This window comes from Sitophilus oryzae, unplaced genomic scaffold, assembly GCF_002938485.1.
Source record: "Sitophilus oryzae breed Bouriz unplaced genomic scaffold, Soryzae_2.0 scaffold_734_pilon_pilon, whole genome shotgun sequence".
Classification (NCBI taxonomy): Eukaryota; Metazoa; Arthropoda; class Insecta; order Coleoptera; family Curculionidae; genus Sitophilus; species Sitophilus oryzae.
The window spans coordinates 688,547-811,689 of record NW_022147345.1 but is presented as its reverse complement, the minus strand read 5'-3'; the positions used below and the strand labels follow the sequence as shown (position 1 = coordinate 811,689).

General features: G+C 32.9%; 4 protein-coding genes and 1 long non-coding RNA gene across 6 annotated transcripts; 2 read left to right on the top strand and 3 right to left on the bottom strand.

Moving 5' to 3' along the window:
• Positions 1 to 8,822: 8,822 nt before the first annotated feature.
• On the bottom strand, positions 8,823 to 29,080 carry LOC115888376. The gene is made up of 6 exons (XM_030908093.1): positions 28,983 to 29,080; positions 25,472 to 25,709; positions 14,713 to 14,862; positions 13,519 to 13,738; positions 12,851 to 13,013; positions 8,823 to 9,084 (listed from the first exon to the last, which is right to left on the bottom strand). The coding sequence occupies exons 1-6, from the start codon at positions 29,078 to 29,080 to the stop codon at positions 8,997 to 8,999; spliced, it is 957 nt and encodes a 318-aa protein (XP_030763953.1). The 3' UTR covers positions 8,823 to 8,996.
• Positions 29,081 to 31,728: 2,648 nt separating this feature from the next.
• Positions 31,729 to 33,477, top strand: LOC115888393. Its single transcript, XM_030908114.1, has one exon. It carries the CDS (start codon positions 31,729 to 31,731, stop codon positions 33,475 to 33,477), a length of 1,749 nt encoding a protein of 582 aa, XP_030763974.1.
• Positions 33,478 to 47,317: 13,840 nt separating this feature from the next.
• LOC115888373 lies at positions 47,318 to 74,391 on the bottom strand. The gene is made up of 10 exons (XM_030908090.1): positions 74,200 to 74,391; positions 72,189 to 72,313; positions 68,671 to 68,822; positions 68,284 to 68,393; positions 65,481 to 65,579; positions 58,910 to 59,117; positions 55,189 to 55,367; positions 54,092 to 54,287; positions 51,370 to 51,674; positions 47,318 to 47,665 (listed from the first exon to the last, which is right to left on the bottom strand). The coding sequence occupies exons 1-10, from the start codon at positions 74,255 to 74,257 to the stop codon at positions 47,466 to 47,468; spliced, it is 1,632 nt and encodes a 543-aa protein (XP_030763950.1). The 5' UTR covers positions 74,258 to 74,391; the 3' UTR covers positions 47,318 to 47,465.
• A 3,734-nt stretch (positions 74,392 to 78,125) lies between these two features.
• On the bottom strand, positions 78,126 to 110,658 carry LOC115888377. The gene is made up of 10 exons (XM_030908094.1): positions 110,415 to 110,658; positions 105,392 to 105,516; positions 102,553 to 102,704; positions 102,311 to 102,420; positions 101,383 to 101,481; positions 99,482 to 99,689; positions 94,558 to 94,736; positions 91,325 to 91,523; positions 86,095 to 86,399; positions 78,126 to 78,369 (listed from the first exon to the last, which is right to left on the bottom strand). Exons 1-10 carry the CDS (start codon positions 110,470 to 110,472, stop codon positions 78,170 to 78,172), a joined length of 1,635 nt encoding a protein of 544 aa, XP_030763954.1. The 5' UTR covers positions 110,473 to 110,658; the 3' UTR covers positions 78,126 to 78,169.
• Positions 110,659 to 115,190: 4,532 nt separating this feature from the next.
• LOC115888389 lies at positions 115,191 to 115,817 on the top strand. Of its 2 annotated transcripts, none has more exons than XR_004051246.1 (3): positions 115,191 to 115,375; positions 115,440 to 115,609; positions 115,666 to 115,817. It is a non-coding gene; the product is annotated as an uncharacterized LOC115888389 (long non-coding RNA). The 2 variants fall into 2 exon arrangements; XR_004051245.1 differs by having other exon boundaries at positions 115,191 to 115,383.
• The last annotated feature ends 7,326 nt before the right edge of the window (positions 115,818 to 123,143 follow it).

The following is a 123,143-nucleotide window of genomic DNA, read 5'->3' as shown; positions in this document are numbered from 1 at the left end:
CTCTCTTTACGGAAAAAAATGTTGGAAAAGAACAACACAAGGAAACTTCTGAAAATAATAAATTTCATTTTATGAAATTTTTGTACAGATTTGGTAAATTAAGGAAACCATAACTTTAACCCGCCATAACTCCCAGACTAAGAGGTCAACTCAAGAAATATCTCACATGGTGGAGCTCTGGGATGTCCTTTATCCATCTATATAAAAAACTTGATGAATTAAATTTTTTCTTTTTTGGCTAATGTCCCGCATTTCCCAATTTCGTTATACTGTGCGTCTGGCTCTTTGATATATCTTTTACTATGCTCTCTGGAACAGCATGCAGTTCGTGTGGCTGCCGATACCCGTTGCGTTCATTACTGCGCATCGGAAGAAGATCCTATATTTTTTATTAATTTAGTCCTATAAATTCTAGTATTGAATATAAATCGAACATGTCTCCATAGCGCAGTGCGTAGAGTTTCTGACCACGAACCGATGATTCAGAATTCGAATCCGGGTAGTAATAGTAAATCTAATAGTAAAGTATTTAATATTTGTTTTTTTTTTAATTACCAGAATTATTTAATATTTTACTATCAGAATATAAACGAAAATAAAATAAAAAAGTTTTTGACCTGACCCGGATTCGAACTCTGAATCATCAGTTCGTGGTCGGAAACTCTACGCACTGCGCTATGGAGACATGTTCGATTTATATTCAATACTAGAATTTAAAGGACTAATAAAAATAGAGGATCTTCTTTCAATGCTCAGTAGGGAACGCAACGTTTACCAGCAGCCAGACGGGCCGCATGCTGTTCTAGAGAGCATAGTAAAATATATATCAAAGAGCCAGACGTCTTAAAATACTTGTTTTGACGTTGCTAGCTCTCGTACTATCTAGCCCTATACACTTTATAGTTTCTTTTTTTTTAATATACGTTTCAAACGGCGTATGTACGATGGTTTGTATAGGGTGAGTCAACGATAGAGTCGTTGTCTTCATTATCTCATTTGTTTCCAGGTTTATAAAAAAAATTAAATATAAAAGTTAAAAAAAGGTGTAGCATTTAAAAAAAATGTTATAGGTATCCGTCTCACTTTTATGAAGCACCCTGTATACTCTATAATAATTTTAAAATGTGTATCTTAACCTACCCTATAACTTTTATATTTAACATTTTTTGTAAACCTTGAAACAAACGAGATAATGGACTTTACTCTATCGTTGACTCACGTCGTACAAACTGTCTCATGAGTTTAAACTCAATTATTTGGTCAAAATCATTTAAAGTTTTTTGGCTTAATGTCATCAAAATAAATAAATTTTGAACGTAATGCGTTTTATTTTGTCCCGGGACACTTTGAAAGAAAATTATTAAAAATGGAAAACCATTCAGTCTTTGCCGTTTTTTTTTCTTTCTAGTTCAAATACAACCCAATGGACGTAAATAATTTCCTTAAATCTAATTTTGATTGTTTGAATTAGGATTGTGTTTAGTTTAATTCATGTTCAGTAATAAGTAAGGTAAGTGTACCAGTGTTCGTCACTTTCTTTCTCACATCACAGTTTTTGTCAAATATTAAGGAATTTTTACATAGTACAATAATAATTTAAAATGTATTTCACAGATTTGATATTATTTGATCGATTTCGCAACATGTACATTTCATAATAGCTGTCATAATTCGTTTCTGCATTAGTTTTCGGTACTTGATTGGGACGATGTTGGTTCTGTGCACGTTCATTAACGTTAAGACATCCAAACTTTTAAGATAGATTAGCAGTGTACAAAATTAAGTTTAATCTTGCATGTTTTATATTAAATAGCCTGTATTGATATTAAACTTACTGTCTTTAAGCTATTATACAAGATTTAAGGAATGTTTTTAGTTTATTTTCGTGTGCCGATTACTAGGTCTAAAAAAAGTGGTAGTGTCCTAATAATCGGCACCTTTTACGGTTACTGGTGCATGGAAGCAGGGCCGGCGGAAGGGCCGGGCGACCCGGGCGGCCGCCCAGGGCGCCCTATACGAGGGGCGCCACGACGGCAACTAAAATATTTAAAAACAGTAATCTAAACAAAGAGTAACAAATGACCAGATCAATAATCGATACTATCAATTTCCACAGTAAAATGTTACCAATTACCACACCACATAGGGAAGAATATCTGACTAAACGTTATAAACACTTCTATATCCTAGACGTATCCTATTATAGTTTACTTTAGGATAGTTTTAATTCCTTTAAATCTATATGTTTTTTGGGTGCTCTATTCGAAACTGGAATTTGCGAATTCATTTTCGTGGGAAAATCTTAAACAAAATAAAATAAAAAAATATAAATTTGATTTGTTCGTGGTATTTTACTTATAATTCAAAAACTATCAAGTTTTTGTAATAACCTTACTTTCTATAATTCTTGTTTTTATAAATTTTCTCTAAACAAACTGTTTTGGGTCAAGAGTCAGCAAAATTGACAGTTTTAGACTGACTACTCAAAATCGCACTTTTTCTACTACCCATTTATTTGTTATTGATGGCTGATGTACCCTAAAATTATATGAGGTAAATATTCATTCGCAAGAAGCTGAAGAGGATCTCGATATCCTTATTATCCAAAAAAGCTTATAAGTTTGCCTCATTAGTTAAATTAATTCTATTAAGAGTAGTGGAAAATACCTCATGATCGAATAAAACAGCGCGCTCGCGATGGCTAAGGAAATGAAGATCGCTGGCTACCTTTATATGTAAATTTATATGGGAAGTGTCATCGAGTGTCATTTCATAGCTATCGCTGACGCCATTTTTATTCGACCATACGGTATATCAATATTTTGGTGATTTTGATTTTCCCAAGTGAATGTGTAATAATATACACGGAAAATGGTAGCACAATCGTAGAATTTTCTCATTAGAGCAAGACAAAGGAATGCATCTCAAATACTGGTTGAACCTCATTTTGAAGCCGACAAAACTGTATTTGATCATAAACTGATTCTGCACGAAATAATTGATTGTGAAAAAGAAAAAAAAAATTAAATTAAATTAAATTAAATTCTTATAGAAAAATAATGCAACTGCTTGAAACTAAATACTGATATTTTCAAAGATCACTTATACAGTACAAGACTGCCGAAGTTGGAATTCTATTTCTCATAACTCTAGATATATACCGAGTGCGTCTCAAAAGGGGCCCACCCCTATAACTTGTTTATTTTTTCAAAAAAAAAAACGAAATTTGGTATGTTAGTAGGTATGCGACATAAATTAGGATAATTGACGTATTCAATTGTTTTTTGTCACTTCCTGTTTCACGGGAAGTTACTACTAAGTTTTGATTTTTAAATGTCACCCTCGGTATATTTCTACTTTATGACATATGTCATCTTTTGATATTTTCGATTAAAAATACGACTTTGGCATCTTTTCGACCGGCCAGGACAAGACACGAAAAACACTAGACGATCAATCTATTTTCCATGGCCCTTGTTTAAAATTTGTTTTAATAACAGAGCCATGGGTAACTCTGGATTGAAATTTCTAAAATATACTGTTTTTTGAACGAAAAATTCGGAAAAGTTGACATAAGATATGTCATTCTACCTAGAGGTCATTTCTATCGAATAAAGTGGAAATATACCGAGGTGCCATTTAAAAATCAAAAGTTTTAGTCATTTCCGGTGAAACAGGAAGTGGCCAAAAACAGTTGAACAGTCAATTAATCCTAATTTATGTCATATATATACTAACATACCAAATCTCGTTTTTTATGTAAAAAAATAAAAAAGTTATAGGGGTGAGTCAATTTCGAGACGCACCCGGTAAACAAGGAACAACAACCGCAAACTAAGATTGAAAGAAGGGAAGAATTTTGAAGTATCTTTAAGTGAAAAGAATTATAATAACTATGTGGGGGGGCGCCAGTTAGGGTACTCGCCCGGTCTCAATATTTGCCTTCCGCCGGCCCTGCATGGAAGTAAAAATTATAATAGGTGTTATTTTAAGCACTAAGAATATGCGTACCAATCCCTGTCATACCATTTTGTTTCGGGATTTTAAAGAAAATATATGTTAATTAGAGATGACTAATACCGGGACCTGGGGGTGACGTTCTGGTATTATCAGATAATATGGTAAGAAAACTTAAATATTCCGCAGATAACACGCTTAAAACAATTGAAGCTGTTAATAATGATTTAACCATTAAGAACAACTTTGTAAGATAAGGTTATTCTACAGACCCTATCGCGATAAAAATGGGACCACAATCTAACTAAACCAAACCAAAAGCAAAAAATACCATATACCGAGTGCGTCTCAAAAGTGACTCACCCCTATAACTTTTTTTATTTTATCAGATAAAACAACGCGATTTGGTGTGTTAGTATATGACATAAATTAGGATTGATTGACATATTCAATTTTTTGCGGTCATTTCCGTTTTGACCGGAAATGACTACAACTTTTGATTTTTAAATGGCACCCTCGGTATTTTTTTACTTTATTCGATAGAAAATGACACTCTGAATAGAATAACAAATCATATGCCAATTTTTGCGGTTCATAACGACAATTTGACTCGAAATACCAAGTGTGTGGTATCAAATTATTCGTAAAAAATGCTTTTTCCAAATATGCTAATGAGCCACCCTCGTTCCATTTGAAAAAATCGAGATATTATTAAAAATACGCTTTGGGCATCTTTTAACCGGCCAGGACAAGACACTAAAAACATTCGACGATCAAATCTATTTTTCCAAGGCTCCTTGATTAAAAATTAGTGTTTTTAACACAGCCATGGCACTCTAGATTGAAATTTAAAATACAATTTGTTTTTGAATGACTATGTCAAAAATTGACATATGATATGTCATTCGATTCAAAGTGTCATTTTCTATCGAATAAAGTAAAAAAATACCGAGGGTGCCATTTAAAAATCAAAAGTTGTAGTCATTTCCGGTGAAACAGGGAGGGACCGAAAACAATTAAATAAATCAATCAATCTTAATTTATGTCATATACTAACATACCAAATCTCGTTTTTTTTTATCTGAAGAAATAAAAAAGTTATAGGGGTGAGCCACTTTTGAGACGCACCCGGTATACCCCAGTCAAATTAGTTAAAAAAGGCCCATCGGTGAAATAAAATCCCACAGTTTTGAAAATGGTTTTAAATGATTCCTCTAGACTTGGGCTGATATGTGTTAAAAGTCCCCGAAGATAGACGATGAGCTCGAGGAGTGGGGAGGAGTTGAGTGTCAATTTTTTCACTCTTTTTTGCTTATATCTCGGAAACTATGACATCTATCGAAAAATCCTCTATATATAAAAAAGAAACTGACAAATTCTTCTGTATACTCTATAAAAATGATTCTATACATTTTTGTTCCCGGACGTTTCCGAACTATGTCCTTCATAAATTTGGATACTAAATCAAATGGCATATTCCAAATCCGTACAAACACATTTCTTTTCATTGCACGTTTTTCGTTCAAATAGCGTTGAAGAAGTACGATATCATGATTTTTTAAGTATTACGTAACTTTTAGTATATACTGTGATTTTATAAATTTTGGACTCGATGGCGTTCACGCAAAATCACTCCTTGACTGCGCAAGTTATTTGTTAACATTAATAATGGTTTCTGTTCGTTTATTTTGCTTTATATCTTTGTATAATTAAAAGAATCAAAACCGACATTATGTACAAAATATATTAAAGAAACAAAATAAATAATAATTCTTGTGAATTATCATGTTTCTGAATTAATTTTTGTGTCGGAAATAAGAAATACCTTCATAAAATTTTTAATTCAAAAGTCTTATAATAAAAATTAAAGCATCTATTCTTTAATAACATAGATTTTTTTAAATTTATATTTCATAATGTATCCGATATTGTACAAAATAAAAAAAAGAATTTGAAAGACCTACTAAATTATAAAAGTAAGCGATACAATGCATTATTATAAATAGTAAATTAAAATCACTTTTTTATAGACAATTTTAAAGTACGAGGACTCATATTATGTATGTGGAATGTGGATATCATTATGGTATTCAATTATTGTAGGTTGAGAAGATTCACAAATTACACTTTCATATGCGGTTTTAAGACTCTTTGAAATTCTGCGAGGGAAGACTGATACCTGATACTATATTGGGGTGAAATGGATTGGGTAGTGCAGATACGTAAATATTACACTAACGTTAACTGTACCTACAGGAAGAAATCATCTAGAATATGATCGGAATATACAACCTCAGGGAACCAGACCTTAAATGCTAATGCCCGAAATGCTTCGTGCTACTTTAACATTAGAAAAATCTGTAATTTTGTCAACCCTGTAACTCTTAAAATGTTAGACCTATGAAAAAAATGCATTCAACCAATTTGATAGATAATTCTCTGAGCTTCAATTTTCTCTATAGGGTATTTTTTTGTAGGTGTTATATTTTCTGTGATATAAGCTAAAAAGTCATAAAAGTGACATTTAACAACTCCCCTATCTCCTCGAGCTCATCGTTTATCTTCGGTGACTTTTGACATATCAGTACAACTCTAGAGAAATCATTTAAAACCATTTTCAAAACTGTGAGATTTTTTTCCGCCGATTTCTCTAATTTGACTGGGCTAATAATTGATACACCACCATACGTGTTATGAACTTTTCTTAATGTGCCGAGCACTGGTACATTTACATTATAACTAATTTTATTAAAACCTGTATTTTGGTGGAAGCTGACGATGTGTTTTTTTAGAGTGATGATGAAAATTTTGTCCCATATCCCTCTGGAATGTATACCCTATAATATTAAGCCTTGTCAGAATTGCTTTAAAATTTTATTTTAGACGTGGCGCAACTAGAAGGGTCTAGCTTAGCCTTTACATCCCCAAAATTAGTCCCCTCTTAAGCCGCGTACACATTGCTCGCGATCTGGCCGAACGAAGCGGAAAGGGTAGTTTTTGCAAGGGTAGGGGGTTATTTCGTGAATAACTTTTTTGAGGTTATTTTTTTTGCAACGTGGGTTCATTTTTTGAAAACTATATACTTTTTCCTACAAAAAAGGTACTCTTGTTGCACATTGCCCAGAGCGATGGTTTTCGAGAAAATTGAAAGCGAAGAGATTGCTCTGATGGGTTGCTAACTGGTTAATCAACCTAAACTTATGAAAGTTATGGCGGTTCAAAAGTAACCAAGTAGTTATTAAATAATTAATTGGAAAATCAAAATTTCATGATTTTTAAAACATCTTATTGCTTTAAAAATGAAATAAACTTTTTTGGTTTTAAAAAAAATTGGTTTGCTCAGTGCCGATTAATACTGAAAAGCAACTACGGCAACGCATTATTGATTGTTCCAATCAAATTCGGACAACACCAAGGATATTCCACAGGGCATCTACGCAGATCGTGGAGAAGAAGATCAGATGTCTACATTGAAATGAATGGTGGTCACTTTGAACATTTGCTATGAATGAATTAAGGAATGCATTATTTGAATAAGGAATTTTGGTAATTGGATTATTTTGTTTTTAAAGCAATAAGATGTTTTAAAAATCATGAAATTTTGATTTTTCAATTAATTATTTGATAACTACTTGGTTACTTTTGAACCGCCATAACTTTCATAAGTTTATGTTGATTAACCAGTTAGCAACCCATCAGAGCAAACTCTTTGTCTTCAATTTTCTCGAAAACCATCGCTCTGGGCGATGTGCAACAAGAGTATCTTTTTTGTAGGAAAAAGTATGTAGTTTTCAAAAAATGAACCCACGTTGCAAAAAAATAACCTCAAAAAAGTTATTCACGAAAAAAAACCCTATCCTTGCAAAAACTACCCTTTCCGTTTTTCCAAATAATTTTTCAGTATCACCATTTGATTTAGGGTCAAAATTTATAGCAGAGGATTTTTTTTCGAAATTTTATCTCGTTTTTTAAGCCTACAATTTTAAAACAACCGTTTTTTAAATTCACCCTTTCAGTGCCCCTAACTCCCTTAATATGCATTTTCCGCCCTATACTTATAGGAACTTTTTTTACTATTTTTAGGAGTTTATTTTTTTACACCATTTCAATGACACCCTGTATATTTATATTGCCTACTTATCTTAATTTGATCTTTGAGAACTTTATTTATATTTTAGCATACTCCTGGTATTATTTTTGAAATGTTTTGCTTGGAAACTTTGAATAAATAACCCAAACTGGTATTTGAGTCTCTAGTTGCAAAGAATCTTAATGTTATCGCCAATCTTTATTTAACTCTTTCTTTAACCGGAATACACTTCCTAAAAGTTGTATTTTTCCTTTCTATACGGGGGCCAACTAAGTTAATAAGTCTTTCAAAAGCAGTAGCGGACATGCCATAAAAATATATTAAAAAAACATTCTGTCTGTTTGTAAATCGCGTAAATGTTTACTTTCACTGTGCTGGGATCTACTTTTGAAATTACTAGACATCCAACACCGCCTTTTTTCCTCTTTGTCTCCTTCGTTTACAATAATGATCGCACTAGCAGCCGCTGTTAAAAATACTTCGGTATCATCCATGTCCGAACAGCACGAACGCAAGCACTACATTACAATGTGGACGCCGCGCCGTTGCTTGCGAGCCGAAAGATCTTGAGAAACACGACAAACAGGAAGCGCAAGCAACGCAAGCACAATCAGAAGCAAGAGTGCGAGCAGGATCACGAGCAATGTGGACGCGCCTTTAGAAGATCGGTTCGAGTCGTTTAAAATTGGTTTTAGCCTTAAATTATTATTATCTTTTAAATGAGGCGGCTTGAGCTTCTCCTCTAAATATCTGGGTAGTTGCACCACTGCACGCATCACATGTGATTGCATCGCATCACATATTTCTTCATTTCTTAAGCGGTAAAATTGCAGACTTTAGGCATTTAAAATCTTATTTAAGCTAAGTGCTACAATTAGTGACTAAATAACTATACGTAGTGACGTTATAATAATTGAAATCAGTATTCATATTTTTTTGGAAGTCTTGTTTAGGTACTGCTGGCTGTTGTATGACTGTCCGTGTCGCTGGTAGAACTACCGGACATTATAAACTTGGCTGGAAGAGGCTGGGGTACTCTGAAAAAGTTATTTTAAACATTGTTTTATAAATTATTTTGGTAATAAAAGCGTCGGCCCGTGACACGGTATGTTGTACAGGATGAGCGGAACTTGATGTCTCACCTCTATTATGAGAAAACGAAAAATAATAAAAAAAAGGGAAATAAAAATCGATGACGTCATTATATCAATTTCCAAATATGGAGAAATATGCAAATTTGGCTTAAAATACACTTTATTTAGTCCCATTTAAAAACTTCTTTCCAGATTTTTTTTATTATTTTTCGTTTTCTCATAATAGAGGTGAGACATCGAGTTCCGCTCACCCTGTACACTCCGAGAAATAAATAAACATGGAGGATCCTTAAAGCCTTGACAGCTTTGTCGTGTCCAAATTTTAGTTGTGTATACAGGGTCTCTCAAGCTGAGCGTGCATAAGAAGTTTCTAGAGAACTCCAATGTCTAGATGGGAGTTTTTGTGCACATCATTGTTTCGCAACGAAGTCTACCGATTAAAAATATTTTCAATATGGCGACACTTCCGGAAATACCGGAAGTTTACAGCAACTTTTTTTATTTAAATGGGTAGACTTATTTCTTAATTCATTCTTAAGTTCTCTGTAAAATTTTATGAATTTTGATATCAAACTCTATACCTAATGTTCGGTCCTTGTTCGGTCCTAACCAAACTAAAAAACAGTATACAGGGTGCCGCAACCTGAGCGTGCATTTTCGTGCAGTTTCTAGAGAATTATAAGATCTGGATCAGAGATTTTTGCACATCATTGTTTCACAATGAGATCTATCGATTAAAAATATTTTCAATATGGCGGGAAGTTGACGGCAACTTTCTTATTTTAAGTGGATACCCCATTATTTTTTATTGCGTATTTAAATTCTCTATGGAATTTTATGAATTTTAATATAAAACAGTCTATACCTAACATTATACGTTTCTGTGAAAAAAAATATTTAAATTTTTTGGAGTAAAAAAACTGTCTGTCAAAAAAATTGTATAGCCTAAACGTCAAATTTAGTGGTTACCACAGCCACACAGTGGGCAAAAATCCAGAAGTATGTTGCAAAAATTCTTTTTTTGTACGATTTCATTCAAATTTGGTAAAAACATTCTATGCCAGTAGCCCGTGAACCCAGTTAGTTTTGGCTGACTTGAGAGTGGTGGGGGATGGTGGGGGGATTCATGAAATGGGAAAAATCATCTATTGACTAATACGACAGCTACCAAAAGGCGGTAAGAATATTTTACATTTCACTAAATTTTATGATTTTTGGCAGAGCCAAGATGAAACAGACAAATATTGAGCAATTATTACTCCTCCGGCATATACAGGGTTTGTTTTATATATTGACATCCTCTGTATCTTTTTTATTCGACGTTTTCGAAAAAAGTGTCTTGAATAAAAGTTTAATGGTCTCGAATACATTTTTCAAAACTGTCTTCTTTGCATATACAGGGTGCCTTAGAAATCCTGTGCGTGGCCCAACTTTCTTATTTCAAATTAGTACCCAATTTTTTATTTGATTTTTATTTTCTCCTAAAAATCCTAACTACTTCTATGTAGCTAGCCTATACCTAATTTGAAATTATACCTAATTTGAAACCAACTATCTTGAACCACGCCCAGACTTTTTGAAGCACTTTGTATATGCAAAATAGACTTTTTTGGCAAATTTATTCAAAACCACTTTCATTTGAGACATTTCGGAAGCGTCAAAAAAAAGATAAAGGGGGTGTCAATGTATAAAAGAAAACCCTGAGTATACTAATCCAATCTATTCAAGATTCTTTGTCATTTCAATAAGTTGGGTCTCTAATAATACCAGACCATATGTGAACAATATTTTATTATTATATTTTAAATAAGTAACCATATTCTGAGAATTAAACAATGACGATTTAGAAAATAACAGAACTTATACCTATTAAACATATCTAAATTTTATTTTACCATTTACTATTTACTGATATTTTGTTTTATAACAGCTGGAGGCAATCAATGGTCACGAAGTGTACATTTTTAAATCTGAAAGAAAAATCCATTTCATTTAATTTAAAAAATTAGGTACTGTCAAAATTTGTCAATTTGTCAAAAAATGTCATTTGACATTTATGACATACCTCTTCTTGAAATCTTGAGAAAAATTACGTAACTTTATATTTCAAGTTCTTCTCTAGCTACTATAACAATTAATTTATGAGAAGTATCCACATAAAGGATCTTACTATACACATACGCATGGAGGCTTACGCTTCCAATAAATTTAATGTTGCGATTTTTTGCGATTTTTGTGACTCAACTTTTCTAAGGCAGAATATATGCCACTATCAAAAAAACCTTAAATGATTATGTTCTACTTTGACCTTTACCTAGTTTTTATCCAAAAATCAAAATAAAAGATACTTTTTTACTTACCTTGACATTAAGTTTACCGCAACCGGGAATCTACGTCAAACACGTTATGACAATTTCACAATAATTATTGACAGCAAGCTAAGGTCGTCCGATTCAATTGTTATAATACTGTGTCACTTGAATGCAACGCCTACTATTTAAAAAATTGTAGAAAAAAGGCAGTTATTGGTCACAAATTAACTGATAATGTAGGTTTTGCGCAAAGTTCGTTTTACAGCCCCTCGAAAGAGACTACGAATATGTTTTTTTGTTAGTTTTATGTGGTTTCCTCTTAACTAATATGTTTCCAATCTAATGTTATTGCCATAAATGCTAACTGTGGATGTTATTTTTTGCAACTTGGTTTGGACATATTGCCTACTGTCAGCCATTGTGACATAAAGAGAAGACATGTTGCTATCTATTTTAAAAATTAAATTGAATGTCATATAATGTTGGCTGAAGCTGTCTTGGAATTGAGAGATTAAAACATTATCATAAATAATTTTTTTCAAATGGAAACCCACTTTTTTATTTCACTAATGACGAGGTTTTTCAATTTGTAACTTGATTATACATGTTCCTATGCCTAAAATTAATCGTCTTTAAGTTATTTGAGATTTAGTTCTAAAGCGTACATTTTTCTTGATTTTATCTAGCTTCCTTTGATATTAAGTGTTAAACCATCAGACAGTTTATTTCCTTCTGTCAAAAAACCTATTATTTGAATTTCGTTTACTATAAAAACTGCTGCTAAAACTTTATAAAGTGTAGGTATTTATAAACATATATCTCGTATTATAGTGATATCTAATGGCAATATGACATGGCTAGATATAGTTTTGCATCGCGTTTAACAATTAAGTTAGGCTACTGGTTAAAAACCAGAAAAATATACGCTTTGAAACTAAATCTTCAATAACTTAAAAACGATTTATTTTAGGTATAGGAACATGTATAATTAAAAAGTAACGAATTAAAAAACCTTTTCCCTAGTGAAATAAAAAAATGAGTTTCCATTTGAAATAAAAAAGATTTATGATAATTTTTTAATCTCTCTCTTCCATGACAGCTACGGCCAATGTCTTCTCTTTATGGCACAATGGCTGTGCAATCACTAAATTTGACGTTTAGGCTATACAATTGTTTTGATAGAGTTTTTTCCTCCAAAAATTTTAAATATTTTTAGAGGAAAAAAAAGGATTATTTTCCAAAAACTGATAAAATTAACTTCAACTGATAATCCTGTGATATATGGCACGATTACAAAATGGTAAGAGCATTTCACTGTTGCATCAAGAGAAATTTACAGCTTCTCTAAGTTTACTTATTTCTCTGATGTTGCACGAAACAAGGGTTACATATTTTACCTTGGAAGTTCTTCGCAGGGTGGAAATACGTTATCCAAATATGCTCCTGGTACGTTACCTGCAGGCGCATAATGGGCCACTACCACGATTTTACCAGATCTGGATCTTGCTCTACCCAATCCAAAATGTCTACTATTAGACCAAACTAGCTGGGTGAAGTGGCCTTAAAAATAAATAATGTTTAGTTCAAGTTTTAAACTTTCAAGTTTTTACTTCAGAAATTATTTGGAAAAAATCGAAATAAGAATGAACACCTTCTACACCCTATATCTCCGAAACTAAGCCATTTTAGGACATACATTTATACGAACTTTTTTACTTATTTTTATTTGCAAAATATGCTGCCGAAGTTTCTGGAATACAGTTTGGATCACACTGTATAACGATTTTCGAGTATTTTTATTGTCTTATTAAAATAGCATTCAAATAGAAATAAATACAACCTGTCATATATTCAAAGTTTGGAGTAAAAAAAATAACACGAAATAACATAATTTTTTTTGCTATCATAGTTTTTTTACATCAAACTTGGAATAAATCAGGTCGGTTTTAAAGAAACGTAACGAGGGAAGAGACGATTTTGACAGGCGACTTCCAAAGACTGACAGCAGAAACAATTTAACGATAAATTAACTTTAAACTTAGATTACTTACGAGTATACACTTACCGACATTAACATTAGCTCGAAGTCTGTCAGGCTCGTTGCTAAAGTCATACTGTTTGACTGCTGAATACCAATAAGTTGTCACTTCTTGCCCGGAAACGTCAGTCACAATGACATTCGTCATTCGACAGAAGAGATTCTGCCCGATATCTTTGTCGTTTCTGTAGTAAAACCTGTTCGTGTGGGCTAGATGATTGGCCCACGTTTGAGCCAAGTGACACAACTATAAAAGAATAAGAAATAAATTAAGAATTAATACCCTTTCACATTTCCACATTCTTAATGGTAAAACTAGATTGTAATTTTACACATCAAAAGTGTAAAATTCCAGACAAGATGGAATTTTACAGTTATTTGGGTGGCATAAAAGTAACCAATGATCTGATGTGTATTTTTACATACTATTTTTTATCAGTATAATAAATAAATATTAGTATTATAGGTAATTTAATGCAAATAAAACTTTAAATTATGAAGCAATATTTGTGTGATGATTTTTTTATTTTTTAATATATCAGCATCACAATCAGCATTGCTGCCTTTAAAGTTTTACACAAAAGTCGGAAAAGCACTAAGTACTCGTATTTGCAATAAATTAAAACAATAATTTTAAATAAACAAGTTAAGCTTCATTCAGAACCTCGCGATTAGTGGAATAAATTAGTGGTTTCAATTAGCGTAGAAGTTTTTGTTCCTTTAATTTCAATGTAAGCATTCAGAACGTCAAAATTAGTGGTAGACTTCAATTAGTAGAAACAATTATGAAACTTTTAACTTTTCCACTAATTATACACAACTAACTAACGCAAGCTGTCATAATGCTAGGATATTCTATTAATTTTAATTGTGTTTTTTAGACATTGTGAATGATCGTAAACTAAAAATATAAAGTTTAATTGAAACCACTCATTCATTCCACTAATTGCGAGGTTCTGAATGAAGCTTAACTTTTAATACGATAGGTACTTATTGAATGGTTCAAAACGAGAGTTCTACAGGATGTTTCAAAAAACGTGTGCCATCTCTCGTGCAGAGATTCATCATTTGTCATATGGTATTATTTTTCGATTATTTTATTAGACGGAATTCATGTCAACCATATTAAAACTCTTTTGCTATCTCGCCAATTTGGTTGATATATTGCTGCCTTAGTCTTTCGTTTGTGTAAAATGCATTTCTAATATGATATTGACTTGCCTCTGGTGACATGGTGAGTGGAGGTGAATTGTGCCTCTGCCTGTACACATTGTGCCAACAAAGACAGTCAGTGATGAAATCGCTGTCTTGCCAAGCTGTTCTGATTTCTGATATGTCTAGGATCATGCTTACTGGACGGTTATGCAAAATCTGAAAGAAATAAGTTTATAGCTTTAATTTTTATTATTCAAATTAATGTAAAACTTTCGATATTTATTGAATACTACAAGAAGAGAGAAATAAAGTGAGCCTACACAGAAAGATCAAAGCTTATTCTAATTTATAGATCTGTAATATTAATTTTATTCAGTGACAAACTAAGTGCATACATTTGGATGGTTTGTGTCAGCACTTGAATTACAGTCTGATTATTGTGAATCTTGAAAAAGTGCCTTTGTTGCTGTCAGTTTCATGTATTTAAAGTTTTATATTAATGTGTTCTAGTGGATCGATTTTGATGATTTTTTAAGTAGTTTATAGCTAAATTATTTGACTTTTTAGTGCCCCTTTCCAAAATAAAAATAAAAGTTCCCATCTGTCAATTATACGAGGGAAAAGAAAATGTTGATATTTTGGTGAATGTTTGGAACACCTTGTGGAGTACCTTAACGAAGCAAGGATTGTAAAAATTAATTTTATCATCTAGTTGTTTCTCTATAGTTTGTTTTTTGATTCATCTCAATAGCTGTATTTCTTTTAGAGATATTCGCTTCTGAAGACGACATTAACATTTTTTCGTATTTTTTTTACATTAAAACCATGCCTTTGCTTTTGGTCCTAGCCAACAGACCTATAAAATAGTGTTTATACTCGTCTATAATTTCATTATTATACATGAGTTTATGAAATAATAATAATATTCATTATTCACCGCTTCCACGGATATCTCGATCCAAACTCCAAACAAGAGCTGTGCTCGATCCAAACCGGCTTGGAATGCGATTGTACGTTAAAGCTAAATTAGTTAGCTACTTAGTTAAAGAAAATTTCAATGTTTTGTTTCCATGTTACTTACTCGTTATACTCGTTCAATATTTTTGTGACATTAGAAATAAAAACTTATAATAATAGTATCTAAATTTTGTTGATACTCCTGGATAAAGTATAGTATTCTACTCGCATATAATGGCTGTTATTCATAACAACCACCATTATATGCTCGTTGAATAATATACTGTTATGATTTATGTAATGTTTCACTGTCTGTGAAAAATCCATATGAAAAATAATATTATTATTGTCTGTTGTGCAGTAATTTATGACTAGTTAATAATATTACTTTTCAATGACAGTGACATTACAAAAACAGTAAACACCTTTTTATAAGTGTATTGATGAGAACCGAAAATCAATGCAAAAATTGCTATAGATCGTTACTGTCTTAAGCTGGTCCCAGACACTACGTGCATTTGACGAATATTCGGTATTCCAGCTTATTCGCGTAGCGTGTGGGAGGTTTTTTTTTGAGGTGGTGGTAAAAAACCTTTTATAGGCGAGTGGTGTTCGTTCCCATCACCATCTCGAGAGAGACGATCATAGAGACGCATCTCAAACAGTGTGGGAGTCGAATTGTTACCCACTAAAAAAGTCCACCTCCGAGGAGTCAGCTCCTCCTGGCCCCTTACCCGGAACCGCCGCAAGGAATTACTTCGGCTTCATACGTGATCTTGGGGTTTATATCCTATCTATGTTATTTTTTTTATCTATATTCTATCCTATTTATTTTTAGGATACTTCCGCATTTCTTGCCTTTTCATCTTTTCCTTTCTCTATTATTATTTCTTTCATAAATGCCCCTGCCTTTCCCCATATTTTGCTAGTTTTGGTCATTTTCATAATCAAGGTGTCCGAAGTTAACATTCCTACATCCTACAATAAGGCAGACCTTCCGTTTTCCTATCTTGGACAGCAGAACAACGTATGCTCGGCATCGTCGATTTCGTCGCAGTGCGGCGTGTGGGAGGCTACCTTCGACGAAGATTCGTACTTCGTCATTTTCCCGGCGGTTGTCGGTACACTGGAACGAATCAAAGGAGCTCGTAGTGCGGCGTAGTCAACTTCGGAATTACTCGCAGATGCTACGTCTATTTGTTTACGTGTTTTTTTTTGTTTTAGCGGCGCGCTCCCCTACGCGTTGCTCTACTACGGGAAATATTTGTCATTGGACGCATTTTTACAAATAACGTAGCGTGTGGGAAGGTGGCCGAAGCCACAGTACATAATTCGAATGTTCGCACATTCGCCAAATGCACGTAGTGTCTGGGACCGGCTTTATTTAAAAGCGAATATCTCTAACAAAAATAAAGATATTGAGATGAATCAAAAAACAAACTATCGAGAAAAGATATACCTAGATGATAAAATTATTTTTAAATTCCTTGCATTGCTAGCATATTCCACAGGGTGTTTTAATCTTTCACCAAAATATCAAGATTTTGTTTTCCCTCGTATAATTGACAGAAGAAAACTTCATTTTTAATTTAGAAAGAGACACTAAAAAGCCAAATAATTTAGCTACAAATTGCTTAAAAATCATCAAAATCGGCCGACTAGAGCAAAATATATTAAACTTTAAACGATGTACTTAAACAGCCGTTAAACGGTAGCCTACTAAAATGCCGTTAATAGATATTGTGACGTCGTTCATGTCGGCGGAAAGTAATGCCTACCCTTAAGCATTTTGCAAGAGCACCTGTGGGTCAGTGGCTGAGGCTATGGCTTCGTAAGCGAATGGTCCTTGCTTCAAATCTCACGCCGACCAAGCTTTTTTATATTTTTTTTTTGCTTATAGCGTGATCTTATTGCATTGGTTTCACTCTTTTTGGTTGGATTGGTTTAGTTATTTGGCGGGTTGGTTAGCGTGGTTATTTGGAGGGTGTTAATTCATTGGTTAGTTGGTTATTTGGTGGGGTTGGTTGATTTTTACTAATTTATATTTGTTTTTTATATTTTTTATCAGTGTCGAGGTTAGTTGCGTTGGTTAAGTTGGTTATTTGGTGGGGTGGATAGCGTTGGTTAGTCCTTATAAAATTCCTATATTTCATAAAGCCGTCAATTGCGTCACATCAACGACGTCATACCTATTAACGGCATTTTAGTAAGCTACCGTTTAACGGCAGTTTAAGTACAGCCAACTTAAAAATACATCAAAATTTTAAGGTGCCCTTTTTTGTGCCTGTGAGTGTTCTTCCAAAAGCATATGGTAGCCTATATTTGTAACTTCTCCTCTAATATTCAAATTATTTAAAGTCATCTTAATTTTTAAATCTATGATAAAATATCTTATATAACAATAAAACTTATATAAAATTATATTAGCACAAGAAACTGAACCTCGGTAAATTTATCTCCATCATTTTTATGAAAATTTAAGTTTGAGTTATAAAAATTGCAACACACCGTATTCCTACATAATCAATCAACTCTCTCTTGGTTAAATGCCTCTGGAATAATAAATTTCTCTGCTTAAATAGCTTTCCCACTTAACATTATTCCAACCCATCATTCATGTTTTATCTTTTAAGCTGTTTCCTGAGTAAGCAGATTTAAGGAGGCCATGACATTTAAGGCCCTTGAAACCAACAAGGGCTCGAATCGTTTTACCTGTCTTGCGTCATTGTTAGGTTATATTTTGTAAGGTTCTGTGTTTTTTTAGGCACTTGGAAATAGATATTTGCATATATGGATTTTTTCTAAGAATAACTTCAAAAGATTTTATGGGAGGGTAAAGGCATCAGCGTGAATTTTTAGTTAAAGAAAAGTTTGTTTGAAAATAGAAAATAGAGAAATCCAAGTATCCAAAAGTTCGCAACAAATTGAATTTTTTTTATGTTTCGAGTTAAGGTTATGGGGAATTAACAACTAATATAGTTTTGATTTTTTATTTTTAATAATTATTTTAAGAAAGGCTGAGAGAGAAAATATATATTTTTTATGTATTTATTAATATCTCTGAAACTATCGAAATATATTTACTCATGAAGAGTGATCTGAAAGGAAGCCAAAAATTCAATAATATACAGGGTGTTCAATTAAACAAAATCATCTCGATCCACTCGCATTTTATTGAGCCACTCAGTACAAGTTAAAATATTTTCCTCAAATACATCCTAGTACCGGGTGGCCAACTAAGAATGGACGCCGGCTGTATCTCAGAAACTACTTATCATATAACTTTGGGAAAACATTCTAATAAGTAAATCGACCAAGAGAAATCGCTGGAAATTATTTTCAAGTTCGACAAATGCCCGCTAGGGGGCGTTTCTCTAATAGCCAATCAGAAAACAGGGTTTTTCTCAAAAATATGCAGGTGAACAGGTACTTTAAATATTACTGTTGTAATCATCGAGAAATTTTTAATTTTTTTGATATAAAGCATTTTGCTCTATCTCATAAAATAAAGTGGTGGGGGAAGGTTAAACTTGCTTTTATTAAAATAAGGATAACTCTGGTTTAGGTTATGCGATTTAAACAAACTAGGGCTCGTTTAAAAGAGCTTTTCTTCCTTAATGATCTCCAGTATAAATTTTGTTTCCACAATTTTTTTCGTGGTAGCTAGAAGGCGCTGTTTGACATCATAACAAATATTGCGCTTTTGCGTAAAAAATAAATAGGAGGTTATATTTCTGTTAGAGGCGAGTTAAATAGTATACAGTTAAATAGAGCACAAAATTTCCAAAATATCAGCGCAAACCGCAACCTTCTATCTTCTCTCTAACCGGAGATATTAAGAGAACAAATCATGTTAGGCTACCGCTTAGGATTATATAGTCTAAAAATTATAGTAGTAGGCTAGGAAACAAAAAGAGGTAAATTGGTTACGTCAAAACATATATTTTAATTTCATTTTAATACCGTTTAATTATTATCTATCCATGTTTCGTTCTTGATTCGACCCCATAAATTAAAACCTAGGCATATTGTATCCGATGACCGAGCTGGCCATGGAAATATGCCGCTCCAGCGTCTCTATCTACTAAAGTAAGTGGTATCCAAGAAGGCCCACACATTCATAGCAAAATAAGCGGCACCACTGCCTCAACTACACCAACGGCATTTATGCTGATGAAATTGCAACAAATGCAATTTCATCATGATGGATCCCCTAACAAAATTGGCAAATCATTTCTTAGAAATTATGGATAGTTCATTTCATTCAGATAATTAAAAAAGTCCAGTCATTCGCCATCCTAGAATTCATGTGTAAACATTTACCGACCGACGGTCTTGTTAAACTACTTGCATCAAGGGCAGATTTGGAGCAGTAGTGCATATTGTTAAGATTCGCACCTTCGTTCGGTGCTATATGAAAAATGACCCAAACGACATAAACTTTATAATATAATAATAAATAACACAAACAACAGGTAAAATACGAAAACAAGTGAAATCAATGACGAACTTGGATTAATAACTAAATGACGTTATATGAATAAACCCCTAGTTTTCGACCATCATCAGCGGTTTTCTGTTAAAAACTATATGGCGGTACAAAATTCCTAGAAATTTTAATAAAATTATTGATTCTCCGACTTTCGAACATTTTAATCTGAGAACTAATTACGTATAATTAACCAAGAAATTCGTAAAAATTATATGGATGGATGATAATGTTACATAAACACGTTTAAATAATTATGACGTCATTTTTTTAAGAAAACGCCCGAAGTTCGGATGCATAAAAACTGAACTTAAACGTTTTGATATTTTGACGTAACCAATTTACTTCTTTTTGTTTCCTAGCCCACTATTATAATATTTAGACCATATAATCCTAAGCGGCAGCCTAACATGATTTGTTCTCTTAATATCTCCGGTTAGAGAGCAGATAGAATTGCGGTTTCCGCTGATATTTTGGAAATTTTGTGCTCTATTTAACTGTGCAAAGAGAAATATAGCCTCCTATTTAATTTTTTTACGCAAAAGCGCAATATCCGTTATGATGTCAAACAGCGCCCTCTAGCTACCACGAAAAAAATTGTGCAAACAAAATTTATACTGGAGATCATTAAGGAAGAAAAGCTCTTTTAAACGAGCCTTAGTTTGTTTAAATCGCGTAACCTAAACCAGAGTTATCCTTATTTTAATAAAGGCAAGTTTAACCTTCCCCCACCACTTTATTTTATGAGATAGAGCAAAATACCTTTTATCAAAAAAATTACAAATTTATCGATGACTACAATAGTAATATTTCAAATACCTGTTCACCTGCATATTTTTGAGAAAAAAACTATTTTCTGATTGGCTAGTAGAGAAACGCCCCCTTGCGGGCATTTTTCGAACTTGAAAATAATTTCCAGCGATTTCTCTTGATCGATTTACTTATTAGAATTTTTTTCCCAACGTTATACGATAAGTAGTTTCTGAGATACAGCCGGCGTCCATTCTTAGTTGGCCACCCGGTACGTTTACATTATTTCGTATATTTTTCATTTTATTGATTTTATAGAAAGCACTGTTCATTAAAATGTTGTATCCTATGTTATAGGGCTTGTTTCTCTCTACAATTTCCTGTTTCACAATGTACCGTTTGTGTCCGGGAAGGGTTCATAGTTTCATAGTTGTCGATTTTCGAAAGAAATCAGTACATTTATATTATTTCGTATATTTTTCATTTTATTGATTTTATAGAAAGCACTGTTCATTAAAATGTTGTATCCTATGTTATAGGGCTTGTTTCTCTCTTCAATTTCCTGTTTCACAATGTACCGTTTGTGTCCGGGAAGGGTTCATAGTTTCATAGTTGTCGATTTTCGAAAGAAATCAGTACATTTATATTATTTCGTATATTTTTCATTTTATTGATTTTATAGAAAGCACTGTTCATTAAAATGTTGTATCCTATGTTATAGGGCTTGTTTCTCTCTACAATTTCTTGTTTTACAATGTACCGTTTGTGTCCGGGAAGAGTTCATAGTTTCATAGTTGTCGATTTTCGAAAGAAATCAGTACATTTATATTATTTCGTATATTTTTCATGTTATTGATTTTATGGAAAGCACTTCTTTTTTCACTTATGATATTTAGTATCTACATACTTGATAACGAAAATTGTAAACTAGAAAATAAAGAAACTACATGGAGTTTTATTTGAATATTTTTTATTAGGTACTCTAATTTTTTTAGAAACAAAATTGATGTAGCTTATTAAAATTCACCCTCAGTCTTATCCAGAACAGATTAATGGCCACAAAGCTCTATAACCTTTTGCGAAGCTACTTAAATGGGTTTCTTACGTGTCCCATAGCGTGACAGCAGCGTATTAATCTGTAACTGATAGAGAAATTAACATACTTGCGTGTCAATGGCAAAAAAATCTCCCAGAACAATCATTAAATGTATTTTTTCTCAATGTAATTTATAGAAGACAAGTTCTTGGTTGTGGAAATATATAAAAAGAGTAACATAACATTGGTAGATAATATATGAGAGTTTTATGATGGAATTAAGTGAAGTTTTGGTTTCTGAATTGCTAATCACTGAGCTTTAGTGAGTATCGCATGACACTAAATTAGACGTACATTATATAGGGTCTCGATTTGTTTCGAACAAGTAAACCAAATGTCGCGGATTCTGATCTGATATTTAAGACTCCACCTTATTTTTGTTATCAATAAAAAATCTTGATTCTTATTTTCAAAAACAAATAATTAAATAGTTGTACAGGATGAGTCAACGATAGAGTAAAGTCCATTATCTCATTTGTTTCGAGATTTACAAAAAAAATTAAATATAAAGGTTCTAGAGTAGGTTAAGATACACATTTTAAAATTATTATAGAGTATACAATGTGCTTCAAAAAAGTGTGGCGGATATAACTTATGTTTTTTTAAATGCAACAACACCCTATTTTTTAGATTCTGCGTAAAATTCCATAACTTTTTTATATATAATGTTATATACCTAAAATTAATAGTTTTGGTAATATTTTAATTTGTTTATACAAATGTTAAATTGCAGTGTGGTAAAAAAATTGTCAGTGGTGCCATTCTTTCTGAAGTTGGAGTACCAAAATTTGGTAGGAGAGTTTTTTAGAGTTAAAAAAGAAGATATATATTTATAAAGATATTTTAGTTAAATGATACAGGGTGTTCAAAATATATTTACTAATTTCAACTACTTAAAATTACAAAATCTCAAATTTTTTAAATAGGACACCCTATATATTATCATTTTTTCTGATAGATTTTATAAAACTCTTCAACTTTTATTAGGTATGTCATATACCTATTCTTAATAGTTTGCTATTTATTTCTATTTTTACCCATATTTTTAATACCCTACCTTCAATTACCCTATAAAATCATAGTTGCCATAACAAAACAAACTATTTATTACTTATCTTTAACAAGTAGCTTAATAATTAGTTACAAGTGCTGGTATTAGTTAAAATTAATTAACTCAAATAAACTAAAATCGCAGTCGTAAATTTCTTGGTGTATTTTTGTATTATGAAAGATGACACTTGGATTTTCCGTCAGGGCGAATAGCCCCAGACTAGGGTAATACTAGATTACCTAATTGTTGAAAACTACTGATATAGGAATTTTCTTCTCGTAGTAATTCTGGTTTATAATTCATTTGGTAAAGCCAATATTACTACTGTCGCGAAACCGTCCCATTACACACTGAAGATGTTTTCTAGATAATCTACATCTATTCTTATACTACTTAGCAAAGTACTATATAATATATAGTACTGAACCAAAAAATATTGTGGCTTGCTCGTGTATATCAGTCACATTGACTAATTAATTTCAGGAAAATATGTAACTATTATCTCTACAATTTATACTAAGTACAACAAATTAAACTAAAATTCAAATTTTGTTCTTAACTTGCTTAACAGACAAGAAGCTTTGATAATTATTACTTTTTGTTACGGTAACTATGATGTTATAGGGTAATTGTATTAAAAATATGGGTAAAAATAGAAAAAAATGAAATAAATCGCAAACTATTGAAAATAGGTATATGAGATACTTAATAAAAGTTGAAGTTTTGTAAAATCTATCAAAAAAAGTAATAATATATAGGATGTACCATTTAAAAAATTTGAAATTTCCTAATTTTAAGTAGTTGAAATTCATAAATATATTTTGAACACCTCGTAGCATCTAAGTAAAATATCTTTACATAGGTATTGTTCTATATCTCTATAAAATTCTCCTACCAAATTTTAGTTCTCCAACTTCAGAAATAATACCATCACCGACAATTTTTATCACACTGCAATCTAACATTTATTTAAACAAATTTAAATATTTCAAAAACGATTAATTTTAGGTATAAAACATTATATATAAAAAGTTATGGAGTTTTACGCAGAATCTAAAAATAAAAAAAAAATACGGTGTTCCATTTAAAAAAACATATGTTATATTTGCCGCACTTTTTTGAAGCACCCTGTATACTCTATAATAATTTTAAAATGTATATCTTAACCGTCCCTATAACTTTTATATTTAATATTTTTTTGTAAACCTCGAAACAAATGAGACAATGGACTTTACTCTATCGTTGACTCACTCTGTACAAAGTAAATGTAATAGAAACGAGTAATTTTGCAATAATATTTATGTAATATCTGGTAATCGAATAGATTTTTTGGTATTTTCACAATTATATATACTATGATTAGCACTTCTTTTTTCTTATTTATGATTTTTAGTATCTACTTGATAACCAAGAGTGTAAAGTCAAAAATAAAGCAAATGCATGAAAAACAGTTCAATTTTAATATTTTTTATTACTCTAAGCCCACGGCCACACAGAAAGCGTTTTTTGCGTTTTTTGTTTTTTTTGCGTGTCAAGCGCTTTTGCGATTTTACCGTTTGAAGCTTTTACTCCGATTTGTGTCCATTAAAAACAAGCAAAAGAAGCGGCAGGTTTGCAGTTTCTATCAAGATGTCAATTAGTAACGCAGTCAATTAGTCGCAAGCTCGTGGATCCCCGGCCCACTCAACAGTCAATCCTGTGAGAAAGAGATAGGCGAGATCGGCACGGTTAGCGTTGAAGAGACGAAGATAAAAGATATGCTGGGATTGAATCGTGGACAGGCCGGGGCATATATTCGGCGACAAACACAAGTACCAGCGGTGTGTGTAAAAATAATAATTATTATTTGCCATATATTTTACGAATTTTAGTTTATTTGTGTATAGTTTTTTATGTTGTAGTTTTGTGCTTACCTGGTTATAATTATAATATACTAATATAATATAATAAATAATTCTAATTATATTATAGAGTAGTAAATATTACTAGTTGCTAACGCAATTTTAGGACATGATTTATGAACTTTTTGAAGTGAGACTTCTTTACGCGCGCTTGGAGTAAAAATTCAAGGCCGTGGCATACGAGCTAGCGAGACGGCTTTGACGCACGAGCTAGTTGTAACAAAACGTGTTAACGGTTTAGAAATACGTAGTGCCGCAACGTGTATTTGTGAGCAGTCCACGTGTTTATCAAAAATATTGATATTTTAATATCAATTTTGTAAAAGTGAATCAAATTATTACGTCTCATTTGTTACACGTAAAAAACTATTTGTTTATTTCTTGTACTAATCATTGTGACTTAAGTATTTGAAATGAATAGAAAGGCTTACAATATACAAACCTAATTTTCTACGTCTGGACATGTAAAAAATGTAGAAAATTAGTTAGTGCAGAAAATTAATTTTCTACGTGTAGAACATATGGTAAAAAATATAAAATTTTCTACCTACCCAACCCTGCTCTTACGCCTAAACACTCACTTTTTGTAGTAGATACGGTCTGTTATCTACATCTTCGGGACTGAGATTGTTGTTGACAGGAATACGAGCCTCGACAGGTTCGGGCCGGTTGGCCTGCACCACCCTGGCTGCGTTGAGACGTTTCCTCAAGTTTTGCAAGACTTTGGCCTCTTCTCTTTTTCTACTTGGCTGGTAGTGGGGAGCGCTGGGAAGTACCGGAATCTGGGGCTCGGCTTGGTTGATTGAGGAACCCAGCAGTCTAGAAATGATGACGTTTTTGTCATGATAATATATTATTATTTTGTCCATATCCTATATATGGTATGTTTTGATCCCAGGAACACGTCTATGAGGTATTTTTCGTAAAAAAAGATGTTAAAAATCGTACATTTTCTTTTAAACTTTCCTGTGTATTTTGGGAAACTTTTAGAGCTGCCTGTCCACCCCAAATTTTCCTCGGTATACTTTTTTAATGTCTGATATTATATTAATGTCTTTACTCTATATGTTTGCGGCACTAAACAGGTTCCAAATATAGAAAAAAATCGGTAGATCCCAAATTTGTTAAAAATAAATCAATTTTTATTTTAAATTTTCAATTTATTTTGAAAAAGGGTAAAAAAAATGTGTTTCTTTTATCGAGATCTACCAGCCCTGAAACTATTTGCACTTATTTATGACTTACCCTGTATACTGGGTGGTCCAAACTGTATTCTGGAAACTTTGACAGCATATTTTGCAGATAAAAATAAGTACAAAAATATGTAAAAAAATTCGTATAAATGTATGTCCTATATTGCTTAGTTTCGGAGATACAGGGTGTAGAAGTAGGGGAGAATGCCCAACAGTGAGACACATTTTTTTAAGACAGTAAAAAATATTTTATTTTTTCATCAAAATAAACTATTTTAATATACTTTAAAGGCAAGCACTCTTTCCTAAACATGTTTAATTAACTACTCTCATTGAGACAAAAACATGTCTTAAAATTAACAATATTGTTATTATTGCATTTGTCTCATTGTTGGGCCCAAAGGTCCAACAGTAAGACAATGCAAGTTTTAAACAAATAACTATTTATTAATTACTTAAAAAATAGTTAAGAGTATTTATTTGCGTTTGGCATAAAACAAAGGTAGAGCTGTCTTAAACAAAGAACTTAAAATATAATCACAAGTGTTAAAAATATAATTAACTTCGTCTAAAACTAACGAAATAAAAAAAAGAGTTTCATAGATTTTTGTTGATAACGTAACTTCGACTTAAAATAAATAAAGACTCTGTTAAAAAAATTCATAAACCAAATATTACAGGTGTTATTCTGACATAAAATAACCACGCTAAAATGTTAATATTTAACACTGGACATATGTCCGTCAGGGTAGATTGTGACAAAGCATTCATCTGCAGAAGATGAATCTAAAATTGGTTCTCCAGAGCTATTGGAATCAATAAACACTTGTTTCTTCACTCTCTCCACTTTGAATTATCTTTTCTTTGGTTCATATCTTAGCTAAGTATTTTTCTTGTATTGCATTTGTGCTTATAATGTTTTTTTTAAATATTAATAACAATAATACTATCAATAACATGATAGACATGTTCAACAGTGCCAACGAGTGCCCAAAAGGTACCTATATCCCAGTCTTAACGGGTGCACTGTCTGTGGGATACTGTCTCACTGTTGGGCAATATATTTTGTCTCACTGCCGGACATTAACACCAGTCAGCCATTTTGTAATTTATTTTATTCTAAACTACTTGAACAAAAAAACCCAGACGTATATTCTAAAACACCATTCTAAACTTGCGTCTCCATTAATGGATTTATTAAAATACCTAAGTTTTGGCCTTACAGACCGAAGAAAACGCATATGTTAAAAATTATTTTTCGCTTCAGAAATTTTATTGGGTGCAGTTGACATATATCTCCCATCACTGTAGGTATACAAAATAGTTGGTATGTAGGTAGTGTTTTACTCTCGAAAGGGGAATTGGATTCGACGCGTTTTAAATGAAGGGGATAAAATGTCTCACTGTTGGACCTGTCTCACTGTTGGGCATTCTCTCCTATCATTTTTATTTAGATTTTTTCAAAATAATTTCTGAAGTAACGTCAATATTTGGATGAAAATTGGTGTCTGGAAGTTTTTTGACATGAGAAATTTGATTTTGATGTCAATATGATTTCTGTTTGTAGGGGGCGTCTACTGTATAAAGCTACTGAGTATAAAAATATAGATATCCGTGAATTTTTATGTAAACAATGTCTCTTTGGTAAACATCGCTACGAGCAACCGTTCTCAAGATATTTAGAACGGAAATAGTTAATACATAATGTCATTATTGCCAAAAGATAAATATGTTGAGTAGATAGTTATTTGACTGAAATGATAAATTTGGGAACTTTTTATTTTTTTAAATTAATGATACATTTTTTCTCGAAAAAATGATGATAAAACAGTTTCTGTTGAACTCTTGGCACAAAAACATTTCCAATATATGATTTCAGTCCAATAACTATTTAGTCAACATGTTTAATTTATTTCAATCATGACAGGTATTGTTAATTTCAGTTCCAAATATCTCGAGAACCATTAATCGTGGCGATTTTTAGCAAGAGATCTTTTTTACGTAAAAACGTCGTAAATGGATATTTTTTACTTAGTAATTTTATACAGGTACGGGCGAAAAGTTATGACTCTTTAAACCAGTTAAAAATATGTAGGTAGCGCCCTCTACAAGTAAGAGTCATATTGACATCAAAATCAATTTTCTCATGTCAAAAAACTCCCAGACACCAATTTTCATCCAAATATTGACGTTACTTCAGAAATTATTAGGAAAAAATCGAAATAAAAATGAAATTTCTACACCCTGTATCTCCGAAACTAAGCATTTTAAGGCACGTTTATACGGAGTTTTTACTTATTTTTATTTGCAGAATATGCCGCCGAAGTTTCCGGAATACAGTTCGGGCTACCCTGTATATCGTAATCTCAAATTTTACAGGATGATCAAAATTTAATGTCGACCTTGGATATAACTTTTCTTTTAGATACAGAATTTAAACTTTTTTTTATATAAAGCGGTACGAATTTTTAATAGTTTTATATATTATACGGGGTATTACACTTCATATTACTGTTTCAACAGTTAAATATAATACAAAAAATCATTGGGTGACTCTCATAAAAAATTAAGAGGAAAACGTGAACATATTTTTCTTAAATACAATATGATCGAATTGAACGACGTCAACGATGGCTTTAAAATGAAGATCATTGTCAGTTTATATGAAAAATTATATGGAGAATGTCATCGACGTTCATTTCCAAACCAACAGGCCGCCGTTTTTTTTTCGATCATACAGTACTTTCTAATACAGTTTAGATCTGACTTAAACAAAATCTCTAAGTCCTTTATTTTAAGACTTATAGATCCTCGCTATTACAGGACCCTGTATAAATCAAAATTCAATGACTATATTTGGTCCTTTACCCATCCAAAACAGAACCCAATATTTACCCACCTTTTGGACACCGGCGTCCTAGGTCTGTTGGGATACTGCGTCAGCAGCTGAATGGGGGGACAGATAGAAGATTGCGAGGCGATGCGGGGGAGCTCCATGGCTCGGTCGTGGGGCCCAGCATCCGCGGGGGATGCCGCATATCGGGCTGAGGGCGGCCTGGGGTTGCGACCCAAGCGTCGCGACGGCCGGCGTCGCTTCGGAGAACTGACTGGACGTCGGTGGCGTTTTGGGGGACGCATTGGAGCGGGGAGCACGCGCAGAGCGTGTTGGGTTGCAGTAAGAGGGGCAAGAGGGAGGGGTTGCAGGTGGTGAAAGTGAGATTTGTTCGTATACAGGGTTTTAAAATAAAAACTAGACAATTGACAGTTTTTATTTCTTTATTACATTGCGCAAAATTGTTTACTTTTTCTGGCTAATTATTAGTACTATTGTACTACATTATGTCAAACTATGTTAATTTCCAAACTTTACTATAATTCTAGTCTCGAGTTTTTTTTGCTACTACATAAAACTACAAACGATTTTGAAGATTTTTAGACATTTGTTAAAACAATATTTTTTTTCTTTATTACATTGCGCACAATTGTTTACTTTTTCTGGCTAATTATTAGTACTACAAAAAAATTGAATTTACTACAATCAATTTCATCGTTTGGAGTTTGTATACAACTAAAGACATTATGTCAAACTATGTTAATTTCCAAATTTTACTATAATTCTCTAATTCCAAGAAACTTTCGTTGAGTTTTTTTGCTACTACATGAAACTACAAACGATTTTGAAGATTTCTAGACATTTGTTAAAACAATATTTTTTATTACATTAAAAGCACAATTGTTTACTTTTTTCTGGCTAATTATTAGTACTTACAAAAAATTGAATTTACTACAATCAATTTCATCGTTTGGAGTTTGTATACAACTAAAGACATTATGTCAAACTATGTTAATTTCCAAATTTTACTATAATTCTCTAATTCCAAGAAACTTTCGTTGAGTTTTTTTGCTACTACATGAAACTACAAACGATTTTGAAGATTTCTAGACATTTGTTAAAACAATATTTTTTTTATTATATTGCGCACAATTGTTTACTTTTTCTGGCTAATTATTAGTACTACAAAAAAATTGACAATCAACAATTCACAAATGATCAAATGAATAATCATTCACAAATGATCATTCACTTACATCCTTCTATATAGACTGGTGGTAGCAAGGCGGCTGCGGCTTCAAGAATAAAGTGCCTGAGAAAGCCCACCATGATGAGGCGAAACGTCGCATAATAAAAAAAAAAGTTTCCATTTTCAATTAATAAAAAAAAACCTCATACCCAAGAAAGAAAAAAAAAATAAATAATGGAAAATTGGAATGTTGTGTACAAGTTGCAATGTAGAGATTGCGATTTGTCTTATATAGGCCAAACTTCTAGAAACTTAAAAGGTCGTATCACATCTCATAAAAGTGACTGTAGAAGGGGCGTTTTGTCATGTGCATTGTCGGAACATGTTAACAATTTAGACCACAGGATAGACTGGGATGGTGCTGAGATTCTGGATAGAGCTGACTCATTTTGTAAAAGAACTTTTCTTGAAATGGTTCACATAAATTCACAAGTTAACACCATGAATAAAAGAAGTGACACCCAGAGTCTTAGTGTTATTTACGGTTACATTTTAGACTTGTACAGTGGTAAATATGGTTCATTGCGACAAGTGGCTACTCAAGGTTCTCAATAGTTATATTTTCATACTGTAGCTTGGGTGGGGTTTGATTGTTGAGTTTCTGAAAAGATTTTTATCGCTTTTTGTATTTCACCATCGCTTAATGTCATTTGAATGTTAAGATATTATTTTATACTAAAATTTGTATTACAATTCTCTCTTTTTTGAGATCTTGCTTTTCTTTTCAATTCTAAAGTAAATTCTAGTCTGGTTCTATGTAAAGAAAAACTTTTTCTTTTTACTTAAATTAATTTATCAAGTTGTCTAATGCCTGTTTTCTCAGTGTAGCATTGATGTTATATTGCGCATGGTCGATCTCGCTGATGAAACGAACCAATGTGTCAAAATATTTCTATGTAGTTGTTTCTCTTTCACTCTTTTTATTATATGCATAAGTTTATCCTTTTTGACTTATCAAGAGTAACATATTTACCTTTTTTGAAACTATGGTGTTCGTTAGTGAACGATCGGCGGTGCTAACAGAAACGCACTTTACTGTAAAGAAAATCTTGAAAATTAATTCGTTTCTTTTGTCTTTTAAGTACTTACAATAAAATAATTAGATCGTTCATGAAGCAGAATTAATTGCTATTGTATTTTAAGATTTTTGACATGCAATTTTCGTGCTTTGACTTTGTACTCACATATACGTTGTATTGTTTTTTATAAAGTTTTTGTAGTTAGTTTTCACGTGTATTTTAAAAGTTGATTTTTACTACTGCATTTGAGAAATGAGGATTCTTTTGATTGTTGAGCAATGTTGTAAACTTTACCATAATCCCACTTTGGTGAGTTGCATTTTAATAGTTTTTTTACAAGAATAGAAATTGTATTTAATTACTATAATTGTAGAAGAGTCCTGAAGATGAGAACAACTGAATTCTCGAAAGCTTGACTAAACAATAAAGGGTTTTTCCTTGAACTAACGGCCTTCTTATTAGACTGCATCCCCAAGACACCTGTTTGAATATTTTTCTCAACTAGTCAGTCGCGTAGACTACCCATCTCTTTATCATTGTAGGAATGGGGTTCTTTTCCAATATTAAACAACAACATGGTACCACCAGCGTTGAATTATTGAAGACATTGGCCAACAATTACATCAAGCAAGCATCATTGCGAAACCGAAGAATTTTTTTACTCAGATGCAGACAAAAAGGATTGTTACCGAACCACATCACACAGGGCACTTTAAACATTAACTCAATGTTACATCACACTAGGGGGAACACAGGACAGAGGATACTTAACTTCAATCACAGGTTGAGAAAGAATATTTTAAACTTGGAGATCAAGGTGACCTTCTGTGATCTCGATAATGTTGAAAAAACTATTAAGGAAATTACAAAACGTCTTTATAATTGTTTACCTCATAACATTGTGTATGATTTTATCCAGAGACAGAAAGTTAAGTCTAATAAAACTTTCCTTAAGATTAAACGTACTAACATAAAAAAGATCAATGCTCTTATACAATATAATTTAAAAAGTATTAAAACTCAGCCTAAGTGGTTTAAGAATCTTACAGATGTTGATATACCACAAGACATTATAGATTTAATTTCTTTGGGACCAAAATTTTGTCTCTGTCCCACCACTAATGACATTTCTATCCCGTCTCTACTTGCAGATCTGGAGAGAATTATATACAATTTTGATAATGAACAGAAGGACACCTTTAGAGCTCAGTACACTAATATTATTACTAATCATATTCATAAGCATCACGATGACAGACCCTTTTTAAGTGATATTTTTAAAAAAAGTAAACTCTTCTTCAAGAATCATCCTGAGTTGTACATCCTTAAGAGCGATAAGGGAAACGTGACCGTGGCTATGTACAAAGACGAATATAATGCTAAAAGCCAAGAACTGCTTGATGATGATAAATATTATCTTAAACTTAATAGAAATCCTACGTACACGTTTCAACTTAAAGCTAATGCAATAGTTAACAAATTGAAGGACAGGGGTTTCATTGACAATGACACTGCTAAAAATATAATGGCTTACAACACCATTGCTCCGAGGTTTTACACCCTTCCAAAAATCCATAAACCTACACTGTCGGTTAGACCCATTGTCTCTTCGATTAATTGTCCTAATGGTCAATTGGCCAAATATATAACAGATATTCTTACTAGGGCGTATAATGTTGACAATGATTATTATGTCAGGGATTCTTTTTCATTCAGTACTTTCATTAACAACTTTCAGATTCCGCCTGACTATGTAATAGTTAGCTTTGACGTCGTTTCTTTGTTTACTAACCTCTCGATGGAGGTGGTTCTGAAAAGTTTGCGTAATAATTGGAATAGTATTTCCCCGTGTTGTCCATTTGACTTCGAAACACTCGAGCGGGTAATAGAGTTTATTTTTGATTCTAATTTTACTATTTTCAATGGTACATATTACAAACAGATTTTTGGCACCCCTATGGGTTCTAAAATTTCACCCATTTTAGTAAATTTTGTGTTGGACGATCTGGTTAAGGATTGTCTACATTACATGCCACATCATATTCCCTTTGTTAAGCGCTACGTAGATGATTTGTTACTGGCTGTTCCTAAAGATCAGATAGGCATGACTTTAGAATTTTTTAATACCTACGACAGGCATATTCAATTCACTGTGGAAGAAGAAACGAACAGAGCTGTTCCGTTTCTTGATATGTTGGTTATGAGAACAGAAAATAACATCCTTAAACAAAATGGTATAGAAAGCCATATTGTTCAAATCGTTTCATCAGCTACCATTCATATCACACAATGAAATCAAAAATAAATTTAATTTTGGGAATGAAGTCTAGAGCAGTTAAACTAAGCCACTCTGATTATGTAGAGGAATCTGTGGCTCTTTTAAAAAATATTTTGATTGACAATTCTTATCCAGAAAAAATCATTAATAGGTTTTTGTTTCATACAGCTATAGTGAACAATAATAACCAGGGACCTACAGCACAACAACTACCTAATATCACTAATACTCCTCTTGAGCCTAACCGAGTGACAGAGGATCAAAATGGACAACTTGTCAGTTATTTCTCTTTACCTTATATAGATAATCTTACATATAAACTTGCAAACGTTTTCAGACAATATAATAATATTAAAATTGCTAACAAACAAGTCAAGGCTCTCTCTAAACTCTATTCGAGAACTAAGACACCACTTCAGATAATGGAAAATTGGAATGTTGTGTACAGGTTGCAATGTAGAGATTGCGATTTGTCTTATATAGGCCAAACTTCTAGAAACTTAAAAGGTCGTATCACATCTCATAAAAGTGACTGTAGCAGGGGCGTTTTTGTCATGTGCATTGTCGGAACATGTTAACAGTTTAGATCTCACAGGATAGACTGGGATGGTGCTGAGATTCTGATAGAGCTGACTCATTTTGTAAAAGAACTTTTCTTGAAATGGTTCACATAAATTCACAAGTTAACACCCATGAATAAAAAGAAGTGACACCCAGAGTCTTAGTAAGTTATTTACGGTTACATTTTAGACTTGTACAGTGGTAAATATGGTTCATTGCGACAAGTGGCTACTCAAGGTTCTCAATAGTTATATTTTCATACCGTAGCTTGGGTGGGGTTTGATTTCGTTGAGTTTCTTGAAAAGATTTTTATCGCTTTTGTATTTCACCATCGCTTAAATGTCATTTCAATGTTAAGATATTAATTTATACTAAAATTTGTAATTACAATTCTCTCTTTTGAGATCTTGCTTTTCTTTTTCAATTCTAAGTAAATTTAGTCTGGTTCTATGTAAAGAAAACTTTTCACTTAAAATTAATTTATCAAGTTGTCTAATGCCTGTTTTCTCAGTGTAGCATTGATGTTATATTGCGCATGGTCGATCTCGCTGATGAAACGGAACCAATGTGTCAAAAATATTTCTATGTAGTTGTTTCTCTTCAATTCTTTTTATTATAGTAATGCATAAGTTTATCCTTTTTTACTTATCCAAGAGTAACATATTTTAATTCCTTTTGAAACTATGGTGTTCGTTAGTGAACGATCGGCGGTGCCCTAACAAAAACGCACTTTTACCGTAAAGAAAATCTTTGAAAAATTAATTCGTTTCTTTTGTCTTTTGAGTATTTACAATAAAATAATTAGATCGTTCATGAAGCAAAGTTAATTGCTATTTTATTTTAAGATTTTGACATGCAATTTCTCGTGCTTTGACTTTGTAACTCACACACGTTGTATTGTTTTTTATAAAGTTTTTGTAGTTAGTGTTCACGTGTATTTTAAAAGTTGATTTTTACTACTGCATTTGAGAAATGAGGATTCTTTTGATTGTTGAGCAATGTTGTAAACTTTACCATAATCCCACTTTGGTGAGTTGCATTTTAATAGTTTTTTACAAGAATAGAAATTGTATTTAATTACTATTGTTACGTTTTTCCTCGGTTCCGTGTGGATAGAAAGTCACAATTTATTTAAACACTATTTATTTAACACTAATTAACAAAAACAATAACGATAAAAGACTTATAGAACTATTTACAAACGATTTATAACTAAGAATTTATTTTGAATTTTAGCGCGTCAACTGCACTGGTCTATTTATAACTGCTCTCTTTAGGCCACAGCCGCCGGCTTTTATACCTACAGCTAAAGGTCTCTAGAATAGTCCATAGATCGTTAGGTGCATAGAGAAGGTTGGATTGTTCTCGTATGTACTACTCCATTCCAGTAGAACTCGATACTTCTCGAATCTTCGAATGAATCATTATGGTGTCTATTCTTTAATGCGATGTTAAGGTCATCCGAGGGCGGGCCATATTGTTAGGTTACGTCGAGTCCACACCGGTCCGCAACACTGCCCCCTTCTTAGGTACATGCTCGTCCCGAGATGTACACGGTGAATGAAGGATTTGCAAAGCTGGCTCCTGGTACATTGCGAAGTCTGGTAGAAATAACAGTCTACAATTTTCTCTCCCGATCTCAGCTTTGGGTTGTAGCAGCAAACAAGGATCTCGATTCCCGTAAATCTGAACAAGACTTCAATCATGTTCCGGATTGTACGCCAACTCAAACCATCGAGTCCACACGCCAGCTTCGGAATGGCTAATCGTGTAATGTTGTTGTTTAGCAAGGCTTCTCTAAGTTCAATCAGGGTCTTCCATAGATTGAGACTCACTTGGGGGCCATTCCTTGGTGACTAGGTAGAAAATGTGCCTTGCTTGACCAAGTTCATTGTCGGTTAGCCTCAAGACGCTTCGAATCTCTGGATCCTGTCGGCGTAGTTCTCCGACTCGCCCAAACTTCTCATTGAACGTCGCAGCGATTCCTCTGGACATCCGCAAATCTCGGGCCACACAGTGAGCGAGCGAATAATCAGGAGCCACGAAAAAGAGGTCTCGTTGTTCTTCTTTGGTTACACCATAGCGAGCCTTCTGACTGCTGTTGTATCGGGCCATGAAATCGTCAAAGGACATCTCCGAATCAGGGGGATCAAAGCTGCAGGTTCTCACGGTCCCAGCACGATCTTCTATTTCGCCTTGATAGGGGCTCAAACGGTTGAAATGAATTACCCTCGGCTTTCCTTTTGGCAATTTTCTGATACGGTATACGACGTCATTAATCCTATCCATGACTTCGTATGGCCCTTCCCACGAGGATTGTAGCTTCGGAGATAACCCACGATGCTCAGCTTGAATGTCGTAGTGTTCCTTCATTCGGTCACTAGCGCTTTGAATATCTATGCGGACTCGCTGATGGATGTCGTCCATCCTTTGGCGTAGTCTATGGACATAATCTTCTCCGGCGACATCTTCTCCCGGTCGGCAACCAAGCTTCACATCACAAGGTAGGCGCACTTCCCGTCCCATAACGATGCTGGCTGGAGTTTGCCCTGTGGATTCTTGGACGGATGAACGACAGGCCAACAGGAACAGGTGAAGAAATTTGTCCCAGTCTCTTTGGTGGTCAGAGACTACTTTGGCCAAATAACGGTTGATGGTTCTGTTCATGCGTTCAACCATCCCATCGGATTGTGGATGCAGAACAGTCGTCCTGGTCTCGCGGATGTTAAGGACTTCACAGACGCCTTGGAACAGATTGGACTCAAAGTTTCTTCCCTGATCTGAATGCAGCTCCATGGGAACACCAAACCTGCTGATCCATTCCTTAACAAGAGCATCAGCAATGGTGGACGCTTCTTGATTTGGCAACGCGTAGGCCTCGACCCATTTGCTGAAGTAATCCATTACTACCACAATGTATTTGTTGCCAACGTTCGTCTCCGGGAAAGGACCTGCCACGTCGATTGCTATTCGTTCGAAAGGACTGCCTACATTGAACTGGCGCATTGGAGCTTTACCACGCTTTTGTGGTCCATTGATAGCAACGCAAACGTCGCATTTCTTACACCAGGCCCTCACGTCTTCTGTGCAGTTCACCCAATAGAACCGTTCACGCAGCTTGCCAAGGGTCTTGCTAACACCAAGATGCCCACCGCTGGTTCCATTGTGAACTTCCGCCAAGACTTCCGGGACCCTCTTCTTTGGAATGACGATCAGCATTCTCTCTTCTTGTCCCTCTGGTCTCTCAATCACACGGCGAAGTAATCCGTTATCTATTACTAATGAATTCCACTGGGCCCAGTACGACTTTACGTTCGGCGAATATCTGCAAACTTCTTCCCACGTTGGTCTTTGGCCTGTGTTTTTCCAGTTAATTACTAAACCTAATTCTGGGTCACTGGTTTGGTCATTTGCAAGATCTTCGGGTGCCAACTATCATTAACCACAGTTGTTCTTAGGAGTTTCACTTCTTTCTCTTCTGCTCGGGAACAATGCTTACAGTCCTTAGCGCAAGGTCTTCTGGAAAGTGCGTCGGCATTCCAATGGATTGCCCCAGCTCGATGTTCTGTGTCGAAGTCAAATTCTTGTAATTGTTCAATCCATCTAGCTACCTGCCCTTCAGGATTCTTAAACTGCAACACCCATTTCAAAGCAGCATGGTCTGTTCTTAACAAGAACTTTCTTCCATAGAGATACTTGTAGAAGTGTTCCACTGCTTTAACTACTGCTAGTAATTCTCGTCTGGTTACACAGTAGTTCCTTTCCGGTTTTGACAAGGTCTTACTAAAATATCCAATGACTTTTTCTTGACCATCCTGGATCTGAGACAGAATAGCGCCTAACGCAACATTGCTAGCGTCGATATCCAATATAAAGTTTCCGTTGCCAAGAGGGTAGCTAAGTATGGGCGCACTAGTCAGGTCCTTCTTCAATTTTCGGAATGCCTCGTCAGAATCTGAGTCCCAAGAGAAACGCCTCTCGCCTTCGGTAAGTCTGGTCAATGGTTTTGCGATGGTGGCGAAACCCTGTACATAGCGGCGATAATATGTGCATAGTCCCAAAAAGCTTCGTAGTTCATGTTTATCTTTAGGTATTGGCCACTCTTCCACTGTCTTGGTCTTCTGTAGATCTACCGCAACTCCTTGGGAGGAGACTACATGTCCCAAGTTTCAAACCAGAGCTCCCTAGTCGCTTGAAAACTTCTTCCAAATTCTTCAGATGATCGTCAAAGGATTTCCCAACCACTATGATGTCATCCAGGTACACTAAACAGGTAGTCCAGGATAGACCCTTTAACACAGACTCCATTAGTCTCTCAAAGGTAGCTGGCGCGTTGCACAATCCAAAAGGCATGACGGTAAATTGCCACAGTCCGGTGCCCACCGAGAACGCTGTCTTCTCTCTGTCTTTCGGCGCCATGTCGACTTGCCAATATCCACTCTTCAATCTAAGGTAGAGAATATAGTCGATCCCGCCAGCCTGTCTAGAGTATCGTCTATCCTCGGCAGGGGATAGCTATCCTTCTTGGTAACATTATTAAGTTGCCGATAATCAACACAGAACCTGGTGGTACCGTCTTTCTTCTTTACTAGTACTACCGGCGATGTCCACGGGCTGTTAGATGGTTCGATGACACCCTCTTCTTTCATTTCTCGAAGGATTTTGTCAGCTTCTTCACGTTTGGCGAGCGGCAGTCTACTCGGATTTTGTTTGATTGGTCGTGCATCTCCGGTGTCAATTTTATGTTGTACTAAATTGGTACGACCTCTATGTCCTGCTTCTCCTTTATCAAACACATCTTGATACTTGATTATCAGGTTTCTCAATTTTCTACTATCTTCGGGAAATAATCCCTTAACGTTTACTAACTCCTTAACCATTTTGTCCGGAATTTTTGAAATCGAAACTTTGGAGGCTTCCACGCTTCGAATGACTGAGGAGGCCGAACAACAGTACCCTAACAGGGTTCCCTTCTTCAAGGATACAGAATGATAATTCGTGTTCATTACTCTTACCGGTACAGACTTCTTCGCTCGTAGCAGGGGTTTTCCAACAGCGACCCCTCGTCCTATTTCGCTGTCATGGTTCCTTGGCTCCAACAGAATAATACTCCCATTATTCGTTTTACCTTCCAGGCGACCATCCAAAAATATCTCACAGCGCTCAGGGATCGAAACATCTTCTGCTACTACCACGCGAAGCGTCTCCTCACATTTTCGATGTAGAACCACTTCTTCTTCATTTATTTTCAAAATTTCTTGTTTGAGGTTTAGTTCAAAACCTCTAGTGGTCACGATGTCCATTCCGAGAATAAGTTCATCTTCGATGTCTGCTACTAACACTCGATGATTAAAACAGGTGCTTCCGATAACAAAATTAAGATCTACCTCTCCATGGATGAGAGCGCAGCTTCCTGTAGCTGTACGTAGTCGCCATTGTGTTGTTTTAATCCTTTTTGATGTTTTAAGGATATCCGGCCTGATGATCGTTTTGGTCGCACCCGTATCCAACAGCATGGTCCGTAACTCTCCATCCACGAAACTAGCCACAAAAATGCTGTTGAACTTGTGTTGTAGCGATGCGACTTGAACAGTTTTCGTTGGAACCTGTTGGGTACTGCTCCATATGTGTCCCTTTGATTCGACACTTGGCGAAACCGAGTCCACGTCTTTTTCTTGACAGTGACTTCTTACGTGTCCTGCCTGGCCGCAATTCCAGCAACAAGTCGGTCCTTTCTTGCCCATGTACTCCTCCATGACTTTCCGTACAATGCTTTCCACGGATTTGTCGGAACATTGGTTGACCGCCCGTACTCTCACTAGAGACCGAGAACTGTTTCGCGGCCTCAAATTCTAGGGCACGTGCTAAAGCATCCACCAAGCGCGTTGGGTGGGCTAGAAGAAGCGCTTGCCTTGTCTCCCTGTCACGTAAGCCATCGGAGAATGTCTGTACTGCCAACCGCTCCATAACATTCTCGGGCGTAGCAGGATACGCAAGGCGAACCAGGCGGGCTACGTCGGCTTCAAACTCCTGCAGAGACTCATTTGACTTTTGAATGCGATTTTTTAGCTGTGAATGATAGACATGTTCCAAATGAGCTTGGCCGTACCTCATTTCTAAATGTCGTACCAATTGCTGATAATCTCCCTGTTCCGATGGTGACAGTGTCTGCAGGATATCAGTCGCATCTCTCGCAGTGCGACAGTCAAAGCGGTAGCCTTTTCAGCGATGTCCATCCGTTCGCTCTTCTGAGCGGCCTCAAACTGGCAAAAATAATTGGCCCAAGCGGTTTTTCCGTCAAACTGTGGAGGCTTAATAACTGACTTTGAGATATACTTATTTTCGACTAGTTTCGGTGCCTCCGATGTTTCTTGACATTTTGGTGAATTGGCCTTTTCTATTTCTTGTTTTAAAATTTCGATTTTTCTATTTACATCTTCCTCAATCTCCGTTATTTTGTCTTGTAGTTCCGTAGAATTCTCTATAATCTTATTGTTTAAACTTTCTTCTAAATTAAGTATTTTGTCATTGAAACTGGCTTGTAGATCTTTAGAATTTTCTATGATTTTATCCTCTAAAATATTAATTAAATCCTGGGAATTTTCCATAATTTTATCTTTCAAACTGTCTTCTAATTTTTGAGAATTCTCTGTGATTTTATCTTCTAAATTAACTTCCAAGTCAATTATTTTACTATTCAAATTGTCGTTTAAATTGTCTTGCAATTCCCGGGAATTTTCTGTAATTTTGTCATTCAAACTGTCTTCTAATTTTTGAGAGTTTTCCGTCATTTTAGCTTCTAATTTTTGTAGGCACGAGTCAAGGTCACCTTCGAACTCAAAGCAAAATGTGTCCGGATCCTCGCCTTCCTCCCTTAAAACGTCTCTCAGTCTGGTTTGCAAAATGCTTTTCTTTCCATCTGTCTCGCACTCTCTCTCTTCCAATATGGATTTCAGTTCGGACACTTTCAAGTCTTCAACAATTTTTTCGAAGCCATTTTCAGTCTTTTTATTTTTCTAGTCTATCACACACGCCACACTTGACACCAATTGTTACGTTTTTCGTCGGTTCCGTGTGGATAGAAAGTCACAATTTATTTAAACACTATTTATTTAACACTAATTTACAAAAACAATAACGATAAAAGACTTATAGAACTATTTACAAACGATTTATAACTAAGAATTTATTTTGAATTTTTGCGCGTCAACTGCACTGGTATATTTATAACTGCCCTCTCTAGGCCACTGCCGCCGGCTTTTATACCTACAGCAAAAGAAATCTAGAATAGTCCATAGATCGTTAGGCGCATAGAGAAGGCTTTCGAATGTTCTCGTATGTACTCGTCCATTCCAGTGGGACTCGATTCTTCTCGAACGAATGAATCATTGCGGTGTCTATGCGATGTTAAGGTCATCCGAGGGCGGGCCATATTGTGAGGTTAGGTCGAGTCCACACCGGCCCGCAACACTATAATTGTAGAAGAGTCCTGAAGAAGAGAACAACTGAATTCTCGAAAGCTTGACTAAACAATAAAGGGTTTTTCCTTGAACTAACGGCCTTCTTATTAGACTGCATCCCCAAGACACCTGTTTGAATATATATATATATATATATATATATATATATATATATATATATATATATATATATATATATATATATATATATATATATATATATATATATATATATATATATATATATATATATATATATATATATATATATATATATATATAATATAATTTGTAATTAAAATAACAACTAGACAATTGACATTTACAGGGTGGCGCCTCTCATACGCCGCGGAAGCTCCAAGGAGAACGACAGTTTACATTGAAATGAAATTTTGTGACCACATGTCGATTACTCAAGAGCACTTTTTCAAAATATAGAGAGTTCTACAGGGTGTCTTTAAAAAAAGTTACATATCAAAGTTCTGTTTTTTGTAATGGCACACCCTATACAGGGTGTCCCAGAAATAAGTGCAAGTATTTTAACTGGTAGTATAGTTCAACCCCAGAAAAACGCTTATGAGGTTTTTTTCTCGAAAAAAAAAATTGAAAATTCAAAATTTGTTGGAAATGTTTTTAGTTTTTAGTTAAAAACATAATTTCTTGATAATATGGCAACACAGGAATTATTAAATTTACAAGAAAGAAAATCCAGAAAAGACCTAGTGGTTCTTAAAATTTTTGCAAAAATATTTCTTTTTGGAAATTTTCAAAGTAAAATATTTTGGATTTATTTAAAAAACGATAAAGAGAAAATATGTTTCTTTTATCGAGATCTACCACCCCTTAAAATACTTGCACTTATTTCTGGGACACCCTATATATTAATTGATTTTCGGATTCTGGGAGAAACATAAAGTTGAGTTTCATTAGAGAAGTATATGACTAAAATGTAAGGTTTTTGACATATTTAACATTTTTTAAAAATGAAGAACAATTCGTAAATTACAATAAAAACTACCTAAATTGGAATTTACCCGGTATGGCCTAATATGTAGTTAAACTAACTATTGTACTTTAAATCATATTAAAACTTGATCCAAAAAGTTATACAGGGTGTGACAAAATTGATATTGAAAATTGGTCACCTTTAAAAGCATGTTACTCTCTTTTAAATGGAATACCCAGTATATTATTCCGATATTCAATAGAGAATTCATGTCTCTTCAAAATACTATTAAGGTTGCATGCCTAGCCCTCAAACAAAGATTTTCCTAGATATTTTCTAGATTAGGATTTGATCTGAGTAGATCTTTATTATTTGATAAAATCTAGGTGGTTGTGATATGTCTGACGTTACTTCAACATACATGGCTGTCTAACTAGTCCAATTTTAACAACTAGTTGCAGTTTTATTTTGTCAGTTAAACAAAAATTCTCAGAAAAATTTCAAAACAACTTTTTTATGTTTACTTTAGATGCTCTATACTTCCTTTGCTATAAATATCGAAATCTTAAATCATACAGGGTGTTTAAAGTTGTACCCCAAAGTTTCTAAAATATAAAATAATTTTTTTTTTCTGTTTTTCAACGGAACACTCTGTATATTATTGTTTTAAGTTTTATTAGATGGAGAGTTAAAATGGTTTTGCAGATACACGCAGTATTATTCCATAGGACCTTTCTACAGTAAAATACGAGAAAAAAATCATTAGGTGGCTTTGATAAAAATTTACTGTGGAAAATGCCACATGAGATATAAAACCGCGATTATCTGCGAAACCGTTCACAATTTCCCTAAATATAAAAAATGTTTATTTTTTAACTCTTCATCTAATAAAAAAATAATATAAGGGTGTTACATTTAAAAAAAAAACAAGAAAAATTATTTTATATTTTAGAAAATTTGGCGTAGAATTTTGAACATCCTGTATGATTTACGATTACCATATTTATAGCAAAGTAAGTACAGACCCAATCATGACAGGTATTTTGCCATCAATTCCCAAATATCTCGAGAACCATTAATCGTGGCGATTTTTAGCAAGAGATCTTTTTTACGTAAAAACGTCGTAAATGTATATTTTTTACTTAGTAGTTTTATACAGGTACGAGCTGTTAAAGTTATGACTCTTTAAACCAGTTAAAAATATGTAGGTAGCGCCCTCTACAAGTAAGAGTCATATTGACATCAAAATCAATTTTCTCATGTCAAAAAACTCCCAGACACCAATTTTCATCAAAATATTGACGTTACTTCAGAAATTATTAGGGAAAAATCGAAATAAAAATGAAATTTCTACACCCTGTATCTCCGAAACTAAGCATTTTAAGACACGTTTATACGGAGTTTTTACTTATTTTTAGTTGCAGAATACAATACAGTTCGGGCTACCCTGTATATCGTAATCTCAAATTTTACAGGATGATCAAAATTTAATGTCGACCTTGGATATAACTTTTCTTTTAGATACAGAATTTAAACTTTTTTTTATATAAAGCGGTACGAATTTTTAATAGTTTTATATATTTTTATACGGGGTATTACACTTCATATTACTGTTTCAACAGTTAAATATAATACAAAAAATCATTGGGTGACTCTCATAAAAAATTAAGAGAAAAACGTGAACATATTTTTCTTAAATACAATATGATCGAATAGAACGACATCTACGATGGCTTTGAAATGAAGATCATTCTCAGTTTATATGAAAAATTATATGGAGAATGTCATCGACGTTTATTTCCAAGCCAACTGGCCGCCGTTTTTTTTTTTCGATCATACGGTACTTTCTTATACAGTTTAGATCTGACTTAAACAAAATCTCTAAGTCCTTTATTTTAAGACTTATACATCCTCGCTATTACAGGGCCCTGTATAAATCAAAATTCAATGACTATATTTGGTCCTTTACCCATCCAAAACAGAACCCAATATGTACCCACCTCTTGGACACCGGCGTCCTAGGTCTGTTGGGATACTGCGTCAGCAGCTGAATGGGGGGACAGATAGAAGATTGCGAGGCGATGCGGGGGAGCTCCATGGCTCGGTCGTGGGGCCCAGCATCCGCGGGGGATGCCGCATATCGGGCTGAGGGCGGTCTGGGGTTGCGACTAGCGTCGCGACGGTCATGTCGCTTCGGAGAACTGATGGACGTCGGTGGCGTTTTGGGGGACGCATTGGAGCGGGGAGCACGCGCAGAGCGTGTTGGGTTGCAGTAAGAGGGGCAAGAGGGAGGGGTTGCAGGTGGTGAAAGTGAGATTTGTTCGTATACAGGGTTTTAAAATAAAAACTAGACAATTGACAGTTTTTATTTCTTTATTACATTGCGCAAAATTGTTTACTTTTTCTGGCTAATTATTAGTACTATTGTACTACATTATGTCAAACTATGTTAATTTCCAAACTTTACTATAATTCTAGTCTCGAGTTTTTTTTGCTACTACATAAAACTACAAACGATTTTGAAGATTTTTAGACATTTGTTAAAACAATATTTTTTTTCTTTATTACATTGCGCACAATTGTTTACTTTTTCTGGCTAATTATTAGTACTACAAAAAAATTGAATTTACTACAATCAATTTCATCGTTTGGAGTTTGTATACAACTAAAGACATTATGTCAAACTATGTTAATTTCCAAATTTTACTATAATTCTCTAATTCCAAGAAACTTTCGTTGAGTTTTTTTGCTACTACATGAAACTACAAACGATTTTGAAGATTTCTAGACATTTGTTAAAACAATATTTTTTTTATTACATTGCGCACAATTGTTTACTTTTTCTGGCTAATTAATAGTACTCATACAAAAAATTGACAATCAACACTCAATGTAAAAAAAAACCTCATACCCAAGAAAGGAAAAAAAAATATATATGGATATAATTCTAAAGGTTTAAGAAAAAGAAAAAAACAATAAACTTTCCTATTAATATATAATATATATATATATATAATATAATTTGTAATTAAAATAAAAACTAGACAATTGACATATACAGGGTGGCGCCTCTCATACGCCGCGGAAGCTCCAAGGAGAACGACAGTTTACATTGAAATGAAATTTTGTGACCATATGTCGATTACTCCAGAGCACTTTTTAAAAATATAGTTAGTTAGAGTTCTACAGGGTGTCTTCAAAAAAAGTTACATATCAAAGTTCTGTTTTTTGTAATGGCACACCCCATATAGGGTGTCCCAGAAATAAGTGCAAGTATTTTAACTGCTAGTATAGTTCAACCCCAGAAAAACGCTTATGAGGTTTTTTTCTCAAAAAAAAAATTTGAAAATTCAAAATTTGTTGGAAATTTTTTTAGTTTTTAGTTAAAAACATAATTTCTTGATAATATGGCAACACAGGAATTATTAAATTTACAAGAAAGAAAATCCAGAAAAGACCTAGTGGTTCTTAAAATTTTTGCTAAAATATTTCTTTTTGGAAATTTTCAAAGTAAAATATTTTGGATTTATTTAAAAAACGATAAAGAGAAAATATGTTTCTTTTATCGAGATCTACCACCCCTTAAAATACTTGCATTTTTTGTAATGGAACACCCTATATATTAATTGATTTTCGGATTCTGGGAGAAAAATAAGGGTGAGTTTTATAAGAAAAGCATATGACTAAAATGTAAGGTTTTTGACATATTTAACATTTTCTAGAAATAAAGAACAATTTTTAAATTACAATGAAAGCTACCTAAATTTGAATTTACCCGGTATAGCCTAATATGTAGTTAAATTAACTATTTTACTTTAAATCAAATTAAAACTTGATCCAAAAAGTTATACAGGGTGAGACAAAATTAATATTGTACATTATGTACTCTTTTATTTTAAATAGAACACCCAGTATATTATTCCAATATTCAATGGAGAATTCATGTCTCTTCAAAATAATATTAAGGTTGCCTACCCCTCAAACAAAGATTTTCCTAGATATTTTCATTTACATGATTTGATCTGAGCAGATCATTATTATTTGATAAAATCTAGGTGGTTGTGATATGTCTGACGTTACTTCAACATACATGGCTGTCTAATTAGTCCAATTTTAACAACTAGTTGCAGTTTTATTTTGTCAGTTAAAAGAAAAAAAAATTCTCAGAAAAATTTCAAAACTACTTTTTTATGTTTACTTTAGATGGTCTATACTTCCTTTGCTATAAATATCCAAATCTTAAATCATACAGGGTGTTTAAAGTTGTACCCCAAAGTTTCTAAAATATAAAATATTTTTTTTTTTCTGTTTTTTAAACGGAACACTCTGTATATTATTGTTTTAAGTTTTATTAGATGGAAAGTTAAAATGGTTTTGCAGATACACGCAGTATTATTCCATAGGATCTTTCTACAGTAAAATACGAGAAAAAAATCATTAGGTGGCTTTGATAAAAATTTACTGTGGAAAATGCCACATGAGATATAAAACCGCGATTATCTGCGAAACCGTTCACAATTTCCCTAAATATAAAAAATGTTTATTTTTTAACTCTCCATCTAATAAAAAAATAATATAAGGGTGTTACATTTAAAAAAAAAACAAGAAAAATTATTTTATATTTTAGAAAATTTGGCGTAGAATTTTGAACATCCTGTATGATTTACGATTACCATATTTATAGCAAAGTAAGTACAGACCTACAGACCATCTAAAGTAACTACCTAATATAGTTTTGATTTCAAGACAGTTCTTGTATTTAAAAAAAAATTAAGAAAGTCTGAAAAATATATATTTTTTATTTATTTACTAATATCTCTGAAACTATCGAAATAAATTTTTGATTGCTGGAAATTTGATTCATAAAAAAAAGAAACAACAAAATTGCTTGATTTAACTTATTTTATTGAAGAAACAAAATTATTTGGTTTTATTCAATTGAAAGAAAAGAAATAATATGATGTATTTATTTTGTTCTATAAATTAAGGTAATAATATCAATGTAATCAAAGTTCAAAATCTACGATTATTAGTTTTCAAGCCAGTGCCCTTCTCATTGCTGCATTGATTTGGTTTTTGAACTGCCGATCTTTCTTCAGTTTGTCGTATAAACTCATGTTGTACCTATTCACAGCATTTCTGTCCAGTACCGCAAACACGGCTTGGAACTGGGGTACACTTTTAATTATTTCTATTGTGGATAAGTTTCGCAGCGATACAGGTTGAATAGAAGACCCTGAAATAGAAATACAGTTTGTTGTCATTGTGGTCCGAACTGTATTTCGGAAACTTCGGCAGAATATTCTGCATATAAAAATAAGTAAAAAAGTTCGTATAAATGTATGTCCTAAAATGTTTAGTTTCGGAGATACAGGGTGTAGAAGTTTCATTTTTATTTCGATTTTTTCCAAATAATTTCTGATGTAACGTCAATATTTGGATGAAAATATTTTTGACATGAGAAATTTGATTTTGATGTCAATATAACTCCTACTTGTAGAGGGCGCCACCTACATATTTTTAACTGGTTTGAAAACTAATAACTTTTCGTCCGTACCTTTATAAAACTACTGAGTAAAAAAATATACATTTAAGCCTAGATCATATATACTTACGTGGATAAATCAACGCCATACGTTTAGCATTAAAAAATATATCCCCAACATCACGACATGCCATTTTCAAACCTTCTTTATTGCACTTATGAACGTTCAATAGGTTTGTCTTTCTCGAGGACCTCACTTTACGCATGCGCATTAAAAGTGGCACGTATTTCCAAAATAATTACAATTTTATCCGGTTTAGAAAGTACAAATTATACATTGTTATGGAAACCAACTTTTCATTGTCATCGTATTGTCATAATCTTGTCATAATCATATGTCATAATGTTATTTCCATTGTGTAACGACATGGTAACGACGCTTGTTTTTTGCGTTTTTTTTTATTTTAAACATTGTATTAATTACTCTTTTATCGACCGCTTTTATATAGCCAAGGATGCAAGTGTGTTCAGTGAGAAGTTAATTTTAAGTTTGTGCAATTATATTTCTATTTTTTACTCGTTGGGTTTTAATTTTTGGGTAAATACTTGTAAAAATGACAAGAAAGTGTTTGGTGTGTTGAAATTATAATATAAATGTTCCCGAATTATCTTTTCACTGACAAGTAAAGTATTCAGTTGTTCTTTTATGTATATTAAACCACATGCATACTTTCTGGTTAGATTTCCTAAGAATATTGATATTCGTACGGAGTGGATAATTTATTTTTTATTTAATTTAATTTTTGTGACAGTAACATTCAATTATTGTTCAAATAGATGCATTTTACAAATTAAATTTTTAAAATTAATGTTCAAATTTGACGCGTGGACGATAGGTCCTCGACAAGGATAGATAGAGTAGAAGCACCGCGTGTGCAACAAAAAAAGAAGATAAATGGAAGTCGTTGATATGTTTGGGACAGTTTCCATAGTGATTTACTTATCCACGTAAGTATATATGATCTAGGCATTTAAGACGTTTTTATGTAAAAAATGTCTCTTGGTAAAAATCGCTGAGTGGTTCTCGCCGAGATATTTGGAATCTAAATTATCAATACCTGTCATCATTGACATAAATTAAACATAATAATATGTTGACTAAATAGTTATTTATACTGAAATCATAAATTTGAAATGCTTTTGTGCCAAAACTTCAACTAAAACTGTTTTATCATCATATTTTAGAAAAAAGTTTATGATTAATTTAAAAAAATAAAAAGTTCCAAAATTTATTATTTCAGTCATATACATACATAACTATCTACTCAACATGTTTATTTTTTGTCAATAATGGCATGTATTGACCATTTCCATTTTAAATATCTTGAGAACGGTTACTAACTTTTTTTAAGTAGAAAACGTCGTAAATGTATATTTTTTTTACTCGGTAGTTTGCGGCGACTTTTTAAAAGGTTAGGAAAAATTATAAAAAAAGATGGTACAAATTAAAAAGAAAACCGCAGCGTACGGTTGTTCTTCGTCTGGTGAACAATAGGTGTAGGTGCATTTATTGCGACACGACGGACGATCCAAAGAGATTTGATTTAATTTAAAATAGCAGAGATATCCTCATAAAAATTTAAATTCAAAATTATCAGGTGTTCATATTAATCGACGCCGTGGTAACCGTGCTTGTTGATTGTTTCCAGAGAGAAACTAATAACTAAAGTGAGAGGGCTTGTGGAATAGGGCATTTCGTAGACAAGTTTATTTTGTCACCGCGCATCCCAGACGCGCATAGCGTTTAGGCGGTCAAAAAAGGAAGTTTTCAACTTTGCAAGTTAAACATTTGACAGGATTAATTAGATTGTCAGTAGCTTTTTCTATTTCTTAGCTCTAGAAGGAGATAACTAAAATCTGTTGATAATCGGAGCAAATCGGAGTAATAAATTGTTTTTGACTGAATGTGCCTGTTCTTTTAGCTTGTCAGAAGAGAAGATTATTGTCATTATTGATTATTTCAAGATTATTTCAGATTCCACGATTAGTCGGCATTTTTGTAATTTTTGTTTTGTGGTTGAGACCCAGACAAAACGTTACGTTTAAAGGTAAGTTTTATCTCGGTAATTATTCTAACATACCTAATAATAATAGTAAGTGCACATAATAATCGTACATTGCTAATTTAATTTTTTTGTAAATTAAAACATCACATTCTTTTCTGATACCTATGGAACGACTAGGTATTATACCTGGTATTATTTCCAGTAATACAAATTATTTTCTTCAACTGCTAGGTTCTTGTTATAGAATAAAGACTATCAAAAACATTGAATACATACGGGATACCTACTGATACTCTGTGCGAGCTCCCAACCGTGCTTCCCTGTTCACTCCCAACCAAGTTAGATAAAAAAGATACTGAAGATTGCAGCCTTGAGTTGGAGTATGGCAAGGAGTCTGGAGTTAATAAATTATTATGTTCCTACACAGTATTTTATTTATAGGTTTCTAATGCTTTAAAGTTTAATAATAAATTTTCGTTGTCAACAAAATAATCTAAAAAAACTACGAAGATTTCTTATTATAAACTTGAAAGATTAATATTCGGTTCAAATATACAAATTTTAAATTTTTGGCGTTAGTATATAGGTATGAATGCAACCTACTATATCGATAATGCGCTCATAGTTCGGGTTAGACGCCAAAGGCCGCGCCACTAACACAGTCTTCAAAAATTAACGTTGATCGGTCTCTCTCACTTTAGTTATTAGTGTTCTCTCTGATTGTTTCCATTTTGACTTGTTATACGTTCAGTTTTAGCAAAAAGCAAAAAATAATATTAATATGGGTGATTCTGATTCTGAAAGTGTCCCTCGGATATTGAAGGCATTGCGCAAAACGTTGTCGATTCCCTACTTCCCGAAAAATCAAGACAAACATACGAGCAAGCCTATGTAAAACTTGAAGATTGGTGTAAAGGGAAAGGAATCAAGAATAGTAGTAACGAAAAGGTTCTCCTGGCATATTTTGAACATCTTTCAAAACATAGGAAGGCTTCATCACTTTGGGTATATTATTCCATGCTATGTTCAGTTATATCAGTGAAGAAAAATACAGATATTAGTAAGTAAGTCCATTTAATTGCATTTCTAAAAAGAAAAACAATAAATAAACGTATTTAGGTACGTTTTTGCTTGTTTCTTATTTTAAAATTTTCGTGTTATTATGAATTCATAATAGCACTAGTGCTATTATGAAAGCCATAATGACATCCAAATGACAATGTTAAATGTGTTATAATGACATTTTCGTAGATTAAATATATTTCCTGCTATGCGTTCCAATTGTACCAACATATGTCTTTGTAAATTAAAATAAACTACTTTGAAATTAAAACGACAGACACCTCTATCACTGTCAAGGATCTTGTCGTTGGACAGACAAATACTTACGCATTACGCCATCTTCAGGAGTGAGGGACGTTCCAGGTAGTAATTCTCCAATAGAAACACGATTTTCACTCCTGGTCATCATGTGGACGCTACCTGAATACACTCCAGCTAGAGCGTTGTTGACCAGTCTCGGAATTTTCAAAGGTGCGAAAATCTTGATGATGGAGAAAGCCATAGTGACAGCGTCGGGCACGTTGGGATCACTGAGAATTTTGAAGGCCTGTGCCACATTGACGTTTCGAATTTTTAAAGTTTTTTGGCCTCGCACGCTGTCCATCATCTCTATCAGTGGTGTCAAAATTTTTCTGAAATATAATTTAGTTAGAATATCTCATTGTCTTACTAGAAGAATATAGAATAAAAATGGGAAGCAATCGACTGTGAAGGGCATGGAGGGCCAAACCTCAACCGTGGAAGGGTGTATACCCTCGGAGAAAGAACGTCTGTTGTCAGAGGAAGATGGGAATAACCTTTTTCCCTCTATAAGAACAGGAAAGTCCCCATGTATGATCAGTTATAACTTATAACTCAAGAAAGGGGGACACAATATATTATCTTTAAGGTCGCAGTGATTAACCCCCTCTACTATACTTCCACTCTACTCTACAGAGTTCCGTTTTAAGTTGGTTTCCACTTGGGAAGCAGAACGGTTCTGGTTCAGTTAAATTTTGGCAATACCACAGTAGTTTATTTTTCCAGGGTGAGTTTCCTACGATGTTCTCTATGGGTATCTCGGAAACTACTGGGGATAGAGAGTCGGTTAAATGGGGAAAGAATTGCAGTTTTGTGGGGTCATAAATATGCGCCTTTCAGATTTTTGAAAAAATTCATGGCATTTAAAATAAAACAAATATTGGCTATTTTAAAAATTGTCTCTAATTCCATTATAATCTATTTTAGACAAAAAGTTTTCAGATAAAAGTTGTAGATAATCACATCCCTAATGAGTTTGTCTTCTCCGATTTTTTCTAAAGCCTGTCATTTTTGACATATTATATTTGACAAACATGTTTTGTTTTAATGGACACCATAGTTGGTCATGGCTTCATAAAAAGCGCCATTTTTAAGCTTTTCGGTGATATAAGCTATAATATGTTTTTTTCACAAAATTACTGAGTTATAGCCAATTCTTATCTTTCTTGACTAATTTCACTTAGCCATGGAAACAAGTTCAATCTTCGTTCTCTGAAATTTGAAACTGTCACATCCATACTTTGTAAATTAAAATAAACAAAATTTGTAAATATAAATTTTGCAAATTAAGAAAAGCGTGTAGATACTCGCGCATCAAAAGAGTGGTTCCAACATGACTTTCATTATGACCCCTTTCCCCATAATGAAAGAAATGTTAAAAATTATTTATATCATAATTATATAAACTCAGGGATAGTAAGAGGTGGACCAATTGCATGGGCCTCCTCCATCTCCTGACCTATCCATTTTAGATTTTTTATGCGGTATGGTTAACAATAAGGTTTACAAAAAAAATTATGAATTAAGAGAGGCACTCGAAGTGGCGGTACGAGAGAAGTTTAATTAAGTCGATCGGTCCTTCTGTGAGAATAGATGTAGTAATTCAGTTAGTGATATTATTTTTTTAAGTTTTAGTTTGTTTAATGTAAATTGTAAAGAACCGTTTAATAATATATTCTGACTTTTTCTAAGTGATAAATCATAACAGAATAAGAATACCATACAATCTAAGTGAAATTAGTCAAGAAAGATAAGAATTGGCTATAACTAAATTTAACTTTTCTAACATGTCTTGAAAACGGTTCTCTAAAAAACGTAACATTCACCGGTCAACGTATTTTAAATTACAGTTGGGGGTTGGAACCTTTGGTGGTACACAGCAAAATAAATCACTAAATCACCACAATACACCAAAACACTTTTATTTTTACACTGGACGCGCGTTTCGCTAACCATGTTAGCATCATCAGCAGATGATTAAAAACTTCAGAGTTTATGCCATGTTAGCATCATCAGATCTGATGATGCTAACATGGTTAGCGAAACGCGCGTCCAGTGTAAAAATAAAAGTGTTTTGGTGTATTGTGGTGATTTAGTGTTTTATTTTGCGGTCAACGTATTCTCGAAAATGTATGGTCAAGAAAAGTCGAACCAATAATCCTACACGCTTTGTAATTGTAAATATGTTATTTACAATCTTTGTTTTTTTTAATTTACAAAGTTTGGATGTGACAGCTTCACATGTCTGAGAGCAAAGACCAAAGCAAAGACAATTAAACTTGTTTCCGTGGCTAACTAAGTGAAATTGCTTAAATATTATAAGAATTGGCTATAACTCGTAATATTTCGAAGAAAATATATTATAGCTTATATAGCTAAAAAGCTTAAAAAATGTGCGCTTTTTATGAAGTCACGGCCAGTATCGTTTCCATTTAAAAAAACATATGTTTGTGTCATATGTCAAAAATGACAGGCTTTAGAAAAAAACGGAGGACACGCTCTCATTAAGGATGTGATTATCTACAACTTTTATCTGAAAACTTTTTGTCTAAAATAGCTTATAATGGAATAACTTTTTCAAAAATCTCAAAAGCGCATATTTATGACCCCACAAAACTGCAATTCTTTCCCCATTTAACCGACTCTCTATGTCCAGTAGTTTCTGAGATACCCATAGAGAACATCGTAGGAAACTCACCCTATGCTAAGGGGCTCAATAAAAAATTTTCGGAAACTAATTTTTACTTACTTTTTATTTTTCTCTGTGAAAAGCTTTTTTAGTCTCTCAGTACCTGCATAGATTTCTTGACCTACGGGTAAACGAGCTTTTGATCGTTCCCTGAAGAACAACAGAACCATGTCAGTGATATCGTTAACATGAGCAGATGTTTTGAGGGTGTCTTTCAGAAGTTGTTCGACAATATGAGAGACGATGGTGAATACGCCTAAAAGAAAGCTAGTTTTTAATTAGATTAAACTTCCAGTTGAGGTTGGAACCTTAGGCTAAGAACATAGTGGAGCGACGCGACGAGCAAAACAAACCTGTGAAGACATGTATGTGTGAACATAGTAAAGCGATCTGCTCGAGCGGTTAGATCGAGCGGCGAGATCGATTCAAATAATTTTGTTTTCGTCGCTCTGTTGCGCTGTAGAAAACGATGAATTCCCAAAAATTAATAGATTTAGTATTTGTAAGAGAGATTTTATGGGATCAGAAAGATAGTAATCGCCATAACCGGTACATTTTAGATAAGTTATGAGATGAAGTGGCAACAAATTTTTGTAAACTCCGGTTTTTGAAAATTTCATGTTCACCACACCTTCTAGTTTGTTGGTTTTGAATCAACCAAATGTTTGTGACACTACTGCCAGAATTTTAACCACTGTTAACATTTTAAATTATCAATAAGCAAATGAAAATAATAAATTTGCACAAGTATCCTGCTATTCTTCGCCGTTCTACTATGTTTCAGCACCTCCAGGCTTGCTCGACGCGGTATCGCGCTACTTGCTCGCCGCTCCACTATGTTCTTAGCCTTAGACGTTACAAACGCGAAATAAAAAGAAATAAGATTATATTAGGGATGTAGTTAATAAGTATATTGGTTATGCCTTTTTATTAGTTGATGGAATAATTAGGAAACGTAGGTATAGGTATAGTATAGGTTATCATTGAAAACTTCCCAATATGTCGGACTTCAGTATGGAGGACTTAAGAAACGAACATATCTAGACTGGCTATAAAATACAATAGATTAGATATATCTGACTAAAAAATACTTTAACCCTTTACAGGGCAGTTAAGAGTTGATAATTGTATTGATAATTGTATTTGTTTATTCTTACCTGACGAACCTTGCAGGCTCATTCCACCCAGACCTGCTATGATTCGCATACTAATTATAGGAGATTGACCCATAAATGATATGATATTGACCAATTGAGTTTTCCTGGCCAGTTCGGACATGATAAAATTGAAGGACTCCAAACCATTCAGCGTTCCTATCATTTTTCCTAAAGGAATTCTGTAATAAAAATTTATAAATAATCTCTTTTTTATCTAGACGTAGCGTAATTCAACATAAAACGTACATAAAAATAGCTGTAAATTTTTATCATTTTTATTGCTCTTCTGCTCTTGGAAAACCAATATTTATTTTTTGCATAAGTTGTTCTTAACTAAAAGATGTTTAGAGATCTGCTGGATATAACGGGTGTCTCTCAAAAGTGGCTCGCCCCTTTAACTTTTTATTTTTTCTGAGCTTGCCTGATTGCCACTGATTGCCACTGATTGCACTGAAAGGTATTGAACAAGATATATCTGACAAACTAAAACGTTTGTATGTCAGAAAGTGGATAACTAGAAGAGAATCGTTGAGAGCTTCAAATGAAATTTTGAATAATAATATGGAAATACAAATGAAATAATTTTGAAATAGTTATAAATAGAAGATCCATAAATCCTGGAATATTTAATCTCTTTCTCCAAATTATCATATGCAGCTTATTTAGCTTGCCTGATTGCCACTGATTGCCACTGATTGCACTGAAAGGTATTGAACAAGATATATCTGACAAACTAAAATGTTTGTATGTCAGAAAGTGGATAACTAGAAGAGAATCGTTGAGAGCTTCAAATGAAATTTTGAATAATAATATGGAAATGCAAATGAAATAATTTTGAAATAGTTATAAATAGAAGATCCATAAATCCTGGAATATTTAATCTCTTTCTCCAAATTATCATATGCAGCTTATTGAGCTTGCCTGATTGCCACTGATTGCCACTGATTGCCACTGATTGCACTGAAAGGTATTGAACAAGATATATCTGACAAACTAAAACGTTTGTATGTCAGAAAGTGGATAACTAGAAGAGAATCGTTGAGAGCTTCAAATGAAAGTTTGAATAATAATATGGAAATACAAATGAAATAATTTTGAAATAGTTATAAATAGAAGATCCATAAATCCTGGAATATTTCATCTCTTTCTCCAAATTATCATATGCAGCTTATTTAGCTTGCCTTATTGCCACTGATTGCACTGAAACGTATTGAACAAAATATATCTGACAAACTAAAACGTTTGTATGTCAGAAAGTGGATAACTAGAAGAGAATCGTTGAGAGCTTCAAATGAAATTTTGAATAATAATATGGAAATACAAATGAAATAATTTTGAAATAGTTATAAATAGAAGATCCATAAATCCTGGAATATTTAATCTCTTTCTCCAAATTATCATATGCAGCTTATTTAGCTTGCCTGATTGCCACTGATTGCCACTGATTGCCACTGAAGGTACTGAAGGTATTGAAGATATATCTGACAAACTAAAATGTTTGTATGTCAGAAAGTGGATAACTAGAAGAGAATCGTTGAGAGCTTCAAATGAAAGTTTGAATAATAATATGGAAATACAAATGAAATAATTTTGAAATAGTTATAAATAGAAGATCCATAAATCCTGGAATATTTCATCTCTTTCTCCAAATTATCATATGCAGCTTATTTAGCTTGCCTGATTGCCACTGATTGCCACTGATTGCACTGAAAGGTATTGAACAAAATATATCTGACAAACTAAAACGTTTGTATGTCAGAAAGTGGATAACTAGAAGAGAATCGTTGAGAGCTTCAAATGAAATTTTGAATAATAATATGGAAATACAAATGAAATAATTTTGAAATAGTTATAAATAGAAGATCCATAAATCCTGGAATATTTAATCTCTTTCTCCAAATTATCATATGCAGCTTATTTAGCTTGCCTGATTGCCACTGATTGCCACTGATTGCACTGAAAGGTATTGAACAAAATATATCTGACAAATTAAAACGTTTGTATGTCAGAAAGTGGATAACTAGAAGAGAATCGTTGAGAGCTTCAAATAAAATTTTGAATAATAATATGGAAATACAAATGAAATAATTTTGAAATAGTTATAAACAGAAGATCCATAAATCCTGGAATATTTAATCTCTTTCTCCAAATTATCATATGCAGCTTATTTAGCTTGCCTGATTGCCACTGATTGCACTGAAAGGTATTGAACAAGATATATCTGACAAACTAAAACGTTTGTATATCAGAAAGTGGATAACTAGAAGAGAATCGTTGAGAGCTTTAAATGAAATTTTGAATAATAATATGGAAATACAAATGAAATAATTTTGAAATAGTTATAAATAGAAGATCCATAAATCCTGGAATATTTAATCTCTTTCTCCAAATTATCATATGCAGCTTATTTAGCTTGTCTGATTGCCACTGATTGCCACTGATTGCACAGAAAGGTATTGAACAAGATATATCTGACAAACTATAACGTTTGTATGTCAGAAAGTGGATAACTAGAAGAGAATCGTTGAGAGCTTTAAATGAAAGTTTGAATAATAATATGGAAATACAAATGAAATAATTTTGAAATAGTTATAAATAGAAGATCCATAAATCCTGGAATATTTAATCTCTTTCTCCAAATTATCATATGCAGCTTATTGAGCTTGCCTGATTGCCACTGATTGCCACTGATTGCACTGAAAGGTATTGAACAAGATATATCTGACAAACTAAAACGTTTGTATGTCAGAAAGTGGATAACTAGAAGAAAATCGTTGAGAGCTTCAAATGAAATTTTGAATAATAATATGGAAATATACAAATGAAATAATTTTGAAATAGTTATAAATAGAAGATCCATAAATCCTGGAATATTTAATCTCTTTCTCCAAATTATCATATGCAGCTTATTTAGCTTGCCTGATTACCACTAAAGACCCGTTTTGATTTTTAGGATCACAGAAACAAATTTAACCATATTTTCATATACCCGGTTCGTCTCAAAAGTGGCTTCTCACCCCTATAACTTTTTTTATTTTTTCAGATTACAGAACGAGATTTGGTATGTTAGTATATGACATAAATTAGGATTGATTTACGTATTCAATTATTTTCGGTCACTTCCTGTTTCACCGCAATCACTACAACTTTTGATTTTTAAATGACACCCTCGGTACTTTATTTGATAGAAAATTACACTCTGATTAGAATGACATCATATGTTAATTTTTGACATTCTCGAGTATGGTTTATTTTCGACAGTTTGACTCAAAATACCAAGTGTATGGTATCAAATAATTCATAAAAAAAGCTTTTTCGAAATATGCTAATGAGCCACCCTCGTTCTGTTTGAAAAAATTGATATGTGATTAAAAATACGATTTGGGTATCTTTTAACCGGTCAGAACAAGACTAAAAGCATTAGATGATCAAATTTATTTTTCCAAGGCTCCTTGATTAAAGATTAGTGTTTTTAACACAACCATGGCACTATAGATTGAAATTTAAAATACAATTTTGTTTTAAGCGAAAATGTTAAAAGTTGACATATGATATCTACTAATATACCAAATTTAGTTTTTTTATCTAAAAAAATAAAAAAGTTATAAGCGTGAGCCACTTTTGAATTGCACCCGGTATATTTTTATATTTTTATTTGAAGCCGTATAGAAATTTGAAAAAGTATAAAAAGTGTTTCCTCTTGTAACTATCGATAACATACCTTATATTCAGAGAAGTTAATTTCCGTAATCCACACCTCGTAGCAAACATACTAAAAGTTCTGATGACTTCCCAGATAGCCAACGCGTCAGATTTCAACACTAACCAGCCGCCGGTATGTAAATCGATGAATCGGGATATCATGAATCTGACCAAGTGTTCTGCTTCATCAAACAACTTCATGGTACCCGCAACAACTTGACCTGAACCTAATAACATCCGCCAGATTAAAGTTAGATGGTATAGAGTAGGAGCACTCCAAAATAATGAAATATCATATAATATTGATATACAGGGTGTTCCAATATTCCCTGGACATAGAACTAGGTACTACGTATTTTTGGAATCAAAATAAGTTCATTGGACACAATTTACCTCTATACAAAAGTACTTCGTTTATGTGTTAAGACTTTAAAAAAATAAACACATTTTTTCAGATATTTTAAGGATCGCTATTCCGATTTGACTGAAATTTTGGGTGTCTATGTTTTGCTAAGCGCTTTAATATTTTTCTTTCACAAAAATCAAGAATGTACGGGAAGGGTGAAAACTAAACCATCTTTACATAAATTTTAGTATAAATATTTTCAAACTTAACTAACGACCAGGGGTGGATGGGGAAGTGGAAACCGGCCCGGGAATAACAGGCAACCCCACCGAATCCACAAAAACAAAATGACCATAACGAAGAAACATATTTTATTTATTAATATACAGGGTGTCCCAGAAATTAGTGCAAGTATTTTAACTGGTAGTATATTTCGGCTTCAGAAACACGCCTATGAGTTTTTTTTGCGAAGATTTTTAATATTTTGAAAAAAAATTTGGAATTTTTTTTATTTTTAAGTACTTAAAAAAACATAATTTCTTGATAATATGGCAACGTAGGTAGTAGATTAAATTTACATGAAAGAAAATCCGGAAAACATCCAGAGGTTCTCAAAATTTAAGCAAAAAAGCATTTTTTGTTTAAATTTTCAAAGTAAAATAACTCGGTTATTTTGTACTTATTACATATCTATATCTACTTTTTGAAGCCCCCTGCATATTTTAATTTTAGTGTAAACAATTTAAAAGCTAGCAAACGACTTTCATATAACTCTATATTCTTTCTTTCTTTCTTTCTTTTTGCATCTTTATACCAAAAGGTACGTTTTTTCGTTAAGCGTAAATTATTTATACCTATATAAGAATTTCTAAACATGTGACATGTGAATATTTTCCAGTATTGGTTAACTTTTTGTTATTTTGTTTATTTGTTTTTTCATTAGTTTTATTTTTCATGTTAATTTTACACTTTTATATGTTTTTACGTGTTTTTTGTTTCTTCTTTATGCGTAAATTTTTTGTTTTTATTTAGGAATTACTAAACATGTAACTATTTGCAATATTGGTACTTATTGTTCAGTCATAGTTAACTATTTGTTATTTTTGTATATCGTTTGTTTTTCGTTAGTTTTGTCTATTTTTAACACATTTATTGTTTATCTATATGTTGTTTTTATACCATATGTTATGTTTCTTCGTTATGCCTTATTTTTTTTTTGTTTTTATGTGGAAATTACCAAACATGTTACTATTTTTATTTTAATCGGCAGTATTATTCTTCAATGTTAGTTCCCTTTTTAATATTTTTGTATGGTTTAATTTCATCAGTTTTTTCCATGTTTGACACTTTTTCTGTTTATTATGTTGTAAAATAAAAAAAAACATCATAATTTTCAAAGATATTTAAACTCAATTTTTGATTTTCTTAAAGCAATTTTTAGATATAAATATAGAAAACAATATTTTGTTTTTATAAGTTAATAGGGGATGGGCGCTCGTTACAGTTAGCACCGGGCGGAAAAGTTGCTTAAACCGGCACTGGATAGGGAGTAGTAAATATAAAAACGTAGATCTTACGCATGCACACCTTATATAATACAGCAAAGATTTTTATACATCAGTGTTAAAATGGTTTACAGGCAATAAACTTCTTCTTAATTCTGACAAGACAAACGTTATATTTTTCAAGACCAAACAGTCGAGACTACCAAATATTGATTATTTAGATTTAGCAAACAATCGAGTACTGTCGTCTGAGAATACAAAATTTCTTAGGCTGTATATTAATGAAAATTTAGATTAGTCGTTTCACGCTAATACATTGTTAAAAAAACTATACTCAATGAGTTAGTAGTAAATATATGATCAACAAACTTATATATTATGTACTAGCGTGTACCAGCGACTTCGTTCGCGTCGAATTAATCATTTGTAATGGTGATGATAAAGCAAAGCAAGAATTTCCATTAACATACAAACTGGAACCAAACCAAACCAAAAACGGTAAAGGGAAAAAATGTTTCTTTTGACCAAATCTACCCCTTCAAAATACTTGCACTTATTTCTGGGACACCCTATATAAGTAAGGCTGATTTTCGCTCGGGCGAAAAAATCTCTTTTGACTCCGATTTTCTGAAATTTTGAAATTGTCTTGATCAAAATTTTTATAAAGATCAATATCAGATCGGACATATGTATTTTTACTACAAAATAGCTCAGTTTCACAGAGTTCTACTGTTTTATTTCCATTATCGATGCTAATTTGATCTTGAATTTGCTATGATTTTCAATCACGATTTTGAGAAACTTTTTGAGACTTTCTGATTCATTCACTTCAGCTGGCCCAATCCTCTGTGAAATACATTATTTTTAGCTTTTCAGGTAAACACATAGTAGAAAGAAATTCTCTCTTTTCTGGTACAGCAGCAGCCTCGTCGTGTATACGTGTTTTAATTTTTGGTATAATTCTCATCATGTAATTTTTACTCGTTTCTACATTTGGCATCTTGTATGATAATGCCATGACTTAAACGAAAAAAAATCTAGGCAATACCTAGGCAGTGGATATAAATGTGTTCTGAGGTAGTTGCTATGTTACGGTCCATAATAAAATATTTGGATTTTGGAGACATTAATATTTTATTATCTAATCTAGTTTACATCTTATTTAACTCTTCTCTGCTGTTTCACTAATTTTTAGTAAAATTGTTCTAGCAACATTTAAAACAACAACTTAGATTTAACTTTTAGTTCTCAGACTTGGCTTTTAGTCTGTCCCCAATTCAAACCAAGCCATCTTCATGTTTTCCCTCAACCGCAGAGTTCGCGTCAAATTCGCCTACCTTTGAGAGGAGCTCGAAAAGTATTGCACCGAGGCCCCAGTTGTCAAAGCTACGCTACCATATTTATAGTATACACTATCGAGACTATTTAGATGAAATTCACTCTTTTTTCTGCTGTACCCCTGCCGGAGTCTTTATTAATTATTAATAAAAGAATAGTGGTAAATCTATACAGGATGAGTCTTAAATAAGTGCAAATATTTTCAGGGGTGGTATATTTCGACCCCAGGAACACGCGTCTATGAAGTTTTTGCAAAAAAAAGTTGTTTCACCGCAAATGTTCCCACGGTATATTTTCTTAATCTTTGATATTACGGCACAAAAAGAGATGGAAATACAGAAAAATTTCGGTGACCTTTTTTTTAAATATAAATCAATTTTTTTAAATAATTTTCAACTTTAATAACTCTGTTATTTTGGACTTATTTGAAACACGGTAAAGAGAATGTCATAATATGTTTCTTTTATTCATATCTGCCAGCCCTGAAAATATTTGCACAAAGCAGCACAAATAAAGTGCACTTACAGACTCACCTTGTATAATAAAACATTTCAAACGGAACAACAAACAGATGTTTATTAAAATTATAAGTGTCTCAGAGAAAGACATCTAACAATAGTTATTTTACAAATTGGTATTTATGTTTAAAAGCAACTGCCGATTATATTGATCTAATTGATTAGTTACTTAGGCAGTCACTAAGAATCTTACGTAACTTTAGTTAGAAGATTAACCATTTAGTTTTTGATAAATCAATCTTTTTTTTTGAGCTCTGATTGGGATCGGCCCACCGGTCCATCTTCCTACCGGCCCACCGGGAATTTTCCCGTTTTCCCAGATGGCCCATCCACCCCTGCCAACGACCAATTTTTTTTCGTAAAACGGACCTTCTACTATTTACTACATTTTTTGTCTCTTGTTAAAAGAAAACACAGCGCATGTTTTTTTGAGGAAAAAGTTATTTTTCCGAAGCTGATTTCCAAAAAATGTTTTTTGTCACATCAAGCTATAGAGGCGCATAAAATCTATTATCTATACTAATATATAAAATCCTTAAGTGACTGACATACTGATTAATCACGATCCTGCTCAAATCACTCAACGTAAGAAGCTCAATTTTGGCATACAGGTTGATTCTAGGGTGTAGAGGTTCGATAAGAAGGGATTTTTCTAAATTCCAGTTCCAAGGGGGCGAATCAAGCCCTCAAATATTACAATATTTTTTATTTAAAAAAAAACGGTCAAACTTCCGAAAAAACGCTTAAACACGTATATTTTTTTTTTACGAAAAATCTGGTCATTGATTAATCACGATCCTGCTTAAAGCGCTTGACGTAAAAAGCTGATTTTTGGAAAACAGATTGACTTTAGGGTGTAGAGGTTCGATAAGAAGGGATTTTTCGAAACTCGGATTCTAAGGGGGTGAAACTATCCCTCAAATATAAAAATATGTTTTTATTTAAAAACCGGTGAGTTTTTCGTTTTTCGGAAAATATCTTAAACATGTATATTTTATTTTGTTGCTTTACATATTTTAAGATTTTTATAAATTTATACAGGGTGTTTCATAAAATATGACCATTGAGTAATCACGATTCTGCTTAAACTGCTTGACGTTTAAAGCTGATTTTTGGCAAACGGATTGACTGTGGGGGTGTAAAGGTTCGATAAGAGGGGTTTCTCGAATCTCAAATTCCAAGAGGGTGAAACGCCCCTCAAATATTACAATATTTGTTATTTAAAAAACGGTTAGTCTTTCGGGAAAACGCTTGGACAAGCATAATTTATTTTTTTTTACATATTTTGAAATTTTTTAAAAAATCATACAGTCCAATACATTGGACTGTATGATTTTTGTTTGAGGAATAATACATTCCAAAAAGTTGGGTGATTTCTTAACCACGATTCTGCTTAAACTGCTTGACGTAAAAAGCTTATTTTTGGCAAACGGATTTTTCGAAAGTCAAATTCCCTCAAATATTACCAATTTATATAATAATATCGCCATATTGTTTTTTCTCATGCTGACATAAATGTGAGAAAATTTTATCCAGTTTGTATGTTAATGGAAATTCTTGCTTTGCTTTATTATCACCATTACAAATGATTAATTTGATGCGAACGAAGTCGCTGGTACACTCTAGTGCTCTAATAATCTAGTTGGCAAAAATATGGAATTTTATGTTAGTATCACATAGTAATAGCTTGACAATAAGTTTCATAAAAAGTTTAAAAAATTAATAAATTTTAAATTAATTAACGTTCGGGTTTATTTTTTTATTGATGCCCTCTAACGGACAAACGAAGCACTTTTGTATAAAGACAAATTATGTGCAATTAACTTATTGTGATTCAAAAAATACATAGTTCTTTTATGTTCTTGGAAAAATAAATTCTCCAAAAATGTTTTTCTCGAAAATTATGCTATGTGGCGCTTTTTACAAGAGACAAAAAATGAAGTAAATACTATAGAGGGACCATTTTACGAAAAGAAAATCTGTCATCGGTGAAGTTGAAAAATATTTAGGTACACTAAAATTTATGTAGGGGTGGGGGTAGTTTTCGTCCTTTCCGTACTTTTTCTTGATTTTTGAGAAAGTAAAATTTTAAAGCAAAACAAAGTCACCCAAAAGCTCATTCAAATCGGAATAACGGTTCTTAAAATATCTAAAAAAGATGTTGAGTTAGGTTAGGTTGAGTTGACCGACTAACCCTTGCGGTATAATTGACCTCAAGTCCAAGGAAGCAATAGAGAAAGAGGAATATATTCTCTATTATAGAGTCAGGAAAACACCGGTATCAGGTCTAAGGAGAGTCCAAGTTAAAGAGGTGGAGAAAATGTAGACAGATCCTCCAGCCTCCACCTTACGGGTACTTCAGCCGGGGACAAGCTCCTCGACTGTGAAAGGTATGGAGGGGTAAACCCCAATCGTGGAAGGGTGTATAACCTCTTAGAAGATAGATGCCCACTCCTCGGAGGATGAATATCTGTTGTCAGAGGAGGATGGGAAATACCCTGTCCCCCTTACAACAGGAAGATCCCCATGCATGATGTGTTATGGACTATATGATGAGCTATAACTCAAGAGAGGGGGACACAATTGATCTTTAAGGTCTCCCCCGCTTACTCATTCTACATAACTCTGATTGGTAAACCCTATTAATCTTTATTTCAAAGAATAATTCGAAATCTCAAAATTAAAGACAACGACAGTCTAAGAAGATATCTTGTTTATAATTTACACACCACCATATTATTATATACCACTTTCAAAAGGACATTTAAAAAGTCAACAAGTTTGAATGTTCAACTAGTCAAGTTCGAACAGAAATGTCATTTCAACGCTTACTGGGATATAACTTTAAGTTGATTACCCGGTATTGTATTATTGTATACATACCTATAGTAGTTTGGGCATAACTTTGAAATGTCTTTCCAAGTGTTTTAAATACGTATAATATAAGTTGTTCGACCTCTATGTTCTTACTTGAGGTTTTTACTGAAAAATAAATAAATATAGGCAAATATTTCTTGGACTGATTTTTCTTTTGGTAACAGGTTAGTTACAAAATTTCGTTTTTTACATACTCGTTAATAAACCGTAATAAAATATGTTCATAAATGCCATTTTTTTTTCGTTTAAGGCTGTATTCTGTTTTCTACTCGGTTTTCTACCTTGTCATGGCTTTCTGTCCCATTTCAATGTTTTGTCTAAAATTTTGATTATCATGGAACACGGTTTCTAAAAATGTCAGATATCAAAAAAAATCTTGTCCGGGCTGTTTAAAAGCTGTTTTGCAAATTATTTTTTTACATTAAATATCATTGAAAAGATGAATCAAACGTGAAATAAAAGTTTTATAAGCGATACCGAATTAACTTTTAGTTACGTCATCGAGGGCACGATTATTAAATTCATTGTTGTCATCCATGGACGTATTCGACGTCGGACTGTCTAACTGTAATTTTGGACGTAGAAGCTAGTGAGGTTCCTCACTAAGAATACTTATATTGGAGCGTTTTATGAGTGGTTGCCATATTGTTGAAATTTCTATATACATACATACATACAGCCATTACTCGCTGACAAGTATTTGACACGCATCAGAAAATGGTCACGCAAGGCGTTTTCTTTCATGAACTTTTCTGTGACTGAAAAACCCGATACGTGATGTTATGAGCCTACCGCAAATCTCATTGCTTTGTTGCCTCTTTACTTTTTGGTTGTCGCTGTTAACTGAGTTTACAATTCTTCTCCATTGAGTTCTATTGTAAGCTGATTCCTCCCACACATTCTGCATGTTAATCCCCTTTAAGTATTTGTGGAAAATGTCTTTGTACCTTTTGAGTTGTCCACCCGGCCTCCTCTTACCGTCTACAAGCTCACCGTAAAAAAGAGATTTCGGTATGCGGTTTTCTTGCATTCTGCATACGTGACCAGGCCATCTTAAGCGGGATTTTGTAACCATGACCTCAATACTCTCGCAGTTAGCTTTTTCAAGTCGTCTGTTGCAACTTGTTTAATGCGTTCATGTGTCGGCGGTACGGCACCCAGGTTTCGCTCCCATATAAGATGGTGGGGATTACAATTGCTCGATACACTGCAAGTTTTGTTTTTGTACTTAAATCATGATTGTAGAAAACCCTGTCTTTTAATTTCCAGAATGCTCTTGAGGCGCTGCTAATCCTCTACTGTATTTCAGAGTCGATATTGGCCTTTTCCGAAATCAAACTGCCAATAGTTCTTCCAATAGTTCTTCTCCGATTTTTATAACATTGTTGTGATCTTCCGGGGGAGTGCACACGATATTGGCTTTGTCGATATTTAGCTTAAGGCCCAAAGCCTCGTATGCTCAGGTATATTTGTTTACCATTTCTTGTAATTGTTGTAACGTGTTTGCAACTAGAGCGCAGTCATCAGCGTATTGAAGTTCTGTGATGAATATTGTACGTGTTTTTGCCCTGAGTCTTTTTATGTTGAACAGACCGCCGTCGTATCTGTATCTAATGCCCAATCCTCTCTCCTGCAGCTTGCTGTCCACTATAATGGAGAGCGCTGCCAAGAATATGTTGAATAGGAGAGGCGCTAAGACACATCTCTGCCTAACTCCTGTATTTGTTAGGAAGGGATCGCTCAGAGATCCATGATGGTGACACTCTTGACTTGTTGTTGTTATGGAGGCTTTTACACAGTGTAAGAAATTTGTTGGGTACTCCGAACTTTTCCATAATTGCCCAAAGTGCATCCCTCTTCACAGAGTCGAAGGCTTTTGTTAAGTCGATGAATGCAACATAAAGTTTAGACTGCTGCTCTTTTACTTTTTCCTGTAGTTAGCGGATGGAAAATATGGAATCGACGGTGCCACGGTTGGTGCGAAACCCCGTTTGCGATTCTGGGAGGATTTTTTCTATATGTGGGTGCGGGCGGTGAAATTTTTATACTTGGATTGCTAAAGACTTTTTATTATTGTTAGAAAAGAATACGGCCTCTTTATATATGCGCTTTTTCCAGTGGGGAACTGGAACTGGAACTTTTCTTTGTGGACACCCGGGCTTCCGACCATTTTATGTTTTGGTGCTTGGACCACACATGATCTGCAATGCCCGACTTCATTGTTTCACCTCTTTGCTTTTCTTGGTTTGATGATTCCGGTTTTTTTTTGTTAGGAAACTCTTTGGAGTAGTCGTAGACTTAAAAACAGTTTTAATTTTATACTGCTTAGCTATTCGCCTGATAATAGGTACATCAGTAGTTTTAGGTTTTAGTTCACATTTGATAACGGTAAGTGATACTTCTGACCGAAACGTTGTGTAAGCAAAATAAATAAAGATAATGGAAGTCCGAAATTCTTTTAGTTTTAGTAATAATGGAAATTTCATGGAAATTCTTTTAGTTTTAGTAATAATGGAAATTTCATGGAAAACAGAAAAACGGAACAGAAAACCATAACCAAATTAAGGTTGTATTCCGTTGAATACAGCCTTAATGTATTCAGTGTTAAAATCAAATTAATATTTCAGTTAAGCCGAAAGAAATATTCATTATTTTATGAGTATGTGAGTTTTGTGAATTATAATATGTGTACTGTAGCCAAAGTCAAATTTAGAATATGAAAACCAACGAAATGACTCTCTGTGCAACAATTTCGTTATCACTCTATATTTGGCTCTTATTATTTAGTTATTCTTATTAATTAACTTACCTCTGCTGTCTCGGTTAAATTTGAAAACATTTTGTGTATTATTGTTATAAGTTTCTTGCACTTTGTAATTTGCGATTATTTCAAATAATGATGCTGTGGAAACTGGTGGACTAAAAGAATATAAAATTAAAAAAAAAATCTAAAACGATGTTACCGAAGAAAAATCAAACATAAAATCGAATAAAAATAAATAGCAATAGACTATAACATATAACAGAGGAAAAAAAGTCGTCAGAGTTGTCTTGGAGAAGGAGATCGCTGTCAATTTATATGTAAAATTATTTGGTATATGCCATAAATTCTCATTTCGAAGCCAACTTGACACCGTTTTCTACGGTGGTTCGAGTTGAGTACTCATAATTTTAATAATTACTAATTGATTATTACCTCTCTATGTAAGTTCCCGTATTAAGATAACCATTCAATATAACAACATGTCCTTTTGAACCGTTAATCACAACTGCCTTTCTTCCCATACAATCCAACACTATAGCTGTGTTTGCTGTTGAGTTTATTACTGCTATTTGGTAAGGTGCCGACTGTAAAAAAAAGAAGTTAAAACCATGTAGTCACCTTAATGTGAAGCGAATCACAGTATTGACATTTTAAGGACATATGAGTCGTATTAGGTTTCAGCCTTTAGCGATATAATAAAGACGGTCCTACACGATGTGGCGAACACCTTCAAACGTTGGACGCACAGCATTTGCCACATCGTGTGGGAGCGCAGAAATCCATGTGTCGAACGTTCGAAGCAAGTTTTTAGTTAAAATGGAATGCAATAATCAAATGATAATGGAATTTATTTCGATTTACGAGAAATATCCTATTATATGGAATCCCAGGCATTCTTTTTCTTTTGCTTCTGTTGTTTAGTTCTTTTGCTTCTTAACAGTTTGGCACAATTTAAAACTATCATACCAGCGGCAATCCCAGCTCTTAATATATTATCCATATCTGCTCAAGCCAAGAGTACGCAGACACTGAGTTAATTTTTACAAATGTAGCGCCAGGTTTGCGTCCAACGTTGGAACGAACGTTCGAAGCATCGTATAGGAGACACATTCGCCAATTGTAATATTGTCGAAAAGTGTGTCAAGTGTTGGTTCGAACGTTCGTTCGAACGTTGGACGCATCGTGTAGGACCGTCTTAAGAAACTAGCTTTTTCCCGCGACTTCGTCCGCGTATATATCTCGAATTGTCCATGAATTTCCTTTTTTTTTCATGCACATATTTTGAATAATCGTTTACCCTTTTATGTATAGACCTAGTGAGCCTTACAAATTGCACTAATTAAACTATGTTTCGAAAATTAATAGTTTTAAAGCTATTTTAGATGAAAGTATTGTATAACCTTTTAAAAAATAGATTTTTCATTTTTCACTTAAACTTTATAAAAACCGTCAATATAACAATTTTAAAAGCATTTTTATCCTCTTTATACGTTATTATGTATTTACAAAAATCTTAAAATATAAAAACCTTTTTTTATTTTTTCTTCCTCTGTATATGACTTTACGACAAACTTTGTTTACAAAAAATATAACTTATACAGTTCTGAAATAAACAATTTTAATAATTCTGAAAATTAGTATTTCAAAGAAGTTCTATTTTGGCCTCAAAATTATTTTGTAAACTTGTTTTTTACACTTTTTTCTGTAGGTATCCCTCCATTTATTGAGACTAATTATTATACAGGGTAATCCAGAAATAAGTGCAAGTATTTTAACTGGTAGTATAGTTCAACCCCAGAAACAAGCCTATGAGGTTTTTTTCGCAAAAAAAAAATTGAAAATTCGAAATTTTTTGAAAAATTTTCTGGAAGTTTTTTAGTTTTTAGTTAAAAACATAATTTCTTGATAATATGGCAACATAGGTATTAAATTAAATTTACAAGAAAGAAAATCCAGAAAAGATCCAGTGGTTCTCAAAATTTTAGCAAAAAATCATTTTTTTTTGAAATTTTCAAAGTAAAATAATTCCGTTATTTTGGACTTATTTGAAAAACGATAAAGAGAAAATATGTTTCTTTTATCGAGATCTACCATCCCTTAAAATACTTGCACTTATTTCTGCGACACCCTGTATATGATTGGATAGAGTTTTTAATCTACCCTGTTTAATCTAACTGACACACCACTGACAATGACAAATAATTGATTTCTGAAGGTATCGTGTGCTAGGTGTTTCTCAAGTATGTTTTAATATTTGTTGATTTTACATAAAGAAATAGCTATTAAACAATGTAAAAATAGATAAACAATCTGCAAATACAGGGTTGCTGTTTGCTGTTATGTATGGAAACCGTCGATTATTAGGTAAAATATAGGAGGTACCGCAAAAAGTTAAACACAAAAGTTATAGGATTTTTAAATATCTATTAGCGAGTAATACATTTAAGTATACAGGGTCGGTCATAAAGTCGTGGCACATCAAAGTTTCATTTCTTTAAATAGTATATTACTGCATATTTCAATTCTTCCTTCAATTCTAAGCAAAAATCGGAATACACACAATGTATCTCAAACCAGCCGTTTCCAAGTTATTGACTTTTGTAAATATCACATACAATTTGATTTAATTCATTTCGATTAGAGGGTGTCAAGAAAAAATAAACCCGAACCTTAATTAATTTAAAAAACTGTTACTTTTGGGTCGGCATTTACATGTGTTGAAGTAAATCGCATAGGGATCTTATTAAGCCGGAGTGAGAGAAATGCGGCGAACCGACGCGACGCGCGACGGTGGGCTGTTGCGGCGTTGCCGATACGCCTTTCCTTATCAAGTAAAGTAAAATCACGATCGCAAACCGCTTATTTTTAAAAGACTATTTTTTCAAGAGATAACTAGATAAAATCATTAAACATGTTTCTGAGCATCTGAAATGAAATTATAAGGATATCGTTAGGGTGTCATTTTTTTATAACAAGAAAACGTCAGTAATCGCGATAATTTAAAAACTCAACTTTCTAACACATGCCCATAACTCAAGAACCACTTTAGATATTGAAACTTTTTTTTATTTTCAAGATCGGATATTTTACAATATGTTTACATAAGAAAAATTCGATAAGGTTGTTTTTCCATTCAAAAATTGTAAACAATCCATCCGTTTACTTTTAGAGCATAGCAATTTTCAGCAATCGTGTAATTTTTTTATTGATAAAGATTTTCACATACTGTCTACAAAAAGAAAATACAGCAGAAATATTAACAAAGTTCTTGAAACTACAATCTATTATTTCTAATAGATTTCGAGATATCGATTTTTGAATTCAGAGTTCTAATAGCGCGACCACTATCGAACACCCACTCAATTCCACTTATTTTTACCAAAAATGCAAGTGTTTCTAGCTTGCACTTAAAAAAATTCAAGCTATAGGGAAAATTACGACTCGTTAATAAATAAACAAATTAAGTATCACGAGACGTAATTAAATCGTGAAGCTGAACGCATGACGTAGCCCTTTCCCTAGAACTTTAAGTACTGACAGAGGTATTGATTGGGTCGACCGGTCAACTGCGACAAATCTGCTATATCTCCTTCCATGTCTCTTAGCGATGTGCACAGTTTCTCGGTTTATTTCATACGTTTGACAACGTGTTTACTGTCCTCTCTTTGTTCAGTACATTATAAACGCATTGTACTCTTCTTACATACGGAAATCTCGACCCAAGACTAACCTTTGCCAGCCCTTAGTATAATTTGTGGTACTAACATAAATATAACTGCAGGGTTTTGTGATTTTAGATGGGAATTGATATTTATATCTGAGAGTAATTCACAGCCTTCCATTTGGAAACTTACTGGTAATAAAGCAACGTCTATAGAATACAGAGAAAAATTACCCAGAAGAGTGTGATTTCTGATCGGGTCAAAAAATTACCTTTGTTTTACTTTTACCTTGGATGTGAAGAAGCAAAGTTTATTATTTTTTCCATTTAAATTGCATGGTTCAAGGTCATTTTCAAAAGATCCGTTATTTCGAAGAAGCACATTTTGAACATTATCTAGATCCAAACTAGAACCTGGAAAATATAAAATAATATGTATTATTTCCACAGTGTCATAGAGAAAGTCTCCTTCATATGGCATTTTTTAGTAATTGATATATCGAGGGTCACACGTTTTTAATAAAATTTTATTATTATTTTATATTTTTTTGCAATATTTTCACAAAAATAATTCAAATATTTTATTTGGTAATAGAGCATTGATATTTCGGCTCTATAATATAATTATTCATTTAAAAAACAAAAAAAAATTGTGTGTGCACTATGTGCGCATATTAGAAGTGGAACTTCTCATGCTGGAAGTACACACTCGCCGAAGCGACCCGAGGTGCGTTAATATAAAACCGTATACCTACTATTCTAGTTTTATAATCTTATAATGTTTTTTTTAATTTTTATTAAAATACGATAATTCTATTACCCGGCCGGACCATTAAACCAAAATACTAATACATCTACAGGGTGTCTTAAAAAACATGTGCCATCTCTCGTGGGGAGATTCCTCACGTAAAAATAAGATTAATTTTTCATATTAACATTACTTTAACACCCTGTAACTACGAAACAAAGCAGAATCGGACCTATGTTGATATGAAAATTTATGATGAAATCAATGGGTACTTATTTAAAACTCTCACAAGTTAATGATATTAAAATTTTTTAAAGGTTGCTATTAAGACTTGGATCCAAGCAAATTAATAAGATTGCGTTTATTTCATCAAGGAGACCGAAATAGACAAAATATCAAGAGATAACTTTTAATCGGCATTAAACTTCTTACACTATTTCGCTAACAAGAGAGAAAAAAGTCAGTGGCGTACATGCATTTTTTAGAAAAATATTCCAGAGATAACCCATATGCACGTCCGTGATGAATTTATCGACACTTTTGTAGCTTTAAAATATGTTGCATTTATGGTAACTTTTACCCCCAAAATTTCATTCGAATCACTAAAAGTACTTGGAAGAAAATTATAATAAATCGAAAAAAGCAAGTACCCATTGATTTCATCATAAATTTTCATATCAACATAGGTCCGATTCTGCTTTGTTTCGTAGTTACAGGGTGTTAAAGTCTTCATTTTTTTTCGATTTATTATAATTTTCTTCCAAGTACTTTTAGTGTAAGTCTTAATAGCAACCTTTAAAAAACCTAGACCGTTATTCAGAAGCTACAATCGATGAAAATATGCATGAAATCAAGGTTGGGACAGTTTCAAGTTTATTATAGTGATTTTTTTAGCTGCGTTGTCATAGATCGTTATCCAGTGTTGCCACAAGCTTATGTTTCATCGTGGTAGATTATCACGAGATAACGAGGTTAAATTGTTTTACAACGGGGTAGATCTACCCCGAATGGGGTGGCTGTGGCAACACTGCCGCTATCACTTTTCCTCTCGTTAGCTCGCGCGTCACGGCTGTCTCGCATGCGCCACGCGGCCGTTATTCAAGGCCGTGTATCACTAACCATCAACTAATTTTAAGTTAATCTTAATTACCATCAGTTAATGCTAAGTTATATATCGCTATATCGCTAGTCATCAGTAGATGATTAAGATTTTAATATTTTTTTTTTATCTTTTAATATTTTTTTTTCTTCTACTAAAGTGTTTTGGTGTAATTCAAAGTAAAAATTAACGAAAGTCAAATTTCGCCTTAAAGTAGTAAATAAAAAAGTCGAGCTTAATTTATAGACTGAACGCCAATCATTCACACGCAAATATGCTTTTTTACTTTTGTTTAAATTTATTAGTAATTTTATGTAGAAATTTTTATCGAGAATAAAACAATATAATCTATTATGATTACTAAATAATAATACAATTAAAATAGTTATACAAATTTCCCTACAAATTTGAAATTTTGTAGGGAAAGCAAAAATACTAAATAATATACTTTACTTTCTGCAACTACCAAACAGCATCCTAGCAGTAGTAAATACGTCATTCTTGATACCATTTTGAATTACTTAATTCAATTATTTTATTATTGATCTGATAAGAAATTTCCTATTCCACAAACATAAACAAACTACAACTTTTCTGAAACAATCGCAATTAAAGGCTGATTAAATACTGAAGCAATGGTAAAAATAATTTTTAATGATTCAAAAACAAAATGTTTTAATGTACAGTACGTGACGCGGTAAGTTAAAATTTTCCACGATAAAACTCTGATTATTACTAGGACATAAAATATTATAATATAGTCTATACAATCATACTTGAAATCATAAAAAAATCGAAAATTAGAGAAATTAGAGAGAGAGTTTTAAGATACTTGTTGAAATGTCTTATTTGTTTGTATTTTGTAATGTCACATTGTTACTAGGGAATGCAATCCCGCACCAAAATCTCAATCCCGCAAACCCGCGGGATTAAAGCAATCAATCCCGCGGATCCGCAAAATTGCGGAATTAAACAATAAATGCTCCTCTTTGTACTCATTAAACTGGCTAATAAAAATGTTTTATGCAATTTAAAACAGGCTATAGTAGCAGAAAAGTATTTATTTCATATTGGTGCAATACAAATTAGAAAAAACAATTTGGTGGATTATTTTTAATTTTTTGTTTTAAGAAAAATACGAGGTTTTTTCGAAAAATATGCATTTAGTCATACATTTGGTCCTAAACGGTACAAAAGGCATTGTACATTTTGCATAGGCCCACAATTTATTGATATAGCGTGTATCATAAATTAGATGTACAGAAATTTGGACCGATGTATACAGGGTGTTGAAAAAATATATTTAATATTAAATAAACTTAAATTTTATTATAATTTATCTACTTATTTTATAAATAAAAATATTATTCTGATGTTGAAGTTTTTTTTAACTTGTGTTAGTTATCTGCTTTTAGATACACTCTATATTAATAAATTTTTGGCATATGCAGAATGTACAAAGCTTTTTAGACTAATTAGGACCATACGTATGACTAAAAATGCATATTTTTAGTCATGCAAAAAAATTCAAAAAAATTCCTGCGGAAATGTGTCAATGTCATTTTGTGCACTTTGTTTTTCATACATTTTTCAGTTTAGAAGCTTACGGCAGACTTACAGGATCCGGGAGTGAATGGGGGTGCTGGGTGGGGTAAAACATCTTTCGGAGGAATAACAATTCTTCTAGAATAGATAATATAGGTTCTTGTAAACTATAAGTACCTCGGATTGTTGCACTTATTCTTGTTTTTTATTAAAGATTTACGTAAATAGGGCTGATTCAAAACAAAAAATCATTTTATCATGCAGTTTTCTATTATATTTTATTAATTAATTGTGATTTTGCAAAAATATTAGATTGGTTAGCATTTGAGTTGCTTTGGTTAGCTTTTCTTTGTGGAGGGTGTTAAACTGTGGTTTTTATATTAACTGTGATTTTGTAAAAATATTATTAGATTTATTATTAGATTGGTTAGCATTTTAGACACTTTTAAATTATTTTTTTTGGTTCAAAAGTGCTTCATCCGAGAATTTTTTTCTTTTAAATTGTTCTATAAGCATAGGACTTTCTGCTAAAAAAAATTTTGCTAAATTTGTGGGTACTTATACTTTACAAGACCCGATAATATAATAAGGAACAAATGGAAAATGAAAATCAAGCATTTCCGCAGGAAATTTTTTATTTTCCTGAGTGTGTAAACGCTTCTAAAAGGCAAAAATATATTTATTTTTTATATAACTGATTTAGCTATTCTAAAGTCTATTAAATTTCCTCAGAAAATAGATACCTACAGTTTATTTCCGCAGGAAAACTTTTATTTTCCTCAATTCGTGAATGCTTCTAAAAGGCAAAAATATATATGTATATACAGGGTGAGTTTCCTACGGTGTTCTCTATGGGCATCTCGGAAACTACTGGAGATAAAGAGTCGTTTAGATGTGGAAAGAATTGCAGTTTTGTGGGGTCATAAATATGCGCCTTTCAGATTTTTGAAAAAGTTCATGGCTTACTAGATATTTCGAAAAAAACAAATTTTGGCTATTTTAAAAATTGTCCCTAATTCCATTACAATCTATTTTAGACAAAATGTGTTCAGATAAAAGTTGTAGATAATCATATTCCTAATGAGTTTGTATTCTCCGATTTTTTATAAAACCTGTCATTTTTGACATATGACACAAACATATGTTTTTTTAAATGGAAACCATAGTTGGCTATGACTTCATAAAAAGCGCCATTTTTTAAGCTTTTCAGCAATATAAGCTATAATATGTTTCTTTCACAAAATTACTGAGTTATAGCCAATTCTTATCTTTCTTGACTAATTTCACTTAGTTAGCCATGGAAGTTTAATCGTCGTTGCTCTCAGAAATGTGAAATTGTGTCACATCCAATCTTTGTAAATAAAAATTTTTCAAATGAAGAAAAGCGTGTAGGATTATTGGTTCAACTTTTCTTGGCCATACAGGATACGTTGACTGGTGAAAGTTACTTACGTTTTTTAGAGAACGGTTTTCAATGGTGTTCAAATTTTGTTGTGATTTATAACTTATAAAAAGACAAAATATGTTTTTAAACGGCTCTTTACAATTTAGATTACACAAACTAAAACTCAAAAAACTAATATCACTACGTACACTTTAAGTTATTTTAGAAAATATTCAAAAAATCCGCAATTATTTTGAGTACATAAATGCATCTTTTTAAAACTGAATTTCTAGCTATTGTCACAGAACGACCGGTCGCCTTAATTAAACTTCTCCTGTTCCGCCTCTTCGAGTGACTCTCTTAATTCATAAGTTTTTTTGTAAACATTGTTGTTAACCATACCGCATAAAAAAAATCTAAAATGGATAGGTCAGATGACCGAGGAGACCCATGCAATTGGTCCACCTCCCTGAGTCTACATAATTATGATATAAATAATTTTTTAAATAACATTTCCTTCATTGTGGGGGGGGGTTGGTGCGTCATAATGAAAGTTATGTTGGAACCACTGTATTAATGCGCGAGTATCTAAATTTAACTTGTAACTTTAAAATATAAACGTAACGTTCACCGGTCAACATATCCTCGAAACTGTATGGCCAAGAAAAGTTGAACCAATAATTCTACACGCTGTTCTTCATTTAAAAAACTCTTATTTACAATTTTAGTTTATGTTAATTTACAAAGATTGGATGTGACAATTTCACATTTCTGAGAGCAACGACGATTGAACTTGTTTCCATGGCTAACTAAGTGAAATTAGTCAAGAAAGATAAGAATTGGTTATAACTCAGTAAGTTTGTGAAAGAAACATATTATAGCTTATATCGTTGAAAAGCTTAAAAACGGCGAATTTTTTAGTCATGGCCAACTATGGTTTCCATTTAAAAAAACATATGTTTGTGTCATATGTCAAAAATGACAGGCTTTAGAAAAAATCGGAGAACACAATCTCATTAGGGATGTGATTATCTACAACTTTTATCTGAAAACTTTTTGTCTAAAATAGATTATAATGGAATTAGGGACAATTTTTAAAATAGCCAAAATTTGTTTTTTTTCGAAATATCTAGTAAGCCATGAACTTTTTCGAAAATCTGAAAAGCGCATATTTATGACCCCACAAAACTGCAATTCTTTCCCCATTTAACTGACTCTCTATCTCCAGTAGTTTCCGAGATACCCATAGAGAACATCGTAGGAAACTCACCCTGTATATTATGTTTACACACAACGATTTTACAAGCGAGTTGTAAAACTAAAGAATGGATTATTTATTACTACATTTACTACAATAATCTGTGGCAAGAAATAGCCCTCAATATTGTTATTAAATTCACAAATTAATTTTTCAGTGTATTGCCGAAAGTTTTATATGATGTGGTCTTTATCTGTGACATTGTATACAGCTTCAATGCTTAAGAATATTAGTTCTCAAGCCAGCGCTCTTCTAATAGCTATGTTGATTTCGTTATTGAAATGCGGATCTTCCTTCAGTGTGTCGTATAAACTAATATTAAAAGCTTGCACAGCATTTCTGTCCAGTACAGCAAACACGGCTCGGAATTGAGGTACTCTCTCAATTATTTCTATTGTGGGGAGGCTCAAGAGTGGTACAGTTTGACCAGAAGACCCTGAAATAGAAATACAGGGTTCTAATTTACAATGTTCTCCAAAAGATTTGTATTAATTGAAACATTTGAGTTATTATATTCGTTACCAATTAAACTTTCAGTTACGTAATCGAGGGCGCCATTTTTAAATTAATTGTTTCCAACCATAAATGGAGCCGCTGCGCTGGGCTAATTAACTGGAATTTAAATTTCCCATTGGAGATTGGTGGCTCTGCTGTAAAAAATGTCAAGTTGCCACAATGATTTATTTATTTCCTGACATTGTCATTCCTTTTGACACTTTAGTTTTGTATTACGAGTTTTTGGTTTAAATAAACTGATGTGTTGTGATTCTGGAGCTTAAAAATTTTCACCAGCAGACCTTGCAGTCGTGCATTGTTCGTTTAGAACCTCTTTTAATGCGTAATAAGTGTACCATTGCGATAAAAAAAGTAGGTAGTACAAGAATTAGTAGTCCTAGATGGATATCGTCATCACTATCTATGAAAACAATACAATTATGCCACCTAACTTTTTAGGCGTTACTATGAATTTGGTAATAATTAATTGGTAGGTATACGTGGCGAAATAAAAGTATGAAAAATTTACCTACCTTTTTTTCAAGTTTTAAAAATATTTTATTATAGACCAGCAGATTAAATCATATTTTGTTGTCCTAGGTACTTTTTTTTGATCGCAATGGTACAAGATAGCTTAATAGTCGTAAAAAACTCATTGCAACTTTATTAGAATATTTTGAACGGGAAAGCGGTACTAATGGCCATTTATGTCGCCTAAGTGCTGTTAAGAAGGTTAGTTTTGTTGATGTAAATAATAACTGTTTATACAGGGTTGTTCACCACATACGACACGGAGTATTGTAGCTAAACGATTAGATTTTTACAAATTCTAAGTCTTGGGTTCGTTGAAGGACTATTCAAGCTACAATTTAAAAATATTTTTACAAGATACAGAGTGTCCCAAATAAATAAAAAATATCAAAGTTTATATATATATATATATCAATTTTTTTAAATGGAACACCCTGTATATTATAATATTTTTAGTTTCTACGATTAAAATAAAGGTAAATTTGATTAAGGTTTATTACACTTAAACCTTACCGTTTTTGAAATATTTTCAATTTTGTGAAATTGCAGTAAAAATTTTAAGGCTTCATTTCTCCGAGGGTATCAAAGTTTTTAATACTAAATATTTACTGAAGTTTATCTATTGATCAGTTATTGTGTTGCAATACTAAAAATTATACTACCTTATACAGAGTGTCTAAAAATTTATTTTAAATAATTACTAGCTTTAAACGGCAATAACTTGTTTAATTTAAATGGAACACCCTGTATATTTTATGAGAATCAGATGCACAATTTAATTGTCTATCAAATTGTATTATACCACTTTTTACCTATCCCTTCAGGTTTTCGTAGAAATTGCATTTTCTTATAATTTAGACCTCATTTATCAATATACCCATGGAATATTGACATTTTAGATTATTTTTAAAACAACAAATGTACATGCTAGTAATATTATCGTTTTTAGTAAAACGATAATATTACTACCCATTTGTATGCAAAAAGTAAACTATGTAAATCTTTACAAAAGAGTATACCATTAATTAAATATACCACCAGTATTTCCGCCCAAATACTAATTAATTACATACTTAATTGTGTTCGTTAATAAATTATTTTAAATAAATGTGGATTTAAATCAGAAATCAATATAATAATAGGTTATGAAAATGAACCTCTTTGTTGTTAAAAATAAGCATTTGTCAAAAAATGAAATATCATTTTTAAGGTGTTAGTTTGTCTTACCACACTGTCTAATACACATACATAATTCAGTTTCTTAGTATTTGGAGCAATTATTATTAATCCACGCAATCAGTCAATTAAAGTAGTTTGAATACTGGAATCATTAATTGGTCCTCTTTAACAAATATTTAAACAGTTTTTTTTATTTTTTAATGAAATAAACGAATTATATCGACAATATTACTACCTGTACTCTTTAAAAAAAAAAAAAATTTGGTACATCTTTAAAAATAATCTAAATTGTTAGTATTCCATGGGTATATTGATAAATGAGTTCTAAATTACAAGAAAATGCATTTTCTACGGAAACTTGAAGAGATAGGTAAAAAATGGTATAACACAATTTGATAGACAATTAAATTGTGCATCTGATTCTCATAAAATATACAGGGTGTTCCATTTAAATTAAACAAGTTATTGCCGTTTAAAGCTAATAATTATTTGAAATAAATATTTAGACACTCAGTATAAGGTAGTAAAATTTTTATTATTGCAGCACAATAACTGATCAATAAATAAACTTCAGTAAATATTTAGTATTAAAAACTTTGAAACCCTCGGAGAAATGAAGCCTTAAAATTTATACTGCAATTTCACAAAAATGAAAATATTTCAAAAACGGTAAGGTTTAAGTGTAATAAACCTTAATCAAATTTGCCTTTATTTTAATCGTAGAATCTAAAAATGTAATAATATACAGGGTGTTTCATTTAAAAAAATACAACTTTGATATTTTTTATTTATTTGGGACACTCTGTATCTTGTAAAAATATTGTTAAATTGTAGCTCTAATAGTCATTCAACAAACCCAAAACTTACAATTTGTAAAAATCTAATCGTTTAGCTACAATATTCCGTGTCGTATGTGGTGAACAACCCTGTACATTAATTTATTTTTGTTTCCTAAAATATTTTGATTAAAAGAAAATACGTAAAAGTGGGCAACGCTATGCCAGTTAAGCTAAATCACGCTACTAAAAGTGTATTTTATACCGTGCTGACAACTGTTATTCTTGGGTCGGTATTTACATGTGTGTGGAAGTAAATCGCATAGGGATCTTATTAAGTCGGAGTGAGAGAAATGCGACGGAGTGCTGTTGCGGCGTTGCCGGTACGCCTTTCCCTATCAAGTAAAGTAAAATCACGATCGCAAACCGCTTATTTTTAAAAGACTTTTTTTTAGAAAAGATAACTAGATAAAATCATTAGAAATGTTTCTGAGCATCTGAAATGGAATTATAAGGATATCTTTAAGGTGTCATTTTTTTTATCAACGAGAATACGTGAGTAATCGCGATAAGTTAAAAACTCAACTTTTTAACACATAACATGCCATAACTCAAGAAACACTTTAGATATTGAAACTTTTTTTTATTTTTAAGATAGGATCTTTTACAATAGGTTTACATAAAAAAAAATCGATAAGATTGTTTTTTTCCATTCAAAAATTGTAAACAACCCATCTATTTACTTTTAGAGCATAGCAATTTTCAGCAGTCGTGTAATATTTTTATTGATAAAGATTTTCGCTTACTATCTACGAAGAAAATATAGCAGGAATATTAAGAATGTTTTTGAAAAAACTAAAATCAATTATTTCTAATAGATTTCGAGATATCGATTTTCGAATTCAGAGTTCTAATAGCCCGACCACTGTCGAAAACCAACTTAATTCCACTTATTTTTACCAAAAATGCAACTGTTTCTAGCTTGCACTTAAAAATTTTCAAACTGTAGGGAAAATTACAACGACTCGTTAATAAATAAACAAATAAAGTATCACGAGACGTAATTAAATCGTGAAGCTGAACGCATGATGTACACCTCTCCCTAGAACTTTAAGTACTGACAGAGGTACTGATTGGGTCGACCGGTCAACTGCGACAAATCTGCTATACAGTACGTCTGTCCGTTCTGTAGCTACGGGGTATCCGTGAGAGGGGAAACGATATTCTCTCGATGTTTTTCGTAAAAAAATAGACGACGCGTCCCATCAATAAAAATTTGACAAATTTGCAAGTAGCCAATAAAATAAGTGGGCGGAGCGATTTGCGGTAACGCACTCGTCAAATCGACGTATAAAATATATTGCTGTTTATTTAAATATTTTTTATCCGCATTCCTTTCATAGACACAGATCCAGCAGACGAACTGTATCCCCTTCCAGGTCTCTTAGCAATGTGCACAGTTTCTCGATTTATTTCATACGTTTGGCAACGTGTTTACTCTTCTCTCTTTGTTCAGTACATTACAAACGCATTGTACTCTTCTTACATACGGAAATCTCGACCCAAGACTAACGTTTGCCAGCCCTTAGTATGAATTATAATTCAGTATGCCAATGACATGAAATATTATATACACGTGTGGCAAAATTTCATTAGCAATAGGAGCTTTTCAATGCGATAAAAAAAGATGTTAAGGCTGCAACAGAGACGGATAAAGTGTCTTTTCCCTACCATTGTATAGGGGAAGTGATCATAAAAGTGATACGACGAGAGAGCTTCTGCGTGAAGGGGCGGGTTTTTAAGACGCTTGTGTGGGGGCTACCGGCTACTAATAGAATAGAATGGAAAAAATAGAAAGACGAAGGACAGTGTTGCCATTCTGTTAAATCAAAATTATGTTGGCTTATCCTAAATCCCGAATCTTCTAATCCCATTATCTTGCCTACTTAATGAAATATTAAATAAAGTACAAAACAATTTTAAGAATGTTTTCTCTAGGCACATAACAACTTCTTTCTAAAACAAAAGTAACATGCAGAAGTTTGAAATCATTTCTAAAATAGCTGTACGATCTTCCTTGCAGTCGCCCCGACACCGACCGGTCGGTCGGCGGCGGCGACAAAGGAAGAAGGCCGAAAAAACTTTATAAAGGAGTAGCCGAACAGGGTTGCCAGGTTTATTAGATTATAATTCCATACGAGAACAAAATTCTCTAGATCTTCAACAAAAATCAAAAGTACAGAAACAAAATAAAATATAATATTTAAGTCCAAAATTAGCATTCCTATGTGTCGTAATACTAGATCACTCAAATAAAATACAAATATAGTAAATATAACAAGAATTAGAAATAGGTAGGTATATTATATTCAGTGCGAGATTCTGAATCATACGTTCTACTCGCCTGGGGTAGTTTTGTTTTAAGGTTCGACATTTCGTGGTTTAGTGGTTTGGTAATTTCAAGGCCACGCTTTTGATTAGAAAATTTTGAGGTTTGGATATGAGAATGGGATGGGACAGTGATTTCCCCAGTATGGTCCTGGGAGATAAGCTATAAGGCTCGCGTGGGCAGGGGCACGTCCCTGCGTGACATTAAGGAAGTGGCAGGTAAACGGTGGTTAAATATAGCACAAAACAGGGAGTCATGGAAAAGGATAGGAGAGACCTATATCCAGGAGTGGATGAATCCGGGTTGAGGTAGAGGTATATTATTTAATATTAAAAAAATATATTGAATTAAACAATATTACTATATTAATAAAAACTATAACAAGTAGGGATAGCAGTCACTTTTTACCTTTGTACAAATTTTGATCAGTGATATCTAAAATTAATTTCATTTCAATGGGAAAGCTGTAGCTCTCAACTCTTTTTTCATATTAATATATTTTTTTGACAGGAAAAGCACTAAAATATTTATTCGTATTCAGTTTGTTTCTTAACTTAGATTTTGTTTTTTGTTTATATTTTTTGGGGGGAAAATATGGGTTTAACTTTAGTAAATGAATGAAACAAAATCTTTTCAAAAGATATCAACATCTTCGGGCATATGCCAATACCGCGCCTAATAAAGAGTAATAAGGATTTGTAGGAATATATTTGTCACTCTGCAACTAGACAGAACGATGACCTATGATTACTAAATAAAATTTAATAAACAATAATAAAGTCAGATTAGACTAAAGACGCAGTTGAACATATCGTTAGATTTTTGTTTAAATCGGTAGCTTACAGACGAAACCGGTAGACCTGGCAACTCTGTGTGGACTGAGGTGATGGCATTTTGCGGAGGCGCGGGAAGGGAAATAAAATAATGGTGATAAAGGGCAGGTGGATATCATGGGTGGATGGGAGGCGGCGGAATTTCCAAAATTTGTTATCTTATTGGAGTTTGTCTAACTCGCAGTCGTAGTGGAAGTGGAAACGGGGAAGTTGTTGTCCATCTCTGTTTAAGCTTAGACTTTTTATAGGCATTTCATTCCAATGCATGTGATTCCTATGCCTAGATATCCTATTACCGGACCTGTATATTATATTATATTATATTGGCATGCCAATAACATGAAATAAAAATAATTTTCTTTTATGCCATGTGGTAGTAATTCTTTTTAAAAGTGTAACGAGTGTGATTAAATGACGAAATACCTAATAGTACAAAAAAAAAGTTGCTCAGGATCCAAATTTATGTTTATAGGGCTCTACAGACGTAACGATTTATTGTATTGCAGACATTTGTGGCTTACAGTACTGCAGCCGTTTAGATTATTGCAGTTTCTGGTTAAAAAAGTTTGTTAAAAATTCGATTGTGCATTAAATCTAAAAGATGATATTATATTGTTTATTTTCTTTTACATTAGTGCCGTTCAGATTCGGCGATAAACTGTCCCGTGTATCTACTAGAGTAACTGATGCACACAACAAGGTATCTGTGTGAGGTGACCTAGAGCATGTCACTGCAAGAAGGAGAAGATGAAGATAGACCGCAAGCTCACCGAGAGAGCAAAATTAGTGATGGGATTATTGAAATAACAGACATCGCTCGATTATGAACGAGCGATGCAAGTGACGAGTACGAGCGACGAACGCAAGCTATCCTAGAATGAAATAAATTGAAATCCGATTTTAATGTGACATACTCGATAAAAAGCCGAGCGAATTTTCTACGTATATTGCAGGTAGCAAATTTATACGACGTTATCCGTTGCGTATCTGAGTGACAAAATCTTACGACTATATATCAACAATGCTTTGAAATGAACTAAATCAAGCGAATTACTCGTCGCTTGCTACTTGCCATTCATCACCGGAAGAATATGTGCCCTGCCCACGCAACTTACTGCTTGGCGCTTGGCGTTAACGAGTACTTACAACAAGCGACAGGCGGAAAAACCGTATTTTGAAATATGAGCGATATTTCGCTCGAGCGATCGCTCGATTATTGCAATCGCTTGAAACTCGAGTACTCGATTATTGAAATTAACCGGTTTTCCCATCACTAAGCAAAATAACCTAAAGAAATAATCCACATTTTAAAAAAAATTGTGTGTACACTATGTGCGCATATTTGAAGTGAAACTTCTTACTAACAGCTGTTAAATTGGAGGATTTAAAGGACATATAATGCTGTTTTAATATAAATGTTATTTTCAATTTACTTCTGTAATCTCCACATTTTCTGTTTCCTCAATAGCCTGCAACTTTTGTGGAATACCACCCAAAATACACACTTTTATGTAAATGCCTAATAACGTTAACGCTTAAATTTATTTAAGAAGAAAAAATAATTTGAACCTAACCAACAATTCGTATTTATAGTGGTTAACAGTAATTTTGTTAAATTATTCGAATATTCTCGTTGATTATTGGTTTGAAATAAATATGACGATGTACTCTAATGAAAATGTGAGTTGCTTAACTCTAATAACTCTAATTCTGAGCTAGTAAATGAGCTAAATGCTTTACTTAGACCGTTATTCAGAAGCTACAAATCTATCGATGAAAATACGCATGAAAATTTACTTTCTAGCACACAACCAGAGGATATTGGTAATTGGTACCCAGGTACAGTATCAAGTTTATTATAATGTTTTTCTTAGCATTATAGTAGTTAGTTTTACTTTAAAAATTTGTTTTTCTAAAATTCTGTCCCAATAAACGTTGCTAGACCTTCGACTACTTACGGACTACACCATCTTCAGCAGGAAGGGATATTCCAGGTAATATTTCTTGAACAGATATACGATTTTCTTCACTATTCATCAGATTGACGGTACTTGAGAACAGTCCAGCTAGAGCGCTGTTGATCAGTTTCGGAATTTTCAAAGGTGTGAAGATCTTGATGATCGAGGAAGCCATGGTGACAGCATCGGGCACGTTGGAATCAGTGAGAATTTTGAAGGCTTGTGCCACATTGACGTTTCGAAGTTTTAAAGTTCTATTGCCTCGCATGGTGTCCATCATTTTTATCAGAGGTGTCAACGTTTTTCTGGAACATAATTTAGTTAAAATATCTCATTGTACTTAAAAAAACTTGGATTATTAAAAGAAAAAAGAAAAGATCTTAAAAAAGATTGAAATATGTATTTTCGACCTTTGTATACATGCGTCTGGGCAACAGTCTCCTCGGTATGTAATATACTATTATTTACAACTCTGTATTTACTTTCCCTCCTCGGTATGTAATATACTATTATTAACAACCACAAATATGTAATACTGACATTACTGACTTTTAAAAAATTTGAAAGTGTCAAATTATCTACATTTCTTTCCTCTTCCATTTCCCTCACCCATTTCCCTCACTCGGTTTTTCTTATTTCTCGCCTCATTTAATTAAGCAAAATATTCTTGTAATATCTTTATTAAATACTTATCTAAGACCAACAAAAATAAACAAGAAGATTAATATATAGTAATACTAGCGTGTACTGTTCGCGTCGAATTAATCATTTGTAATGGTGACGATAAAGCAAAGCAAGAATTTCCATTAACATACAAACTGGATAAAATTTTCTCACATTTATGTCAGCATGAGAAAAAACAATATGGGGATATTATTATATAACTTGGTAATATTTGAGGGGTAGTTTCATCTCGTTGGAATTTGACTTTCGAAAAATCCGTTTGCCAAAAATAAGCTTTTTACGTAAAGCAGTTTAAGCAGAATCGTGGTTAAGAAATTACCCAACTTTTTGGAACACCCTGTATGATTTTTTAAAAAATTTCAAAATATGTAAAAAATCAAATAAATTATGCTTGTACAAGCGTTTTCTAGACTAACCGTTTTTTAAATAACAAATATTCTAATATTTGAGGGGCGTTTTCACCTTCTTGGAATTTGAGATTCGAGAAACTCCTCCGTATCGAATCTCTACACCTCACAGTCAATCCGTTTGCCAAAAATCAGCTTTAAACGTCAAGCAGTTTAAGCAGAATCGTGATTACTCATTGGTCATATTTTATGAAACACCCTGTATAAATTTATAAAAAATCTTAAAATATGTAAAACAACAAAATAAAATATACGTGTTTAAGAGTTTTTCCGAAAAACTCACCGGTTTTTAAATAAAAAATATTTTAATATTTTAGGGATAGTTTCACCCCCTTAGAATTCGAGTTTCGAAAAATCCCTTCTTATCGAACCTCTACACCCTAAAGTCAATCTGTTTTCCAAAAATCAGCTTTTACGTCAAGCGCTTTAAGCAGGATCGTGATTAATCAATGACCAGATTTTTCGAAACGCCCTGTATACATTTTTAAAAAATCTTAAAATATGTAAAAAACAAAACAAAATATACGTGTTTAAGCGTTTTTTCGGAAACTTGACAGTTTTTTAAATAAAAAATATTGTAATATTTGAGGGGTGGTTTCACCCTCTTGGCACTGGAATTTCGAAAAATCCCTTCTTATCGAACCTCTACACCCTAGAATCAACCTGTATGCCAAAATTGAGCTTCTTACGTTGAGTGGTTTGAGCAGGATCGTGATTAATCAGTATGTCAGTCACTTAAGGATTTTATACAGTGTGTCAATTTTAAAACTTCCCACCTTTCATATCTTTCTTGCTGTTTAAAAATATGAAAAATCGGAAAGACACGTCAGTTTTATTTGTAAGGGGGACACTTTAAATTAATATTTTTAGCCTTTTTCTTTTAACCCCCTAGGAGGGGTAGATGTCACCCTTACAATTTTAAATGGGAATGGGGGTCAAGTGGCACATCGTTTTAAAGGACGTTTATTTCTCTTTTCAGTGGTGTCCTACTTTGTTGCTTTTTATTCAGAGGTTTCCGAATAATCGCGTTTCAAAGTTGCAGAAACAATTAAACATGCCTGCATTGAGATTATGGTTTCCGTGCATAAGAATGAAACCTCCTGCCTTCGAACAGCCCCGTAAAATATGGACATCACTGAACAGAATACGCACCAACCATGGCATATGCGCGGACTCATTACACAAATGGGGTAGGGCGCAATCTGCGAGGTGTGACTGCGGAGCGGAAAAACAAACCATTCTACATATGGTGATGGAATGCCCAAATACAGCATATGAGGGAAACTTTGACGATTTCCTGATGGCAACTGACGCCTCAATTGACTATATATACAATTTAAATGTTTGTTTGTGAATTGGAATAGTTTTTATACACTTTTATGCATTTTATGTCATGTGCAGCCATACGATAAATAAATAAATATGGTTTTCAGGCTAGTGTTTATAAAAAAATATTGCAATGGATCTCCATGTAGTACAAATAATGAGAAGATTAGGTGAAAACATGGACGTAGCAATTATATTTTTCTAGGGGGTCGAAATACTAATAAACAGAAAACATCATCAACATTAACGTTTCTTTTCTTAAATTTTAATGAGGCAACCTCTAATCAGTTATACAGGAGGATGTGTTAACATTTCAGCAGGACGGTGGCTCCACCTCAATATTTTCTTCCGATCAGACAGTGGTTAAACGAGAGATTTCCGGGTACATAGATTGGCAGACGGGGACCAATTGAATGGCTTCCAAAATCACCGGATTTAACACCCTTAGATTTCTTTCTTTGTGGACATCTTAAATCCATTGTTTATAGAACACAGCCTACTAATATTGATGATCTTAAAAGGCGAATTACAGCAGAATGCCGGTCAATTCCCGGTGAAGTTGGTGAAGTTTTCCGAAATGTTAGGGAGGAGTTTGAAAACACACTTTATTATTGTTAACAGGAAAATGGACAACATTCTGAACAACTTATAAGATAAGGTGTAAGTGGTGTAATGTGATCTTCTAATCTTTTTTGTACTATAAGGAGATCCATTGCAATAATTTTTGTGTAAACACTAGACCGAAAACCAAAATCTCAATGCAGGCATGTTTAATTGTTTCTGCAGCTTTGAAACGTGATTATTCGGAAACCACTCGACAAAAAGCAACAAAGTAGGATACCACTGAAAAGATAATTAAACGCCCTTTAAAACGATGTGCCACTTAACCCCCATTCCCATTTAAGATTGTGAGGGTTACATCTCCCCTCCCTAGGGGGTTAAAAGAAAAAGGCTAACAATATTAATTTAAAGTGTCCCCCTTACAAATAAAATTGACGTGTCTTTCCGATTTTTCAAATTTGTAACTACAAGAAAGATATTAAGGGTGGGAAGTTTTAAAATTGACACACTGTATATTAGTATAGATAAATTAATAATAATTGAAGATTTTAATACATTTATTTGTTGAAGGTAAAAATGCTAGACATCTTTGGCTTAAAACCTACATTCTGGCTTTTTAAAAAAGCGACGAGTTTGTGATATTTTGATATGTCAGTCTTTTCCCTTAATTCTAGCATTGTCCGTATCATGCTGTACGTAGCCCAAAGAGTAGATGGCTTTTTCTGCCTTGCCATATCGCTAAAATTGCCATCAAGACTGTCTCTGAAGCAATATTCTTAGCATTTCTTTCGGCACACCATTTTTCGTATACTTTCAATGTTATTTCATATCGGCCCCTTTCTCTGGAAGTAAACTGGCTTCTGCTCTTTTTGTAGCTTCTGTAAGTTCTGGTGGAGTACCAATATTAAATTAATCTTCATTATCAGAATTTTCCGACAACATTCTGGATTTCTATGTTATAGAAATTCGAAAAAGCGAACGAGAAATTCAAAACTGTCATTTAGTTGTTTGTTTTGCTGTTGAAGGTTTGCGCCATAACAACCACTGGTACCGGTAACTATAGATATTTTTTCCTTTCACGTCAAGTTTTTTCCCTACAGGTGTTGTGCATGCGACTACCCTTCGCAGGATTGAATGCGAATCACCTTGACCTTAAAATGGTCTGTTTTCTTCTTGGCCAGCAACGCGGATATACCAAGTATCCCTGTTTTTTTGTGCATGTGGGACAGCAGAGCTCGTGAAAAGCATTGGGTGCAATCGAACTGGTCGCCAAGATCTGTTCTAAGATCTGGTGATCCCAACATTTTAAATCAGCCAGTTGTTGACACAGAAAAACATTATATTTCCGCCTTTGCATATAAAACTAGGTCTCATGAAGCAATTTGTGAAAACTTTGTCAATTGAAGGAGATTGCTTTAAGTATATCATTTCGGCATTCCCTAGCCTGTCATATGAAAAGATAAAGGCTGGTGTGTTTGATGGTCCACAAATTAGGCAACTCATTAAAGATGAACATTTCACTGAAACAATGACCGAACTTGAAAGGAATGCTTGGTTGGCTTTCAAAAGTTTTGTTAAAGACTTTCTAGGATATACACGGGCCCCGAATTATATCGAAATTGCTGAACAACCCTTGGAGAGCTTTACGAAGCTTGGTTGCAACATGAGCATCAAAGTGCATTTTTTACATAGCCATCTTGCTAACTCCCAGAAAATCTTGGTGCTGTTAGTGATGAGCAAGGCTAGCAATTTCACCAAGATCTGAAGGTTATGGAGGTGCGATATTAAGGCAGATGGGATGTCAGTATGATGGCTGACAACTGTTGGGGCATCAAGCGGGAATGCCCACAAATTGAACACTCCAGGAAAAGCTATAAGAGGAAATTTTTACTATAATATCTTTTTTTATTATTTTTGTATAAACACAATTTAACTTTTAATATATTAACCTCTGTATGAATAAAATATTCTAATCTATTTGGTCAGATCTTACCTTATTTCCCGTTGTATGTGCACTTTTAAGGTAAAAGGAGGGGTATGCTGTAGCTTAAAAACTTGACGTAATAGAGAAAAACTGTGAATATTTTTGAACTCAGAGACAAAAAATTAGTCAAAAACAGGTCACAGATCCAAGTCAACAAAATTGCTGTTCCCCAGTGTAATCAATTATTTAGACATAATGTTCATTCACGCCGGTTAATTCTGATAAAAACTCAGGAAATATCTTCGGAAACAAATTATAAAGTACTTACTTTTTGTTATTTTTCTGGGTGAAAAGCTTTTTTAGTCTCTCAGTAACTTCATAGATTTCTTGATCTACGGGTATTCGAGCTTTTTTTCGTTCCACGAAAAACAACAGAACCATGTCAGTGATATCTTTAATACGAGAAGATGTTTTGAGGGTGTTTCTTAGAAGTTGTTCGGCTATTTTAGCGACGATGGTGAATACACCTAAAAGAAAGCTAGTTTAATAATAATTATAATGAACTTAGAATCCATTTGAGGTTTGAACCTTAGTCTTCAATACCGGTTTGGGGTAAATTTTTTCTTTATTTTATTTTCGTTTATATTCTGATTAAAAAAACACTTATTGGATACTTGTTCCATTTATATTCAATACTAGAATTTAACGGACTAAATAAAAAAAATATATATAAATAGGATCTTCTTTCAATAGTTCAGTAGTGAACGCAACGTCTATCGGTATGCGGCAGCCAGACGACTCACGCTCTTTCAGAGAGCATAGCAAAAGATATGTACGAGTATTAAAGAGCCAGCTTTTTTAAAACACTTTCTCGAAAAGGTTGCTACCTCTTAGACTATAAGAGAATATTGATTTTTGAAAAATCTGTTCGGAGAGAGAGGGAGAGTTCAGATTATTCTAGTATTTATTTCTCCGTCAGAAAATCGATTGATAGGTGAAAATTGAAAAATGGCAGACTTTCAAAAGTTCAAAATTGTGTTGGTTTATTAGTTCAGTCACTGGGGATCAAAAAAGGGGCCTGCTTGGAAAAAAGTCCGGAAGTTTTGAAACTTTGCAGGTTTATAGGTTTTGGGGCCCCTAACTAAAATCCATAAAATGCACATATCCAGACTTGCCACCGGCGCCGCCATCTTGCCAAGATGGCGCCCAAAATAGGTATTTTGTGAATATTTCGAAAACCATGCGTTTTTCGCGAAAATTTTATGAAAATTTTCTCTAAAGTCAATCGTTTAGGCACAAAATCACTGGAAATTCTACAATTTTGCGTAAAATATGATATATTATGTCATAGTCGATTTTCTGAAATCAAATGTCGATTAGGGTTCACTAAAACTAGTTTTAGTTTAGTTTCTTCAATTTTGTCATGAAACAGTGACGTATCATTAATTCGCACATTAATTTATGAATAATTAATTGTCGTGCTGGACAGCATTCATTGCGAACTTACCACCAGGTTCAGCATTGGTCTGATTGTACCAAAGATGCCGAAGAATGGGGTTGGAAGAAAACAAAAACAGGCATTACTTCAGTCCAGGGGTGGATGGGGAAGTGGAAACCGGCCCGGGAAAAACAGGCAACCGGCCCAAATCCACAAAAAATAAAATGACCATAACGAAGAAACATATTTTATTTATTAATATATAAGAAAGGGTGTTTTTCGCTCGTGCGAAAAAGCTCTTTTGCGTCGGGTTTAAAAAAAATAAATTGTTTTGATCAAAAATTTCGTAAAGACCAATATTGGGTCGGACATCTGAATTTTTACTACAAAATGGTTCAGTTTTACAGGGTTCTACTGCTTTATTTCCATTATCGATAACGGTAATTTGATCTTGAATATGCTACGATTTTGAGTCACGATTTTGAGAAACTTTAAGACTTCCTGATTTATTCAGTTCAGCTGACCCAATCCTCTGTGAAATACATTCCTGTGACCCAATCCTCTGTGAAATATATTACTTTAACTTGATTGGACTTATTTGAAACTCGATAAAGAGAATATATTATGTTTATTTTATTGAGATCTACCAGCCCTGAAAATATTTGCACTTATTCAAGATTCACCCTGTAGAGTAATATCGTGTTTTTTATAACTCTCTACCGCTAATTGAGCCACGATTTTTTTGTTTGTCCTTTTGCATACGGCTTTTTGAATAAATAAACATGACTTTCCACCAATCGACATGCATGTATGGGATGATTTTTTTTGTCAAATTCCATGCTTCTTACGGGTTGTCTGTCGGCATTTTAGCCACGAGAAAAATGTCTATCAATATGTATAATAAAAATTTTCAAACCGAACAAACAACAGATGATTATTAAAATTACATATAAGTGTCTCAGAGAAAGACATTTTACAATAGTTATTTTACAAATTGGTGTTTATGTTTAAAAGCAACTGACGATTATACTGATGCAAATTGATTAGTTAGTTATGGAGTCACTAAGGATCTTACATCACTTTAGTTAGAAGATAAAGCATTTAATTTTTGCTAATCCAATCTTTTTTGAGCTCTGATCGGGACCGGCCCACCGGCCCATCTTTCCACCGGCCCACCGGGAATTTTCCCATATGGCCCATCCACCCCTGCTTCAGTCACAATGTTGAAATATCCAGCTCCAAAATCCCTATTGGCATTTTTATCCTGTAAATGCAAAACCAACAACTATGGTAAAGCCTGCGGATGCAGAAAAGCAGGATTAAAATGTTCAATGATTTGTGCATACTGCAATGGGAAATCCTGTGACAACGTCACTGAAGTGTCACTCGACGAATCCGATGAAGAGGAGTTGGACTTGCCTGTAGATATCCCTCTGGCGGCTGAAGATGAAGAGTTGGACGAATTGAGAGACCACCCTGATGAGCCCAGCACAGCAGACACGATCGACTTTGACATCAATGAGCCAGATCCGTCGGGTTTGTGCAGATAAGTTAAAGTTTTTAATTTATCTAGTGGAGTAGGCCTCCAGGGAGACCACGTTAAAATAAACGCGCCGTATACTTTACCTCTTGGGTGGTGTGGAAACAAGTACACATTTTCAATTATTAAAATTAATTATTCATAAATTAATGAGCGAATTAATGATACGCCACTGTTTTATGACAAAATTGAAGAAACTAAACTAAAACTAGTTTTAGTGAACCCTAATCGACATTTGATTTCGGAAAATCGACTAATCATAATATATCATATTTTACGCAAAATTGTAAAATTTCCAGGGATTTTGTGCCTAAACGGTTGACTTTAGCAAAAATTTTCATAAAACCTTTTTTATAGGAAATTTTATTCTCTTTAATTTTGCTCTCCTGAAATTTTCGCGAAAAACGCATAGTTTTCGATTTTGGGCGCCATCTTGGCAAGATGGCGGCGCCGGCGGCAAGTCTGGAAATGTGCATTTTATGGATTTTAGTTAGGGACCCCAAAACCTATAAACCTGCAAAGTTGCAAAACTTCCGGACTTTTTTCTAAACAAAAATCCCCAATGACTGAACTATATTCTTACCTGTCGAATCTTGAAGTCCCATTCCACCTAGACCTGCTATGATCCGGATACTGATAAGAGGAGATTTGCCCATAAACGCTATGGTATTGACCAATGTAGTTTTGTTGGCAATTTCGGACATGATTAATTCAAACGACTCCAAACCATTCAGTTTTCCTATCACTATTCCTAAAGGGATTCTGTAATAAAAATAAATAAATAAATGCCTTTATTGTCAAAAAAATTTACAATTTGTAGACAAAGGTAAAGTAAACAAACAAAGTAAACAAACAAAAGGGAATACAAAACATTATACAAATAACATTGTCAGTCTTATTGTTTAAAATAAACCTTTATAAATGTTTACAATGTCAAAGAACAAAAAAATAAAAATAAGATTGAAAAATATTTAGTAAGTTTATACTAAATATCAATGACCTCTAGATAAATTTACCTCGATGTCATTAGTAAATATAGTAAAAGAAAACATTAGACCAGTGTTTACAAAATCCTTGTCTAGTAAATAAGATTTCAATGCTTTGCGAAATGAAGAAAATGGTGTTATGGATTTGATTTCAAATGGCAGGTAATTGTGCATTTTTTTCGAGTTGTATAATATTGAACTGTGTGAACTCTGAGCATGGGGTAGGTAGATAAAGATCTTGCTTGAGAAGCTGATACATGCTTACGTATTAGGCAAACGGATTCAAATATAAATAAGGTGCGTTCTGCTGTTTAGTCCCAGTGAATATCGAACAGCTCTCTTCTGGAGCTTGAAAATGCAGTCAAATTGAGTCGCACAACACGTACCCCAGAATGGAATATCTGAGGTGCGACTCAAAAAGTGCATAATAAACAGTTCTAGCCACTGACAAATTAAGCTCCTTATAAACAGATCTTAATACAAAACAGGCAGAGCTTAATTTTTTCGAAAAAGCGTCGATATGCATAGCCCATTTCAGAAAATTGTCTACAACAAGCCCTAAGAATTTTAAAGATTTTACGACGCCAATGGTGGTGCTGTTAAGTACAAAAGGCTGCAGTTTTTATACGACAAAGCTTTAGTTTTAGAAATGTTGAGACTCAGGAGGTTCGAATCGCACCAAGATTTAATGGTGGTTGAGTCATTTGATATAATCCTATGAAGTGCCGTGACGTTCTTGTTGCTCCAAGTGAAGCTAGTGTATGTTTATGTTAGCAATGTCGTTAATAAAAAGAAGAAACAAAATAGGCCCTAGTACTAAGCCTTGTGGTACTCCACATTCTATTGGCTTGCTAGAAGACAACGTGGTATCCACCCTCACAAGTTGACTTCTGTTGCTCAGATAAATTCTATTCTATTCGAGAGATGTTCCCCTGAATAGTGCTGTAGTTTATTAATTAGGATCTTATGATATACACAGTCGAACGCCTTAAAAAAAATCACAGAAAATTGTTGCTGTAGAATGATGGTTATTTAGGCTGGAAAAAACTTTATTAAGGAGGGAAAACATAGCGTCATTTGTGGACTGGTTGCTTAGAAATCCAAATTGATGTTCAGTAAGTATTTTGTACTTAAACAAAAAAGATTTCAGCCTTCTTTTAACCAACCTATCTATGATCTTAGATAGCGTTGGAAGGAGTGCAATTGGGCCATAGTTAGAAGCTTGATCTTTGTCTCATCCTTTATGCAGAGGAATGATTATTGCCGTCTTAAGACATTTTGGAAAAATACCATTTTGGAATGACATGTTTATTAAAGTAGTAAGGTGATTTAGAGTGCTTACTGGCAGATTCGAAAACATTTTTAGAGTTCGCCCGTCGGTCCCAGATGAGGATTTATTTTTGATGATATTAATTGTACTGCGAAGCTCATTCAAAACTAAGGGCGAAAAAAATAAACTGTGTACCACACTGTGTAGAGTAATAAACTAAAACATTTTTTTTGTATTTCATTTATCTAGCTATTAATTAATTAAACTACAATACATATATCATAAATATATTAGAAAAGAAATATCACGTTGCTTATAGATAGTGCTTTGGTGGAAATCATCGTGAGTTTTGAAACTGCTATTCAACACTTGCCGGAGGCTTAGGTATTTACAAGAGGGGCTTGTAGAAATCAATTATAAAAAAAATATCGTTTCCTATACTATATCATTAAACATACATACCAAGAATTTACAATATTCAGAAACACCTCACTGTGGTATTGAGTAATAAAAAGGATTGGAAGGGAGAAACATTTGCTTAGCATGTATAAGACCATATAATACCGTGGTATACTGATGCTTCCAGAACCAAAGCATGGACAGGGATAGGAGTATTTGGGCCGAAAACAAAATATTCTGAATAAATGGGCACCTATCCTAGCATCCTTTAGGCAGAAATCTACGCTATCGACAGAGGTTAAAAATAATAATAATTTCCCTGCCATTAAATTTACTTATGAAAATGAGAACGATAGATTAGCATTTCTAGATGTAATAGTTATTAGAAATACTAATAATTACCTGGAATTTGATATCTATAGAAAAATACCACTACATGCAGATATACAGGGTGTCCCAGGCTGAGCGTGCATTAGAAGTTTCTAGAGAATCACAATATCTAGATCGGAGATTTTTTTGCATAGCATTGTTTTACAACGAGATCTATCGATTAAAAATATTTTCAATATGGCGACACTTCCGGATGTACCGGAAGTTGGCAGCAAGTTTGTTTTGTTAAATGGGTGCCCCCATTTTTTATTATGTACTTAAATTCTCTGTAAAATGTTATGAATTTTGATATTAAACACTCTATATCTAACATTAACCGTTTTTGAGAAAAAAATATATTTAAAATTTTTGGACGAAAAAAAACACATGTCAAAAAAATTTGTATACCCTAAAAGTTAAACCTAGTGATTACCACAGCCACTGTGACATAAAGAGAAGACATGTGGCTATCTATTTCAAAAATTAAATAGTTCAAATGTCATATAATAATGGCGGTAGCTATCATGGAATTGAGTGATTAAAAAATTATCATAAATCATTTTTTTCAAATGTAAACCCACTTTTTTTATTTCACTAAAGCAACGGTTTTTCAATTCGTTACTTTTTAACTATGTTCCTATACCCTTAAAATAAATTGTTTTTAAGTTATTTAAGATTTAGTTTGAAAACGTATATTTTTCTTGATTTTATCTAGCTTCCTTTGACATTAAGTGTCAAACGGTCAGACAATTTATTTCCATCTGTCAGAAGACAAATTATTTTAGTTTCCTATAGCTATACTGCCTGCCTTAAGAATTTAAAAAGTGTATTTATAAAAATATATCTGGTATTTTTGCTTTTTAGCGATATCTAATAGTTAATATTATTAATAATGTTCCATATGATCGAAAGAAAAAACAGCGCAAAGTTCGCCCGAAAATGATGCTGCTTTTTAAACAAAGCGTGACAATATGACATGGTCAGATCTATTGTTTTATCTATTCTATCACTTGACATTTAAAGTCATAGGATACTGGTTAAAATCAAGAAAAATATACGCTTTAAAACTAAATCTTAAACAACTTTAAAACGATTTATTTTAGGTATAGGAACATGCATAGTTAAAAAGTAACGACTTGAAAAGTCTTTTTACTAGCGAAATAAAAAAATTGGGTTTTCATTTGAAAAAAATGATTTATGACAATTTTTTAATCGCTCAATTCATTGAGCTCAATTCATGACAGCTGCGGCCATTATTATATGACGTTCGAACAATTTAATTTTTGAAATAGATAGCCATATGTTTTCTCTTTATGGCACAGTGGCTGTGGTAATCTCTAAATTTGACGTTTAGGCTATACACATATTTATGACAGGCAGTTTTTTTCGTTCAAAAATTTTATTTTTTTTTTCTCAAAAACGGTCAATGTTAGATATAGAGTGTTCAATATCAAAATTAATAAAATTTTAGAGAGAATTTAAGTATATAAAAAAATGGGGGCACCCATTTAAAATAAGAAAGCTGCTGTCAACTTTCGATATTTCCGGAAGCTCAGCCATATTGAAAATATTTTTAATCGATAGATCTCGTGAAACTATGATGTGCAAAAAATCTCCGAGCTAGATATAGTAGTTCTCTAGGAACTTCTAATGCACGCTCAGCCTGGGACACCCTGTATTCCTAATGAGTCATATCATAGTATTAAACATAAGATGGCAAGATTAAATTTCATACTTATTATAAATAAATATTCCTTATATATAAATATTCCTTCATTAGTCAATAAAATAATTAGAAAACGTAGGTATAAGTTTGCGATTTCTGAAAATGCGACTTTTCAAGTGGAGTCAATATAGTTTTGGAATACGTCAAAATAGTTTTCAATACTATTTGATAGAGAGTTATCTCGTGGTCTATAAACTTGTGTATAGTGCTAATAATAAATTACAACAATTATTAGGTAATCCTAAAGATAAAACACCTCCACTGGAAAGGTCGGGTATTTATGAAATTTCGTGTAAAGATTGTAATCAGAAATATGTTGGGCAAGCTAGAAGACCAATATTAACTAGATATAAAGGACATATAGCTCAGGTCAGGATGCGGTAGACAGAATAACTGTGTTGCCCAAATATATTGTTGATAAGAGAGCATTGTATAGATATTAATAATTTAAAATTAATACAAGTCTCAAATTACAGGCAATTATATACATATGTGAGCTTCAAAATTAATAAATGTAGGTAAAGATAGTATGAACAGAGACAACGGTTCTCAGTCCCTATTGCTCTAGTTTCGGTAATTAATTGTTACGCTCGGTTGGTCTAGTTTTGCCACGCCGATACCAACTGAGCGAGTACATAAACGTTCAATTTGTAGATATTAGTTTAGTTTTAATCATCTGCTGATGATGCTAACATGGTTAGCGAAAAACCTACATACCATCGATTATTTATGCATCAACCTGTATGCGATTACATACCTCACATTCCGAGAATTTAATTTCAGAATTGAACACCTTAAAGTGAACAGGGTAAATGTTTTGATGATTTCCCATATGTCCAATGCATCATTCTTCAACATTAACCATCCGTTGGTACTTAAATCGATGATGTCGGCTATCAGTAGTTGGATGGGGCTTTCTACTTCAAGAATCAACTTCATGGCACCCGTAACAACTGGACCTGAACCTAAACATACGGTAGATTAAAGTTGCAATATCAACAACGGTAAACCAAGAAGAGATAATAAGGCAGCAAAGAACACATCGTACGGTGGCCATCTTTATAGACAGACAAGCAGCGCTAAATGCACTTTGTTTCACGGGGGTCAATTCCAGAATGGTAAAATAGAAAACAAATTTCTTGCAGTATCGGTATATATTAAAATTATATAAAAATTCTTGCCACTTAATTGCTGATATAGAAATTTAATTCTACGCTGTGTTTGTCATAATGCGGATCAACCTGCTCTCACTACCCGTTTCGGACCCCTACTCCATCATCAGGTGAGCTTGGGCAGACCCTACAAAATGACAAACACAGCGCAGGGTAGTTAATTCCGACTTGTCGGAAAGTATCGGTAAGATATTAAGTCCCGAACGGGAGATAGAGGCCTGTGTGCAATGGTAGTGCTTTCGTACCACCGAGGCACAACTATCAATAGTAAAAGGATGGTAAAAGGCCTTTTTTCAGGCAAGCCAAATTATAAAATAGAAAACAAATTTCTTGGAGTATCGGTATATATTAAAATTATATAAAAATTCTTGCCACTTAACTGCTGATATAGAAATTTAATTCTACGCTGTGTTTGTCATAATGTGGATCAACCTGCTCTCACTACCGGTTTCGGAGCACTACTTCATCATCAGGTGAGCTTGGGCAGTTCCACAAAATGTATTTAGAGCGCACACAGGATAGTGCAAGAAATTTGTTTTCTATTTTATAATTTGGCTTGCCTGAAAAAAAGCCTTTTACCATCCTTTTACTATCGATAGTTGGGCTTCGGTGGTACGAAAGTACTACCATTGCACGCAGGCCTCTATCTCCCGTTCGGGACTTAATATCTTACCGATACTTTCCAACAAGTCGAAATTAACTACCCTGCGCTGTGGTTGTCATTTTGTGGATCTGCTCAAGCTCACCTGATGATGGAGTAGGGCTCCGAAACCGGTAGAGAGAGCAGGTTGATCCACATTATGACAAACACAGCGTAGAATTAAATTTCTATATCAGTTAAGTGGCAAGAATTTTTATATAATTTTATTATATTCCAGAATAGTGTGAGATTCTATGTGTGCTCTAAATACATTTATTGAGCGTAGCAATGTTACATTAGTCTGGGTACCGGGGTACGGGGGATCACAAGGAATACTTCACTTGGAATCCCCAGCAGACGAATCACAAAATATCGTAAGAAACCATATACTGCTCATAAATCAGAGGTTTAAAAATACGGTTCAGACCATAACCCTTTTATAGCTGATTTCTCATTCTAATTATATAAAAAATATACCCAACGTTGAAAGTTTAAAACAACTTTACATTCAGAGAAGTCTCTGCTGTGAAGTGAAAATTATTAATAAACATCCATTGAAAACTATTATACGCCAGTTTGTATTCATCTGTTTTATTGACTATCAGAAAGTGTTTGATAAAATGTATCGGGTTTAATATTTAAGAAAAAGCATAGATAGATCGACATAGATAATAAGATAACATAGATAGATCGACATAGATAATAGATAAAAGCATAGATAGACGAGCAGGCGAATGCCACTGTTAAGAGCTTCAGCAATAATGTTCGAAGAAATGTCATTTATACGCCTACTGAGACGTACTTTAAATTGATTGTTCTGTATTGTATTATTGTATAGATACATACCTATGGATTTTATGGCATAATTTTGAAATGTCTTTCCAAGTGTTTTAAAGATGTCCATTATAAGTTGTTCGACCATTATATTCGTGCTTGAGGTTTTTACTGAAAAAGAATATAATATAAATAAAGGTAAACACTTCTCGCAATTATTTTTTTTTGGTAACCGCAACTTTGATAATATATAAAATGATGAATGAGATTGATATACAGTATGTCCCCGGATTGTCTTTACAGAAGAAAAACTTTTTTATTACTGACATTTAAGAAAAACGCATTCTTCATAAAAAAAATGCTTGTTCTAAAATGGCTAATCCCGTTTATACTTTTCAAATTTCCATACCGTTTTAGAAAAATTAAAAAAAAAATGAAAATATAGTTCATTTCTATGAATTAAGTCCTAAAAATCAAAACGCGTTTCTATGGTAATATAATTTCATAAATAAATGTCATAATTTAAAAAAAGAATACTAAAAGCATCATTTTACGAAAAGAAAATATAATTATACTAAAATTTATGTAGGGGTAGTTTTCACCCGTCCCGTACTTTTTCTTGATTTTTGTGAACGCCAAACGTTAAAGCATTTTTGTGAACGCCAAACGTTAAAGCACTTAGCAAAACATAGACACCCAAAATCGGAATAACGGTTCTTAAAACATCTAAAAAAATGTGTTTATTTTTTTAAAGTTTGGTGCCCTCTAGCGGACAAACGAAGCACTTTTGTATAGAGGTAAATTGTGTCCAATGAACTTATTTTGATTTCAAACTACGTAATAGATCTATGTCCACGGAATATTGGGACACCCTGTATATTGTACCCAAAAGTCAAATTTTTACCATGCAAACCCCACAATGAAATGACGCTTTGTGCAACAATTTTGTTGTCACCCCGAATGTGACTTATTATTTAATTATACTTATTAATTGACTTACCTTTGCCTTTTGGGTTAAAGTTGAAAATATTTTGTTTATTAGCGTCAAAGGTTTGTGTCACTTTGTAATTTTCAACTGTGTTAAATAAATATTCTATCGGAATTGATGAACTAAAAGAATAGAAAAACAACACTTTTATAAACAGAAGAAAAATCTAAAATAAAGCCAAATAAAAATTATACACTTATTATTATTTGAGTATTATAGTACTCATGTCTTTAATAATTGATTATGATTCTTACCCTGCTATGTATGTTCCCTTCTTGACAAGACTATTCAAAATTATAGTATGTCCTTTTGAACCATCAATCAGAGCTGCATTTTTTCCTATACAATCGAACACTATCGCTGTATTTGCTGTTGAATTTATTACTGCTATTTGGTAAGGTGCCGACTGCAAAAAAGGCAAAAACATGTAGCCATCTCAATAGCAAACAAATGAAGTATTATGTTTGGGCATTTGGTGATACTTATAGGGTCGGCTACACGTACAAGCTTTACCACAAGCTTACCTGTGCAAACCGGTTTGTATCGGGAACTCGCGGTGTGTAGACGGTAAAACGGTAGCACGCACAAACCAACAAGCGCGGCCTGCGTAAAGGGCCGGCTACACGTACAAGCTTTACCACGAGCTTACCTGCGCAAACCTGTTTGTATCGGGAACTCGCTGTGTGTAGACGGTAAAACGGTAGCACGCACAAACCAACAAGCGCGGCCTGCGTAAACGTCGCACTGCTAAAGATTTTAGTTTGCGCAAACCAGTTTGTGCGGTGATATCATACGTGTAGACGGTATCAGCGAGTTCAAGGTACAGTTTAGTAACTTTTGTGGATTTTGTGTTATTAGTTATCAACCTTAGAAAATGTCTGATATTCGTACTTATTCCAATAAGGAGTTTATGACGAGTTTTATTGAAATATATTGATCGTTGCCGCATGTCTATGGAAGATAAAATTGAAAGATTATTCCGATAGAAACAGAAAAAATGATGCGTACAAGGAAATGGTTTTCTATTTAAGTCAGTTTTTACTCCACTTCGATCTATACCGTTTATTTTGCTGTTTTTTTCTTTAACAATAAGCAATAAAAAACAATAATTCGTCACTTGACATTTCCACGAACGGAACCACAAATTCAGAATAAAAATAATGAATGTACGCTCTTACTTGCATCGTATGGACAACGCACAGTGTCCCTTCTAGTTTGCGCAAACTATACCGTGCAGGCAAGTCGCTGTCGTGTAGCCGCCGCTTAAACGTCGCGCTGCTAAAGATTTTAGTTTGCGCAAACCAGTTTGTGCGGTGATATCATACGTGTAGACGGTATCAGCGAGTTCAAGGTACAGTTTTGTGACTTTTGTTGGTTTTGTGTTATTAGTTATCAACTCTTGAAAATGTCTGATATTCGTACTTATTCCAATAAGGAGTTTATGACGAGTTTTATTGAAATATATTGATCGTTGCCATGTCTATGGAAGATAAAATTGAAAGATTATTCCGATAGAAACAGAAAAAATGATGCGTACAAGAAAATGGTTTTCTATTTAAGTCAGTTTTTACTCCACTTCAATCTATACCGTTTATTTTGCTGTTTTTTTCTTTAACAATAAGCAATAAAAAACAATAATTCGTCACTTGACATTTCCACGAACGGAACCACAAATTCAGAATAAAAATAATGAATGTACGCTCTTACTTGCATCGTATGGACAACGCACAGTGTCCCTTCTAGTTTGCGCAAACTATACCCTGCAGGCAAGTCGCTGTCGTGTAGCCGCCGCTTAAACGTCGCGCTGCTAAAGATTTTAGTTTGCGCAAACCAGTTTGTGCGGTGATATCATACGTGTAGACGGTATCAGCGAGTTCAAGGTACAGTTTTGTGACTTTTGTTGGTTTTGTGTTATTAGTTATCAACTCTTGAAAATGTCTGATATTCGTACTTATTTCAATAAGGAGTTTATGACGAGTTTTATTGAAATATATTGATCGTTGCCATGTCTATGGAAGATAAAATTGAAAGATTATTCCGATAGAAACAGAAAAAATGATGCGTACAAGAAAATGGTTTTTTATTTAAGTCACTTTTTACTCCACTTCCACCTATACCGTTTATTTTGCTGTTTTTTCTTTTACAATAAAAAACAATAATTCGTCACTTTACATTTCCACGAACGAAACCACAAATTCAGAATAAAAATTATGACGAATGTACGCTCTTACTTGCATCGTGTGGACACCGCACAGTGTTCCTTCTAGTTTGCGCAAACTATACCGTGCAGGTAGGTCGCTGTCGTGTAGCCGCTGCTATTTAATAAGAAATTATAGAATTCGTTGAGAAAAAAGAGTCCCATCAAAAGCATAGAATGTAAAAAAATTAAAATCTCCCAACGTAATTCTTCCACTGAAAAAAAGTTGTGAGGCCTCATGTAAAACAAAATCAGTTTACTTTAATTTAATTTCTATGCAAGCATCTATTCAACAATTTTGATATAAATTGTTAGTGTTAGTATTAGATATCTCTATTTCTGTAATAATTATACTGACCTAGCAATTGTACGGCGGCACCATAATTATAAAAGAATAATCTACCATTTTGATTACTAAGTAAATCTAAACAATGCACACACAAGTATTTTTAATTAGTTGAATATCATATCGTGCAATTCCCAAGTCGTTATAATTATTAAAGAAATAAAGATGTGTAATATTGATACTAACAATTTATAACAAAATTGTTGAATAGGTGCTTTCATAGAAATTAAATAAAATATCTGACTTGGTTTTACATGGGCTTTCACAACATTTCGACTGGATAGCCAGTTGCCGGCAGCGGCTAGAAGCTTAATTTGTAATGCATAAAGATATTTCAAGATTTCTCACTGTTTCCTTCCGTTTTTAAAGCTAAAAGCTACTTAAAATTCAAAATTTAAAGTTTATGGAACTTTAAGTACCTCAGATTTTGATGACGGTTAGTGAGTGTTACTGTCAAAGTGAGCGAGTCAAAAGAAGTTTGACAACCAATAAAAAGGTGGAAAAATTATCTAGAAGAGATTATTTCTTGGGCGCGAGTTTTACTTTTTACCTTTGAAGTGAAGAAGCAAAGTTTATCATTTTTGCCGTATAAATTGCATGGTTCAGTGTCACTTTCAGAAAATCTTTTATTTCGAAGAAGCACATTTTGAACATGATTTAGATCCAAACTAGAAGCTGAAAAATAAAGTTAGTGGTATTATTATGTATATTTGATACCAATTAAACTTTTAGTTACGTCACAAATTACCTATTACAGATGCGAAAGAAAGCGACTGCATCGGAAACCGCTCGGCAAACCCGACACGCCTATTGAGTGGTGTAAATACACCAGTCGTTTAGTCCGGAAGCCCTTGCTTTGTCGTATTCGTTTGCTGAAGCTCGCTGGTGTGACATAGTGCGTGGTTACATGTTTGTTTTTAAAAACGCGTGTAGGATTTTTGTTGAACCTTCGAACTGTTATTTCCAAGTTTTCGTAATTTGTATATCTTATTTAAAATGGGATACAAATGTGTATACTGATACAAATGTTATACTGTTCTACAAAAACCGGAGGAGGAAAATCACTTTTTAGGTTCCCAGAGGATAAGTTAAGGTAAGGAAAAATGATTAATAAGTAGGTATTAGGTATTATTCCCCCTTTTGTAATAGGAATTATTGTAATTTAGTATTTTCAAACTGATAAAATATCTAAGTACATTCGATTTAAATGAACAAAAATAGAAAAATGAAATGCTCTTTTGCATACATAATGGGTTTGTTTTTATAGTCAGTACCAAAAATAACTTGTCAATTATAACAATAATAGTTAATTTGTGCTACACACAATACTTACCGTTTTCGCCGGCCCTGGCAATGGATTAGAAAACGTCTGCCTTACCTTAGGTCTTTTTTTACATTTTCAGGTTTAATTACGTTAAATGTCATACTGATATCAAATTTTATCAAATCTAAGACGTTTTCCATTCCATGGCCAACAACTTTATTAATATAATTTTTGGCATCCCTGTAGAATTATTACGGTCATTGCAAATTAATAAATATTTTTTTCCTTCAGGTGAATTAAGCATTGATACTGGATCCACTTGTCTCGCTGCATCTCCTTTGATATCGCCGATGTCTACTCAAATGCCGTCGACTTTGACATCTAACACTCCTCGGAAAAGTAAATTAAAATGTAAGGTCCATTTGTTAAGAAAAAAGTTAATATTTGCCAAAAAACAGTCCATTACCGAATATAGGGAAAATCGTCCTTAATTAATCTAAATAATCGTCCTAAATTTCAATAAGTTGTGCAACAAATTTCTGATAAAACCTTTAGCCGAAATCGTTAAATTACAAGCACTTCTTAAAAATAAAGTTGCTAAAGCAAGAAGGTATAATGAAGAATATAAGAAATTTGCCCATACATTGTACTTTTTAGGCCCAAAAACATATAAATTTTTAGAGAAACTTTTAATTTTACCAACGAAACGCAGCTTGGAACTAATGACTCAAAATTTTATTTGCAAACCAGGTTGAGGTAATGATCATATTTTCAACTCTCTGAGTCTTAAAGTTAAAACTATGTCGGAGTTAGACAATCATTGCAATATATGCATAGATGAAACCTCTCTTAAGTCAAATCTATATTTTGACACTGGTCGAGATCAAATTATTGGATTTCATGATATTGGAACTAAGGAAAGAAAATCGTCCCTTATAGCTCAGAACGTGGCTGTAATTATTGCCAGAGGTTTATTCCATAATTGGAAACAACCGATCGCGTATTTTTTTTAAACACCAATCTTAAGTCAGCAGATATTTTAGCAATTCTTAAGGAATGTGTAAATAAATTATCAGATGTTGGAGTATATGTTCAAGGTATTGTAACTGATATGGGGTCAAATTTTATACAAATTTCAAAATTGTTAAATGTCACTACTGACAATCCAGAATTTAATGGTGGTGATTATAAACTCACATATTTTTTTGACACTCCTCATCTTATTAAGACCACAAAAAATAATCTTATGCAAAATGTATTCTGTTTCGACAATAAAAAGACATCTTGGAAGTTTATAGAAACTTTTTATAATAATGATAAAAAGCAACAATATAGATGTGCACCCAAGCTCACGGATGCTCACATCTATCCAAACAACTTTCAAAAAATGAAAGTTAAGCTTGCTACGCAAGTAATTAGCAGAACGGTAGTCATTGGGTTACAGACGCATATGACTCTGGGTGTACTTCCTGCTGAAGCACAAGCCACTCTTGAGGTAGTTGAAAAATTTGATAAACTGTTTGATTTACTAAATGCAGTGGATTTTAATCACCCTAATCCGTACAAAACTGTCTTTAAAGGCTTAGATTTTCAAAATGAATATTTAAATGAAATGGGTTTATTTTTAGCAAACTTAAAAATTTTTAATAACAATAATATAGATATAACTTTAAAATGCAAGTTTCGTACGTGCTGGATGATCACAATAAAGTCCATTCAAATTCTCTGGCATCGACTTTCTTCTATTGAATTTACCTATTTAAAAACAAGGAGAATTAACCAAGATTGCTTAGAAAATTATTTTGGCAGCGTTAGACAGCAACAAGGTAATTCTGTAAATCCAACACCTATAGAATTCCAAAGGGCATTTAGGAAACTATTTTGTCAAACTTTTTTGCATTCTTCCTTTATGAATTGTTTCGATGACTTGGGTATTTTATTAACACAATTAAAGTCCGTCAAAAAGTTCAGAATTTTATTAAAAAATGTGGCACCATTAAAAAAACATCAGGCAATAACTTTACCAGATTATAATTATAGGCATGAAAGTATAACTAGTCAAAATGCTTTTAATTATGTCTGTGGCTACATCATTAATAAGGGTCTTCAAATACATCAATGTGATATTTGTCTAAAATTTGCAAAAGAATCCGAATCTCTGGATAACTCGAAATTATTTACCCATTTAAAAGCGTTTAATCATGAAAGTGGCACTTACGGGAGTTTAAAATCGCCAAATGAAAAATTTGTTCATTTTATTTACAGGCTGGAAAAATTATTTACATTAAATTTTGACGAGTTTTGCACTGAAGAAAACATTTCTCAGAGGCTGTTTGATATAATAAAAACTATAGAATTTGACCACCCATGTGAGAAATTTCCTCTTATTTACATCATTAAATTATTTATTAGATTGAAAATATTTTATGCATTAAAGTTTATAAATAAAGATTTATATAGTCAAAAAAAGTCCGATAGAACCAATAGAAAAGTAACTATTTTGTCACATCTTTAATTAAATTTTGTTAAATAAATTAATGTTTTTATACTATAAATATCTTTTTTCCCTAATTTCCGACGAACTGATATATGACGAGCAATCTATTAAATTACTGTGAGATTACATGCCTCGATCACATATTGGTGCAGATTATTTTAACCCAAACAAATAATAACGCAAACTATACATTGATGCGGATTGTCTATGAACTCTTTCTGAAGGTCACAGAAACCGAAACGCGGAATTCGGTGTTCTTTCGCATCTGTTATAGTTAATTTGTGGTTAGGGGGGCACAATTATTAATTCATTGTTGCCAACTATAGAATAATCGGCGCCGGGCTAACTAACTGGAATTTAAATTTCCCACTGGGGATTAAGGTGTAGCTCTGCTGTAAAAAATGCCAAGTTGCCACATTTATATATTTGTTTCCTGATATTGTCATTCGATTTGACATTTTAGTTTTGTATTACGAGATTTTGATTTAAATAAATAGTGTTGTAATCCTTTAAGCTTAAAAATGTTTACTAGCTGACCTTGCAGTCGAACATTGTTCTTTTTAGAATCTCTTTTAGTGCGAAGTGTACAACACTCATCGCAAATCGCAACTTTATTAGAATATTTTGAACGGGAAAGCGGTAGTAATGGCCCTTTATGTCCCTTAAGTGCTGTTAAGAAGGTGAGTTTTGTTGATGTAAATAATAACTGTTTATATATTTATAATTAATTTATTTTTGTTTCCTAAAATATTTTGATTAAAAGGAAACATGTAAAAATGGGCAACGATGTGCAGGGTCAAGCTTAATCACGTGACTAAAAGTTTATTTGATATGAACTGTACAGGGTGAGCCTTAAATAAGTGCAAATATTTTAGTGGCAGTATATTTCGATCCCAAAAACACGATTATGTTTTTTTTCGCGAAAAAAAAATTTGAAAATTTGGAATTTTTTCAAAAAGTTATTGGATTTTTTTAGTTTTTAGTTATCAATCACAATTTCTTGATAATATGACAACATAGATAGTAGATTAAATTTACAAGAAAGAAAATGCAGAAAAGATCCAGTAGTTCTCAAAATTTAAGCAAAAAATATATTTTTTTTAATTTTCGAAGTAAAATAACTCGGTTATTTTGGATTTATTTGAATTTTTTTGCACTTATTTAATACTTACCCTGAATATTATTACTGCATGAATATTTGACATTCAAACGGCGCGGTTACTATTGTTCTTTGGTCAACAATAACAAAACAATTATTTTACCCAGGTAGATGAAAATTGGTATACTATAATTAAGAAAGAATAAATTTGTAAAATAAAGTTATTCAAAATTCGGCCAGTTAACAAGAGTATACTCATCTCTAAGTAATTTATTTATTTAAATGTCAAATTTCACAGATACTCGAGAGAAACAGGATAATTTTTTATGTAATTTTTATTGAAATTCAGAGCAAAAATTAACGCAAAGTTAATTTTTACCTAGATATAGAAAGAGAAGGAAAAATCACATAATCTATATACAATAATTACTACCTATCTCTGTATAACACTGTATTTGAGCTTAATCTATAATTTAAATACAAATCGTTCATCGGCAAATATAGGTACTTTATTACTGTTATTTAAATTTAATATTAATTTTTAACAATTTTATGGTGATGAAAAGTAAAATTTGTTATCGAGAATAAAATATTTCTAAGCTATTATATTTTCCTTCGCATATGTAGGTATCTTGAACACACCATTTTTAATTCTGGCAATATTATTCTTATTTTTATTTTTAGGAAGCAAAATACTAAATAATATACTTTACTTTCTGCTAGCACCAAGAAACATCCAAACACCAGCAAATATTTCACCCATGGTTCCATATTGTTGGATTATAGTAAATTTGATGTTTTCATTTACTTTTGTAGTTTTTATACCAACAATTCAATTATTTCATTAATGTTCTGATAAGAAATTTCCTGTTTGTTTTCTTTTTGATGGTATTTTTCACAAATTGAACCAAAATACTATTTTTCTCAATTTGATTTTTACTAAAACCAATCGTAACTACAGACCCCGTTAAATACTAAAATAATGGTAAAAAAGATTTTTTATTAATTCAAAAACCAGGGCCGGCGTAGGGGTGGGTGATCGGAGCAGTCGACAGTGGCGCCGCCTGTAAAGGGTGCCTAAAGTTACAACTAAAATATGTACAAATAGCAATCTAAATATACAGTATGTCTCCGGATAGTCTTTACTAAAGTCAAAACTTATTTATTATTGAGATTTTGAGAAAATGCATTTCTCATAAAATTTTTTGCTTGTTCTAAAATAGTTAATCCCGTTTATAGTTTCCATATTTTCATACCGTTTTAGAGAAAATTAAGAAAAACATGAAAATATGGTTGAATTTTTTCAAGTCATAAAATTAAAACGCGTTTCTATGGTAATATAACTTCGTTTACATTCTTTGATAGATTGTTATTTATAGAATATTAATTAATCAAGAAAGAAATAGTGAGGGAAATGTATAAAAAAGAAATAAAAGATTAAACGGCTCAGCCCTCAACAACTCGCAACCGTATACACCAGTGTACACCAGTGCAGACACGCACACACACACACTCACACAAACACACCTACACTAGTGTACAATGGTATTACTGTCCTCAGACTTCATCAGTATGGTAAGGAATGAGGAAGCGATGAAACCGATCCCAAAACACAAAAAAACAGGAAGCAAACGATGCACGAGGCAACGTGTGCAACCTAGGAGATGGAAAAAAATGATGAAGAAATGAAAATTAAAGATAGAAAATAAAAGGAGCAAACGGGAGCCTAAAGCACTAAATTTATGTAAGCACTAGCACCTAAAGCACTTTTTTAAATTTAGTGCAACCAAAGTTATTTTAATTTCCCCATATATACATATAAAGCGGGGGTGCTACAGCTTCTGCCGCATCCCGCATTTCGACCTCCATATTGTTCGATTTTGCCATTCTTCCTGGTTAATAGCTCTATCTCTCATGTATTGGTCTACCGCAACCAAACCAAACCAAATCCTTGACTTTGTTTGGATGGATGTTTTATTTAACCACAGGAGAGGATTTAAAAGACCGATTACTTTCTTACCTTGTTGAACTCTGCTATGTATATCTTTCTTGGACTTCACCCCCTCCTTCTTCAGATATAATACTTCCTAAATATTTATATTCGCTACACCTTTTCATTTCATGTATGTGTAGTTCAGGATCTTCAGTTTGTTCTTCTCCTACTTTCAGGTATTCGGTTTTTGTGAGGTTGATATTGTGTCCCCATCTATTGTATTATTCCTAAAGTTTCTTGAACATATATAGTCGGCATTCTCCTCACAACCTGCAATGATAACTCGGTCGTCTGCAAAAAACAAGGTCGATAGACAGTGGTTGTCAATCTCTATTCCCATAGCTCACTCTTCCTTCTCCAGTTTTTCAATGCCTCCTGGATATATATTTTAAATAAGGTAGGTGATAAACTGCAGCCCTGTTTGAGTCCTTTTGATGTCAGGAAGAATTCCGATTAGGAACTTCCTCTGTTTGATCATACTTTTTGGATTTTTGTACATATTCCAGATTGCGTTGATATATGTTTTACTCACATTTGTCTCAAACAAGATTTCAAATAATTTATTCAAAGGCACCGTGTCATAGGCTTTCCCTAAATCTATAAATACCAGAAAATTAATTACTGAAAAACATATTTATGCGTAAATGTAGTTAAAAATAATAGTATTGCATGAGACATATTCATTACATAGACAACATTCTAGTAGAGGCGCCAAAAACGGCACTCGCCCGGTTTCATTATTTTCCTTATGCCGGCCCTGTCAAAAATAAACCATTTTATTGTACAGTACGTCATGTATTAAGTTAATAATTTTATCGATAAAATTCTCATTATTACCACTACATAAAATATTATATAGTCCATAAAAACATCTGTGTAATCTCAGTAACATAATATATAAACCATAGTTTTAAAATACTTGTTGATATAACTTTTGTCTAATTATTTATCTATATCTTGTTAGTTTATCAATGGTTATATTTCACAAACAGGTAAGATTTCGACAGATGATGACAGAAGAAAAGCAGATGACGTCCATACCAATCTATTTATTTTACTAAAAAAAAGTTTCTAATATTTTTTAAGTTAACTATGGATGGGTTTAAATATAAATCAGTCATGCGTCGTCCCTTGTCGTTTTTAGCCAGTTTTATTGGTTTCTTTCAAAAATTCCAGATCATATTTCAATTTTATTGGTTTGACGGAACGATGAACGAAAAACGGAAGCCGCGCCGATGCGTATGAAGTCGCCTTTAGTCATGGCAAAATTTGAAAATTTATCGATATATTGTATCATTTGATATATATCGAGACAAAATATTGATATGAATAATATATCGAAAAAAAATATCGATATATTCTATATATCGAAAGAAATATTTTAAAATTATAAGAAATCTTATTATATACACAGTGTGCTTATTTTAACGAAACATAGGCTATATCGGATAGGAAATTGTCATAGTCCTATCCAATAGTCAAGCAGCACTAAACGCGATCAACTCAGTAACCATCAATTCGAAGTTGGTCAAAGAATGCCTAGAGAAGCTCAACAAATTAGGCAAAGAAAATAACGTCCTCCTACTTTGGTTGCCTGTTCACCAAGGGATAGAAGGCATTGAAAAAGCAAATAATCTAGCTAGGAAAGGAGCAAACACTACGGATGGAGTCTTCCAGATTCTTCAGTTCCGTTTTCAGTTGGTTCCCGTTTGGAAAACAGAACGGTTCTGGTCCAGTTAGTGGAGTGTGCGCTCCTTTCCTAGCTAGATCATTTGCTTTTTCATTGCCTTCTATTCCTTGCTGAGCAGGTACCCAGAGTAGGAGGACTTTATTTTCTTTGCCTAATTTGTTGTGATTCTCTAGGCATTCTTTGACCAACTTCGAATTGATGGTTACTGAGTTAAGTGTTGCTTGACTATCGAATAGGATGGCAATTTCCTGTTTTCGATAGTTCCTATCTAAGATAAATTGTACGCATCTTGTAGGTGCCCATTGGTTCGGAATATTTAGTTTTCGGCCCAAATACTCCTATCCCTGTCCCTGCTTTGGTTTTGCATCAGTATACCACGTTATGGTATGGTCTTTTATATGCTGAATAAGCGTTTCTTCCTTCCAATCATATTTATTACTCAATACTACAGTGAGGTGTTTCTCAAAGTGGTAAATTCTTGGTATATCATCCACTGGGAGTTGGAGAAGCGGATTTTTCTTTTTGAGGGTGTTCCAAGCCTCTGACCTGAAAATTCTCCCAGTACTGTTTCCATCAATGACCATTCTAATCATTGTCGCATTGGCATAACTACCGACGACAATATGCAGTGGTGTTAGGTCTAGAATGACCTCCATTGCTGCTGTTGGATATGTTCTCATTTAAGTAATCATGGGTCTTACTATCATGGAACACATCCAGCGCAAAATGTTAGTGGCGCAGCCCCACCTATTTCCCGCCAGTCTTCTGCATATCATGAGAGCCTTTGTGGCTTTGCTGGTAATGTTCTTAATATGCCTGTTCCAGAGAAGTTTACTATCCAGGGTTATTCCCAGATATTTCACTTCCTGTGATGGCAGTATTTCCTTTCCATCTAGATGGATTCTTTTCGGTTACCGGTCTTAAAGTCATAACTGCTTTCCCAGATAGCACAAAAGGAACATTTACATTCTATGAATATTCCTCCTAAGTTCTTATAAGTATATTCTTTTTTTAATAAGTATGGCATATGAATAGTACATTCTACTATGAATGTGATATAAAGGTATATTATCAGCATGACCTTAGAATGTTTTCTTAAATTATGGTTTACAATAAATTATAAGTATCTGCTATTCACGTTCTAAACATATCAATATCTGAATAAAAATAAAGGAGAATATAAATGATTTCGAAATGAAAAAATAATTACAATACATTATATTTGTATATATTCTTACTATTAAATTTTTGTGTATTAAATAATTATTAGGGATTTTATATATTAGTGCATATAGATGCACTGTAAACAAATATTCAAGCAAAAATACAGTGTTTCTTATTCTAACAAATAAATAAACCTGTAAAACTGTATAAATAAAAACGATCTTCCATTATGGAATAAAAAGATCGATTATACCAAAAGATTGTTTGATAAAACTCGATAGATTTTAATCGATTTTTTGGGTAAAAAGATCGATCTTCGATTGAAATCGATTCGAATCTAACATCCATAACATAACCTAACAAAAAAACAACAAGTGAAAAGTGAAACTTGGTGAAACATAAATGTAAACGTGCTTCATCCAAACTATTTTAATAATTAAAACACTGAGATAACGTAAAAGTAAGTGATGCAAATAATTATTATAAGGATAGAATCGGTAAAATAGTTCTTGTTATGTTTGTGTTTTCAGTATCTATTTTAAGGGGAGTGAATTTAATGTAAAACCATGAGACCTCGAAAAAAAATAGGGTATACAAAAAATATTTTAAAAATCAACCAAAACGAAGGAGCCAAAAAATCTTATTAAGTCAATGTTACGCAAATATGACTTCAATATTGTACATTAAACTGGATTTAGACCAAAGTGATTCTTTATTATCCTCTGTACATCATCAAAGTAGTAGTATCTGGTAGTATCATTGAAGATTTCTGTTCTAATAAGTGTAGTTCCAGTGCTGAAATTTCCTACAATATAGTATTTATATAGGTATTTATGTAGGCTCTTCTATAATCATGTATTTTGTATTTTTTAAGAGAAAGGTATTTTTTAGAATTATTAGGTTCGAGAATTATCTAGACTTGGTGGTTCAGGAGCAGCACACAGCACAAGGAAAGTGCTTTATGCGGTTCTGGGCAATGAAATTGCACAAAAATATTCTTCGGATGGGGCCAAACAGAAGAGAAGTTTGAAATCATTGTTAGTGGCCAAAAGCAATTTTAGGTATCTGAACTTAAAGATATTTGGCGTTGCAAAGACTGTAATAACATATATTTTAGACTCCATGAAAGGTCAATTTCAAGAGTCAAAAGAAACCAAAATTATCAATATAATTAAAATATGGCTTGTAAAAACAAAAGAAAGATTAAAAAATACAAAGGTAAGTTGTGCAAATTTATTTGAACAGTATAATTTTGCTGATATTATTTCAGAAGGGTAGGACAAGAGAATATAAAAACATAGACATAGAAGATAATATCAATGTATATTGTTATATTAAAATATTTTTAATAAATTGTACTGAAGCTGTGGTTGGTTCCTTGTGAAACATCGTTGAAATATTAGTATTTTAATAAAGCACGCTTTTAGATGTATCAATGAGTCAAAAGAGTCATGTTTGAAACATCTAAAAGCGTGCTTTATTAAAATACTAATAAAATATTTTTAATTAATAAACATATATTACTCAAGTTCATTTTTATCCTTACCTATTATTTTTAACCTTTCTATTTATTAGTTAGTTTTTGATTATAACACACCAAATTATTTAATTTCAGCAAATTGTTTGTAGTGTGTTCCAGATATGAATGTACTGTATAGGTATCCTATAGATTTTAAGAGATAAAAAAATTGCTAAATATGAAAAAAATTGTATCTATCTATAGTTTATAGGATATTGGTACAGTGCATCCTTATACACCCTGTAGATACAGAGTTGAGGGTTGGAATCATTGGTGTTACAACAGCAAAATAAAACACTAATTCACCACAATATACCAAAACACTTTACTTTTGAACTGGACGCTTGTTTGGTTTATCATGTTATCGTCAACAGCAGATGATTAAAACTTAAATTTTGACCATCTGCTGATGATGCTAACATGGTTAGCGAAACGCGCGTCCTGTGCAAAAGTAAAGTGTTTTGGTGTATTGTGGTAAATTAGTGTTTTATTTTGCCTCTGTAGATAATAAAAAAATATGAAAAACAGATGAAAAGCATAAATATAGAATATTAAAAACATGAATATCATATAATTGGAATATTATTTTTAAATACATTCTTTTACGAACATATAATTCACGTTCATACAATATATCTTGGAATGTGAAACGCACTTCTATATCACTTGAATAGGGTGGAACGTAATCTCTGCTATTCATGTGCCATATATGTTCCCAATGAAAAAAAGGAATGTGAATAGAACATTGTTGTTCTCCAAAGTCACTTGCTTCGCATATGAAAAGAACGTAAATGTGCTATCTGGGTTTAAATCTAAATATGACGAAAAGTATATTGCCAAAAAAACTGTAAGTTATATAAATCTTTAGACTTCAATAAACGGCCCTTTTATCCGTAATAAAAAGGGGATACAGTGAGCTAAACTTTGTATCATTGTTCAAGACCATCATTAAACTTCATTGATTGTATTCATAGTAGTCATTTGAATAGAGATTTGAATGGTCGTAGAAAAAAATATTAATATATCCCTCAGCGTAATATATATGTTATAATTTACTTTTCACTTAACCGTTTTTAAAAAAAATATTAAAAAAAACTTTTTTATTATAATAATAGTAATTTTATTAAGTTTCAAAATTTAACAAAATAGTTAAGTAAATTATTATATGAACTACGATACGACACGTCTGATAACTGTGGTACGAGTTGTTCCTCCTGGGAAAGGCATCGGCTTAAATATTCTTGAAGTTGCCGAGTCGTCGCTTCCCATCATGGATCTGCGACTTATTTATTGAAGAGACCATGGGAACATCGTAGTTAGAGAGATTCTCAGGAAACATTATATGTTTGTTTTTAAGTTACTTTAGAATGAATTTGAACGTTTAACTTGAATAAACAACGAATAACAATAAAAATATATATAGAGTAAATAAAGTCATTTGAAGGTTAAATATGGATATAACAACTCCCCCTTTTAGATAAAAGTTGACGCGTGGAGACAACTTTTAGACTGAATTCTTGTTGGGATTGAGTTCAAATCATTCTTCTTCAATAGGTTCTTCTAAATGGAAACTGGATTTTCTACGAGGCAGTATTTTCTTCCCTTTGAAGAAAGTAGATTCAACTTGATTTCATGGAGGTTATGGTGGGTAGTCATCATGAGAAATTGCAATTCCAATTCGTGATCTTCTACGGGATCTGTACTTGCAGAAGATGTAGATCAGAACCAAGGTGACAGTTACAATTTATGGTTAGAATTGTAAACCAGCCATAGTGTTTCTTAGTTTCTTCACAAAAGGTTCGAAATAATAATTTAACTTGTTACACTTAAATCTTGCAACACTTAAATCTTCTAGATTCAGTTTGCTCAATTTCAATGGTTTTAGATTTGGAATTTTGATCTTCTCTGTCTCTGGAATATTACTGTAATAACTATATGGTATTTGAATTGGAAAAGTATTGTATGTTATATTATCATAAATATTAATGTTCTTTTGACCTTGAATTCTTGTACTGCCAACAAAAGCAATACATTCTCTTTGTAACTTTAGAAAGTGTTATTATTTAAGATTTTTGTAATAATGCCTCTATTTCCACATTTAATTGTTAATGGTAAAGGATCTGATATAATTATTAACCAAAAGTTTAAACATAATTTGGTTATGCTATATTATTTTGCCATGATTAAAGAAGATTGACAGGTTTTTGGCAGGTGATCTTGTTGCTTCAATAGTTGAGCTTCACATACAGCGTCACTATCGATTGGATATGGAAATATGTTGGAACAAATTCTTATCTTTCTACCTGTTGATTTGTAAGTTTCTGGATCTTCAATTATTATGTACAACAATGAATCATCGCTACGTGCAATATATTTATAAGTTGTACTTAAGATATGATGTAAAGCAGTACGATGACCTAACACAGGAATTGGATAAATTCGATATAAAGTATATTTTTCAGGTTCGACTAAAGGTATATTTAGAACAAATACTACTTTAGAATCTAACTGATAAGCTTTCAATTCGATAATATTTAGATACTGAGATATATGGATGTGGCAGAAATTGGTAATGGAAGATTATTTCTCTTTAATGATTGAGATATATGCTTTAGCGAGTCAACCAAGTCATTTGGAGTAATAATAGAGCTGTGCAATATTTTTAATAATTTTTTTAGGTTTTCTTCGCTCATTCTACATTAGTACATACTATCGGATATTTTTACTATACATGGAGTCCCAATATTCCGTGGACAATGTGGACATGAACTACTACGTATTTTTGAAATCAAAATAATTTCATTGAACACAATTTACCTCTATACAAATATGTTTCGTTTGTCCGTAAGAGGACATCAAACTTTAAAAAATTAAACACATTGAAAGAGATTTAGAGTGCTTTTGTTTTGCTAAGCGAGTTAACATTTCATTTTTACAAAAATCAAGAAAAAGTAGGTTAGGGTGATTAAAAAAATACACAGTTGTTCTATGTCCACGAAATATTGGAGCCCCTGTATATTTGGTACGCCTGTTTTTGAAAAAAAAATCTTATTTTTTTCTCTAAAAATATGCAATGTTGCAAGAGACAAAAATGTAGTAAATACTAGAAGAATAATTTTACGATAAAAAAAACAGTGTTCAGTGGAGTTGGAAAATATTTCTTCCAAAATTTATGTAGGGGTGGCAGTAGTTTTTACCCTTCCCATACTTTTTTTGAGAAAGTCTTATAGCAAAACATAGGTACCCCAAATCTCATTCAGTTCGGCATAACGGTTCTTAAAATATTTTATAAAATGTGTTTATTTTTTAAAGTTTGATACCCTCTAACGGACAAACAAAGCACTTTGGTATAGTGGTAAACTGTGTCCAACAAACTTGTTTTAATTCCGAAAATACGTAATAGTTCTATCTTCACGGAATATTGGGACACCCTGTACAAGGTGGCGCCTCTCATACGCCGCGGAGGCTCCAAAGAGAACGACAGTTTGTATTGTAATGAAATTTTGTGAGCATATGTAGGTTAATTAAGAGTACTTTTTAAAAATATAGAGAGTTTTAATTATTTACTCAAAAAAAGCAATTTACTCAAAAAAAGCCAAAATAAAATTTACTCAAAAAAAGCCAAAATTTACTCAAAAAAAGCAATATTTCCGTATGTCACAAGGGATATAACACGTTAAAAAAGCATTTTAGTCGCCTAAAGAGTAAAATACCTACTAATAAAAAAACTCATATAGTATACCAAATTCCCTGTCAAGACTGCCCAAACGTCTACATTGGTCAAACAGCACAATATTTAGAAAACCGGTTAAAAGGTCATAAGTATGACAAAAAAAAAATAAAACTGCTCTGACTAAACATGAAAGCACGACAAATCACAAAATGAATTATCAGGAGACCAAAATTTTAGCCACTGTATACAACAAGCATAAAAGAGAATTTTTGGAAATGATCTATATTAAAAAAGAACCTGAATCTATGAATGATAGAACTGACATAAAAAACTTGAATCAAGTGTATTTTAGTTTGTTAAATTAATTTGTTTATTGTTTTCTCCCTGTTGTATATAAAAAAAATCATGTATATATAAGAAGTAATATTTTGGAAACCATAAAAAGAATAGTGTTTTTACAGTTTATTGGCCAATGAAATATAAATTAGGTTTAGTGCGATTTCAGCCGTAGTCAATATACATACGTGGATCGTTTTGGTCTTACGAATAATCATTTAAAAAAAAAATATGTAGCCATCCTCTGACAAGTTGATATTAGTTTTATTAATTATAGTAAACATTATGCTGTGTGTGTTTGTGAATTTGTTCTATGTAATTTTTGGATTATGTTCGGCACTGTTTTTTTGATTTTGGTGAGTGTTGTAAGATTTTATTTTTAACTTTCAATAGCGGGTAAATAAGTATGAAAAAAAAAATAATAATTTTTGTAAATAATTATTGTGTTTATTACATAAACTTTGTCACACTTAGCTACTTAAGGTTTTTTATACATAAACTACTTGACTCTTAATTTTAACTATGTATTCGTGATTTGTATAAATAATGTGTTTCTATAAAAAAAAAAAAAATAAAAAATTAACAGATTTTTGTGATAAGTTAATTTGAAATTGGCATTTTGTTATAGACACTAGCTACACTGATGAAGGCTGTAATGTTGGCCGAAACGTTTGGTTATTTCCTTTAAAAATGAAATAAAAATATGAAAACCCAAATGAAAACTTAATCAGAGTTTTCCCGAACCTAAATCCCAAGAAAATTACAAGGTTCAAGAATAATAAATTTTCCAAGAATATAGAGAGTTCTACAGGGCGTCCCCAAAAAAAGTTACATATCAAAGTTGTGTTTTTTGTAATGGAACACCCTATATATTAATTGATTTTCGGATTCTGGGAGAAAAATACAGGTGAGTTTTATAAGAGAAGTATATGACTGACTTACTACAAAAGTGATAACAACCAAAATAAATGACTTAACATGCTTAGCAGATGAACAGCAAGGTTTCAGATTGGGCAGATCATGCACAGACGCGGTTTTTGTCATAAGCCAGATAACAGAAAAATCAATCGAATATAACAAACCAGCGTATATGTGTTTTATTGATTTAGAAAAAGCGTTCGACCGTGTGCAGCTAAGAGACGTTGTACACCTTCTTTACAATAGGCAAATCTCACACAACCTCGTTAAAACTATACAAAACATATATGAAGCGAACCAAATTCAAGCTAAAATTAACGGGGTCCTGACCGAACCAATAAATGTAGGCTGTGGTATCCGACAAGGTGACTCCCTGAGCCCTCTTCTTTTCAACATCATTATGGACGAAATAATAGGAAATGTACGTTTACTGAAGGGATACAGTATGGGCGATCAGGAAATTACTATTCTATGCTATGCCGATGACACCGTATTGGTAGCTGAAAATGAGAACGATCTACAGCGCTTATTACATCGATTTAATTGCACTGCCAAATCACTTAATATGATAATATCGACCCAGAAAACTAAATGCATGACGACATCAAAAGTACCACAAAGATGCAAACTGGAAGTCGAGGGCAATGTTATTCAGCAAGAGATAAAGTTTAAGTATCTAGGCATAGAAATCTCAGGATATGGTAATGTAGAAGCGGAGGTGCGAGAATGGACAACGAAGGCAACCAGAATAGCAGGATGCCTGAATGATACAATATGGCAAAATAAAAACATTGAGGTGGAGACTAAAGCGAGAATTTACAAGGCAACGGTACAACCAATAATGACATACACTGCAGAAACTCGACCTGATACAGCAAAAACTAAACAACTACTAGAAACAACCGAAATGAGAGTACTACGCAGAATAGCTGGAAAGAGGCTTCTGGACAGGGAGAGAAATGAAAGCATAAGAAGAGCGTGCAAGGTGGAAAATGTAAATGAGTGGGTACTCAGCAGAAAGGAAGAATGGAACGAGCATATCAGCAGAATGGACAACAGAAGGATAGTGACAGTTGCATGCGACAAATCACCGCTAGGTTGCAGAAGCTTAGGACGTCCACGAAAACGATGGAGCGACAACTTGTCAGTCTGACCGGTAGAGACGACGAAACCAAACAGGCGATTCGCCTAGTATGAAGAAGGAAGAAGAAGAAGAAGTATATGACTAAAATGAGAAGTATATAATAAAATAAAAGGTTTTTTGACATATTTTATATTTTCTAGAAATAAAGATCAATTATTTTTAAATTACAAAAAAGCTACCTAAATTGGAATTTACCCGGTATAGTAGTTATACTAACTATTTTACTTTAAATGAAATTGAAACTTGATACAAAAAGTTATACAAGTTGAAACAAAATTAATATTGAACATTGGTCGCCTTTAAAAGCATGTTACTCTTTTATTTTAAATGGAACACCTAATATATTATTTCGATATCCAATGGAGAATTCATGCCTCTTCAAAATACTATTAAGGTTGCCTACCCTTAAACAAAGATTTTCCTAGATATTTTCATTTACATGATATGATCTGAGTAGATTTTTATTATTGGATAAAATCTAGATGTCTGTGTGATATGCCTGACGTTACTTCAACACAGCTGTCTAATTAGTCTAACTTTAACAACTTAGTATCATTTTGTGTCAGTTAAAACAAAAAACAATCTGAGAAATTTGCCGAAAATGCAAACTTATCCTACATCAGAGAGAATTGATATGATTCTATTAGTTGGTGAATGCAGTTTGCATTATATCATCCAAATATGCCTTTTAAAATGAAAAGATCCTTTTGAAAAGACAATCATTTTATGCAGTTAACTGGAAAGGAAGCATTTTGGGCATTTGATTTCATCTAGCTAATTTTTGTCACATAAGTATAGGCTTATATCTAGTTTTAATTGTGTAATAATTGGGGTTATATCTATCTATATATATATATATTATAACGTGTCTCTTTTTATTACCGTTGAGTATTTCTACAATTCTTATTTTTTGTTAAATTAACAAAATGTATATCAGCCACCCCTAATTTTTTTCAAATAATAAACATCTACTGACGCAAAATCATTAAAATTAAAATATCTAGG

What these genes read in the sequence shown, in the direction of transcription:
- LOC115888377 (XM_030908094.1), bottom strand. Translation starts at nt 110,472, where the DNA reads ATGGAACCATGGGTGAAATATTTGCTGGTGTTTGGATGTTTCTTGGTG. An exon ending in TTAAATTCTCGGAATGTGAG is followed by an intron (nt 94,737 to 99,481) that starts GTATGTAATCGC and finishes TTTTTATTACAG; the next exon opens with AATCCCTTTAGGAATAGTGA. An exon ending in TGCTGAAGATGGTGTAGTCC is followed by an intron (nt 78,370 to 86,094) that starts GTAAGTAGTCGA and finishes TTTCTATTTCAG; the next exon opens with GGTCTTCTGGTCAAACTGTA.
- LOC115888376 (XM_030908093.1), bottom strand. Translation starts at nt 29,080, where the DNA reads ATGGAGCTCCCCCGCATCGCCTCGCAATCTTCTATCTGTCCCCCCATT. An exon ending in AGGACGCCGGTGTCCAAAAG is followed by an intron (nt 25,710 to 28,982) that starts GTGGGTAAATAT and finishes CATCATTTCTAG; the next exon opens with ACTGCTGGGTTCCTCAATCA. An exon ending in CCCTGCGAAGAACTTCCAAG is followed by an intron (nt 9,085 to 12,850) that starts GTAAAATATGTA and finishes TAACTTTTTCAG; the next exon opens with AGTACCCCAGCCTCTTCCAG.
- LOC115888393 (XM_030908114.1), top strand. Translation starts at nt 31,729, where the DNA reads ATGGGGTTCTTTTCCAATATTAAACAACAACATGGTACCACCAGCGTT.
- LOC115888373 (XM_030908090.1), bottom strand. Translation starts at nt 74,257, where the DNA reads ATGGTATCAAGAATGACGTATTTACTACTGCTAGGATGCTGTTTGGTA. An exon ending in CTGTTTGGTAGTTGCAGAAA is followed by an intron (nt 72,314 to 74,199) that starts GTAAAGTATATT and finishes TATATTTTCCAG; the next exon opens with GTTCTAGTTTGGATCTAGAT. An exon ending in GAGCCTGCAAGGTTCGTCAG is followed by an intron (nt 54,288 to 55,188) that starts GTAAGAATAAAC and finishes GCTTTCTTTTAG; the next exon opens with GCGTATTCACCATCGTCTCT.